A 144,179-nucleotide genomic window follows, 5' to 3' on the forward strand; every position below is an offset into this window, starting at 1 on the left:
CAATAACAGGAGAAACAATTTAATAATATTAAGCAACCTAACCAATAATGGGCAAAAAATATTCAACAGTATTTACAAACAAATAACAAAGAATAGTAAATTTCAACGGGTGGTGCGAGGAATAGGGGGAAAATTACGTTAGTGATGGTGCAAGATGGATGAGGGATGAAAAATAGGATCAAAATTTGGAATACATTTGGCATAGGAGTTAATGGAAGAAGGAAGTCTGAATAGAAAAGAACGTTTAGAGAGAGAAAGGCGGGGGTTGAAACAATGAAATAGGTCACTCGTCCTCGTCGCACGCGAAGGAATACGAAGCGAAAAAAAGAAAGAAGGTCAGATATTCTGTATTTGCCATTAATGATATTTAAGAAGAGTCTCCGGTCATTGAGGATACGGCGATCAGCTAAAGTAGCAATGCCAAGAGAGGATCTAACCTTGTTGAGGGAGAAGTTACGAAAAGGCAAGTGGCGGTAGCGGACAATAGAAAGGAAAAAATTCAACGGCGATTCTAGGAGCTTAGTGAAGAAAGTGGGTCCGTAGACCAGATTTGGATACAGTATTCTAGGACCGGAGAGACACAGGAAAGGAAGAAGGTGCGTAGAGCAATTAAATCCAACACCTCACTGTGGCGATACATCATACCCACCAAAGACATAGCTCGGTAGCATAGCCAATGGATCAATAAATACAACACAATTCAGCTTTCAATAAATCCAAAAATTTATTTATTCGACAAATCGAAACAAACCTTCGGAGTTTACACTTAGAGCACTAAAAAGATTTTTGTAGTTTCATTCCGGCAAATTCGTATTGAACATTGGACTGAGCGCTCGGGTGCCCCCTTTTCCTTGGCCCCCTACGCGGCCGCGTGCTTTGCCGGCCCTGGAGGTTGGTGCGATGGAGGTAGGTGAGGTGGGTTGCTATTTCTTGTGCTATCACTGCCAACCATTCAGACATTATGTCATATATGCCACTCTTTATTTCTGTAATGGTCTCCTGTACTGTTTGGAAATGTAACCGTGTAATTTTTTTAACTGAGAGAATGCATTCATGAAACAACTGTAATACATGTCCGTCCGTAATAGAGTCCGAAGGACTAGATTCTTGAAATAAATACTATTCCATGGCTCTCTCAATACACTCTGGAGCACATAGTGGTCGTTGTTTTGGAGGCGGGCGGCAGTTCATTACTTTCCGACACGCCTTGGTACCATATAATGCCTCTCAGAGATAATGCGTCTGCCTCATGTCTAAAATAATGTCTCTAAGTGATATGATATGCGCTCACAAGTGACTTTTGGATAACCGCGTTAAAGATTACAATATTATCAATTTCTTCCACAAATTACGGGGGTTCTTATTATCCTATCCGCTAGACTTTTCATAGTGACCTATTTCTTCTCTCTTATTTAGTTTATAACATGTCTTATGTAACTCATTCGGGGCTGTCCCTTGCCCGTCTTCCTTTCCACCTGTCCTTCTACGATTGTTTCTATCAGACCATCATGCCCCATAATGTGGCCAACTAAGTTATCCCGTGTTCTCCTTAAGGTTTTTGGAAGACTTCTCTTTTCTCCCACTCTTTTTAGCACTTCCTCATTACTTACTCGTTCGATCCATTTTATCTGCGTAATTTTTCTGTATCACCACGTTTAGAATGCTTTCACTCCGTATTTCTCTGCATCTGTCAGTATCCAATCCTAGATCCCATGGAGAAATATGGTTCATATGAAGTATGTCATGGGGAAAATGTGAGCTTCAGGGAATGAATATGGCCAATTATCGTGAGTAAAATTTCTCATTCACATTAATACAACTTAACTCCCCGCTACTTTCAGCTATTAAGGATCAGTTACATACCATCCACGAGGCCTTAAAAGTGATTTTTTTACAATGGCATTAAACTGATGTGCTACTGCGCTTATTTCATTTTATATGCTCTTCCTCGCATCATTTTAATCCTTACTTCAGAATGTAGTTTTCCTTCTACGAAATTAATTATTTATTGGTTTCTCAATATTTTTTCGGAGCAGTTTCTCTATTTATTTCAAAATAATTTTTATTCCCATTACCAGCGAATTTAAGTCACCAGTCAAATCTAATATTCACCTATTCATTATGTGTTTTTGGACCATGCATGTATGTGCATAGATATTTTCGAACAAATGGTAAAACAAATGTAAAGCAGGTACAATTCATGCCACGGGTAATATTGCGAGCCATGATTCTCGCATACGTTTCACAAAAGGGGTTTTTACACTACGCGAAAGCACACGTATCTATTTTTCTCGAATATTCACGTACACGGGTAGGTACAGGCACACCAAAAACAGTTATTCACAGTTTTTCTCTGAAATTAGGCCTCGAATTCAATAAAAAATGCCTTGCGCTTAATATTTTATGGACTGATGAAGACTTGACTGGCAAATAAAGCACTCATATCTGCTGACATTGCATATGCAAAGGAAATTCAGAACGAAAGGATAATAGTGCTGAATTTATGCGCATTATTAATGGATTCAGTCAATTCAGCAAACGATAGAAACATAATTATTAAATCACCTCAAACTAAAAACCGGTATATTCTTCTGCGAAAATCACAATTCTGTGTATGTGCATATTATTTTCAGTTGCCAAGAAAACGGCCTTTCTTGGTACTCCAGCCATTCCGAAAAAAATAATTAACAATATTGATTTTTAAGAAGATTAAATAATTAAGATTGGACGAAAATGTGCGATGATAATTTTCTGAAACAATTAATCTCAAAATGGGTGAGATTGCGAAATCATAGGGTTAATTCTCGCTCAAAGCTGTCTTTTAATTGAGTTCAGAGGTAAGACAATTATCATCGCATATTTTCGTCAAACCTGAATTATTTAGTGTCGTAAAATATCCGGAGTATTAAATAAAAGGTTGAAAAAGCTTGATACCCAAGAAAACCGTTTACATGGTTACTGCGAAGTGCAATAAAAAAGATATTTGTGGTGAGATAGCTCAGTAACTAGGGAGTTTCGACACCCTGATTATGAACAAATAATGCTAAAAATGATCTCCCCCTACCACCTTCTGAAGAATTGCAGATTCCTCTTGAAACACCCTGTGACACAATGAATTCAATTACTTATGTTTATCGGTTTATTAGTCACAGCTTTTGTAAATATTCGTTCCGTAAAGAATGGTTAATACGTTTCAATAAATCGAGTTGTATTTTGTTGCTATAATTGCGAATCGTGAGTTACCGTACACGTAGAACAACTCAAAAGTTTCTATTCGTAAGTCGTTTATTGGGCATTACATTAATGACCTGGTGAAATTCTCCATCAATATTTCATTTGTGTCTTTTTGAGTGTTTGCATTATATTCTTAGCATTATAAGCACTGGAATAAATAATTGATTTTCTCAACTTGTACGAGAAGAAAGAAGGTTGGAAATACAGTTTCCCATTTCCTTACGTTTTTGACAGGTAGCTATAGGTCCATGCTTTCTTTCAACCATTCCCATGCATATAAGTGATTAGTCTTGAAATTAGTTGCGTAAGCCGAAAGGCAGTAAAACCGGCGTAAAATGCTAATAATATTTATTATTACTCAGAAACGGAACTGGATGTGTATTAATCTCTCCAGCATGAGAAACTTCAGTGAGCCAAGAAAGAGGACCTGTATTTGGACCACCATCATCTATTGTCGTTATGCGTGCCCTTACAAAATTGAAAAAGGGAAAAATGCATAAAATTATCGGTAACTAAATAGAGTTAACAGGAGTATCTCATAGATTTATGACATAAAAAAGAATTCTTTTGGACTGCATTTTTTAGGGGTACTTTTGGGGTTTCAAATACGAATATGCAGCTATTGAGTTAAATAGAACATGCTTTAATGGTTACTCTTGGTATGCCGAATTTTTTTATAGGAACTCAATTTTTCCAGGAATATTTGCCAAAATCAAAATCAAGGCTAATTTTATCTCAACTTTCTTTAAACTGCTTTGTATCTCCATTGACAATGTTCAGAAGACCTTACGCTAAAACCTCTCATATCGAAACTAATGGAATTACTTAATTAGCGTGAAAACTTTGTTTGGGTAGTCGGACCATCGCCTTTTTTTCTCGCTTATATATTTACATTTCCTTATGCAAGGATATCCTTCATTATGCATAATTCCCTCTTCGCCTGGGCTGATTCTACTGACGATTTCTGTATTAATTATTTCGCTGATTACTAGGTCTCCCCGAAAACAAATATTTCAGCTCTTCAAATCTTCGTCTCGATTGTTAAATTTTATATTGGGCTCCTTCTACTCTAATACCAGCTAATATTTGAGTTTGGTTCGTATTGATTTTCAGCTGAAATTTGTCCATTCTCTTTTCCATATTGACCAGAATCTTGTTCAAACGCCTCTCTGTCACCGCTATTCAGGGCTATGAAATTGGATTCGCATTTACTTGTCATGTTGTTTATGGTAGTTAATTTTCTTCTTGGAGGAAATGCAGAATTAAGCACTACTCTCCAGGGGCGCAGCTGGGAATTAAGTGTAGGGAGGTTTTAGGCGCAACTGATACTGTGGGGTCTGAGAGTGTGGAATACCCACCAGGGTAAACTGGAGGTGCGGGGGCCCTCCCCCAGAAAATTTTTCAGATAAATGGTTCAAAATGGTGAGTTTTAAGGCTTTCTGAGGGATATTTTATTAATCCTTACGCTATTCTATTTGTAATATTAATCCAATTAAGTGAAATAGATTAAACTTAAAAATTTCTCTGAGCTCTGGGGGGGGTGTTTTAACCCCAAACCTCCCCCTCGCTGCGCCATTGCTGCTTTCAATCCAGAAATAACACCTTCGTTGGCTGAATTGAATACTACTGGGAAGATATAACTTATTGCAGTATTCATATAATTTACATCGACTAATTTCCTTATTCTCTTTAATTTGCTCAGTTTTTCGTGCGCCTTCAAATTGCTCAGTGCACACATAATAATGACAACGACAACATACCAGTAAAGATGGTAAATTTTGTAGTACAATTAACCCACGACGTAATGTCCGTGGAGAGAGAGATTAACCTAATAAAAGGATTTTACGACTGAAATTTTAAAAATATGCGTAAATTAATTTATGCCAGATTCCACCCCGTAGAAATATCGGAAGAGGGATTAATAACACATAAATTTATAATGATTTTTGAAGCTGAAATTTTAAAAATATATACCCAATCTTGGGCATAAGGCAGTGTTGCTCCAAACTTACCAGTGTGGAAATATTCAATAGCCAATAAAACTTAGACAATTTTGGATATGTGATTATTTTTCAGTTGGCGTCAACCAGCTGTTTGCACATATAAGAAATAAATGTTACTGAGGCAGGCATGATATGACATCCTGATTAATAAAAAAGAGAGATGGAAATTTTCCACAAATTTATTTCACGACTCACGAAGCGTTTCGATCTTTCAGGAGTCAGGACCGTCATTGTACTTGAGAATGACCTGACGGTCTAAACACGTCGGGCGTTTGTGAAATGAATTTGTGGAATATTGCCATCTCTTTTTTTCATAAATCACATAAGAAATATATTGCTTCTTTAACTAAGGATGCATGGACATATGTGCTTTTTGAAAAATACATATGTTGCAACTTGATATTGACAAAGACATGAAAACATGTCAATAATATTTTAGAATTTAACAATACTTTTCGTCATGAAGAACGTTTTACGTATGGGATCCACGCCCGATAGATTAATACAGAGAAATTCAAAATGGCCATTTATAGCACTTCAAAACAATATTTAGATATTTAACAAATATCTAAATCCGTAAAATTAAATTCTCGTGATATTCTGTCCGCGTAAAACATTGTAAATTGTGATTAACCGATACTGTGTGGTATAAAAAATAAACTCATGTTAGAAGCTGCTCGAGTATCAATTATCGATAACAGGTATAAATATTTAATTAAGATATTTAACAGAGTGTACTAGAATACTGGTAGTCCATTTTCCTCCTGATTATTAGCTAAGATTTATCAAATGTAACGCATCAAAATTCTTTATATTTTCAAAAATGAACCAGTCCTAAATATTTTTCTTGCACGATTTCAGTAGCTTAATAATAGTAGAGGAAATAAAATGAAATTAATATAAGTTATTTTCTAGTTAATAAGAAATCGTAAGCTTGAAATATCGATGCTGTGTCAAGTATGTTCACAGCAACATTTTGAAACTCGCGCGTTGGGGAACAAACGAAGACCTAAATTGCAATTCCGCACGTGACAATGATTTTGTTTCCATTTCCGGTTAGCTCCTCTTACGTCGGATTGGGGTTGTAGTCAGCTGTGAACTGTCATCATCCAAAATGGTTAGTATTCACTTTGCTACTATTGTGGTCGTGATTTAGGGCTGCGGGAGTAGCATAGCAGTTAAACGGGACCTTGAACATCGTACATTAGCCGGGTATAGCCTAACATAAGCGTATTTTTCAGTCGTTCATGGAGAAAATAGGCGCCATGATGCAGAGGCCAGGGGAAGATGCTCAGCCAAAAGATGATGTCCCTTGGTGGATGAAATATGCTGGCAGGGGATTGGGAACTGTTGGTGGAATAAGTATGAAATTTGAATATTTGTTTGTCATATAATTTGTTCCTTAGTTCCGGTGTAATACCCATATGTTCGTAAATTTCATTCTCCCAGTTGCCATCGGACTTGGTTTGTGGAACTGTTTCGGTATAATATTAGCCAATGTGTGGTGTCTTCTTGGTGGAATTTGGCAAATGTAAGTTATATATAATTAACCTTTCGTTAGGTTTTTGCAAAATTTGTGTTCGCATATGGATTGCATATATATATATAATGAATGTTTACTTTAACAGGCTGGCAGGATTTCTAGTCGTTGTGGTTGAAGCTCCCTGCTGTTGCATGTTTATTGATTTCGTGCAAAACATCAGTGAATGGGTCGATAGAAAGCCATATTTTTATCGTGCCGTTGGTTATGCCGGGTGAGTAACAAGAAAAGTAACTTTTATTTTTTGTGGTAGTTGAATCAAACAAGAATTATGCGAAATAAATTTCTTGAATCCTTTCCAGTATCGCACTGCCAGGGATTTTCATGTGCCCCGGACTTGGGAGTATATTTGGCAGTGGTCTCATATTCGGAACTGGAGTGATTTATGGATTGATGTCCCTCGGCAAAAAGTAAGGAAATTTTCTATTGTATTGTTAATTCTTCGTTAAAAATGCACTGCGAAGTTATAAGGACTCGGGTATCTTTCATTCTAAGTAACTTCAAGGGTAACATTTTATGTGCCTCTACATACTGATTGTTGTCAGGTTTTGCATGTTCATTGTGGTTTTTATTGACGAACTAATGACTAACCCGTTAAATATGTTATCAGCATAGAGCTAATCTTTCAAAGCTGATTTATTTATGTAATGCCTTGTCTTCCATTTTCTGTACTCTTTATTGATTTTTTTCCATGTTAAAATTTAGCTAGAAGGTCCAAGGTGAAGGTGCTAATGCTTTAGGATGCTCAATTTTGCTCATGTTTAGCTTAAAATGGCAGCATATTTTTATTAAATTTAAAATACATTTGCCCTTATCATTTTTTCCCGGATATTTGTGTATCCAAAAGGGTTGGAGCATCAGGTTGTATAAAATTTTCTTATGTTGATGTTTAAATATTGAAGTAAAATTTTTATATTTATAGTTATTTGCCAATTTACTTATCTTTTTGTTAGTCAAAATACATCCAGTACTTTAAGGAATGTGTATATCTTGCAGATAACCAAAATCATGTGAGGCCTATCATGTTATATGGCTTGCATCGTTAAGTCATGTGATGTGTCAGTTATTTTACAAAAATTGTGCTGGTATTTGAGGCAGCATAGTGAAGGCTACATTTGTAATGTGTAACCTCAGCGTTTTTTGAGTTTTTTGTGGACTCTTATGAATCAATGAAATTCAGTATTAAAATTTTTTCCCTCTTTATACATTTAATGTATCTTTGATACTCCTTTTACAGTCTCATATACAGTAATGAAGTGATTGAAGTTCAAGGGAATATTATTTGGGCTATTATTAGAATATCTTAAAATAATAAAATATTCGTGCATGATGCTGGTATTTTGTATAAAATGTTCATGAATGTGTGTCAATTTTGTCATTAATAGTGAGTGGTAGGTCGTGTTTTGCATCTCGCTGTGTAAAGGAGTAAAGTTTAGATAGAATTAAATTTTTTGGTGAAAACAATTTGAACTTGGAGGTGTGAAGTTAGATGCCACTAATTGTATTTCAAGGAAGTATAATTTCATTTTGTATTGAAACTACAATTTTTCGAGTTTTTTCTACTTTGAATCGTAAATGCAATTTTTGATGATAAGTTTTTTTATGAACGAAAGTTCAGAAATAAAGAATTTGTCTCAGAATTGTTAAAGAAAGTAATTTTAGCTAGGGCTTTTTACTACTTACGGTTTCTTGACGTTGAATTCTGGTTGAGTGATACCTGTTCAAGTAGCTTGTTTGATTTTTCACTGTATTTGGCGTTTTCTGAGGAAGGCTACATGGGTTGTCCACAATATCATTTGGTGCATTTTAATAGACGAGTCGTCCTTTGTCCTTGGGAGTTACTGCTTTTATTGTGACTTTTAAATGTGGATGGGAAATGCCACAGTTTTGAATCATCGTATAGCAAGTACATACATGAGTGTGTTTGATTTCTTTCAAGCCCTCTTTTTCCTAGTACCTCCCTATACATAGTTATGAGATTTTTTAAATGTTTAAGTTTTAAAAATAACACAAAGATGGCAGTATTCCACAGGTTAATTTTCCGTACAACGCGCTTCGACCGTTAGGTCATTATCAACTACAATAATTAATATTGTAATTGATAATGACCTAACGGTCGAAACGCGTTGTACGGAAAATAAACCTGTGGAATATTGCCATCTTTGTGTTATTTTTAAAACATAGAATGTCATTCCACTATATAACGCCTGCTTCTGTTACTTTTATAGTTATGAGAATCCGTACATTGGAATACATAATTTTCTCTTGTAAATTTTTACTTCAGAGAATTTTAATAATTCCATTGATGCCTACAAATTAAATTAAAGAAAACCCTCTTTTCATTATTCAGAGACTTACTGTAGAGAAGCTCCTTCCAATTATTTACCTGCCTCCTAAAATTAAAGGAGGAAATAAACTTTTGCTTAACTTTAAATGGCTTTCACTAAATAGGAGATAATACAACTTCAAAGTCACTGTTGCTTACATTGAGGTTATCGGGGTTTCCTGGCTTTGGGATATCAGATCATTAACACATTGCGTACGGATGGTAAGAATTCTCGTCATTTTTTTCCCGAACGTTCCGGACAGATGACGAAGATTCTCGTCATTTAGGCGTGTCAGCCTTAACAATTTTAAAGCATACCATATGTATTCCTTAGTACGTTTTCAGTTGTTGTTCGTTATTCATAATGAATTGATGCATCATAACATTTGATTGGTTCGGTTGGATTGCCATCCGTACGCAACGTATTAATGGACTTCTTATTGGTGCTTTCTGAAATTGTTTCTCTTGTGGTCTATGTTAGACTGCAAATAGTGCTTCTGTGGGCAAATGTGGGAACTATGAGTGACATAGCTCAGCTACCGGCTAATATCTCATGAAACATTTCGTGCTTGAGGTGAATATGTACATGCTGTTAGTGGATTTCAAGAATTTTATGAATATGAATTCGAGATTTGATTCAAATCCCTGATATGTTCGAATTTGGATTCGAATTCAAGACAATTGTGGGTACTGTGCACCCCTTATTTTTATTGAAAATATTGCCAAATTATGGTTGCTGCTTGACTCCGAACGCTCAACTGTTACATGGTTCCCACTCAACCGCGAAAACCTTAAAACCGTGAATAAGCCGTGAATTTCGTCTAAGGTGAAAAAACCTGGAAATAGCCGTGAAATTCGTTGTAAAACCTTAAAAAAAACCTCTCAAACTTGATTTTAGATCTACGATTGACGGATCAAAATAAAAATTGGTCAGTCACTCGCAGATACTGCCCACGCATCGATCTGCACACGTATATTCGAAGCTTAAATATTGGTCCGTGTCTCATGACGACGCACAGACCTTACGGCTGTGATTGGACGACCTTTAACCAAAGCGATCATTAACCCTGGCGAGAAATCAGACACCTCTTCACTTCCCTTTCACCCTCCATTTTCTCACTCACAACCTCACTCACAGCCGGCCCTAAATTTTGCTAACGATAGGCGACGTCATAAGAGCACTTTCATTGCTGTGTTTTGCATTCTCAATATTTATCGCATTTGCTATATTTTTAGTTAACGTGCGGCCAGTGATTTTTATGAGATCAATATTTCTTCCTAAAATGGCTTATCAAACAGACCGTGAATTTGACGCAATTTAGAATGTGAAAACCTGGAAAAACCGTGAATTTTATAATTTTGTTAGAGTGGGATCCCTGTGTTAGTGCTGCAAGCACGCACTGGTAATGTGTTGTTCATCATCCCCGCTCTCCTTTGCACGCACGCTTACTCTCAAAAGGGGATCTCGGGAGGAGATGGCAAGTGCGGCCGTTGGAGGTCAAGGGGTAATGTCTCCCACGAGCCAGATGCCACCTGGTGGCGGCCCCCCCGCATATCAGCAGGGGGGCATGCAAGGAGACATGCAGCATTCCACCCTCATGGAGGACCCGGACGTGTGGAGGCCAACATAGAGGAGTTGCAGCGCAAACGCAAAGGGAGAGAGGTGTGAGGACGTGGGGAGAGAGACCTCCTCCCGTTGTCTTGTATCTGCTAGCATTGCGTCTTGTTGCATTGTGATGTGAATGGAATGTAGTTACGCACCCTCAATAGTGTATTACTTATTTCATCGCTCTTCCTCCTTCTCATTGTTTCTTGTTTTTGATTCTTTAATTTCATATATGTACTGTATTTACCCAGAAGATCATTATAATATAATATATGTCAAGTATAAACCTATCTTTGCACAGCTATCTTACATACAAATGATTGTTTGGTCTGCAATGGAATGTAAGTCATAATATGGATTCTGTATGACATTAGCCATAAGAAATTGCTTGTTTCCAATGGGGGACATAAACTGTGGGAAGAAATATACTAAAATCATGATGCAGACATAAAAGGTTGGGTTCTATATTTTCAATTTTTTTACCTGATCAAGCAACTTGAGGCAAGCACTTTTGATTTTACCTGCTGGATGTGTTGATATTTTTCTGAAATTTAGGTGCTAGTTAACCCTCTTGAGACAATGGAGTTCTCTCATTAGCATGACTGGTGACTGAGCGCCAAGATACTCTTCGGTCCCCTCTGTACAGTGAATTTTTATAGGGCATTAGTTAAGAAGGGTCTTGTGGGTAGTCACACACTCTCAGCACCAACCTTTTCAATCCTTCTTAGCAGGGACTCCACATTATCTCGGACTCGGAGGGTAGTTGGGTGCCCTCTTTTCCGTGTTTATAACCCAACCAGCGGCATTGGTTCGTGGTCAACCTATGATTTGATTATGTGAATTAGCTGAATGGATAATAGGGTGGTTTTACTATTATTTTTTTACTGCCAAAATCGAAAGATTATTACTCCTGGAGTACATATTTCACGCTTTAGATTTTTATATGATGATATCTATTTTCCCCGATTGAATGAAAAGTGAAAATTTTCAAGCGAGCGAAAACACGATGGCTAAGTATGAATGCTGGGAAAAGCCTGTGTGATGTCTGGCCGCTGCTGTGTGAGGCCACCTGGGTGCGAGGCTATGAACGCCGCTACAATGCAGGCTGCTTTCTGCTAAGCATGGCGGTAGCGTAGAGCAGGGGCGCCGACTTATTAAAAATATTGGGGGGGCCCATATCGGAGGTCTTGCCCCGGGAAGAAGTTAAATTCAAAGTGTGTCGCAGCACCGAAACACTACCATGATTCACATGTGCACCACTTGATTCAGTTAACCTGCTTAACCATATAATTATTTGTTTCAACACATATTGTTGAATTTATTTTAAAAGGTAATTATCGTCAAACATGGGAAATAAAAATAACAAATATATTTATGTGATTTCACATAGCATAATATAACTTAATTATTTTCTTGAATTATTGAGGGGGCTCCGCCCCCCCAAACGAATCTTTGAGGGGGCTCGGGCCCCCTCAGGCCCCATGGAGTCGGCGCCACTGGCGTAGAGTACCAAGCTAGTAAGTAGCGCTTGGCTTAAATAAGGATTATTATTACCCTATCAATCGAAGGAAACTTTCTGACCTTAGGCAGTTTTAATAGGTGATTATTAAGAGAGCTCTTTGCCTCTTGCTTGCATTGGTAATCTCACACGATGTAAAACTCCTATCTACTCGTTTAGCATCTAGGTCCCTGCGACATCACGTGGAGTGGCATCGCATGGGCACCAATCTGTCCTTTTTCAAATGAGGTTAAAATAGGTCATTAACATTCGTCTAAACTGAGATTACTAAAACCAAATAATTTGTATATTATGAAAACCCTAATGATGGGCAACGAATCGCAATCATTGCCTTTCGTTTTCTTTGATGATGGAAACTACCCTATTGATGCTTGCACGTAAATTGCGGACTTCGAATTGAATTCTTCCTTTTTTGTGAGCATTGTCAAAATTTGAACAAAGGTCTACTGTTAATATTAATGGATTTAATGCATCAACAACTTGTTGTCCATGATATATTATTTTCAGTATAAACACCAACAGTCCATGTTGGTGTTTATTCTGAAATTGGCCAGGATTTTGTCTTATGCATGTTATGTTTGTCATTTATTAAATTTCCCTGTCATTAATTACCTTTCCCTTGTAATCTTGTCTTAAAGTTGTTGAGAGTTGTGAATCAATGAAAATGTGCATGTGAATAACTGGAATATCTATTCTATTTCATCTTCATTATGGAGTGCATATGAGAATGTCTAAGTAATGGAATGCTGATATTTCATCTATTAAATTTCACCCTGAGATCTGGGAATTTTTTAGGGAAATTCAAGCATTTGTTGTTATAGTTTTCCATTTCTCAAGTCCATGCATGTTCGTGTATTATTTTGAAATTATAATTTTGCTTTTTCTGATGTTTAGGTGTTTTTACACAATCTATCCGACAATATTGTCCACAGATCATCATATTGTTCATCAGCCAGTGCATTCCTAATAATTCATGCATTTGCAGCTAACATATCGTTGTGAGGAAGCATCAGATTGCATTTACAGTCAATTATCAAATTTTGACTGCAATCTTTGGTTACAATGGTTATTTAATTCATCATGTCTTATATTAAATAACTGGCATGTTGAATAATTGTTCTAATACTTCCTTTGTTCAATCTATAGTTTTATAGAGCATGAAATGTTTTTTTTAACTCCATCATGTATCCGAAGTATGATAGTTATCTAAATTTTAGGAATAAACTGTGGTCTCATTATGTTGTAAGGTTTTTTTGCAGACTTATTTCTGTAGTGCATGTTGCATTTGTATGTTTGTAAGCCATGCATAGTAACACTTTTTATATCTCTGCTTGGGCTTTTATTTATGCTAATTTTCAAGTAAATATTCCAATTTCTGGATGAAGTTGTTGTAATATGTGGATTTATTCCATGCTCTCTGAAGTCCCAGGTTTGTATAAGTGTTTTGTTTCAATTTATGCTTAATTCTTGAGAATACTCGGTACTATTTTAGCCAGCCTTGCTAACATTTAATGAATTTTTCTCTTGTCTTTATGGCAGTGGTATAATTTCTAAGGTACCTACTTTTTGCCTGACTATATTATCAAGGGTGTTATTATTTTCCAGGCTAGTCTCCTGCATGTTGACAGTGAATGTTTTTCATCTCAATGGATGATGTCTTACTGAATTTTTATCTCCTATTCATGTTGCTCTGTTATGGTCAAATGCATTTAAATTAAACTCAGTGCTGGTTTGTCTACACAATAAGAGTATAAATGTGCTAATGAACCCTCTTGACCTATTTAATTCAATAACTCTGGAGACAATATTACCCCTTAGAACCCAGCATTTTAAAATTATTTTGTGATGATTTTAATGTAAATTGAGTATCAGAAATAAATTAAGATATTACTAACTTTAAATTTAAAAATACTTAAATGGGTAGTTAAAACTGATTTTGGTGAGTTGATCACAATTACTCAAGATCAATGGTTGTAAAATCATTTTTCCACTCTTTGTTTAGCTTGCTATTTTTCATTTCAAGAAAGTGGTTTTTAAATTGAGTTGGATTATTCCATTCATTATTACCATGTGTATCGCCATTTTGCACTATTGCCTCTGTGATACACAATTTTTGTAAGGGGTAACATATTGTGCAAAATGATGCCTCTAGTTGTGGTGTTAACCTTTAAAATGCGGGAATGTTTTTATACATTTTGCAAGCTTACTGCTGCATTTACCCAGAAAATTTATTGCTTCCTGGAAAATTTGCACTTGGGCACTTTCTCTCTCTATAGGGATTGCTAAGGGGCTTAAACTCTACCAGACCAGTCCTTGTGGCAGGGGGTGCCTCCTGCATATCTTCTGCTTAGGCTGGCAGCTAAAATCATCAATTCCCGCAGCCCAAGGGATATATTAAAGGGATTAAAATGATATTTGCTCATTTGATGCAATTTTAATCTGTCCATATATGTTAACTTTTCCTCAGCAATGGACATTAATTTTGCCTAAGGCTAAATCACATATATGTATTTGAAAAGGATCTTGCAATAACCATATTTAGGTTCTCTTTGCTCACACGTCATCATAACCTGATTCAATAGACTTTCATTTGTTCAAAAGAGAATTTATTTGTTGAAAAGACTTCAAAGATGTGTATTCAGTGGTGTCATCTATGTCTGAGTGAGAAATACTTTCATGAATTTGACTTCTTTGGAATGATGATAAGGATACGACATCTCCACCTCATTCATGAAAAGCTTGAGTCTTTCCTGTCTCATGGCTTCTGCGAATTCATCTTGGGTTTTTTACAAGGTCAGATGGTCCATATTGGCCAATTTTTCCGTAAAGTTAGTAAGCTACTAAGAAAAAAAACTCGCGAAGCATTTGTCAGCATCGAAGAGCTGACTTGACTTATAATCTGAGAAGAAATCACCCCTTCCATTTTCATAATCATATCTACCTATCTCCATCTAGTTCGGTAATCTTTCCTTCCTCTCTTTGTTTTTATGCTAGCATTGCATTTTGTGAGGAGGGTGTTCTCTTTCTCGTAATTTCATCCCTCTGTACTAATTAATGTTGTTGCATTTCCGTGCACAGAGCGGATGCCATGGAGATGAGGAGTAATGCAGCCAGCCAGCTGGGCACAGACGCATCCATGCCGTCTTCATCACAGGAGTCATACAACCCGCCACCTTCATTCCAGTCTGGGGGAACCAAACTGACCCTCGTGGACCACGCCCAAGCGGTTGACATGACTGTCCCCCCTTCCCGCAGCTTCCCCTATGACGCCGGCGTTTGACCCAAGTCATGTCAGCTCGGTGGCTCACTCCACCCATTCCAAATTCTCCAGTGGCATGGCTCGCTCTACCCTAACCTGTCTGTCGTCGATTGCACCGCATTGTCTGTTTTGGCACTCCCCACCCTCCTGATATCCCCCTCCTCCCGGCAACGTCTCCCCTCTCCTTCCCCACAACAATTACAATGGCAGCTCACCTTTTATACATGTCTGACCCATTTGGAATTGAGCGTTGATATGATTTTACTTATACTGCTTAATTTGCTGGGCTGTGTTATTTGTCCAAAGCCTAAGTCACCATTTTCATTTTATACCAAGGTCTTTATTCCCTCTTCCTCTGAAGATATTTATCAGTTAACTGGAAATGCAATCATAGTTTCTGTGATGGAAAGGTAATTTTTCAATGTCTTTTTTTTTAATTGTTGCTGTTATACAGATAACTTCATATCAATATGATTGACAGAGCCTTGCTATAGTATATATTTCCACTGTTGTAAATATTGCTTTTGAGCCAATTTTGTGTTGGCATAAGTATGTTATACATGTAATTTTAACCAGAAGACTTAAACCAGTATGTGTGTGTGTGGTTTGAATTTGTGAATTAGAGGTGTATATTTGTTCTTGGGCGATGATTTCTGTATAGAGTTCACATGAGACTGTAAAGATAATGTTTATGTTATATATATATCAGCATGGGTTCTAGGCTGACTGACCAAGATAGAAGACATGTTTTATGATTTGCAAGATGCCAATATGATGTGCTTGTTATGTGTAGCAGGGCGTGTTTCATTACCAGTTATGTATGAGGCGTGCTTTAGAAACCCACTTGCAAACTAGTCCATGGACTGTGTTAATGATTTTCATTATGAATCCTAGTGGGAAGGTAATTTCTAACGTTTCTTTCTACTTTTGTTGGGGATAAGGTGAAATGGCTGAAGCCGACTCGGCAGAACTTCTTTCTAAGGTTGATGATGAGAGAGTAATGTTACATATTGTGTTGATAAAAGTCGATCCTCCTTTGCATGAAGGATTACAATTGTACTTTACATAGGTTGACTGATGACTTTGAACTGCTTCTCATTAGTTATATTTTCATTTTCTTATTCTTTTTTTTCTTGCTTCAAATAATTATTCGTATCTTTAAAGATCCCCCTGGGCTGTGAAGATGACCGTCTAACCCTCCAGGGCATGCATGAATAAATTGCATTTTGGAGCAATGTTAAAACATTCAATTTGGCTATCTCCAGTCATTTTCAGTGAGCATAGATGCACACATTTATGTACTTAATCAATTGATATTTGTAAGTTTGCTTCCTGGGTGGTGAGAAATGCGAAGAAAAGAGAATACAGTCATCCGTGGCAAAATTCCTTGTGTTAAGTTTGCTTCAATTTGCCCTGAGAGTGTGCAAACCTTGTTTTCATCTGCTATGTGCATAATCATATCCCTCGTTTCTGTACATTAGTTTTTACAGCAATCCATATCTCATCCTTTCTTATCATTTTCCAAACCATAAATTTTGCCTATTATTGCTGCTGCCACATGTCTGCCCTACATTTTTGTTGGCTCAGACTAAAGGACTTAAATGTCAGGAACGTCTACCATCCTTTCAAGACTATATTGCATATCCTTTAAAGTACCACTGCTGTCCAGTCAATGCCTGTAATAGGTGAATATTTTAGCTGCAAGGTACTGATTTTTGTGTTCTTGCTAAAACTTAGTCATGCAAATCTAATTCTTTTGTACCTTTTAAATGCCATTTGTCTCATTTTTTTGTGCTACTGTTCCGATGCTGTGGATATTGTCCTCAAACCTAGAAATTTTTGAGGCCATCAAAATATTTGATTTTATTTTGTACCCTAAATTTTCCTCATATCCAAGTTCTCCCGCTCAAGTTGTTCACTTATTTCATGTTTTTTTTGCAATTCCATTGAGGTATTGCATGTTATTTGGTTGTATTTTCCCTGAATTTCTAAATACATATATAAGAGGCTGTCAGAGAAATGGTGAAGTATAATGTGAGAAAATCATCCTGCACTAAAGAATTGTTTTAGCGAAGTTTCAAACTTTTCTCACTATGAATGGAATTAACTTTGTGCATGCAAGATAGGGGACGAAGGGGGGCTGAAGATTGCCCTACTCAGCTATTTCATTGTATCCCTTTTGTAATTGCTTCTTTCTTGTATATCAGTTTAATTTCTGAGCTTGTATGAATTAATGTTTGCAATGAGGAAAACTCATTATGGCATGCGTCATGATATATTTATGATTTTATTCCAGTTGTGCAGGGCTAATTTTATGTATTTATATATTATTTTTGCATTCATTTGCATTGTCTGTGAGAGAATGTGTTGGAAAAACTGAACTCCTTGAAAGTCATCTTGTTTAACTGAAAATTTTGTGGCAAGTAAATTCAATCTTATACCACTCATTTTCCAGTATACGTAATTGGAAGTTCTCCATTTTCAACCATTCCTCCCTCATTCCAAATGGCCTTCAAAACACTCCAACATTCCTGATCTCATTCTACATGCATGTGTCCACCATGGCCAATTTGCTTTGCGCATTTTGCGCGAATTGGGCTCGTGGTTCTTGTTTCAACTATTTTGTGGTGCACAGGTGCCTGTTGTTGAATCTGTCTGTAGTACTTCCCTAACTGAGTTTATATAAGAGTGTAAACAAGCCTATGTAAGAAAATACACACACAATGTACAATTGAACTCACAGTTATAAATTAATATATTTTATATTGTACGTATGTATATATACATATATCATATGGTTTACCAATTTCGACTTGTGTGTGAGAAGAGGTGAAAATCATGGGGAACCCCACGGTTCAGATTTAAATTTGTGGTAGTGCTGGGTGTAAGATGTTAATTGCATTTTCTCCACCTGTCTGTCAATTTGAGTACGCCCTCTGACGCAGTATAGTTGGTTGGGCATTTAGTTGACTCACGTGTGGGCCAATTTAACTTGTAGTGAAAGAAATGTGTCGTGTCACGGGACAAGTTAGGTGTTCCGCATTTGCTGTGTTCAGAAAGAGGTATTTGTAGTAGCTATGTACCGAGAACAGCACTCTTTTAACTGTTGTACCTCAGGATGTCTTAGGCATTGTACATTCTATAATCTTCCCTTTGCATCCCTTTGGGGAAATAGAATTGACTTCCTGGTAGTCATGGGTCGATGTCAATTATTGTAACGGATTCCAATTTCCTTCGTTTCGATTCTGACCCAATTAGCTCCAAAAAAAATATACGCTATGGAGTGCCGATTATCTGATTTTTTTCTATTTGTTTGATCATCCTCTCATGCTAATCTACCTATTGCCCATAACCCTTTCTCTTCTTGTCTACTATTTCTACTCCCCTGCGTCATGGCTCACCTAGACATTGGCCCAGTTTTAACCCCATAATTACCACATTGTGTCTGATATTAAGTTTTTGACTTCACATGGCTCTTAGGAAAGATTTAGCTTCATTTTTCCCCTCTCAAAAGATTTTTCTGCAAATGTATTTCCTTGAAATGTGTGCAAAAAATATGAGATTCAGATTGGTCAAAACTGCCGCGAACTTAATGGTGATTATCAGGCTTGTTTTATCAGTGCGGGTGTTTCCCTTCAAAGGGCCTAGTAATTAATAATGGGTGCTCTAATATATCAGTTGTCTGTCCTGATGCATCCGTTCTCTTCAGTCCCCAACTGTGAATATGCTGTAAAGGAATTGGCTTGTTCATCAATTTTATTTTTATGCTGATTGGGATGAAGTTTGAGGCCCGTATTTTTTTATCTCTACTCTCCCATTTTTCATTCATCAACTACTATTCATGCTATTTGCTTAAAAAAATCACTGGCATGACTCTGTTGCAGAAAAATTAATAATGTCACTTGCTTATTGGTTCATTGGTGCGCTCTAGGAGGGATTCTCCCTCAATGAGTGGATAAACCAGAACTGTGATGTCATCAACTTGTTATAAGTAGGTGGTGACTTTCCCTTTTTTTCATTTTTTAGGTAATATAGAATGGGTTAGTGATATTTTTTGTTGCAACCTATCTTTCCCTTCCATCCTCTGCATTCTTTTAATTGATTGAAATTTAGGGTCTTATTCGATGAACTCATTGGTTGGATAAATGAAATAATATGAAAAATATTTCGTAGGAATAGGTGAGATGGTCATTAAATTTTTTTGATAAAGGACAAAATTCCTAGGTAATTAATCATGAGTATGTTATCAGTTTTCTTTCGATCCTAAATTACTTAAGATATTGGGCACTCTACTGATTTTTGGAAAGAGATCATGTATCCGAGTCATTATTTGTAATGATTATGCGACGCCAGAGTGAGAATTATCACTGAGCTTTTCTATCCATGAAGGAATTGGAATCTTTTTTTTTTCCTTGTGTTGGCCTTGATTTCGATCCCAGGTATATCAAGTTGAGGAATCGAGTCGACCCGTTGAATATCCCTTGAGACGCTGATATTTACCGTGTTAATCGTGTTGCATGAAGAATCCCCTAATCGGTGTCCTGGTTGTCTTCTTTGAAGGTGGAACAATTGATGTTAGCACTCTCATTATGGGGCCATCAGTCGAGACTGCCCGTCGAGTTTTACATTTGATTGTGTGTGTGTGAGTGAGTGTAAATATAGTTTCACTGGATTGCATTCTTCATTTGTCAATATCCCTATTTATTTATTCCTTTGGAATTGATTGGACAGATAGCAGATGTTTTCCCACAAGTATTTTGTGATACTCCAGTTTGTTAATTTCTAGGGCAAATCATGAAAAGTGTATTTAAAATTATGTACATGGAGGGTTAGTTTGTGTAGGTTTATGTCAGTCACAATGTTTCAATGAAATTAGTTTTGTGTACTTCTTGAAACCTGAAGAAATGTCATGTTGGTTATGTAAATATTTTACTGTGGAATGAGTTTGAAGCCAACTATAATATGATATGAGTAAAAATATTAAATTTAATGAAGGCTATTTTTTTTCTTATTCTGCGAGTGACGCTTAGTCAATATTTTTAGATCAAGGGTAGAACTCCTATTAAGGCATATTGCTGTGATTAGTGGTGTCTGTGATGAACTGAAAATTGGTATATACGTATTCAATGTACGGTCACTTTCAAAAGTTTTAGGACAAAGTTTGTGGGACCGCTTCTGCTCTCAAAAAAATTTAGTTTTCTTACTCCTTTTGCAGTCCTTGATTACTTTCTGCAAATTTTTTCGTTTGTGCATGAATGTGTATGAGCTTAAAAGCAGAATTAACTTCATTATAACTAATTTAACATTCTTTTTTGATTTCTGTTGGAATTAATGATTATTCCATATGCATTTACTATGTACATGCCCAGGTTTTCACTGTTGGCTTGTATTTTACGTATTATATGGCCATCACTGTAATGAACTGTGGTGGCCTAGTGGGCAATAGGTGCTGCTGAGAACATGATTGTAGAGATAGGATCCCTATTGCCTGATAGTTTGATTCAATAATTTTCTTTTCAGCTTGTTCAACCATTTTTATTCCCAGACGGCACAGAATCCTCCGTATCTAATTCATATGCAGATAGTATCCATTGACGAAAAGCGACGGAGCGGTAGTCAATGGATACTATCTGCATACGAATTAGATACGGAGGATTCTGTGCCGTCTGGGTTTAAATGAAGTTAATCATTAAATCCTACAGAAATAAAAAAGTGATAAAATTGTAATAATGAAGTAACTTCTCCCTTCGAGCTCATACATATATCGTATGAGATACAAGCTCCATCAAAATATTTGTGGTGAGTAACCAAGTGCTGCAAAAGGAGTAAGAGAAATAAAATTTTCTTGAGAGGCAGAAGTGATGTCACATTTTAAAATACTTCAATTTTAAATTAATACATTATCCTATAACATTCTGAAGTGATTATGCATAATAAACCTATTCCTCTTTGTGTCTGTAGTGTGGTTTAATGCCTTAAGATTTTCTTTTATATTAGGCCTTCGTATCCATGTTAATCTGAAGTTTGAAGCGTTCAGTTTTATGTCAAATGTTTGCAGAACTAGAATCCTTTATTTAAGACTGATTTCGTTTAAAATAATAGCTAACTCAGTCACTCGACCCTAAGGTTTGGTTGGGTTTAGCCTAGTAGGTGTGGAAAATCTACTCAATTTTCTTCTCTCAATAACTTGTTTACTCTCCGTCGTAACTTCTTACATATTCAGTATTGATCACTAATGCTTCACAACCACAAGCATGTGATAAACTCTTAACAAACCTAATTTTTGTACGAGCTCCATTCTCACCAATCAAAAAATTGTGACACAGGGAATATGTGATGGATAAAGTGTCCAATATATTTTTCCTTATATTTATAATATCCAAAGTTGTTGCAGGTTAGAGAAAAGTAAGGGGAGTACGTAAATCAGGGAATATGATCTGCACTCAGTGAAAATTAGTCAAGACATGCCAATTGAAAAAACCACCTGTTGCTGGCTCTGGGCTTGCATAAGATAACAAGAAAGGTGGAGCTTTGTGGACTTAAAATTTGCCTTGTAAAATTTGGGTACAGAAAGTTTCTTCTTTTACTTAATTAGCATAGTTAATTAAATTACTGTTTTCTTTTTGTTAATTGTACACAAATATGTTTTAAAAAGATTTTAAAAAACATTTCAAGTATTTTATATTCTATTTACTTTATAGAGCTGGAAGCAAAGGATAATTTTTATCCCCCCTTTCAAGTGATAGCTCCACTGACAGCTCCATTAATGGTGGGAAAATGACTTTCACACAGTCATTTTCTGCGATGGCTTCAGGAATGGGAATCCCATCCCTTTTTTCAACACTAGGCACATTCCTTTTTCGGTTGCTGACACCATATTTTAGCCAATCGGATTGCATGGGAGCTGGTCAGTAATAATCGCCTCTTAAGGCCTGTTTACACAATACATTAACACGTACGAGTTAATGTCTATTTGCATGAATGATTTTTGTGGACTGGAACAGAACATGTATGAATGCATGAACCAAATTAGAACAGGTTCTATTTTCTCTGCATGCATTTGCACAAGTTGGGTGGTTACACGGTGCATTTTGGCGTTCATTCTCACATTCATACATTTAGACATTAACCCGTACACGTTAATATACCGTGTAAACAGGCCTATAGAAAACCTATGTGGGAGTGTCCACGAACATGACGAATGTCATGTCTGTGGCACTGAATTTGGCAAAAAAAAATTTCTTTATTAATTTATCATTAAAAGCAGTAAAATGGTACATAAAATAATAATACAGTTTAGTTTTGTAGTGATATTATTGGTTTTTTATAGCAGTCCGTGGACATAACTTTGTGCATTTTTGGGAGAATGACCCTTAAAGTGATTGTAACACCACATTTGGCTTTTGATGGAATGATAGTTGTAAACAATGAGCTCCATGGAGAAAGTGGCGTAAGAGCGACCGTGTGATTTAGTTACCATTGGTCGAGTGATCACTGTTTTTTACCCTGAAAAGCTATTGCTATATCTCTCAGAGGGACAGAAGAAAAAAATTATGAGTCATACGTAATTTGATTCAGGCTATAGACATCAAAAATATCATCTAATAATTGAAAGGAGATAAATATGTTAGTGAATTGTTTTAGTCAGTTTACTGTCATATTTGGTGTTATGTACTAAATATCAGTACTTGTGATATTACTTAACTTGCGAATCTACTTACCATCTAGGTCCAGCTATTAATTAATTACCTGTGGAACAGAAAAATTTAGTGTAACTTTCTTTAGTGCTGGTACTACGAAATCTTATATTAGTTTTCTTGAGCTCCTTATACTTTTGTTTATCATTCAGCACTGCTTCTGTATATTCTGCTGTGCTTAAAATCATATCCTTAAGACTGCTTTGTATTAATGGGATATTCATTTACTTTTTGGAATTCCATCTGGATTAAGTGAAACAAAACTTATGTTTTTTTTAAATCCAATAATGCACTATTCTCTGTTGCCCTATATCATTTTGTCGACTTCGTTATGCATGAGTGAAAATAAGGTAGTGATGAGAAGGTAGAAGTAAGTAGAAAATAGAAAAAAGCAGAAAAGTGTTGCAAAAGTATTTATGCATAAGTTGTAGTGATGTAGTTGTACAACAGTATAATTTTTATTCTTAATTACATTTATTGGCCTATAAATACATTGATAAAATATCAGATTCCTTAGTAATAATGTGGTCTCTTTGTCTCCCCACCCCTACTGTCATTCCTCCAGTGGCGGATACAGAAAAAACTCAAGGGGGGGGGGGGGGGGGCAACATATCTTGAGTTGTCTTTACTTTTACCGTAATAAGAGATGATCAAGTCACAGGCAAAGTATAAGAAAATTTTATTTAAAGTGATTATAAACATGTAAAAGACAATGCCATCTTATGATATAAAAAAGTTACAATTATGGTTTTGCAATGTTCGGCAATACAGCCGGACCTGCAAGGGGGGGGCGCGCACCCCCCATCTGTATCCGCCACTGCATTCCTCATAACTATTCTTTGGATTTAATGAGAAGTAACTTACTGAAAGCATTATAGGTATTTATTTTATTCTCTATTCAAAAATGAAATGCATCTATCCCAGCAGTAACGTCAAAACAAAGGACTTAACGATTAATAGAGCTAAAAACCCGGCGAGAGCGTCTGGAGAATGACTAAGGATTGTTGCTAAGGCTCTGTTTGCTTCTTGTTTCATGCAATAGAGCCAATAGAGGGAGAGAGCATAAGCTGTTAAGCACCCTCAATGGCTATGTGCCTGAGTTTAGGGAAGGAACTACTACTTCCCTCAATGACGTGTGAAATTTACATGCCTGGGGATTATTCTGGGGTGAGCTCTACCAAGATTACCCTCAGGTTGAAGGCCTGAGATAATACACTGAAAATATGTTCGTATTTTTTTCTTCTTAATGTCTCATTATCTCGGAGATACTGCAAGTTGTAAGTCCTTTTCAGAATCTCTCTGTCCATCTTTTTTCATAGGGCATCATCTCTTAACATTTTCAGCCTTTATGTGCTTATTGTTAGTGTGAATGCTAAATAGTGGATCTCAACTGAATATGGTGGGTTTATTGTGAATAGTCATTCGCACCTTGAATCTCCTTAATGGATGTACCTACTTTCATAGGCGCCGACTCCATGGGGTTTGAGGGGGCCCGAGCCCCCTCAAAAATTTGTTATGGGTGTGAGAAAAAAATCTGTCAGGCTTGTCGATTTTCCCCGGAGTGTCCAGATATCGAGATTAAAGTTATCAGGGTTCTAATGTTGATCATATAACTCTTCTAAAATGCTTAAAAAACTTAAAACTCAATGCTTTTAAAATTTCCCGGGGCAAGATCTCTGGTTTCGGGCCCCCCCAATATTTTTTCTAAGTCGGCGCCCCTGCCTACTTTGTTTATACTTCATAGTTCTGCCAAAAAAATGAAAAGAAAATCGAATGGGCCCCTTATACAGATAAACCCATATTTTTTTAATGATAGGGTGATTAAAGGGAGGTACTGCACACTTTGAAGTTTAACTACAGGCGAGCCATCATTATTCCTCTCCCTCATCGTTCATTTCATTATTGCTCTATTACATGTCTCTCCTCGCAGCCATCCAAACACTACCCTACTCTTTTTTTTGCCCCCCCAGGGGACAGAGCCAAAGGTATCCTCCGAAGTGGGCGTCAGTTCTGAGATGTGAGTTGACTCGAAATGAGAGAAAGGCTGCATTAAGAACATTCATTTTTTCGTAACGTATCATTCCGTAGTACCAGGGCCAGATTTAACCAAAGTTACACTGTCGGCACCTCTCCATTGAGCGCCCCCCCTCATTTGAGCCCCACCCCCTCCCCGAGTTTTATGATAAAGCATAGCCACTCGCATAAGGTAACAGAAGCGCGCCCCTTGGACTGCACGGCACGTGCCTATTTTGCCTTACGGTAAATCCGGCCCTGCCTAGTATCAAATTTTTTTTATGATTGGGCTCGTTTTTCATTATTATTATTATTATTATTATTTTGCTATCGCGATAGAGTTGGGAAACATGGAGGCCCGTATTTTCCCGCCCCATCGCCTACATCTCGATATATTCCTGATGAGAAAATGGACGGCCGTAACCCTTTCGCAGATAAGTTTATGAGTCACGAACTCACGCTGATCATTTCTCCGCTACCCCTTGGCCTTGTGCATGGCTGGCGTGTGGTTCTTCGCTGATTTCGCTCTCTTGAGAGACTAAGGTGTTCTCTGGACAATTAAACGGCCTGAGCAACAAGTGATAAAATGGGACAACCTCCGCGTTTGCTGATTTTACACGTACGAGAAAATTGGTGTGTGGAAGTGTTTTTGTGACTTTTTGAATTCCTTTGTTGAATTAAGAATTTTGGGTTGATTGATCGACACGACTTCCTATTAGTGATCTTCTGAAGAGCACTATCGAAGATCTTTCATCGCAATTTAAAGAGTCGTGACGCCGTGGTTATAGTTCTGCTTAATTCCGCTAGGTAGCGCCCACTGTCTCCCGCCTTCTCTTCCGATAAAACCTGTCTGCCTCGGCGGGAGTGAGTCACGATGTGTGCATCACGGCGGAGAGGGAAATCCTCACGGGGGATGGGGAGGCGAGGGGAAGTGATCACTGGAAGCAGCCGTGAATGAAAGCGACGGGAAACACGGGCAGTTAATGACTCGATCCACGCCGAGTCGGTTAGTCGTGAAATCCGGCCGTCTTGCGTTCTCTCCGTTGTCACAACAAACGCGGGCGGATGAGCGGTTTATACTATCGGATGACGACAGAACCATAATCTGACCATTCCGGTAAATTGGCGCGCTTTTTTGCTGGAAATCCGGTAGTGTCTGCGTCCAGTGGAAAAAACCTCCCCCATTCTACACAGTCACTCTTTGATCTCACTCCCGCGCTAAAGTAGGAGTGTGCCTTACGCCTCGCTTTTGTTCGACGATTCGAGGGAATTTTTCAGTGTGTTTCGTTGTTTGAATCGCGGTAGCCATGGAGCAGATGAGCCTGGCCAACGAAGACTTCAGTCGTGGTGGTCACACCGGCAAGTTGTACGTGTTCCCTGTGGTGAACGGATCCTCGCTATCAATGTTCCCGTGGAAGTATGTGGACGACGCGGAGGACAACCAGACGAGCCTACAGACGCTCGAGAAGGGATATGAGCAGTTCGTGGCCGACGTTTGGGTTGGGATCGTACTCACCTTGATGGTCCTGAGTTGCCTGTGCTGCATATGCTCATGTCTGCTTTACCATAGACTGCTGGAGTGGAAGAGAAAAGGTAATGCCAAACAATATTTTATTATGCTAGGTATTCTTAATTGAAGCAATACCCTACGAGATGCCTCTTCGATAGACCGGTAACGATTAAACTCCTCAACAAAATTTACATCAATTTAAAAACTAGTGTTTTTTTAACTAAGAAAACACTTTTTAAAAGTCTCCTATTACAGATCCAATCTTTTGAACAAGTGACGAAGTTAAGTGTTTGCAGCGAAATCATTAACGTTTCGTGATATCCTACTTAGTGCAATGAGTTATCAGCTCAAAATCGGGGGGATATATTCTGAAACCGGGGTTTCTTAGTTCCATTCCATCGCGAACGATGAAAAGGTCGATCTCTATAAACCGTATTTAAACCGGGTCACTTATGTGTATGCATAATCTTCAATAACGTTACGGGGAGATTTGTTTAAAAAATTGATATTGTGAGGCCCTAGGTAATGCAATGCACTGGCCGATGAACAAAGGGAAAATTGATTTGAAAATTTAGAGGTTCAAAAATTCATTTCTCCCTTGAACAGTGAAAGACCACAGCATAAATCACCGCGGCTGAAAACCCGGTCTTTTTAAGGTAATACGGTTATTTCGCTCTTTTCTAGCGATATTGTGAAATCTTCCTCGCAGTATTAGGTCGGTCGAAACATTGCAGAACCACAAATGTAACTTCTTTATCTTATAAGATAGCATTGTCTGGTGTATATGTTTAGTCAGTTTAAATAGAACTTTATTTAACTTTTTATGTGACTTGATTATTTTTTTATTACGATAAAAGTAAAGGTAGATCAATATATCTTTTGCGACCCCCGAGTGTCTTTCATTATCCACCACTGGCTGATCCTGACGTACGTACTCCAGCTCGTAGATTTAACCTGCATAGTGAGGGTCCCACATCGCTGCCATCATTCGCCAAGCGGGAGGAAATTAGCCTGTTTAATCTCTTTTCGCTATGGAAATTCAATTGATTAATTTCACTCATCCTACTTTGTGATTTGCCCAACCACTTATCTCTTGGATGGGGAAAACAGGGAATTCTCCCTCCGCTCGTGTTCCGGGAGTGGGTTTTTCGAATTATTTCCCCGTAAATTCGATAGATTTTTGCTGTAGAGCTGTTCATTTTTTTCCAATGCCTCTTACGCACATTTAATAAATACAATTTATTTGACTATGATTAAAAGCCTCAAAAGCAGTACGCATCCGGCTTCCCAACAATTATCAACTGCATGATCACAAACACTTGCCGTGGATAGGGGTAACATACTTAGGCGGGTGTTGAACGCTGGTCCTTTGGTGTAGCAGGCATGGACTTAAACCCCCTACCACCGAGCCAGTAAAAGCGTAAAAATAACGATTGGTGAAAAAACACTTTTTTGTTTTGACGATAAAATATCTTTAAAAAATGTACTTCCGAGATTAAAAAAAAACTGTATTGTACTCAATTGTGTGTGTGCCATGGTAAGAGTATACTATTTTCGGAAATTGTTTAAAGGCTCAAGGTATTGATTTTAACCTGCTCTTCCCTTCCTCGTTGTCGAATTGGGCGCTGTGCAGACGCCCGCAAGCGATTGTTTACGCGACTACGCTCTTCCGCTTTTAGGGGTAGCATACCTAGGCGGGTCTCGAACGTGGGTCCTTCGGTGTAGTAGGCAGGGACTTCAACCCCCTGCCACCGAGCCAGTATAAGCGTAAAAATATCGATTGGTGAAAAAAAAACTTTTTTAGTTTTTTTTCCGATATAACATCGTAATAAAATACACTTCCGAGACGTAAAAAAACGGTATCGTACTCAATTTTGTGTGTGCCATCGGTAGTGAATACTATTTTTGGAAATTATTTCTAGGCCCAATATATCGATTTTAACCTGCTCTAACCTCCCATTCCTCGTTGTCGAATCGGGCGCCGTGCGGACGCCCACAAGCGATTGTTTACGCGACTACGCTCTTCCGCTTATAGTACGACGCGTGAACACACGTGTTACACGAATCCACGAAATTAGAACTTCGCGAGTTCCTTGAACGTTGGTGCATTCGTATGTAGCTTTCGGAAACACTGGAGGTGTACTTAACGACGAAACCAGTTTCTCCTTTCACCTATTGAAAATACATTGTCGATGCCTGTATGATGTGTATTTTGACTCTGATAACAAAACCAGTTTATTTCGAGAAATGAAGGTATTATTATTTTGTGAAAATCTCAAAATCATGATCACAAGACAAAAAGCACTATACTGTAAAACCCATTTCCGACCACTGACTGACTGATTCATACAAATGTTTGGGGTGAACGAGACGAGGTACGACACAAATTTATAGAATCAACCACCTCTAAAATCGTCTGAAACCAGAAAAAAATTGTCGACGCCCTAAATTTTCTATTTTTTACAGTGTTGCCAAATTTATCTATTCCTCCATTTTTCATGTAGTTATTTGGTGGTCAAGAAATCAATGGTTATGAGGAATCGAAACATCGCGGAGAAGCTTGTTAATGGCTCCAAAGTCATTTTGGTAGCCATAAGTCAACACCTTGTAACAGTCAGAAAGGCTGGAAGCCAAGAACTGCTTGGTATTCCTAGGATTCAATTTAAGTAGGTTAGATATCATCATGGGCGGATTTGGGGGTTGAGGGAGAACTTCCTCTACCCCAGAAGCTTAAAGAATAGACAAAAATTTTAATACAGTTTTCATGACTTCCGTTTTCTTTTGTGTGTTAATAAGCCTAACTCATTTAATTTCATAATAATTACTTTCATATTAAAATACAGAAAGTATTTCGTAAAGTAGTTGTTAAATATATTTTTTTAATCTGAAGAATGAGAATGTTTTTTGCCTACCTGACCCTTGTACTCCCCCCCAGAAAAAATTCTGGATCCGCCCGTATATATTTAATTTTTTTCATCTCCCAGTAAAAAGCAAATTTTCGGCCTTTACGCCGGGGAATCAACAAAGAAGGACATTCACAAACGCCCATGCCCTGAAGAAGTGCAAATTACCCAGGCGGGACTCGAACTCGCGACCTTATAGTTTTGTTTACAGGTTTGGCAGACGAGGACTTTACCCCGCCGCCACCGAGGTCGGAAATAAATTTCCTTCGGGCTGGATTAACCTGTAAAAAAAAGTTACTGAAGGATCCTTGCAGCTCTACACTCAGTTATTAGCTAATCTTTTCACTTTTAAGTATTTCATCTCTTTCTCGACCGTGATTACCTGTTCCCCAATGGCGTAACATGGAATATGTGTTGGGTCAAGGGTCAAGGCAATCGTTTTTTCTTCGCTTATACCTCCTCATGGTGCCGAAGGATTGAAGAGCGGAAAGAATACGTCTCTTTATTTCCAAAATCCCATCACAAACGAAAGTAAACGGAAATTGGTGTACCAGACCGCTGTTCCAGATTTTTGGATTGCCAGCGTGATGCTATTATAATCATCGTTTATGCAAGTTTTCTCATGGCAAGGAATGCATACGAGTCTCTGTCTAATTATTTTTAACTTATGTGCAGAAATACCTCAAGATCAGCGAAATATCACACGTGTTGAATGTGTTCACCCCAATTCACTTTAGTGTGAAAAACTATGGCAGTAAAGATGTTAATAATTAATTTGCTTAATGCTAGCTGTGCCACCAAGGTTTCTTAAGGCTTTTGATAATGTACTCTACGTGCATGATTTACATTTCAGACATCCTAGTTTGCTTTGGGGAATTTATAACGTTTAACGTGAAAGGTTCCACAGTGCATGCCTGTTTGGCAGCGAAAGATTTTTAATGTTTCTTGTACACTCATGAATCATTTACAGGGTTGGAATTCGAATGGACAGTTGGAATCTCACCTTGCTATTAATTTCCTTTCGGAATGATATTATTTATTTCTTCAAAGATGCAAAGGTCTTTTATTAAGAGTGGGCGTCATTTTCTCTCGACAGGCCAAACTTTGTCTACTTGAATCATTCTTCGCAGTTAAAATTCAATAGTAAGATGTAAAGGATATGGACTTTTCAATCCTAAGGGTTTTTTTTAATTCAATACTAGTTTCAGCTATGTAAGGCGTTTGTAGCGCAATTTATACGTAACGAATCTGATTTGGCTTGAGTCGCAGCGTTTATTGACTAATTTCAAATTTTGTTACGGTAACATGTCTACGTTTTAGTTTATTCGTGTCCTTTTTGGTGTTAATAACTTTTTATCAGCTTTTTGTAAATCATAACTTACGCTATAATCTTGAAATTTTCAGAATTTATACGGCTGACCTTTGTTCACATTTTTTTGGTTGTAAAATAACAATATTGCATCTGAGAAAATACTGGCACAAAATTTTCAAAGTCAAGATATATATATATTGACTGAGGTCTACGTGTAATACGTCAAAATGCTTCCCCTTCCTTTAAATAGCAGGCAAACCTCCAACGCCACTGACAAAACTGCTTCGCTCCAAATTCAGCAATCAAGATGACGGCAAGTAAAGACGAACTCGCGTCACACAACTGAATTCGGTTTTTCCGTATTATCGCTAGGATTCGGTCGGAGGCAGAATCTTAAAATATCAATACCCAGTACACTTCCTTAGAAAGCTATAGATAATGCCTGTATACCTCCCTCCCGACCGGTCGTATTTTAATATTTTTCTGTGTCTTATCACTCATTTAATGCTCACGCTATCACTTCGAAATTGTCGGAGTAGTAATAAGAAGCCTTTTCTAACATTTGAATGCATTTCCAACGCATACAATTATATTTAAAACTGATGAATTCATCGAAATTTTCAGTGTGTACATAGTTAACTATGTTCAACGTTAAGCTTAAGAAGTTATTTGGACCTCCATTCTGTAATCGGCCCTTAAAACTGCTGTTTTATCGTTTTATGCAGCCTTCGGAATGAAAATTTTGGTAACTCCTGGGTGGTTAATCTATATATCCGAATTTGGGCTCAAACTCAGATGAAATCAGAGATTTAGCCAAATGCGAGAATGGTTTGGCAGTTCAATAAGTAACTGCCTTCGGCGCGGAAGTAACGGTTCACTTCCACGAAAATGGTTCATTTCCATCATTATGTCGTTTTTGTCGCCTCGAAGAAATGAACGACTCATTGAACGATTCACATAAGTTCTATCCGAATGTGGTCACTTCAATTCGGAAACACTGAATAATCTCATTTGGTGCTTTCCTGGCGAAGAAATTGCGTGAAGATTTTTCAGGATCGCCACCGGGTCAGTAACTGCATTACTGCCGACGTTTCGATGTCCAACTCGGCCACAGCCCTCAGGGCTATTGAGTAACGAGTGAGACTTTCCTCTCAATTGACAATCAATAGCCCTGAGGACGATGGCCGAGTCGGACATCGAAACATCGGCAGTAATGCTGTTCCTGACTCGGTGGCGATCCCGAGAACTCTTCACGTACAGAATATTCTCTGATCCCTATTGTAATATTCGTGCACGTGCAGTGGCGGATCCAGACAGATCAAAGGGGGTAGGAGGAACTATAGTCCCCCCATACGGTATCCAATTTACGCAAGATAAAATGTAAATTTTGTTCAGTTATCGAGTAACTAGTTATAATGATAAAAATTAACATATTATCCTAGGATAATATCCTCTGGAACATATAAAGTATATATTTACACAATTGGACCCGGTATTATGGCAATAAATTGTAAAGTAAGTATATAAAATGAGAAAAAATACCTTATTGAAAAAATTACAACTACAAAAGAGTAGGTAGGTACAGTATAAAACCATAGTAATCAAGGCGAAACAAAACTTGTCAATTCAGAATTACCTTAAGGATATGTGAACTAGATTTTTAGTCTAGTACATACAACAGTAATGTTAGTCCATTGAAGAATGCACATAAGATAAATATCATCAATTAATGTATCCAGGTACATTTAAAGAAATTATGCCATTCATACACCGACAACAAGTTATATATTTCCCACTTTTATGCGGGCCGAAAAATAAAAAATAATAAAATATTTACCAGTAATTTAATTTCCTCAAAAATTAGGGTATAAATGTGGAAAATAAAAAAATCTTGTTGGGAAAATATCAGTGTAAACTAAATAGAATCTTTCCTTTAGTTTTAAGCAACCAAATTAGTGCGACGACTGATAAATTACGTTGTTTTGTTGAAGAATTGGAGATTCCGTTGAAAAATAGTGCTATGAAGCTAAAAGATGGAGAAAAACATTACCTATGTACTTGAATCTGAATAAAACAACGTAATCTCCTGTTTCAGAAACAAAATGAGTTCCATTACTTATTGAACTCTCATCTTAATATACAGATAAGGGAGAGCCCCCTCGTCAATATCCAGGATCCGCTGCTGTGCGCGTGTCAATCGCTCTCGGCTCGAATTCTCCGGAGTCGCGTCGCTCACCTCGCTCGTGTGCCGCTGAGTCGAGACAGAATTCGCGGTGCATCGCTATCTGGGTTTGTCTGCGTACGTGCTTTCTCTCAACTGGTAGAGGCCAACCCCCTCTCTCCCAGAGAACGAAGGTCGGTCCCGCGCGAAGGAGGACGGGTTCACCCGAGATTGAACGGCCGACCAGGGATTCCCGTCTTCTCTCGCAAAGGCTAACAACCGCCTCTCCTCCGCGGCTATTTCCGCTCCCCGGAAATATTCTCTGGTCGAATACCACCGACCACCATGGAATTCGCGAGCAAAGGGTGTAATTTTGAACCACTTCTACAATCCAGGAACCAATGGCCAAGGCTGTGATACCGACGTGGTGATTGTATATTTTTCCTCAAACCAAATACATTCCCGATTCGTCAAAAACTGCTGAGGGCGTACAGCAAATGCTACACTGATGTAGGAGCCGTTAGAGACTCGGTGGCCGCACGGGCTTAGATTGCTTCAGCAATTGAGAATAGATATTTTAAGAACGACTCGGAGAACATCATATAAGAGCCCCACTACATTTCCAGGTCAGAGAGAAACGATTAATTAAGACAGATATTTTGACGAACGGACTGGAATGGGAATTCGTTTTCCTCGGAAGAAATTGGCGACACTGGCTGCAATTGTGGTATTATCTTCTTATGGCCAAATAATGTATGCTGTAGCTAACATCAGCTGGCTATAGGGTGGTAATTGATAGAACCATGGTAGCAAGAGTCGCTTATTTCTTCACTGAATCGCATTAGCATTCGTTAATAATACATAATCATAGTTAACGCCGACTTATTAACAGCAAAAAAAATTTTCGGACAAGAGCGACCTTTTAAAAAAATTATATTCATTAAATTAGATTATGTGTTCAGAACTGAAAAAAAAACAATCGATTAATCGTGAACCATCGCCTTTATGCTTTATATCGAAGGTTGCTCTTCGGCGTTTTTGGCTTTACTCCGTCGCTTTTTTATGATATTGGGTGTTAATTTCATTTTTGCGTTTTCTTTTTAGATAAAATAAATAGGAAAAATGAAATAAAATTGTTCGAGAAGTTTTGAATGAAGAATTACAGTTTGGCACTACTGTGCCGATGGAAATAGCAAAGAACTACTGCAGGACTGATTTAATTTGCCACGAAACGTTGGTGAGGGCTACAAAAAAGCAATGTGGATGCTGGGTGCGCACTGATTTCAAATTGATTCTTTCGCTACACGTGGGTTCATTTTTTCTCAAAAACATCCGTTCCTTTCCCTATGTACATTCATTTTCAAATTGGCTCTTTTGCCAATTTAATTTTTTTGTCATTTATGCTATAGTTTGAATAATGAAGAGACTCAACTTCTTTTGTTTTTCAATACGCCGCGCCGCCTACTTCACGAGCTGTTGGCGACGATAAATCGACGGTCTTATCCCTTTCATAGATAAGTTGATGACGTCACGTTCTCATGTCGAGCGAGTTACTACTTCACCTCTACTCCCCGGTCATTTGCTTGTGCCTAACGTGGTTAGTTCTTGTTTTAAACCTTGCGAGATATTCCTTCCGCCAAATGCAAGGGCTCCCACAACGTTTATATGAACAAGAACTCATGACGTCACAAACTCAAGAAAAGTGGTCGGAAACTTCAGCGTTTGCTCATTTTTAACTTTTTAGGGAATGGCTAAATGGTAAAGAATTTGTCTTCATTTTGAATATATTTTCCTTCCATGTACCGAATCCTGTAACTGAATTGCCATTTCGGGTCAGAGTGAACGACCCTATTCTATTCTTGGTTGCCTCGCAGCGTGTTAACTGAAAATGAAAACAGTATATAAATATGATGGCAACACAATGCATAAGATCACCGCACAGTAACTGGCTTTCCATGAATGTGGCTATAGAGCTTTAGTCTATTTCCGCATCCAGGAAGTGTATTCGGGCAGTGCCAATGGGATTCAATCAATTTTCGGGATGCGGGTATTTTCCCAAGCGATAGCCGAAGGTTTGACTAGATATTGCCACCAGGAACCACGGGTGAAGGCCATTATCTGGCATTTTGGCGTGTTATTTTTTTCTTCTTTCGCTGAAACGAGTTTTCGGCCGCTGAAAAAATAATTGCTGTATCGCAAACATTTTCCGAAATTCTGCCAAATATACCTAACCTTTGTGAGAAATGTTTCGTTGTCACAATCCGTCTTGACGCCTTGAGTGAAGAGAAATTAATTTTAGCATCCCTAAAGTAATTTGGCTTCCGTTAAGAGTGAGTTCAAGATTATCGTGGGGGTTGTATAATAATATTTGAATCTTTTTGTCGCCATCTCGTGGCATTGTGGTCACTCGTGAATTTTGAAGGCGACCATTTGAATGCATTATTTCGACCAATTTCATGGTGAATTTCAATTGATCTAAAAACGATCAATCCTTGAGATTAGTTTATATGAGAGCTTTCAGCAAGTATCAGCAATACGATTGCGCAATGTCACCTATTTTGAGACTAATTGTTTCAGACAACCCTAATCGCACATTTTCGTCCAACTTTAATAATTTAATTTCCTTAAAAATTCAGAGTATTTAAAAAATATCGAATAGGTTGGATACCCAGGAAAAATCGTTATCATGGTAACTTCAAAGTGCACCCAAAAAAATGTTTGCGTTGCCATAGTTCAGTAACTAAGGAGATGCGACCCTATGCATATAGGATAGAAAATGCTTAAAACTGTCTCCCCTGCCACCTCCTGAAGTATTGCAGATTCCTCGTGAAACACCCTGTATTTTTTTTCTATGGGGACTACCGCGATCTAATTATTCTCAGTATTTGCAAATGACAATTGACAAAAAATCGCTTCGCTCTGCCATCAGCGACACGGGTGGTAACTTTTGTAACCTCATTTTAATGTTCGGCGGGTGGCAGCTCCTCTAGTGGCCGACAGGAGAATCCTCATTTAGCTGAAGACGTATTCGTTTTAAACTTCTTGTGATATTTTCCCGTCTTTACTGTGCCGAGAAGCCCCTCAGTTCTTCGGAAGTTCTGCATCATCATTTCGCTCCATATATCCCTTCAATTGTTTCCGATTGGGCCGATGGTGCGTTTCACGAACGGAAATCCCGTCTCGGCAAAAATGTCACTTCCTGGAAGCGATCGTCTTCTCTCGCTCGACCGGCAGCTGTTCTGCTGCGGCGTCGAAGTGTGGCTATAGTCTTGCGCTTCGAATTTTCCGCAACGAATTGTGCTTACCACGGCCTTTGCTATACTGTGGGGCAACCCGCTGTTTCCAGGAGGCACTTCGTCGAAATACCAAATTCACCCGATCCGGTTGTCCATTGTGTGGTGGATGTTTCTGCCGAATTTAAGTCATCGAAATTACTTAGCCTAGCAAGAATTTCGCTGGCCACCGTCCCGTTTACTATGAAATCCTATTACAAATGCGTACAGGGGCGGATCCAGGATTTTTTCTGGAGGGGGCACAATGGTCAAACGGGTCTTCTCTTATTTGAGATTAAAAACAAAATACAACTATTAATGTAGGAAATATCTCTTTATTTTGATGTGAAAGTTATTAATAATAAATTGAATGATAGAGGCTCCGTAATACTTAAAATAAAACGAACGTAATTACAACCGTGTTGAAAATCTTGTCTATTTTTTAAGCGTATAGGTGGGCATGCGCCCCCGTCGTGCCCCCCCCCCCTCCTCCCCTTATATCCAACTACGTATGCGTACATACAAGGTGGCGAGCAGCCTTAATGTGGGGGCAGGGGGTGTTAGGATATCAACCGTGAGTAAAAAAGAAAAGGTGTGCGTTGGCGATATTTCACTGCTGAGTCACACCAAGCTTTTATTAAACTTCTTCATTATTCCTGCTTCATCTCTATTCATCTTAGAGAAGAGTAGCTGCCTTTTTGGCACGAATGCCGTCTTAGCTGGGTGCCAGAAGGTTATGTCTGCTGTGTTTGCAAAAAAACTTCATCCCGAACTCATGCTAAGAGGAATTTTGCAGTTGTCGACATTAGGCTTCAGTTTTTTTGGAAAGAATATTTAATAATCATAACCTATGGACCAAGTCACAGTCTAGTAGGAGTTGTATCGGCACACTGATTAAAGAATTCCTTGAGATTACTGTAAATCATCGTTCTTAGGAAGTCAATATATGTTATAAAATATGTTGCTAGCAATTTGCCAGTTTCTCGTTCCTTTTATGTTCCCCATGCAAGCTCTCTTCGATGAAATGAAATCGAAATCCTCCTTACTTTCAAATGTTTAGAATTACGAATAGCATCAGAATGGCGTCACAAAAACTGGTTTGCCCCTATGAGTCGGGGAAGTAGGCCAAATACTTCCCTGCATGCGATGACCGTGGAGTGGTCAGATGGTGCGATCGAAAGTTGGGAAAAAAAAACTCGTCAGATAGGAAATGAGAATCAGGAAAGTGAAGGAATTGACAACTTTTTCATAATTATTCCCCCCCCCCTCCCACATATCATGAGAGCATCCATATCACTCCGGTTATGTTTCAAGGGCAACAAGGTTTTTAATTCTTAACACGTGAGAGACAGCTTTTCGAGGCGGTCACACTTTTCCTTTGTTGCATATTTTCGCTCGCTAAAAATTTCAATTCATTACTACACTAAGGCATTAATGTGTAATTAATTTAGTAATTTAGTCTCGAGGGTGATACAGGATATGAAAATGAAACGCTATGAATTTTACTCTTAAATGGAAGATTTGTGGTAATTTCTTTGTTGTTTAATAATAATAATAATAATAAATAGTAATAAAAACTATCTGGAAACAGGACGTGGTCACCATCATCCCCATAGTAATATCATCAACAGGAATAATACCTTCATCACTAAATTTTGGAATTGAACAATTAAAAATTAAAAGAAACACAATATATAACATTCAAAAATCTGTAATACTGGATACATGTAGAACAGTTAGATTGTTTTTAAATGAATTGTAACTTGAGGCAGCGTCTTGGCAAGGCCCGACGCTGGCAGACCTCCAAGTAAATCTTGTGGAATAAAGAATATAATAATAATAATAATAAATAGACTTTATTGGACTAGACTGGGACTAGAAATCTTCCATCCAATCCCAAAATATGCTCATGGTATATCTCCATTTGTTAACGATTTCAATTGGTTACTATACTAAGACATGAAACTGATTGCTGCGCTGTAAACTTTTCATAAACAATGTTCAAATCGGGTGTAATAATCTGATAATAACAAATTATATTATTCTTATTACGTTCGCTGCAACTGCCTGTCATATTAGTATGTTCAGCGTATGCGGTTCATCACGTGTATCTTTTAGTTTTAGTTAGGTATATCACGTATTGGACCGATGTATCCACATTTCAGAAATTATAATCTATCAAAATTCGGCCTGATGCATTCATTCCCGCCCTCTGTGAGCGAGGAAGAACGGCGAAAATCAATCATTGTAGTAGAGTGAACCTCTTATTAATATTCTGAGTGTCACCTCAAGTGCGTTTGGCAGGGAGAACCTTATCACCAGAATTCAGCGTGCAGTAAAGGTTACATAAGCGCACTACACGGTTATCAAAAGAAATATAAAACTACAAATAACACACACAGCATCTCATCGCAGGATTTTCATTAAAAATATATTACGATCTAATTCATTTGTTATTTTTATTAAAGCCTTTATATCAACTCACCAACCTGTCTGTTTGTTTGTCTGTTTGTCTGGTACAAATCTTGTAACTGAAATTTGACTCACTTCCTGTGAAGCAAAAACGCTGAAATTTTGCACACTTCTTCATTTCCGATGACAATCCATGAAAATATAACTTTTTCTCTCCAACCCCCCTTTAACCACCCCCCTTTAACCACCCCCCAGTCAACCTATAGCCCCCCAAAACATGTTTTTGATCTAAGAAGTTCCAAATGGTCGATTTCCGTGTTTCGTGGCATTTTTAACTAAGGGGTAGGCATTTAAAAGCATAGGGGTGGTATTTTGAAACATAGGGGGCTTACCATTCACTGAAAATTTAATAAATATAGTGACTTTTTTAATACGTCACTTTTGGTTTTTCGGGGTCACTGAGTTTTTTTGCTTTGTGTCATATATAAACGTTGCTCATCCCCTGTAATCTAAATATAAAGGCTGGTTTTTAAAAAAAAATTTTTTATAAGAGCTTATTTTCATTTCTCATAACGCACAATACTGAATTTAGATGTTTCATTGTTGGTCTCAGATTCAGGCTTCTGCGCAGTAACTAAGGACCGCTCTTGTTTATATTTATTTACTCTGCGGACTTAAACGACCACGTTCACGTGTCAGCCAGTGTGAGTGCTTAGAAAGCCTTATGTTTTTGTCTGTGCAACTCCCCTGAATCCCACCGCTTACTTTTTTTTAGTTGTGCGTCGTGGAAGTATGGTTAGTCTGGTTTTTGCCAGCGCGCGTGCTACGCGAACGTGTAACGAGCGCGTTGACAGAGCATACACGGCATCATCCAAAATAATATATTTAGAAAACGCGCTTGTTGAGAGTCACGTCCAGGAACGTAGATCATGAACACGGCCTTAATGGTAATAATTGGAGAAGGCTTTAGTATTTTAACGTGGAGTCAGCAGATGCCTGTTAAACGATGCGCATTTCCTAGTTCGCCATATTGTTCTACCGCTTTTTTGTTTTTCATGTGAGCGCGCCTGTTAAATATATCGTAAGTTTCGCTGCATGCTGAGGCGTGTGGCTGCCGAAATATTGAGAAGGCACATATGAGTTTTCGTTAATGTATTTAGCGTAGTGGCGTATATATTTCAGGTTTACCCATAATAGAACAATATGGCGGAAGGGCTGAAATCCCTTGCCCCCTGGCTTTTCCTGCCGAAGGCAGGAGATATAAATTTGGAATAGCCAAGTCCCTTTTCAGGATCCTCAAAGGTTTAGATCATTTTACATGTTAGCAGATACACTTCTTTGTTTACTTTACCATGGAAGTAGCTAGTCCTGGCATCAACTCCGGCACTGACATCACATTGTTAACATTTTCACCTTAGTAGCCATCCATGAAATGGCTTTTAGCACATTTTTCAGGGTTGCACATGCGCAGTCGGCGAAAATGGCTGACGGCTAGCAGACATCGGACGTGTGATGTTAGCGGTCGAGGATGCTCCATTTAATTTGGCTATTTCTTGATGATGTCTTAAAAAACGACGAGGTGGTTTTCCGGCGAATGATGTTCGGGAACTGCTCTTCGGCCAATGATTCCGAAGTGTCGGCTCCCATCGGCTCGGGCATCTTCTTCGGGGAAGTGAGCGCGATTCTGTTGTTTTCACTCAGAATGACGGGCATCATAATCAATTCCCTGAAGACGTGCCCGGGAACCGACATTTTCAGTAGACTCTCGTATGCTCTATAAATCCGTTTCGGAGGACCGATCGTAAAGCGAATTCCATCGAATTGTGAATCGACATCATTTCCGGAAAAAGATTCAATTTTAAAACCAGCGGCTCGTGAAAATTTTTTTACGTTGAAAAATGTTTTTCGTTTTCAAATGAGGCGTATAATTGCATACTTGGCGGCACATTGTGGGAGTGAAACCAAAATCGGCGATATTTGAAAATTTGAAAAAATATGGATATGCTTGGAAGGGTAAGGTATAGATTAGGATTGTTAGGATGATAGGGGGTCGTATTGTGAATTGAAGAGGGAACTCCAGCATGGGAGGGGAGACGGGCCGGGCTCATCGGAAAAATACTCCATCTAAACCTACCTTGATCGATAGAATAATAAGGAAATAGAATCGGTCGACCGGGAGAGATGCGTGCTCTAAACTAAAACAAGATCCGTTGGAATCTCCTTTCGTAGGAAAGGTACAAAAATGGAGGCCGTTGAGTACGACCGCAGTGAGCACGAATATTGCCATAGACGATTCCGCTAAATTTGCTGTCACACGCGCCTCATTTAAATGAGTTTGCAAAAGTTGCCACTCTCGTCGCTAAAGTTAAAGCGATCTGAATTTCACAGGGAAATTAGCTATGCTTTGAGCCGTTATATAATGTAACTTGCTTTCTCGTGTTGAGGGAGGATTTTGCCCCCCAGGCTTCCTCCAAACCTTTGGCCCTTGCTGGTCACTCTCCCATATCTTATAATTTTTAATGACGCAACACCGAATCTCCTTCCGTTGTTAAGATAATAATTCGATAAATAGTGACATTGCGCGAATTGGCCATCATTAAACGTGCTCCGATCGGTCTGAAAATTATCGTCTTGGCGTTTAATGTGGTTTAGTTTCCAAAAAATGGCATTTTTGAAAAATCGATTTCCTGATCCCTAAATATCCCCAAAAAGCATGTGCATTGAGGATGTTAGCAACACTGTAAAAAATAGAAAATATAGTATTTCGGCAATGTTTCCTTGGGGTTTCAGACGATTTTAGCTGGAATCGATTCTATGATTTTTTGTCGTATCTCGTCTCATTCACCCTAAACATATTTATGAATCAGTCAGTCAGTGGTCGGAAGTAGGTTTTATAGCATATAATTTACAGTATACAGATACAGGTTGGAAGAAATTATGCCTCGAAACTTAAATTCAGGATAGCTGATGCCAGTAGAGACGAAAAGTACAATGATGTTTCGGTCGTTAAGAAACAATTTTTAAACTACCGAAGCTTTGAGGCAAGTGCTCCGATTGACCACGAGTTTGCCGTTGCCGGATGCCTTGGATGCATGGCGATCTCCATCAGGCAAAGCGTACGAATTCATGAGTTGTCCACGGCATCCGGCAATAGGGAAAACTCATGGTCAATCAGAGCGCTTGTCTTGATATCATTAGTGATTTTCGTTTCCAGGGCAAACTCGCGGTAAATCGAAGCGCTTGGCACGAAGTTTCCGTTGTTTAAAAATGGTGCGTTTTCTACCCAAACGTCATGAGTAATTTTGGCTCCTACTGACATCAGCTATCCAGGGTTAAATTTCGTGACGCAATTTTTCTCCATCCTGTACATATTTATGGAATTCATAGCTTCTTATCACCATTCCTCGCGAGCGCAAGTACTCTACCACAAATATTGAAAATAAAGGTATCGCTCTGCGCTCATAGTCGGGCAACGGACATTTTAAATAACCGATTAAAATTCAACCGAAGTGGCAGCATAAATATGGCTTCTACAGGACGGAATAGGACCTCCTCCAGTCCCCTTCATGGTTTCTCGTCTGTGAAGTTTTCTTTTTTTTTATAATGTATCGTGTTATCGGCTCACGCTCCTTTGGGCCTATAACCTGGAATGCCCTCTATAGTCAGTCTCCGAACTTGGACGTCCTTGGCGGAAAACGACATTTTCGGATGACTGGGTGGCTTCCCATTTGAGGCGACTGGTTACGGCAATTCTAACTGCGCCCACGGCACAGTACAGTTGCACCCGGACACCTGCCGTCCAGAAAGGGAAGTTGAAAGAAAGTGGAATTTATTCGTGAAAGGAATGGAACTACGTGAATTATCCCATGCTTTTATGTTCCTCTCGGCGTTTCCGAGTAACTAGACCGGAATTGTCGCACCTTTCTGTGATATAATGAATGTGAAATTTCCCGCTACCGTGCGAGCCACATCTAGGGTGTGCGGCAGAGGTTGATAATTTTTTCCACCAACTTGCACTCTGCTGCGTGTAGGTGCTGCCGTAATTGAACTTGCAACTACGTGACTGCAGTTAGTTCTCACCGAGGAATGCATAAGAAATAAGGCGCTTGTGACACAATTTTAGGTGCCATCACAGATTATCAATCATAATGTTGGTGATTGATTTTTAGTTATGTCCATAAATGGGGAAGGACATCTACATCGTACTTTGTGAGGCACCTCAAGGGTGTTTGGCGGGCGGTGCTTTGTTATACGCCATATGCCCACATGTTTCATTGTTTGAGGTGCTACCACAATGATACGAGAATGTAAATGGTAGGGCTGCGAAAAAAAGCTATCCCTCCCAAAATAAGAACATGCAAAAAATAGGTTGACCAGCTAACACTTCTGAGCATCCAAATAGGTAATATATATTATGTGTAATCCCCTCTGTCTTTTAATGAATTTCCTTTATTGGCTGCGCCTTGTCTAATTTTCCGTAGTACGCACGTTCTCGTCTTCTCCGACGACTTCAAAATATATTCTGTCTTTGCCAACGTACATGAAAGCAAATTTTACCTCGAAACACGTTTCTTAAATCCAGTGCACGTATGAGACGAAGATCAATGCGATTGTTATTTTTGTGCCAATCTGAGTCTTCAATTTTGCATTCAGTATTCCTTTCTCAACCTTAATGGCCATATCATTAGACATGATGGCCTGATGAAGAAAATCGCCAAGGGAAGCTAATATGGTAAAAACGGAAAAGGAAGACCTCGAACAAAATATATGGAACAGCTGAAGAAGGATGCGAAATAGAATAGAAATGAAAATAAAATTTATTATTCCGGTACAAATGTGTCCCTAAGGGGCATACATGATTACAAATAGAAGAGTCAAAAATATTACAAACAATGTGTAGATTTACCTTAAATATCGATGTCACGCGACTTAATATATGACAAAATAGAATAAAAAATACGTATGCATATATATTTAGATTTATCAGCAAGACTAACGTATGAATACTCATAAAAGCATGTGGTTTTGTTAACTTTAGCACAATATTCAGCTAACTTACAATATTTAATTCACATGCAGCAATATTTCATAGTATACGAAGAGAAGAAATACGTAAGTGAGTAAATATTAGCTGATAGGAGAATTGAATTGAGAGCTGCGTCAAATCATTCTTAGGATTGTTGAACAGTGATGATGATTCTGTTCTCGGCGAGTAATGCGGTTTCGTATCGCAAGACGGTGCGACGTGGCCACTTTTCTTTTCTTCAGCTTACGGTGCAGTCTGGATCTCGAAGAGAATGCTTTGTAAGGAGGAAAGCAAACGGGAAGTTACGCGTCCAGTGAAGAATTTGCTGAGTGCGGTGAACGCCTCATTCAGCATCATTTTAAAAATATGTGTGTTCCTAAGTTTAATTTCCGTGACTCCGCAGCAGAGATTTTGGGTCACTTTACTGTTGGCACTCAAGAATATTGAAAGCGATTCCGTATGATCAACGGTATTTCAATGGTTCAGCGAAAATAATAATGGTGACGTTCAACTATCATAAATTGCGCACTTGGCAGGTCTGCGCCAAATATAAGTATATGATCGCCACAGCGCTCAGCCGTTAATAATCTTCGCGATATTTTAAAATTCATCGGTGGCGATATTTGGATGTGATGATGATAGATGTATCATCCTCTACCTATCAGGGGCGCAGCTAGGAATCAAGGCTAGGGGGGGTCTAGGGTAACTAATACTTATGGGTGAAGGGGTATTGCATATCCGCCAGGGTAAGCAGGAGTTGCGGGGGCTTTCCTTCAAAAAAAGTTTTAAGAATAATGGCTCAAAATGGCGAGTTTTACGGCTTTCTAATGGATATTTGATAAATCCTAACACTATTCTATAATTAATACTGATCCAAATAAGTAAAATGGATTAAACTTAAAGCTTTCTCTGAGCTCTGGGGGAGGGAGGGTTTATCCCCCAAAACCCCACCTTCGCTGCGCCACTGCTACCTATTATCTATTCATGTCGTGAATGATATTAAAAAAGCGTTCTTCTCTATAAATCATGTCTTACGAACCAACTTTATGGTGTTTTCCAGGAGATAAATGTCTTACTCAGCATGCACTTGTTAACTGTTATGTCCTCTATCTCGTATGAACTTGATATATGCTTCAAATTCGTTAATCGGCTTTCAAAAATGTCCGCAGTACGGCAATAAGTGCGGAGCGCGATCCATATGTTCCAAATGTATGTAGAATTTTCACTTGCGACAAATGGTATGGAAGGGTAAGATTTCGATAGATCTTATTATCTGGAATAAAATTTTCGGCAAATATACAGTGGTATAAAAATGAAGTGGTACTGAAGCATGATTAAATACACCATAGGATGGAGTTCGCCATGAAAAAATATTTGACTTATCCGGGGTTTGAACTCGGATCTCCCGATTGCCGGTCAGGTATGTTACTAACATGTAAAATTTTACTAACATACCTGACCGGCAATTGGGAGATCCGGGTTCAAATCCCGGCTAAGTCAAATATTTTTTCATGGCGAACTTCATCCTTTGGTTTATTTAACTTTGCACGCGTGCGCTTTACTGCGTACAAAGTCACTCATTTCTGGACAGTCTCAAAAACCGTTTACACTTTTCCTTGGGTGGTTCCAGAAACGTATCTGTTGCGCTCCTTCATCTATAAACTGAAGGGGGTGGTGTATAGCTCGACCCGTACTAAAGCGTGAATAACACTCGAGGTAGTCCTATATTATCTTATGCCTACCTATCATTTAAATAATATGGAACAAGGCGAAGGTTCTCTTTAAAAAAAATCAGTTCTTTATCCGGAACTGGCCTTCAGGAAACCTCAGAATGAAAGGAATTGCTATTAGAACAATCATGTGGCTTTGAGATCGTCATGTCCTTTGGAGAATAAATAATTGACTGAAAGGTTTCACCATTGTCCTTTGCGTCAAAATATATTTCAACATTATATTTTAGAGTGAGTTTCGATCGTGATATCATCGAGTGTTGCCCTCGATATTATTGTCATATCTTTTACACATTTCTTAAGTTCAATAACTAGCATATGTACTGATTTATTTTGACAGAGGGAGAATCGAGCAACGAAATGGGAGGTCTTTGCCTTGACAAGTAGCCTTTGGGTTCTCGCACGGCCATCGTAGAAATATTAAGTGACTTCAATGAATATTGGTGTTTTTTTACATTCACTGATTGCTAACGTAAAGGAAATTGTATTGAATCTGCCTCTTACGGTACCCACTCCGGTACGACGAAACTTCAATAGTTTATATCTTTGTCAATATTTGATTGAAATAAATATAATTTAGCCACCTTTGAAAAAATCTTACGCTTTATATAGTCTTACATTTAAATGGTCATGACGTGACATTACATTACCAAATACTTTCAGTTGGAAAAATTCAAATTCCGGAATTCTGAGTCTCCGGAATTTAGGTTGGATTAAAGAAACTTGAACAGAAATAGGAATACTCCTTTTTCTTCCAGCTCACATGACTCACGCGAAACCGCTCGTCAAACTTCCTCTTAGTGAAAAAGAACCGAGGAAAAAAGTGACACACATATGGCGCCTCTGAAAATATTGCAGTTTACTGATTTGTAATCCACTACGCTTTCTTCCGTAGTTTGACCCGTTTTTAAATTCTATTATGTGCTTCTCGAATCGAGGCAAGGTTAAAAATAATAATTTAAAATTTCTTCCTGGTAATCTTGATGTCCATGGAAGCATTAACTTTTCACAAATTATTCTGCATAAATGTATCGTGCGCATTGATTGATTGATGAGCTTTGCATAACTTGTCTCTCACTGTATTATATATTTCTAAGAACCCCTAATATGAAGTTTAGGTTAATAATCCCGCCTAATTATATAGGAAGTATTTTTCATTGAAAAGATATAGAAGGGATATGTCTCTCAAAGATAAACGGTGAAAATTCTTTTTATTCACGAATTACAATATTCGCATTAACGTAGCCTTTTCTTTTATTGTTTATTTTATTCATTTTAATCACTAAATTGGTTATTCCCAGCTGTTAACCTTTCATTTTCCGCGGACTGTTATTTCCTGGTGACCTTGGAGGTCGTCGGGTCAAGTACACTCGGCCGTTGCGCAAACCCAATTGACTCATCCCTCGCCATCAACTGACAGCTCTCTCGTCGTGTACGGTATTTCCTGGGGAGGAAAACTTAACCATCTCTTTCAAATTTCAGATCGGTCCGTCCTGATTTAAAGGGAATAGCGATTCTCAAAATTTCACATATTTTGAGATGCTTTAAAATTTTAGGAAAACCATTGCCTAACCCAAAATCCAATCCTGTAATCTTCTGTTTATTTATTTATTTACACGGATAACACCATTTACACATGCTCCAGATGACACCTGCTTAAATGAAGAAGATGGAAAACACTAACATTTACCCTTAAGGTGAGCTATCATTTCAAATTTTGACTGTCAAAAATTGTGGCTCATATTACCTCTGAAGATGTAGGAATAGTATTCAAACGCAGTGGCGCTGCGAGGGCGGTTTTGGTGGATGAACCCCCTCCCCCAGAGCTTAGAAATTATTTTAAGTTTAATCCATTTTACAAAATTCAACTGATTAAGAAGGTAACAAACACTAGAACAAAAAAAAAACAAAAATTAAATGTATGACAAGTAATTATTTTAAAAAATGTAAACAATAATCAAATGACTCCAAGAAAATGTGGAACAAACTCTGAAAACATCCCAAGTTTTCGTCTCATTGAATCTGGAGATTCATTAAAGAAATCCAAGTACGTGGCAGCAGCTCACTTCCTGCTCTAAGAAGTCGGGAGAGCCCACTGTGATAGGCGTAGCACGTAGAAGAGAACCGTCGGCGAAAGATGGTCATTGAACGAAGACCCCTTGGCACTGGCAAGTCAATACCACCCGGGAGTGTCCCACTGTCGACGAGGCCATTCACCATTTCACACGGTAGAATTCCGTCCGCATGTTAGCGCCGCAGTTGATGGGAGAGGAGATAAAAACGACTCTCTAAAATAAACGAGTAAGACAAAAAACAATAAACGAGTGAAAATAAACGAGTGAAAATAAACGAGTTGTTCGCTTGGCAGACGCGTTCATCGTTGCTCCAGATGACACCTGCTGAAATGAAGAAGATGGAAAACACTAAGTCGTACCCTTAAGCTGAGCTATCATTTCAAATGTTGACTGTCAAAAATTGTGGCTCATGTTGCCCCTGAAGATATAGGAATAGTATTAGAACGCAGTGGCGGTTTTGGGGGATAAACCCGCCCCCTGAGCTCAGAAATTATTTTAAGTTTAATCTATTTTAATCAAATTGGATTAAAAAGTCTTATAGAATAGTGTAAGTATTCATAAAATATCCCTCAATTAGCCGTAAAACTCACCATTTTGAACAATTTGCCTTAAAAAATTTTCTGGGGGAGGGTCCCGCCAGACTCCTTTGTATTATTTAGGATGTAAGAACACATTGTCATCGTACTCTGAGCTTTACTGCAAATTTCAAGCCGATCCGACAACGGGAAATGGGTAGAAAATAAATTACAAATGCCATCGATGAAGTTGGCAAACAGACGAAGCAAGTTAATTCAAAGCGTGTAAAAATAAGCCTCACCCTCATGGGCCCTCTCGCCCTCTGTGTCCAGTTTGTTTTTCCGAGTGGCTGGAGATCGTTCTTCGATAGAGGACCGCCAAGTTTGGACTTGCCGCACGTCGTCTCGTCTTTTCAAGGATGACGTATTTAAACTCAACCGTCGGTGACCACTGCGGTGTGGAAGGTGGAAACATTTCCAAGACAAGAAATTGGCGGTGGCCTTCAGCCGTGCGGTGCCGAGGAAAGTATTGAAGGTCATTGATTCTCTCTTAATTTCACCGTCACTGAATTCCACGTCAAAAAAGGTGACTTTTCATTGCGTCCGATATAGTTGGGTTCCAACGGAATCAGTGGTGTCAACAAAAGACAAAATACTCAAATAAAACTTCTGTCAATTTTGGTGCCTAAAAATTTCTTATATCTTCGTATTCGTAACTTCGTGTTCGTAACCGAAACAAAAAATCTAATAAAATGTGAATAATAACATGCAATAAAAAAACGCACATCCCTCTGAAAAAGGTTAAGGAAAGTGTCAGTGTCGGATACATATGGGGGACACCCCCCCCCTCTTGCGGGGCCGCCCGAATTGCCGTTCATTGTAGAATCACAATTTCAACTTTTTATCATAAGATGGCATTGTTTTGTATGCGTGAAAAATCAGTTTAAATGAAATTTTCTTAATATTTGCATGTAACTTCATTATTTTTCATGACGATAAAATTAGAGGTAGCCCAAGATATCTTCTGCGCCCCCCCCTTGAGTTTTTTCCGTATCCGCTACTGGAAAGTGTGTTCCGTTACTAATAATTTTGCCATGACGTCACTGAACAGAATACGATTTGAGTAAGACAAGCGAACTCAAAGGGTGAAATTAGCCAAATATAGTGATGGGTATATTTTTATCAATCATCATCACTGGTCAACAATCCTAGGATTGGTTTGACGCAGCTCTCCACTCAGTTCTCCTATCAGCTAATCTTTTCACTCCTACGTACAATAACTCTGCTATATGCCAGATGTAAACATCAGCTATGAAGCTAAATGCATAGCATTTTAGTTGTAGGCAATTAAGATGTTAAAATAGAGTTGATGTAAGAAATCTTGAATAAGTACTTTACTCACTTTTCGTTTATTTTTTTCTGCATCGCTCTGCGTCTAGGCTATTATTTAGTTTTATAAGCGATATTTTTTAATTTAATTATATCCCTGTTTTTTCATATAATTTGAATTTTCATTTAACCCGAATTTGCTCAGCTAATGTGAAGGTCTTCAATGCAAGCAAAAAATACGATCCAACCATTTCCTTTTTTATGCTTAATACTGGAATTACGTTTCCAATTGCTCATTGAAGTGCATCATCTTATTCCGTCAAACGTGATGCAATGTAATAGGTTTGATGAGTCGTCCATAAATTTACGGAGGAAATTTATTTCTCATGTAACATTATGCAATGAGTACCATTGCTGTTAATTGTACGTTTTTCCATATAATTTTTTTCTTGAGTCATCTCACATCGTCGTCGTATTTATTCACTAAAATAGCACTTTATTTTATTGACACCTGGAGCATGCACGCGAATTTTTGAAAAATTAAAAACACTATATAGAAATTCCATTTGTGACAGAATTACTTTTAGAGAAAACTATGCGATAGGATATTTCGTTAAAATTTAAAAATATGAAAAAATTGCAAAACTTCTAGCTTTGCATTATCAAGAAACATGTAGGAAGGTGATGTTTGTATACAGAAACAAAATAAATCATCGAATTACCTTCTAAATATGCCCAAAATTAACATGTGACGGAATGACTGTCAGGTGAACCTCCTACGTGTAATGATTTCAAGAATCTTCAAAATTCTTTGAATCTAAGTATAATTTGAAAACTTTTAATAAGACTCGGATTAATTTTTCAAACACTGATTTCATAAAATTCAATCATTTACCTGTTGATTTATCAAGATAAAATATTTCCACGTTAAAACTTTCGCTAGTACACGTCATTACGAATAAAAACTTTTGGGCTATATCGCCGCGTCAATTCTTTGGTGGCCCATACGTTTCCCGACCGATTCTGGTCGCTTTCTCAAGGGATTCTGAAGAGTTTCCAACTCTGAAGGGATTCTTAAGAGTTGGAAACTCTTCAAAATCCCTTCAGAAAGTTGGAAACTCTTCAGAATCCCTCGAGAAAGCGACCAGCATCGGTCAGGAAACGTTGGGGCCACCCAAGATTTAACGCGGCGACATAGCCCAAAAGTTTTTATTCATAAAATATTTCCAGCCTAAATTTTAATTTGAGGGAAAAACTTCAAATTTTAATGAAAATGCCTAATAATAACCATATAGGTGTCTGGAGAGGTCCTTAGTGTATAAAACTGAAACTAGCAGACGCCTATTTACCGATGCAACCACGATAGGTGATCTACCCCTTTTACTGTTTCCCGTGAGCGTTTTCTGTGTGAAGAACTTAATGTTATTCGCTAAAGACACGCGTACGGGAATAGTTTAGAATATTGGTCACAAAAACTTATTTCCGTAAGTGGAAGAATTTTACTTCGGCTCTCCTACTCCTGAAAATACTAGCTTAGCGTTATTCGATACGGCCATCAATGTTCAACCGTGGGTATTGACGAGATATTGCGTACCTTGGAATAGATAAATGGTTTGACATTAAAAATGATGCCATGCTGTATTTCAAATATGTCTTCCTCTGTGAAAATTGCCACTACCCTATTTTTTAGGGATGGATTTTTTTAATGCAATTGTTATATAATTTATGATAGTAAATAAGTCGATTATATACAGTAGAGGTAATTGTTTTGACTGTTGTGATGACAACCTTTATTGCATCATCCCCGCATGCTGCGATATAAAGAATATGTGTGCTGCACGTATATACCTCCCTTGGCACTTGAGGGGAAAGAGAAAAAAGTCACTCGCGCAATCGGCGAAAGTTTGCATCACTGTTATTTTTTATGCTCGTAGCAATTTCTTTGAGATGCCGTATATACAACGTCATACGTTTGTTCTTTTACAAATCATTTTCATTTTCTTAAAGATACAGTTTCTTTTTACTTCACTACTTCAAGCAACTGTCCCTTTTTTCCCGTGGTCACCATATTCCATCCCCTCCCATCAACAACTCCCTAACAACATCAACATCACTTATTTAATATCAAGCGTTATACGTCTCTCCTTCTCAACCGGTCGCATTTCATATTTTTGTTCTTGTTACTCATTTTTACTCACACTATCTTCTTGAAAATTTCATGGTAATTACAGAAGACCTTCCTCAAGTCTTGCCTTTGTTAACGACAAAATTTGCATCTGGTAAAAATTCTGTGGTAGTATATGCATAGGCGGTGTTAGGGAGAGGACACGTGCCCCCACCCCCCCAGGCGCTAAAAAAATAGACAAGATTTTTAACATGGTTATCATCACGTTCATTTTATTTTGTGTATTACGGAGCCTCAATTATCAAATTTAATATTAATAACTTTCACATCAAAATGAAGAGAATTTTGTCTACAGTTATTTTTGCAGTTCGTTTTTAATCGCAAATATGAAATGACATGTCAGACCCTTGTACCCCTCCCAGAAAAAAATCCTGGATCCGCCCCTGAGTATATGCAAATAGCCTTTGTAAACTACATTCCAGAATCATTGTCTGGCAGAAAAACTGGTTATTATCTTTGCTCTCCCTATGTTTCAAAACTTTTCCGTGGATAAATATTATACTAGCTTAATAGACTTAACCATAGCATGTTATAGCTGTTATCTTAACGCGAAAATGGTTCAAATTTTCAATGAAAGATATAAGTGATAACGTAAAGATATAATATCGGTCGCAAAAATTTATTTCCTTAATTCGAATAATTCGTCAACTTTGGGTTTTATACTCCAGAAATGAGGCCAAATATTACTCGGAGTCTACATAATGTGCCCTGAAAATTTTAATAATATAGCATGGTTGTTAAGCGAGTGATCCATCTCCGAAAAAAGACCGATCCAGCGTGAGCTATGCATTCTCTTAAGGGGCCAATTTCCATCACTTTTATAGATGGACGATTCTTCGAGATCCTTTGAGAATCGATTAAATGTTGGGCTGAAGAAGCAACTCTCACATGGGACTCGATTCCTAGGAACTGATTTCAAATGCGCAAATTTGCGTAAGTAGGTATCGATTATTTTTATCTGGTGACGAGTGACACGATCAATTACTTAAGTTTTTGTTCCGAAAATATTTATAGAAAATATGCAAAATATGAGCAACTGGAGCAATAAAAGTTGCTTTTGTAAATGTGGAAAACTCAAACGACTGAGATCTTGCTAATACAAACACATTGTTAATTTTAATGTATTTAATGCCGTTTCGTGAAAGCAACCTTTTTTGTATCAGAATTTTTATTAATTCAATTAAATTATTTTAAATTTATTGCGATTTCCATAAATATGGATGAACATGGACATATTGTAATGAGCGCAAGGGGGTACCCAGGATCATAACTAGGGGGGCAAGCCATGGTCTAGGGGGTGGGGGCAAGCCATGCTCTAGGGAGGGGGGGCCAACCAAGTTGTGACATTAGTTAATGAGATTATTTCCTTGAAAAAATAGTTTTATTTTATTTACACATCTTATACTAATACATATCATTTTTCGTGGGTTTAAAGAAAATTTGTTGAATGCTTTCGTTTCAATTCAGTACTGATTTTGCTTGAAGACTTTTGCGATTTTTGCTTCCAGGAGGGGCAGTGCCCACCCCCCTGCCCCTCGCTGGGTACGCCCATGAATGAGCGGCCTATTTTGTCAACTCTCGATGACTTACGAATTGAAGAACATATTTCAGAACTAGCTCGCAAATGCCATTCCCGCAGGCAAATCCTTTATCCATTAGCCGGTGGATAAAGAACTGTTTACAAAACAATTGAAAACATCTTTCCGCAATGATGTGACCGTGTGGACGGGACTTGCTGCCTACTATTGAGCATAATTTTGCGAAAGGTTGGTGATGTAACTCCTTAAGCAGAACTTAGAAATTCTTGCGTACCTAATGCGACGCATTCCTAAGATACATTTCGTAAACATATACTTCTACCCTAAGAGTGTAATGGTTGAATAGCTTTCGTATTTTTGCGTTCTCTGTGCGGCTTGCTTAGTATATCTTCGTTTTCAAAGAATCTTGTGGGGTACGCTTCTTCTAAAGGTTCGTTTACATTTAAACTGTCAACGACACGTGTCAGAAGTATGTAATTGTGTGACCTTGTTCTCAACTGATGTATGAACAAAAACCCTTGTATATTTATGTAAAAGCGCTCAAGTTGACCGCGCAGTTAACAAAAGCTGTGGCCTATATTGAGGATATAATATATTATTACAATATATACAATATTCAATATATTATTTTTGTAAGATTGAAGAGTGTGGTTAATGAAGACACATATAAAAACTTTTTCATATAAATCCAGGTACCTCTTTTGCTTCGTGAAACTTGAATGACTTAAAGTTGTAAATTGAAAAAAACAAGGCGTAAACAAACGCTATTGTCAACGTCAACCAATCGAACATTCTTACCGTAACACGAAAAGGACGATGGGAAAGTGATGGTAGATCACGTGATATAAGCTTTATCGAGCGTGGTAGCCTAGTGGTTTGAGCTCTAGGATACCGATAGTGTTCCCGCGTTCAAATTCCGGGTGACGTATTCGGACATTCCCAAACAAGCTCCTCAAAGTACGCGGTGGTGCACGGGAAGGCATTGCTCCTCCCTACTCTGTGAAATTTAAAAACTCGTGCCTTAGGCCCGAATGAGCAGTACCCTTACATATACTAACCTATCTTCGGGTAATTACTGGATCAAAGAGTCTTTTAATAATAATTCTTGTAAGGATCACAGGTTCCCCCAATTACGATCGTTTTAATATATATGGTGAACACATTTAAAAACACCTATGCCTAGTCGGGACTCGAACCCACGACCATTGGTTTGGCAGGCGACGACTCAACCCCGCCTACGGGGTAAATGGAGTGTCTTGTTCGCATTGTCTTAAGTCGAAAATTGCTCCGGTATATTTTATTTAGTAGCGGTGGGTGGCAAAGGGTTATCCTTGTGTCCTCCCTAAGGTGTCCTTCTGACCACGTGACCTCATCCCAGCGCTTCCTCATACCTCCTCCCACCGACTCTCTTGATCACGGTACGAGAAGTTGTACTATGTAGTGGGATGGCGGTCAAATGCCGCCCACGCCTCCGCCTGAGTGGTGGTCCCTCTCGTATCACGGCCGACCAGTGTCTGTATGTCCGGTCGACTCATCATCCTTGAATATGGGAACGTTCCGAGAAGACAAAGGGAATGAGCACGAACGCTCGCGATGTATTAAGGCCGTTTTACGCGGGGCACGGATTTGTGCAGGTTAGAGCTGCATTAATTTTTAAAATGGCGCGGAATTGCGCGAATGCATGAACGAAATTAGAACGGGCTATTTTGCCGTCTCGCATCAACGCATGTGTTCTAGCAATTTACCGCTTTACACGACGCAATTTTGATTGCGCCTTCGCACGTACGTCATATTGCGCAATGCCGTGTACCGTGTAAAACGGCCTTTAGAAAGTGCTTCGAATGTGATCCCTCAACGAACGCATTTACATCATCGTTTGATCCAGTGTCGACCCTGCGCCACTGTGAGGAGGAAAATGGAACCATCTCTGCTATTCATTGGCATATATTATTTTTACCAAATGTGTACTTGTTAATTATTCCGAACATAAGGCTTAGAGGTTGCTTCACTCGGTAATGTACTGTTCGGAGAGGGAATTCAATGGAATAATGTTAAATAATGAAACACCCACCAAACATGAACCACTCATTTCGATACCGGCGGTAATATTATACCCAAACTAGCTACAACATCAAATAAATTGGAAATCAACGGAGTATCTATATTTCTTTGCGTTTGCTTTTAAATTTCTAAGACCAGGCCTCCTTACGTTAATCGCGAAGTATTCTGTTGTGGGCTTGTATTTTTATGTGGCAAAATGAGTTTATCTTCTACTTTCTCGACTCTATGTCTAAAATTTCATTGTCATTATCGTCCAACATACCGTTATAAGTTACATCTCATGGTGTCTTTTACGTCAAGTTAAAATCCTTCACACTGGAATCAATTGTATCAATTCATTTTTTAATTCTCATATTTAAAGGGCAGTCGAACTGTGGTGGTCACTCTAATTGATGCGGTAGGTTCGTGACGGTGACTTAATTACCATATTGACCTTCTAACAAACCTTGCTGATCTCCGCTGTGCGCGCATTTGCTCTTTCACTGAACTTATCTCGTGAGGATCTCATATGCTAGCCCCACACTCAAAATGAGGTCTCAACAGATAAAATTAACCAGTTCCTCTGGCTTAGTCATTGCACTTAACTAGAATTCTTCCGAATGCAAGTGGAGTTAAGGGTCGTGACGCTGCATACTGTGTAAGATTCGTTCATTGCTAAAAAGCTCTATTGAAAAAACAGCGAGTGAAACGTGAGAATGAGTGTTGTGGAGCTCTACGTCGTTCGAAGCCCTTTCTAATCGCTGTCCAGTCGAGCGTTACGGGAAGTCTCACGGTGAGTCACCCCTCTACAGTATGTGCTGTCCGGCCGCGATTTGACTCTGTAAAAGACCACTGGGTATAGTTGTGCCGCAAAAGATCAAGGTTGTGGTTGAGCTGCTTATATGGGTTGTTTCTGAGCGTTTTTACCCCTAGTGTATTGCTAAAACTTGCTTTGTATTCCTCGCCAATAGTCATTATTCCTTCGGGATATATTCCCGATTATGAACTGGTTGTGACATGGATACGATATGACAACTATTTTGAAGGCGCCAAAATGAATGCGGATTAATAAAAATATTTTTTCGAATTGAAATTCCCGTTTTATCTCTGTACACACCTTGTAGATAATAGTTGCGAAATGCCGTTATTGAGTTGTTGTCATAGCAATCTACTTCGACGAGTAAAACTAGCTGAGAGATTAAAAAAAGTAGCAGTATACTAAGAGGTGAATTTAGATCATTTCTTTACGTCGTATCACCTTACTACTCGGGTGATTCCATCGACCGAATTTCATGATTATTTAAGCTTCTAAGCACGTTTGATGTTTCCCGACTCCGTTTCTTTCAATCTCTACTGAAAAACACGCGCCCTAATTTCGAAGTTGTTTTTATAGTCATCGAATGTGTGTTAAAAAGATTCGAAAATGTGAACTTTTTATGAGAAATTTTTACATTTCGGGAAAGCTCTTTTGGTTATAACGGCTTTCAAATTTTTAAAACGCCTACAAATTTGTCGTACTTTAAAACAGGAAGCAGAGTATTCAAACTACCAATACCATGATTGTTTTTTGTGAAATGTGGTGAAATCATACGATCGTGAATGAAAGAACTTTTGCAACTTCCACCTAAAAAGTTTATTTAAGCTTTTCGAAGTCGCTGACCAGTTTTCATGAGCTAGTGATGTAACGGCATCATTAACCCACGAAGGAATGACGGCTTGATGAAAACAATCGTCGAAAGACAAGTGGGTGGGAAGAAGGGCAAGGGAAGGCCCCGAGCGAGTTGCGTAGGACACTTTATTTAGGATGTAAAAGAGAAGATATGCATCAAAATGAAAAGGCTAGCGGATAGGAGAGGGGAAAGGAGATCTGCGTTAAACCAATCTTAGGTTTGTTGACTTATGGTGATGATGTCCTATTGATTTTCGAAGAATACTGCTCGTAGTTTTCGAATGTATTTTAATCGAGTAGGATGATGATCTAAAATCGAACAGAGAATGTGGTACGATGGATTAATTTTCCTTCGTGGTCCTCAGTTTTTATTTGGGTTATTGACAAGATAATAAGAATCTAAAAGAGCAGAAATACGCCACTATAAAAAGGCGAACAGATGGGAGAGCGGAATGGTGGACTGCGTGGAGCCAATTTTTGAACTGTTGACCTGTGATGATGATTAAAAACATAAATGAAAGTACGATGGCCGTTCTTTTTCAACCTCCGATAGCTCTGCAAAAACACCATACAAGCGACAGGCGGGAACTGCGCACGTAAGGCAATTGTGCGTCCTCCGCACCACACGCTCAAGTCATTTCTGATCGTAAGTTGTTATTTTAAGGTTAGTGGCAATCTCATTAACAACATTACCTCAATTGATTCTCCCGCCAAGTCTGCTCTGAGGAGTGATACCAAGAAAGCTCTCCGAATGGCTTCAGCATTGATATGTCTTGACCCTCGTTTAAGCATTGACTTGACATGTCAATAAAAGAGAGTTTTTAAATACATTACGGCCATAGATTATAAGGATGGAATGCGGCACTCGTGAATCAAAGCAAAAATCTCTACGATGGATGCACCAAAAATCACCAGGCAAACGAAGAAAATTCAGGTGATCCTTTCAACTGTCGAACAGGTTATGATTCCGTGTTGTGGTTCAAAAAGGTGTGTTTTTCGTGGATTTCATGCAATCGGCGACAACTTTAATCCAGCTGCCTACTGTTAAACATTACATCCATTCCCATTCAAAACAAAACAAGAGACATACTGTCTTTTGGAAGTGTTCTGATCCATGAAATCGCCCGTCATCTCAACGCTGGTTCAGATCAACTGCTCCTTGAGCAATTTCAAAGGACATTTTCGATCTCCCGCGTACAATGCCGGCCTACATAGTGCCTTGTGATTTCCATCTTTATGCTTAAATAGAGATGTGGCTGGGAGAGAGGCGTTTTCAAACGGGCGTTGAGCTTCAGGACAAAGGCATCATTCATTGGAAGTGGTTGGCAATAACATCTTATGAAGAAGCTATAGTAAACCTTGTATAGTGAAGCTATAGCACAGGCACCACCAATTCCACAATCGCCGAGGCGATTAAATCGAAAGGAATCCACAAGTGTGCTCAATATTTAGCTATGAAATAATATTTAATCAGCCATTTCGTCTCCTGGCCCATCGGAGCTTGAAAAAAAAATCGGCCCTTGTAATCGGTGGTTGAGCCCAGGGGCGCAGGCTTTCACTAAAAATCCACCTAGGAATCTATCCATCCATCTTCCTTCTAGGAATTAAGGCTGGGTGGGGTTTAGGTGCTACTAATACCGGGGTGCGTGGGGATGTGGAATACCCACCAGGATAAGCTGTATGTACGAGATTAATAAATTGCGGAATTTTAAGATAGATGGTCGAAAATGGTGAGTTTTACGGCTTTCTGAGGGATATTTTATTTTATTTATTATTTTATTATATTAATCCTTACACTTTTCTATTAGTAATATCAATCCGATTAAGTAAAATGGATTAAACTTAAAAATTTCTCTGAGCACTGGGGGAGGTTTTATCCCCCAAACCCCTCCCCCCTTCACTGCGCCACTGGTCGAGCCCATTCCTCTGTCATGTCCTATATTTTGATGTATATTGTCCACCGATCACGACACGAGATCTTTTCAACCTGAGAGCGTCGGTTTTAGACTGCATTATCCGGTGCGGTGAAGATCACAGCAGGTTTAGGCTGAGGTCGGGAAGCTTTTGAGGAAAGATGTAAGGAGCGTATGAAGTGGAAGATGAGCGAATCACGACGAGAAGCAATTAGGTAACTCCTCATCATCTAATCGCTTTTTTTTTCTCCTGCCTTGAATGTGTGATGTTGCGTGTGGACGTTTTGGGGAACGCTAAATTAAAGGCACGCGTTCCGCGCGTGAGCAATTTTGGGCGAAGAAATTAACGGAGCGATGATTGATTCGGACGCTAAATCCTCCTCTAGTGGACGGCTCACTGAGTAAGGGTGGGAAAGAATCGGTCTCTGCGAATGAGATCACCGATCGAAGAAGTTAAATCCCAAATCACGAGATCACTGCCACTCGTTCCATCGAACGATTCGATCGATGGATTTTTCTTCCTCATAAGAAAATCCACTAGGATTGGTAGAAAATTAATTGCATATGTATGCTTGGTTTCGCTAATAGTAGGGCCTCCTTCGCTTCTATAGCGTTGGGGTGTTTTTCCCTCGTCCCCTCCCTTCCGCTCCTATCCCTTCCCAGAGGCGTCGGCGGGCTCCCATCGCGGCGGTGCCTCTATCCTTTTTCCTACCTCTCCAGCCCCTCCCCGGGTGATCGGGCGTATAAGCCACGGGCTTGGTTCCCGGCCCCGATCTGTTGTATCCTTAATAGGGTTCACCTAGAACCTGTAAATAGTCTCTGCCATTCGTTCCATCCAACGATTTGATCGATGGGTTTTACTTTTTAATGGAAAAATCCTCCAAAATGGTTGGCACATTAATGGCTGATGCCGGTTTTCGCTAGTTAGTGGGGCATTTCTGGTTATATAGCGGTGAGGTGTTTGCCCCGTCCTCTCTTCCAACCCTTTCCCTATCCCAGAGGCGTCGACGGGCTCCTATCGCGGCGGCGCCTCTTTCCTTGTTCCTTCCCAACCAAACCCCTCCCCGGATGCACGGGCGTTTAAGTCTTGTTGTTTCCCGGCCCCGGTGTGTTGTAACCCTCAGAGAACCCACCTTATGTCCTGATTCTCTGCCACTCCATCCATCCAACGAAGTGATCGATGGACTTTTCTCCTCTAGAAGAATCTGCATATTTCGTTGTAAAATCAAGTAATGGTTTCGGAAGTAGTGGGCCCCGTTGTTCCCATGGCAACGCGGGTTCGTCCTTATCCCCTACCTTCCACTCCTATCCTCTCCCCAGAGGCGTCTACGGGCCCCTACCGCGGCGGCGCCTCCATCCTTTTTCCTTCCCATTCCACTCCCCTCCCCGGGTGACTGAGCGTGTCAATTGAATTACTAGGTCACGGCTCCGGTGTGCTGTATCCTTCAAAGGGTCCTCCTTGGGCCCTCAAACGATGCAACTCGTTCCGTTTATGGGAAAATAGTTGATTGGCTGCTACCGACATCTGTTGACTACAATTGAATCGCTAACTACAGAAAGGCATCATGTCCAAGTTGGACGATTTTTGGGCAGTTGAACGAAAATCTCTAGCCAACTCCCTTAAAATATTTTACATACTATATTAGTTTATATACAAGCTCCAAATTTCAAGTCATATAAAACAAAAATGTTTAAAAAATTATATATGTGGTGCATATGGGTTCACTAGGTTTCTTCTTTCTCTCTTGTTAAGTTAGCCAAATTGGAGATGATGCCTTTCTACAGTGAGCGGTTAAATTGATAACCCTAGAAGTGCATTTTTTATAATTTTGGAGATAAGCGCGTGTAATGGTAGCTGGGACACAAAAAATTGCGGTGGCAAAAGGATACTACTGAATCACTGAATTTATACTTGCGTATCTCTAAGTATCCCTTTGCTACAGCAATATTGTGCACCTCACTTGTATCCCTTTGTTTTACAGGGTCCGAAATTGAAAAAAATGCATACTGGTATATTGGAAATGTTTGTTATAGATAATGTAATCTATCGAATTCGTGTAGCTTCAATGATATCACTTGCGTGTAAAAATATTGGATTGTAACATTGAGATTACATTGATCGCACTGCACTCGTCACAGCGTTAGGGGCATTTTTGAGAATGCATTTAAAACCGCCTAAAGTGGTAGCGTAAATAAAGCTTCTACGGGACGAACTGGCATTTTGTGTATGGTATTCTATGTAATAGGGTCGTTTCCTTCATCAAAGAAAACGAAAGGCATTGATTGCGTTTCGTTACCCACCACTAGTGTATTCATAATATACAAATTATTTCGTTTTAGAAATACCGGTTAAGACGAATGGCAATGGTCCATTTTTATCCTCATTTGAATAGGGCCAGATTGGCGCCCATGCGATGCCACTCCACGTGACGTCACAGGGACCTAGTTTCTATACGAGAAGATAGGAGTTATACATCGTCTGAGATTACCAATGCGTGCATAAGGCGCAGAGCTCAGGGAAACATGTCTTAATAATCACTTATTAAAACTGGCTAAGGTCGGAAAGTTTTCTTCGTTTGATAAGGTATTAATAATCCTTTTTTAAGCCAAGCGCTACCAGCCAGCAGGGTACTCAGCTACCCGCTAGCAGCCTGCGTCGTATCAGCGCTAAGCCTCGGCTCAAGGTCACCTCACAGGGCGGCAGCGGGAACCAGAAATACGTCACACGGAGAAATTTCCCGGCATTCATACTTAGGCGTCGCGTTTTCGCGCGCTTGAAAATTTTCACTTTTCATTTAATCGCGAAAAATAGATATCGTCATTCAAAAATCTAAAAGCGTGAAAGACGTACTCCAGGAGTAATAATCTTTCGATTTAGGCAATAAAAAAATAATAGGAAACCACCCTATTCCCTTTGGTGTCATTTCTGAGATTCAACTTCCACGGATTTGAGGCGGAATGTATCCAGTGCGTACATGTTTTGAAGTTTTTCTGAGAGTTAGTTGGATGAAACGTTCTCGGGATTTCAATCGGGTTAGATTTGGCTCCATGTCGACGTTTCGACAGCTGACCCAGCAGTCATCCTCGGGGACTGATATCACGAATTTGGTAGGGAGCAGCTAGAGACTCAGAGGCTACGCAAAAGACTAAATTGCGTGATGATTTCAGAACAAATATCTGTCAGAGCTTCGCGGGGAACATTCTCTCGGAATAAATACCATTAATTCAGGCAAGGTATGGGGTAAGTTCGACATATTGAAATAATAGATAGTTGCACTTTTCATAATTGTGAAAAAGTGGAAATAACTTTTATTGCAATCCTCTTGGAAGCTAACTTAGTGTCTAGGTCCGAAAGAAACGATAAAATCAGATATATTTCAGCGAGTGGATAGGAATAGGAATTGATTTTCCGCCAAACACTAAAGGACTTACAATTAGTCAAATAGTAAGTAGTTGGTTTTTAGTAGTCATACACCTCCAACGTGCACCTTCTCTTTTTTTAACGGCTGCCTAGCAAAGTCTCTTCATCGTTTTTTTCCAGCTCTACTATTCGTATGAATCTCATTGTAATTGGCATTATTTTGAAGCTTTTGTGGTGGCTGAGAACTTATTTGCACATAAAGGTAGTTTTCACATTGATTAGATAGTGTCTTGCCAAGAAATAAGTAGATTTCCAAAGGCGATTAATTGCCTGGGAGGATAGTACTTCATTTGAACGTCCATCTACTTGCTTTTTGACGCGGCTTCTAAAGTCGTATGTAGATGAATGTTTGTGGCTGGGCCCTTTCCTCCTCCAATTCTCTCGTGTCTTTTATTTTCCTCGTTCGTCTGCAAATCACGAGTCTTTGGCACGACTGCGGACGAGACGGACGTTCTTGCTTCTTAATAGACGCGGAAGGTGGCCGGCGCGGCGGGTCGAATGCGGAATTGGTAATGGGAAGGGTAAACCTGACAAGAGGCGTCTTTGATGGCTGGGAGAGGGAAACTGCTTCTTGGCTCGACCCTCGATGAGAAAGCGCGAACAAGGAGTGAAATTATCGCTTATAGCTCGAAACCTTATGCACGACGCTTAAGCCTAATTATAAGATCATATTTTAGTCCCTCTGAGTGATAGCTCCATCGATAGCTTTTCAGGGATCAAAGAAATGTTCGCTCGACACATAATTTTCAGAATATCACGATCATTCCCACCGTCCCTTTTTCCATCGCTCATCCCGTCACTTTCCGTATTTACCACTGTCGTACAATCTATCTACCGATTTGATCGATAGATTTTTCTTCCTCATAGGAAAATCTACTAAAATTGGTAGAATATTAATTGTGTACGCATGGTTTCGCTAGGTAGGGCCTCCTTTGCTTCCATAGCACTGGAGTGTTTTATCCCTATTTCCCCCCCTTCCATTCCTTTCCTTTCCCTGGAGGCGTCGGCGGGCTCCGATCGCGACGGCGCCTCTATCCTTTTTCCCTCCTCTCCAGCCCCTCCCCGGGTGTCCTGGCGTATAAGCCTCGGGCTTGGTTCCGGGCCCCGGTGTGTTGTACCCTTAGCAGGGTTCGCCTTGAACCCTCACAATTCCTGTCGTACAATCTACCGATTCGATCGATAGATTTTTCTTCCTCATAGGAAAATCCACTAGGATTGGTAGAATATTAATTGCGTAAGCTTGGTTTCGCTGTTAGTAGGGCCCGCCCGCCTTGTGGCGGTGCGGGAATCCTCGTCCCCTCCCTTCCTTTCCTATCCTTCCCCTGGAGGTGTCGTCGGGCTCTCATCGCGGCGATGCTTCCATTCCTTTTTCCTTCCTCTGACCTCCCACTCTCGAGAGGCACGGGCGTATAAGTCTCAGACTTGGTTCCCGGTCCTCGAGAGTGTAACCTTTGCGGGGCCCGCCCTGGGACCCCCGAATCCATTGTCGTACAAGTATAAGCAAAGCGTGGCGCTACAATCGTTGTTAGCGTTTTAATTGGCTGAAGGACAGTTCCAGCGATGGTTTCAGCGACGGAATAAGGGACGTGCAGAGTGATGGAAAAGGGTTGGGATTTCCATCCCTCGAGCAATCGCGGAAAATAATGCTTGAAACGGTCATTTTTCCGCCGTCAGTGGAGCCATTGCTGAATCTGTCCCACTAAATGGATGGAAAGAATGATCGTGTGATTCAGACTTAATCGAATAATGTTAAGAGTAATTAGAGGAGCTGATGAATCGGTACCTTGATCTAAGGCCAGTTTACACGATACATTATCACGTACGAGTTTATGTAAGTTTGCGTGAATGATTTTTTGTAGACCGTAACGAAACATGTGCGAATGTATGAACCAAATTAGAACAGGGTCTATTTTCCGTTCATCCATTCGCATAAGTTGGGTAGATATACGGTACATTTTCGCGTTCATTCTCGCGTTCATACATTTGGACGTGAACTCGTACATGTTAATTTACCGTGCAAACAGGCCTTTGCAGTAAATATCTATCATTAGTTTTTTCATTCCCTACATTTCTTATTAATTTCATTGTAATTGGTATTATTTTGGAGCTTTTGCGGTAGCTGGGAACTCATTTGTACATAAAGGTAGTTGTCTCGTTGATTACATAGTATCTGGTCATAAGAAAAGTAGATTCCTTTCGGTGATGAGTTGGAGCCTACTTACTTGTATGTCTATTCTGCTTACAATTTGGATTGCGACATTGACGCAATGGAAATTTGTTCCGAAAAGAAGAACAATTAGGTTTGTATGCGGGGTTAGAATGCGTCAGAGGAATGGTGATGAAACTAGGACAGTGTGGAGACAATAATTGAAGCTTAGTTTTTGATGTTACTAAATTTACCGCTTTTGCCTTGGTCAAAAGGGAACGTGCTTATGGTGCTCTTATGCTTAAACTTATGCTGCAACGTGAGAATGCTTTTTATACAATTTCCTAATACAATAAGAATATGGCAAAGCGCTGACTATAGATGTCCAAATATATTTAATCGCTGTAAAGGAACCTGTATTAGCCTTTTGAGAAGTATCAAGGTACTTAAATATTAAGTATCGATTTCAAATTACTCACGAGTACTACTAGTATCCTGCCCTTAAGTGGAACTAACTAGAAATATCGAGTACGAATTAATCGCTATTAAGTATTTCTTACAAAAATTTACCTGTTTCAGTTGTAATTGATACGTTAAAATGGAAAAGTAATCATAGAGTCTACATTTAGCACTGCTTACACAATTTCCTACTTTCGTCCACTCAAACTGTTTCCTCGTTTTGGAAAGTCCAAGATTTTTAAACAAAATACGCTCTGCTCTGGTTATTAGTTCACTGCTTACCTTGTCAACATAACGTAGACTGGGTGATTTTTTACAATGCAACCTTTTATATTTTTATTTTTGCAGAGCTTCCAAGGAGGTGGTATTATTATCCATTGTTATGTGTCCTTGGTTGAAGAAGAATAAATATTTATAGGTTTGTCGCATCAGTCATCGCATCATCATTTATAAGTTTGTCGGCTAAGTATGAATGCTGCGAAAAGCCCGTGTGACGTCTGGCTGCTGCTGTGTGAGGCCACCTGGGTGCGAGGCTATGAACGCCGCTACGATGCAGGCTGCTTGCTGCCGGGCATGGCGGTAGCGTAGAGTACCTACACTGCTAGCAGGTAGCGCTTGGCTTAAATAAGGATTATTGATAACCCTATCAAACGAAGGAAACTTTCCGATCAAGGACAATTTTAATAGGTGATTATTATGAGATGTTTCCCTGAGTTCTGTACAACTCCTGACTACTCGTACAACATCTGGGTTCCTGTGACGTCACGTTGAGTGGCATCGCATGGGCGCCAATCTGGTCTTTTTCAAATGAGGTTAAAATCGACAATTAACATTCGTCTTAACTGGGATTTCTAAAACCAAATAATTTGTATATTATGAATACACTAATGGTGGGTAACGAATCGCAATAAATGCCTTTCGTTTTCTTTGATGAAGGAAACTACCCTATTGTCGAAGGACAATTGGACAGGAAGTAAGGCCAGAATGAGTTACACATGAAAACTAATTACCGACGTAAATGAGAATAAATATGTAAATATGGAAAGATTAGCAGATGAGAGATAGTAATGGAGATCTGCGTGATTCCAATCTTTGGATTCTTGACTTGCGATGATGATGATGATGAAATGAAACGTAATTATTTCGCGGTAATTCTCGGACAAATGTGACGCTCTACTGTTTCCGATTGCATGGAGGAAGTCCCGACCTCGTCGATCAGGAATAGAAAAAGTCTCGAACCTTCATCAGTTGAAATGAACGCCGAAGGAAGCTCGGGGTTAAGTAACGCTTTAATTGAGAATCACGCTTTTCCCCTTGTCCCTAGTTATCTTAGTTATTTCTTGCCATCACGCTCGCGGCCGCTTGTCACGAGTGCTGAGAAATCATCACGCTCTGAAACTCGAATGTTTTTTTTCATGGCCTCTTCAACCAAAGTAGATTAAAAAAAGGTTAAAGGTAAATTTGCAAGTCCTCCTTCAGGCCTACATTAATTTTGATCGAGTGACGATCTTTGACGGTTTTTCTTACGTAAAAGTATGTTATTTGCTCGTGTTTTAAAGAAAATATTAAAGTTCCTCTTCCGGCAATGGAGGAAGTATGTGTGTAAAATCTCTGTGAAATTTAGTGATTTTTTTAAATCTTGGTTCAAAATGGTGTTCTTATTTGTATCGTAGCATGTCGGTCGGTGTTTGCTTTTTGCATTGCCTTCAGATATTGTTTCGCGTGATCCCGTGATATTCAAGGTTTTCTAAGGTAAAATAATAACAGTGGTTAAACTATCTGTTGAAGCAAAGGCATTCTTACTCTCAATGAATAAAACGAGCATGCTTTCGAAGAAACTGATTAGGAATTATCGAACTGTTATTAAAAATGTTTACTATTTTTTGTTAACTGTGACTCGAAAAGATATCGAAAAATGCTAATTTATAACTTTAATTATTGAAATAACCTACAACAGTGGCTGATACATATGGGGGTGCACCCACCCCCTTGCGGGGCGGCCTTCATTGCTGAACATTGAAGATTCACAATTGTAACTTTTTAATATCATAAGGTCGTATTGTCTTGTATAGGTGTATAATCAGTTTGAATAAAACTTTGAATGTAACTTGATTATTTTTAATTACGATATAAGTAAAGATAGCTCAAAATATCTTTTGCGCCCCCTACCTCCTTTGAGTTTTTTCTGTATCCGCTACTGATCTACAACATGTGTGATTATGACTCTCGTACTAAACTATGTGTTATTTGATTAAATGACAAATCTCCCAGACCCAAAAGAGCTTACAGAAATAAAATCGATTAATTTGAGGTTTAATTAAAGGGAAATAGATTTTATTCGATATTGTTCGCCTAATTTATCTTCTTTTAAGCATGAGATAATATATCAAATAAACAATTTGCAAACTTCACGAAACCAGTGATATGATTTTTTTTTAAACTGTCAGTTTGAAACAACTTTACCTAGGTACTTCTAAATGTATATCGTTCCCATTGTTATAGTGGCTTCTCTTTAAATACAAACTTGAGTCCGTCCATGCCACTTAGAGAGGCGTGCTATATTTTTTGTTCACGTGCTGAAAGGACGAACGAGCTTCGTATTTACTTAGAGACCATGATTTACGTAAGCTATTCTTTTGTTTGCCCGATTGAGGAGTTGACATTTGTCGTCGGCAGCTTAAAGGAGTCTAGAGATAGATAGCGAACCTGGCGCAACGCGATTGTCCGTGACCATCGGCTCTTGGGCTGCAACAACGTCCTCACACCCCGGCCTTGCGCCTCGCCGCCTTCATTTGTTATCTTTGTTATTCTTGAACCATGTGCTACGGGAAAAAAAAGAATCCTGTCAAAGAAAGAGCCACCATTATCGGCAATCGGGAAAATCGGTTTTGTTTCTTATGAAGTGTTATTCTTTAGCCTAAATCAAACGGAATTTTTAAAAAATTCCTAGCGAGGGACAATTTCAGCGGTCGATCCTGTGATGGCGGAAAAAAATGACCGTGTTTTTGCGATTATCTTTCTCTATTTATCGAGGAATGGATATACGATCCCTTTTTCTATCTCTCGGCTCATGCCTTTGTCCGTTGCTGAAACCATCGCGAGTATCGTGCTTCAGCCAATCAGGATGCACGACCGCTGACAACGATTGTAGCGCTCACGCTTGGCTTTTAATTGAACTTTGCTATTTTTCTCTTTATATCAAGGAATGAAAATACGATACTTTTTCCATCTCTCGGCTTATGCCTTTGTCCGTTGCTGAAACCATCGCTGGTATCGTGCTCAGCCAATCAGGATGCGCAGCCGCTGACAGCGATTGGAACGCTAACGCTTGGATTTTAATTGAACGGCAGTCACGGAAAAGACGGAATAAGCGATGGAAAAAAAGGATGGTGGAAATGACCGGGTGATTCTGAAAATGATGGGTCGAGCGATCATTTCATTGGTCCCCGAAAAGCTATCGCTAGAGCTATCATTCTGGCGGGACAGAAAAAAATTATTATTTGGTTTTAGGCTTTAGGCCTAATTCGGAAGAGGGCGATACAAGCATATCATTGTCTTCATCGCAGTTTTTCAGTGCACAATTCATAGTGTTAAACCGGCAGCTTTCCGGCCTCGAGTATGTTTTTACTGGTTTCTAAGTTGGTGGTGCATTAGATAGGTAATCATTACTAAGTGCCTTTGAATAATTCAAGTTAGCTATATTACCCCACATATCACGTCTACCGTGTCTTATTTCTTCATTCCTAGCACCTTCTCTTGCACTAGACCAAGGTTAAACGTATCATTCGTAGTGTCGGACTTTAACGATGAAAAGAGGAAGAAGGGTTTAAGTTTCCCTCGTCGAAATAGGGTGGTTTCCTATTATTTTTTATTGCCTAAATCTAAAGATTATTACTCCTGGAGTACATATTTCACGCCTTTAGATTTTGAAATAACGATATCTATTTTTGCGATAAAAGGAAAAGTGAACATTTTCAAGCGAGCGAAAATGCGACGGCTAAGTATGAATGCTAGGAAAAGTCCGTGTGACGTCATTCTGGTTCCGGCTGCCACTATGTGAGGCCACCTTGATGAGAGGGTATGAGTGCCGCTACGATTCAGGCTGCTAACAGGTAGCAGAGGACCCTGATAGTAAGTAGCGCTTGGCTTAAATGAGGATTATTAATACCCTATCAAACGAAGGAAACTTTCCGACCATAGACAATTTTAATAGGTGATTATTATGAGATGTTTCCTTGAGCTCTGTGCCTCATGCATGCATTGGTAATCTCAGACGATGTAAAACTCCTGACTTCTCGTGTAGCATCTGGGCCCCTGTGACGTCACGTGGAGTGCCAATGGATGGGCGTCAATCTGGCCTTTTTTAAATGAGGTTAAAATTGACCATTAACATTCGTCTAAACTGGGATTTCAAAACCAAATAATTTGAATATTACTAATGGTGGGCAACGATTCACAATCAATGTCTTTCGTTTTCTTTGTTGAAGAAAACTACCATATTAGACGTGTGCCCGAATTAGACATGCCAACAGTAAAGAAACCGAATTTCTCATATTGCAACAGTGGCGGTGCAAACATTGTTGGGATGCCTTTTTCTCTCGCACGAAGATAAAATAGATCGCTCGAGTAAGTTATGAGGAAGTCCTGAGAAGAGTGGGACAAAAGAGATGTGTTATGTAAGCCTTAACTAGAAGACAGGGCAATTTAGTCGTCCATTTCATGAGACATGATGAAGACAATTGCCTAAGGTCATGCGATTGGGAAGAAGGCCAAGGGACGAATGTGTTTCATATTTCAGGATAATTTATTAAGAACTTAAAAGAGAAAAAATGCGTGAATACGAAAAGGCTATCAGGCGGGTGAGGTGCTTCAAACCTATCTCACGATTGTTGGCTTACGATGACGATGAGTACTTGATACAATTTATAATCTAAAGCGTTATCAGACCACCGGGTTGATTACGGCTCTCATTCAACAGTGGTCAAGTTGGTGTACGATGAGGCGACTTGTAGAATTCCAGCCGCGATTATTTGAATTGGAATCACACCAAGTATTGAAGTGTATCCGCAATTGCAAAAAAATACATTCCATTGAATATACTCATTTTTAGAGAATATCTACGGAATTGCATGTAGAAAATTAAATGCAAGGGGAAATGAGCGATTACTTATTTGGCGTTTACTTCCGTACGAATGAAGTTTATTCCTTAGCGGACGAAATAAATATATATTTTAAACGTGGAAATCTATTCATTGAACCTAATTGCGTTCGATTTTCGGGTCTCTTTTGCATTCTCGGGGCAGTTCTGCTAAGATGACGACAAATGACAAGCACGAGTACACTGGGGGTCACCGGATCTCTTTGTCCATGGAGGAATTAATCGGAAGGGAAGGAATGTATTTACATCCGGGTACATATTACAACCTCGGCGCGTTGAAAGGAGAACCGAACAGATAGAGCAAGGCCGTATGGTGATTTGGGGCGTGGCGGTGGACACGCCCCCTAACGTCGTCGTAGATGTGAGAATGTCGAAGGCGGAGGTTGCGGATAGTTCGTGTACTCAGGGGAGTAAGGATGCTGAGCTTACGTATGAATCACGCGATCATTTTCCCCATCCCTTTAGAGGGATAGCTCCAGCGATCGCTTCAATGATGGCGGAAATTTTTCTCGTTTCAAGCCATCCTTTTCCGCGGTGGCTCGAGGGACGAAAATCCCATCCCTTTTTCCATCACTCGGCTCGTCCCTTTTTCCGTCGCTGAAACCATCGCTAATACCGTCCTTCAGCCAATAGGAAATCATAAGAAATTGGCGTAATTTCTCGAATGATAGCAAACAATATATCGCATATAACTTGATAATTTATGTTCGCTCCCGGGCCCCACCGTCAAGGCTTCAGAGCCCTCCAAAGCGTGAAACGGACCGCGACCCGGATAGTTCGGCTACTAACAGCGACAGTTGCATATACTTAAAATGATGGAATAAGCGGCGGAAAAAGGGATGGTGAGAATGACCGTGTGATTCAGAAAATGATAGGTCGAACTATCATTTCATTGGTCCCTGAAAAGCTATCGCTGGGGCTAGCAAAGAGAGATACGGAAAAAAATAATCGTATTATTCAGGCTTTAAAGAGAGGAATATGTTAAAATATGGATTGGTGAGCGCGACTAGAGAAATTGGATGTTTCGTCTTCCATTTAAACGTGCTTATATCGCCTTTAATGCTATATAATCGCATAATTAATTGTGAGAACGTTTCTCGGTGTTCCACCGGGTAAGTAACTCTATATTCGTCAACGCTTCGACAACAGACTCATTTACCATCCTCAGGATTTCCGTATGAGGTGCAGGAAAAAAGGAAGTCCTGAGGACGATTACCGAGTCATTTACTGAAACGTTGACGAATATGGAATTCCTCACCCGGTGGAACACCCGATAAAAGTTCACGCAGCTAATTTGCTGGGAAACACTAGATATTTCTTTGCTCAGTAAATATTTACAATTTTCAAACTTCTAATCAAGATACATCATAGGGGAGGTCCCAGACCGTCGCATAGAAGCTTAGTTTACTCTGTCTCTTCTCTCTTTTTTTTTTTGATCGGTGTTCTCAAATGACCGCAGCGCGGGAATTTGCGCTAAGCGATCCATGTATTTCCATTTTTTTCGATTATTTCCACTCTCGAGAAACAGTATGGCAAACTTAAGAATTCAATGGACTATATTCACTTACATCAGTGGCGAAACTAGGAATTTGCTTTGGGGGTACTTTGGGGGGTATAAAGGTGCTTTGGGGGGAATGGGATGGCATTGGGTCATGGGCGTACCAAGCAGGGGCAGTGGGGGCAGTTGCGCCCCCCTAGAGGCAAAACGTCGCAAAAGTCATTGAGCAAAATCAGTACTGCATTGAAACGAAAGTATTCAACAAATTTTCTTTAAACCCACGAAAAATGAAATGTATCAGTATAAGATATGTAATTAAAATAAAACTATTTTTCAAGGAAATAATCTCATAAACTAATAACGCGCTCTTATAATTTTCTTAAAATGTTGGTTTCATTCACCTTTTCCATGCTAAAATGTCACAACTTGGCTTGCCTCCCCCCCCTAGACCATGGCTTGCCCCTCCCTAGTTATGATCTTGGGTACGCCCTTGCCTGTGGTGACAACCCCCTCTCCCTCACCTAGGTTCGGAATAATTTTTGAAAAATGAAATGCCTGGAAATACATTTTACGTCATTTTGGCACTAAAAATTTAACTTTAAGGAGATGCAGTTATTATGTGTCAAAATTAGACAGTAGTATTAATTTTTTTTATTTCTCCGAGACTTAGGGGGGGATCTATCCCCTCATCTCCCCATAGTTACGCCAATGACTCATTTGTACATTTCGGCTAACAGCCGTCATTTTATTTTATTTCTCCGTGAATTTCGGATCGCTCCACCGTCAGCGTCGCGAGTGGCGACTTAAGTAAATTAATTGCCTGCTGTGTGCCAGCAAATTAAGTGACTGACTGGATAAACCTCTTTTATAGTATTCTAGTATTTAATGACATGAAATTTGGAAGTGCATTTTCAATAGGCAATTAAAATGCGATTTAAAGTCTCCGAGACCGATTTTTCATTTAATGACCTAATTCAAACCAACGCTGCTGCTTAGAATGTTTATCCACGTTTGATGGAATCTGATAAAAACTTGCATTACCTCATTGGAGAGTTGAATGGATTGTATTATTTTCTGGTGTTATAAAAGGATTATCACTTTGCGCACCAATAACATCTAAAAAGGAGTGGGATAAAAAAAAACTTTAGATTTAGTATCAAATTTCTGTGGTAATCATATAGCAACTAAATCGTGGGAGAATTTTCTCTTCAGGAACGGTGTGACTAGCCTTTTACCCTGCGTAAAATAAGTGTGCCCTTACCAAAACCAAATTTGACTTTGTTTAAAAGATGTTTTTTGTACGTAGGACCAAAGGTTTTTAATTTGTTACCCCAGTCATGTTTTATTTCAAAGTCTTTAAAAAAGTTTTTGCAAAATGTACATTCTTGGCTTCTCACTAAAGAAAGTGTAGAACAAATATTGTTATAAAATATTGTTGTAAATGAATTATAAATAGTACTTCAGTTGTTTTCTTAGTTGCTTTTTTTCATGTACGCACTCAAGCTTTGGTTGTATAGATTATCAAGGTAACACAAAATGAGCTACACTATATGTAAAGCATAAATATTATTATTTTGGATGGTAGCCTCAAACAGGTTATCCTTCGCGGCTACCTAAAATTACTCAAATTTGTTATTGTCATGCAATTTGTGTGTGGAGTAATAAAATTATTATTTATTTATATTTATAAGGTGGAGTGTACTTGAACCGAGTTATAGAGCATTTACTTCCGTTCTTTGCTCTAAAGATAATCACCGTGGCTTTCACGTTTAGCCCTTGGCGTTTGCGCCTTGGATTTCAAGGCGACAAAGCGTAGAGGTCCATTAAAGACTTCTTATGCTCTAAATCTGTCTTTAATGCCTCTAATCTAGCTAAGATCGGAACCATTCAAAGGCTGTCATGATTGGAGATAGATAAATCTAATTCAACCATAATTCCATCACCAATAGACATGTGTTCAAATCGCCTTCAGCAGGAGAATTCAATGGTACTCAAGTAGTGAATGTGAATTGCTATCGGATAACGCATCGAATTTCAAGGAGTGTTTATTCTTTATTTAATACTGTTGATACCAATTTCTTTCCATAAAAGTGATTTCTCATTTCCGATGAGGTTGCCAAAAACCTTCCATCGAGTACTGCCGTGCCCATTAAAGGTTCAATTATCTATTTTATTTGCGCGGCATAGATTGCAACTAGTGATGAAATTTGTTCTTAACCCTTAGGCGCTAGCAGGTGACAATATACGCACCCTGTGTATGTGAAAATATTTTTATTTAAAAAGTGTATGACTATGTTAAAATTCAAAAGCATTTTTATTTAAACAAAAATATGTCTTAAACACCAAGTTAAAGTTTCAGCGTCATATTTCAAGAATAAATTTTACAATAAATATTTTTAAGGAAGATAACATTTTTTAAATCGAGCGTGAGCATTCTGGGAGTGAAAACGGAAATTGCCGAGAGAGTGATAGTGTTTATGTATATTAATATGCTCTAAATCTAAACGTTAATCGCATCGGACAAATAGCTTAATACAGAAACTGGAATCCTGCCTTTGCACTGGTCGCATATATTTTATTTATTTATTTCATTTTCTTCCCAAACCACCGAATACAGCTCTTATAGGCCATTTCATATCGGGATATTCAACAAATTTAACAATTAAATGTACACGAATAACTATGCCCTGGAGAGGGGAAATTTACCCAGGCGGGTAAATTTTACCCCGCCGCCACCGAGGCCGGCAAATCTATAGGTATGATATACTTCGAATGGTATGATACTTGAAGGAGGCGACCGATAGCTGAGGTTGTATAGATATATAGCGTCATGAGGGAAGGGTATAGAGGGAAGGGTGGAGAGAACCCTGGCGTCTGTATTAGCCTGCTCTGAGGAGACCACTGCTTAACGTCCCATCCGACGGACGGAGTGATGTACATGAAATGCCTACCACACAGCACTCAAGAAGGCATCGGACAGTCCCTGAAAAATTTCTTCCACCGCCGGGATTTGAACCCGAGCCCACGAGGTGGGTAGCCAACACTAGCCACCACGTCAACCCGTACCCAAGGTATATTTAATTTGCCCTAAAGAAAACACTCAATATCTGCTATACATGTCGCTTTCGCTTGTACTCCGCGTAATGTTTTGTTTATTTCCCTACGTTTCGTGACCGTTGGTAGTCACTTTATCTGAGGAAATAAGCTAACATTCCAGTGGATTAAAAAGTGAATGCTATTAAAAATACGTTGAGGAGCGTATGAGATTAAAAAAGAGAGGATTATCTGCTGATTTAATTTTATTAGTCTTCAAGGCAAGATCCAATGTGTTGCTGTTTCTGTGACCATAGTTCTCTTTGCATTTTCTTATCTCAACCACGATAAAAAAAACAAATACAGCTGTAATGGCTCGCGATCGCTTTAACCCAGACATTCCATCTCTATTATCGATTTTATAACGCTCCCTTATCTCTGAATGTCTAGCATTAGCCTCTCTAATTTTTACTTTGGTATTCATAATACAACTTTGTTTTATCTAGATTTGGAACTCTTAAACATATCTTATCGGTGGCTTGATGTTTTATAGCCAAACTGCGAACATGCTTTTTGAAGGTGCTTGCCTTCAACTCTGGAAGTTATAATGAATAGTAAAAAGCTGCCGCTACGTATTTTATTCCTCTATTTTCATCTCTGCGATGGAGATTGTCGTTTTAATAAAATCACATGTTATTCAAATGAATTCTTCATTTCCTACCCAATTAGGTCTGGTAATGTCGGGGCAAGATATTCTGCCAACGAAATGTCAGCATCCATAATGCTGGCCCTATCCCAGCGGAATATCCGAGAAAAATTCTTCCGAGTCATTCATCGGAAAACCCTTAGATCGTTCGACTTCATGTTATTTAATGAATGATAAGAATATGCATACAAGATCGATGTTGCCGAGTTAATTCGCCTCAACTGTGGCAATTCAAGCGGCGATATTACTTTGGAATGAAAATTCATTCGTGAACGAAAATCGTCTTTTTACCGTGACGTCAATTCTCTCATCGTTGCTATGGTTCTCGACAGTGCGTCACTAAAAAGGAATGGGGTGCTCTCATAAAATTAAAAAGGTAATTTTTTTACATGTCTAGATAAGTAAGTTAAATTTATTAACGTATGCGAAATATGACTTCATAATTCTCAATATTCTTGTTGCTAGAGAGCTTCAAAGTTCGCAAAAATTACTAAATTCTTTTGCGCTACAAGAACACCCTGTGACGTCAGAATGCTAGTAAGCAGACTCGCTCCATGGTAATAACAAAACAGTAACGACGATAACAAACCTCTACGATGATACTGATTTATAACTTGAAGGGTGTGTGAAAACAGTTGTGAATAGTTTAATAGTATTACGGTGCGTGTATTGCGCATTGGTTGACTCCCACTTCGAAAAGACGCATTCTGGGAACATTCTGAAGGTAGATTAATTTGGTAATTTTCTTATACTGTGGAAATCACCATAGATAAGGATGATTAAAAAGTAATAAGCGCTATTTGTCAAGACTGTGCTGCATCTTCCAGCATGCATACATTCTTTAAACCTGCCAATTATTCAGGATAAATATTTCACATGACTGATGATGAAATTAACATATAAAAAATAATTGTACAGAGAGATACATAGGTTTTTCTAAAACTGAGACAAATAGTCTACTCTCTACGAGCACCATGTAAACGTATTGTTTACTGGACTCTGACGTCACGATCAGCCAACATGGCGATGGGTCGTTTGGAGCGCAAGATACAAAGACAATTTTCAAATTGGAATGTTATGAATAATACGCAGGTTAGAGAAGAACTGCTTTCACTGTAATTTTCAGCACGAAGGATGTTTTTTTATCGCATAATCATCCATTTTCAGTGGAATTCCCCGATGTCACAGCAATCAAGTATCTACGAACACCGATATCACAATGTATCACCAATCACCAAACTTTGAATGAAATGAAATGAAACAATGAATTAGTAACTTCGTCAGATTTTGGAATTCAAATAATGTGTTTTCCAAATCAGTTTTTTAAGGCCCCTGTAAATGAAATAATTTCCAAACCATTAATAAATACCCATAAATTGGATAACTTGCATCTTTGTATCACTCTTCAGTTAGTAGCATAGAAATTATTAAGGCCGTGGAGTCCATTTATGTTTTTAGCCATACCGATGAAATTATTTGATTAATCTGGAATAAAAATAAGTGCATTGCTTGATCATATCGATGGTGTGAACAGCTCTGCTCCAAGAGGTTCTCTGAATTTAGTGAAATAAATTACTTTATGCAATTTTATCCTTATGTTACTTTTACTTTATGTAATTATTTCCTTCCTTCAATTACTTCTTATCGTTAGCTAAATGTATTTAATACCACGGAAGCGGCGTCAATAGACTTGTGGCGGGGTGTGTTATGTCATCAGCTATTTACCTGTAAGAGATTACGGAAAGAAAATAAATCAGCTAGCGTTGGATGTGATTTAGACTACTTGAATAGACTACTTGAGTTCATATTGATCTTGCATTTACGAAACTTTCATTTTTCGGGGGAAAATAGTATAATTACTTAGGATCTTTGATTTTCTAAATTCCGCATTAAATATCGCGAATAAGCGATGGATGTTCCAGCGTGCGTCTCGGGATAGAAATAGAAGGTTACTTCAGTGAAATTGCTCTTGATCTCATAATTATCACGCGATTGCATCTCAAGGAGATGAATGTCCTTTTCATTACTAGTAAGCCATTAAATTCTCTATGGCCTCGTTTGCCATTTTATTTTTTATTGCGAAAGAGTTTGAAAAATAAAGATTATTTTATTAAGTACCTAAACTCCAATTCAATAATCAACGTCAGAGAAAATGGCTGAACGAGGATGGTTTGTTTTTACTCTTATTTATTTCTTATTCTATTCCGGTTTGTTTTTCCTCGGACGATTTCAAATGGGAAAAGACTCGTACGAGGAAGAAAAACTCCTTCAGAGACAAATAAAATTTTTAAATATAATATTTTTATTAGATTATTTTACGTATTTTTTTACATTTTCATATCCGTCGCCTACTTCTCGAGTTATTCTTTTATTAAAGTGGACACTGGACAGTCTTAACACTTTCGAAGATAAGTTGATGACGTCACGAGCTCATTTTAATCGGTTCACCGCTTCTCAGGTACTTCTCGGACTCGTGCATCGGACTCCCCTGGTTCGTTATTGTTTGCGCTCTTGTTATCGATTCCTTCCTTCGATGGAAACTCCCAGAATGAGTAAATAAACCGTAATTTCGATGGCGTCACCAACTCATAAAAGGTGGGCGACAACTTTCACGTTTATCTATTCTTAACATAATAGAAAACTTGAGTTTCGTTTCTTTCTCTATCCTCATTTTCTTGCATGATTAAGTCTTAGAGTATAGGTATTTAAGAATTAAATGCAAACTTTTTGGCCGACGTTTCCGTAAATATCTATACCCTTTCATCAGGACTTTTTTCCGATGAATATGATTAATTGATTTTAACTCAGCTAATACACCTTATTACCTACTTATGTAATAGCTTAGCGATCAATAAAAAATAATATTCATAGCAAAAAAGTCCTAATGAATGTATAAGAATATATTGAAATTTGGTCACAAAATTTATACTTGATCCTTACACTCCAATTCAATAATCAACATTAGAGAAAATGGCTGAACGAGGATGGTTCGTTTTTCCTCTTATCTTCCTCTTCCATCTACTGAATTCTTTAAATGAATTGCGTTTTAGGGTTTGAGTGAACGACCATATTGAAATTTTTATTTACTCTCTCGAGTTGGTCAAAACAGAATCCACACCTTAATTTCCCTTCGTGTGCTTAAGAGTAAATGCGGGCATGTTGCAATTATCTCCCAAAATTACCTCATACTCACGCCACTCCTAGCTTACTAATTCCTGTATTCGCCTTGGCGCAATAGTTCATTACGCGAAGTTTTTCAAACCTCGTCATGCATTGAAATTCTTCGCACGTTTCAAACTGTTCTCGACAGCAAATCGGAAATGAGTATTTAACATCCTCTATTTGATCATCGATCTAGGTCTTTCCGCTGACTGCCACCAACCAGTGTTTCGCAATAATTGAGGTCAGCCTGGGAAGTTGCTACCCTGACGACACATGTACGTTGTATCAATATATGTAGTTGTTCTTTCTGCCTGAACTATCCTCTTATAACACATATCTTCCTTTAAAGATAATCAGTTATAATTTTCTTTCGAGAACCCAGGTTTCCTTTTGTGCCATATTTTTTTAATTAATGAATGAGTGAAGGTTATTGCCCCGTAACAAAGTGTACCTATATGAAATGAAAAACAAATAGCGTGGACATTTTGGAAAATAAACTGTATTAGAATAAAAAATTACTTCATATTCCATGGCTCTCCACCCGCTAAATGAATATAATTATGGATAGTGCTCCGGTTTGTTATTCTGAAAACATTTTTTTTGTGATAATCATGCGGGCCAAACTGAGAAATTCTTGGAGAAATTTAATATTCAAATCGAATTTAATTATTCCAACGGAAGGAACATAATTTTATGCAGTATATCATACTCTTCTTCCAACTTTAGTCACTTCATTTGTGCCTTATTTTCCAATTGAATCGAATTATTCCATCGAAAGGAATATAATCTTCAATTTATCGGATTTTATCATAATTCTCTTCCGAGTTAGTCACTTTGTTTGCGCCTTATTGACCGTAATTGCCATTCGTACTTCCTTCATGCTTCGCAGAAATGGAGTAATCTTTGCGAGGACGATTTCAAATGGGAAAGGACTCGTACGAGGAAGAAACTCCTTCAGAGACAAATCAATTTTATCTTTATGCGGTAGTCTCTTGTTTTCCTCTCTGCACCTGGCCTTCATCTCCTTACGGAATTCCCCATTCACCGTTGCAAATCGCACGCACAGGCCTAGTTCGGTGTTGGTTACATTCTGGCAAAAGTATTACGATTCCAAGAAAACTGGAGGGGCAGACGGATAAAATGCTTATAGCGTCGTATTTCACTGTTGGAGTGGTCCGACGCGACGTCTTGATGTAGTTATGATCCGACGGGTGTACTAAACATCTGGAATTCAAGTTGATCATCTGCAAGATGCGTTTCTCTGTAAATGGAAGGCGTAAAGTATCAATCAAGGCGTAATATTTCGAGACTGCCGCGTGAACGGCCGCAAAAATTACATAAAATACTATGAGAAAAAAAATTTTATTTCCTCAAGGCAATTTTCTCTTCAACTCTAGGTTCAATGGACTCCTGCCGGGTATGTATCTATTTCTTTTCATTACCCAGAAAATAGCACTATTAAGCCTTTACATGGGGGGAGTGCTACAATTAATAGCAATGGACTATAACGAACATTTATCCCCTGGATAGGGGTAAGCTACCCAGGCGGGGTACCCGAACCCGCGATCTTCGGTTTGTTAGGCAGGGATTCTAACCCGCCGCCAACAAGGCCGGCAAAAAAATTGAAAAAGAAAAACCGACTTCCTCTCTTTGGCCATAGAACCGCGCTTTTCTAGCAGATCTCCACCTCCCCAAAATTCCGGTGCCATATTGGTATCTATTTAGGTTAGGAACCAGTGAAATGTTTGCCCTCAGGAGACTTGGGTGCGTGTGAGTGTGGAATAGGCAACTTGGGTTCCGTTGGGAAGGTCACGGCAGCAGATTGAGATCGTACGTTGTGGTCCATTGTGCGTGCGTGTGGAAACTGGGGCGGCGTTGGGATAGAACAACCAAGGTGAGCCACTAATCGGGAGACGAAGGGACGGTTGACATTGGTCGCCTGAGGACATGCTATCGAAGATGAGAAAGTGATCTCCTAGCGGCTACGCAAGGCCGGAATAACAACTTGTATTTTGGAGCGGGCGGAAGCAAAAAACTTGAATGGACTCCACTTGAATATTATTCAAACTTTGTTTGGTGACGTCACATAAGGCGTAGATACCGGGTGTTTCAAAATGGATAGCAGGGTTTTAACTTTTAACGGTTTCTGATAGTCATTACACTAAACCTACAGCTCTAAATCATACTTAAAATGAAAGAGCAACTCAAACAATTTTACGTAAAATCCTACAATTGTTCGATGTGAGCACCATTCGTCACACGGAACACGTCAATATAGATATTACTCAAATTTTGTGTGGTGACGTCAGATAAGGCGCAGATACCGGGTGTTTCAAAAACATACCGGGTGTTTCTAACATTTAATACGCTAAACCTACAGCCATAAATCATAATTGAAATGAAGGAGCAACTCGGACATTTTTACATAAATGCCTACAAGTGTTCAACGTGAGCAAAATTCGTCATGTGGCACACGTCAAGACGATATTCGAGTTCTTCCCAAACGTTGATAAGTATCTCGCGAGTAATTGTTACAAAAACTGCTTCAATCCTGTTTCTTAATTCAGAATGGTCAGCAGGTTTGCGGGGGCACGGATTTTAGTATCACATGGAGGATCACAACCGAATAGAATACGGAACGCACATTGTAGAGTAACTACAGATTCCGTCTATGCAAAGCGTAAAACACAAAAAGCTTTCTGTTGACTAGTCGCCATTTATACTGGAACCGATATTGATATTAAAAATTACTGTGGTTTAATGTTATGAAATATAAAATTTCCAACATCTCCCATGCCTAGTCAGGGGTGGCCCACAGTCTTTCCACCCTGTATTGCAGACTACCAGCCCGTGCGTATACATTTTGTGGGTTTCAGTACTATTCAGGATGTAAAAGTCGACAAAAAAGGACCCTAGCCCTACCGCGGCAGCCAATCAAAAAACTCGAGTTTTTTGATTGGCTATCGCGTTATCTTATCTGTTGCTTCAATTCATCACGACACTATCCATATATCACACACGCAATAGAATTGCGTCAGTCGCAGCAATCAAACAAATAGTGGAAATAACAACAAAGGAAACAAATAGAAGAAATAATAATGTAATTGCACGCGATTGATACACAATGAGGTTGTTTGCTTTGAGACCCAAAATCAGATTTCGTGAAAAGAATTCGTTAGTATGAAGGAAATAGTGAGAAAAGGCTAAAATAATATTCACCAATCAGTCATTCTCTCAAATTGTTTTAATACGAAAACGCGAGTTTCCGCCCTCATTTCATGAGTTGGTGACGTTATTAGGATATTGGTCCATTTACTCATTCCGAAAGAATCTTCCATCGAGTGAAATAATGGTTCACAATATTGTGAAGGTAATTAAACCAGGTGAGACTGATGTGAGAGATTGAGAAGTAACGGGGAGGGGTGACCTTATCGGAATAAGTTCGTGGCGTCATCAACTTATCAGCGAAAGGGCTAAGGCGGATTATTTTTCATCGCGAATGACTGGAGAAGTTAGGATAAGCGGCGGATCGGAAAACGGGAAAATGCTGTCGTCTTTATTATCAACACTGTCAAAATCGAATTTTTAGAGAAAAATTTTCTGAAGAAGCGCATTTCCAAAACTTTCCTAATGCCGTGTGCGTCTCCACGGCTAACGGCAATATAAAATGTATAAACCCGCACATGGCCTAGACCTAATCAACAACTCTTCTCAAAGGGCCTCTATATCTTAATAGAACTTGGTCATAGCCACGCTGTTCTTATTTCTAGAAAAACATTAACGACCCATCAATTGCCATCATTTTTACGACCCACGCCATGAAGTCAGTGAATACGTTAGTGAGAAATCAACTATTGATTTTCAAGGTATGCTTTCTCTTTAAATTTACACTTGCAAATTAAAATTTAATCAGAAATCATTTACCTTTTTCAGAAATACAAAAAAATTATTTTTCAAAATATTCTGCTTGCTGTGAAGCATGCCAATTATTTTCTTTTAATAAGTCCGTGTGACTAGAAGTAAAATCAAGTTCTACAATCCTGATAGTGTTACTTAAGATAGACTTTCAGCCTTCGATTAATTTATCTCCGAAGCCAGTTCCTTTACCTTTTTGATGCTCTTCTTTTTTTAGCCCACCTTCTTTGACACAATTACTTGTCTCTTCGTCTTTTTGTTGGGTTTTTACCCTCAATTATACTTCTATTATGTACTTCACGTAATTGCTGTGTCTTCTTTCATGGCCTATCTAGGTTGGGTTCGGTAAGCACTCTGGTATACAATCCCCTGAAGTTTTACCTCGAAGTCTAATGGCTGGAATAATCGTCCGTATTCCTCTTTGTTCTTACCATCTCCGTGGACATTATACTAATTAAATACTGCCAAGTAGTGTCCTGTTTATGGCGACGGACAGCCTTTTTTAGGCCTAGTGTTTCATTAGATAAGTATTCATATGAAATGTTGCCCTCTCACGTTCTCCTGGGAGAACGCTCATCGTAATATCACGCATTAATAACTAAGCCAAATGGCGCGAAATTAAAGTGACGTCAGAATATTTAATAGCAGCATCACGGCGGAAGAGGAGGGGGGGGATATATAAATGAGAATAAAGAAAAATAGTAATGTAATGGAGTGCTTTGTGGAAACGCCTTTGGGAAAGCAGTCCTCTCGGCAATGACTCTATAAAACGTGCTCATCTACGTTTTCAGGCCTTCGAAGTCACGAACCGTTGTGTGCTAGCCTTGAATCCCGCGCTATTTGCGTGAATATTTCGTCATCAAGAGTCAACAATTCGAAGATTGGTTTAACTTAGCTTTCCACTCCGATCTCCTACCTGCTGACCTCTTCATGTTAGCGTATTTCTTCTATTTTATATCCTTAATGATTTTTTATGTAACTCAATCGGGGCCGTAATTTGCAATTCTTTGCTTCATGCTGAATCATACTATTATGTTTTCCGTCCCTTGGAATGATATTTCCAGGGATAGGTTTTCAGCGACCAAAAGCGTGATCGCTTGACCCATCATTTTCTGAATATGATGATGCGTGAGTCTGAGGTGACGTAATTTTGACTTCACAACCACAACGAACTTCGTCGTGACGTTCTGATGAAATGAGATTGGTGGAACCACGGATCACTCACTCCGGTGACGTTCGTGTTTCGAATGCTGTCTCACTCAAATAACTGGATTTCTACAGGATCTCAACTGTTCTAAAAAATAGTTGCTGGATGATGTAAGCAGAATATAGGCTGAAATGAGCAAATTCAGTGTAGAACTCTCACATTCTGTAAAAGTATATTCTACTCTTACCGTCATTACGCCGTAATTTTTGAGAATTCATTGCCTAATATATATTAATAAAACTGGCTGGTAATTTCATACGAAAAGCTTGAATACATTCAATGATTTAATGCAATACCCACATCACCCTATAATGTATCATTATTGGGTCATCATCACCATTACCCAATAATGTAATATTATTGGGTGATGGTGATACGCAATACATTGAAATCAGTTGTGCCAAAATTAAAATAAAAATACATTTAGGCGTTTGCTTTTTCGAAGTTCTATAAATCAACCATAATGGATTGATTGTGATGTATGTTATAACAGCGATAGGACAGTATGTTAATGGCGGAGAGCGTAAATTACGAATGTTCACCAGTATGTAAGTAATTCACAAGGCATCAGGGGCGCAGCTAGGAACTAAGGGGGGGGGAGTTTAGGTGCAACTAATACCGATATGTGTGGGGGTATGGAATACCCACCAGGATAAACGGTATGTGCGAGATTAGTAAATTGCGGAATTTCAAGGTAAATTGTTCAAAATGGCGAGTTTTACGGCTTTCTGAGGGATAATTTATTAATCTTTACACTATTCTATTAGTAATATCAATCCAATTAAGTAAAATGGATTAAACTTAAAAATTTTCTGAGCTCTGGGGGGGGGGGGGTTATCCCCCAAACCGCTATATCGCTGCGCTGCGCCACTGCAAGGAGGATAAGGAGGATATCGCTGCGCCACTGCAAGGAATAATTTCAGGTCGTTAAAATAATCTCTATCAATCCGTTTTAAGTTCCCATTAAACAAAAAATATTAACATTTATTCTGCGTAGTGTTTTATTTTTTTATTTACTGACTTTTATAAGCCTATCGGAATTGGGATTTTGACTACCTACATGTAATTATGCTGAATATCAAGTATTAAATATCGGGTAATGAAAGCAGGTTTTCAATTTTCTCTTGTCGTGTATATTGAATTATAACTTTGGATAACGTTGATTGTTATCTATTTTTATTTTTCGAAAGCCTACATAAGTTTCTTGTGGATTTATTTTTTCTTTACGTAAATGGAATCTCTGCATTATAACCTCCCTTTCTCGGCTGACAGATATACCGTGATAATATGAATTTTTTTAAATGTGAAATTCATCATTTTTTGATTAATTAACAACATAAAAGATCAAATTATTATATCCTGTGTTTTTTATGTTGGTAGGTAAAATCGCTTGGCTTCATCAAAGAAGAAAATAGATTCTTGTTACACGAGACATTTCTAACCTATTTTTCCAAGAGAATTTTTCCCAAAACCACTGGATTCTCGCTCGATGTGTGAGGGATGAATTTGAAGCGTGAATTTATGACGGACGCAAACTCCTCTTTTATGAAGCTATATCCACGAGTTGTTTGTTTGAAGACGTTTGAGAATCCGCTGTGTTAAAGGCTGCCAAGGTCATAACTCCAGATTCCGAACGTATCCGATACGTTGAATTCTCTTTTTAGCTTAATGGAGGCCGAGGGGAATCTCTTCCGTCTTTCCTGTTGATGTGAGACATCTGGCTAAAATTATCTAGTTTCATCAAGTGTGGATAAATTAATTATATACTAATTTAATACTTATTATTTATCACATATTAAATTTAACAATTTTCAATATACTTGTACTTAATATTTATTGAGTAAGTAAAAGTAAATGATAAATAATTATCAAGCGTAAATGATCAATTTTTTATTAAATCATTTTTAAGAAAAATTATTATTAAAAATTGGTATACATTAGGCAAACAAACTAATATAAATTGTGATAAAAGGCCATCAATTTTGTTATAAATCCTTATGCGATTAAAATTCTATGAAAGAAAACATCCACACATGAAGATGGTTTATGTGCTATGCAGCAATATATTAACATATAAATGAATGATGAAAACAATAACGAACTTGCCATATTAGGCCATACATCGTGGAACAAATACTTTCCTAAGAAAAATCTAAAATAATGAAAAGCACAAATATACAACCATAATGCTCAAGGTACTCATTCTAATAAATCCGGTAGGTGTTTCTCATGTTCCTTGTTCGCTGTGGAGGAACTTCGTGCTAACCATGTGAGCTATAGTATGAACCAATACCCTTCGCGCTTAGATCTTTTAACCGTTTATTTAAGGGTATCAAACTCGTCAAACTAAAGAGCCAGTATTTCGTAGAGGCGGCAAATGTTATTCCTCCATACCCCGCCTTATATGCCAGTATTTACTTACTCAGCCAAAAGAACTACGTACTTCTACATAACAGCCAGATTAGTACCGAAGTGTAAAATCTCCAGTTAGCGGGTACCCAAAGACAATAGCTGGAAATGAGAGCTCCAAAGTACGTCCTTAAAGCTATGGACTTAGAATATTTCTTACATTATCTGAGAAAAGCCCAACTTCGAATTTGCTCAGTTGATTCAGTCCATATTCTGCTTACATCAGACAACTCCGATTCCTTAGAGTGGTTGAGATCCGGCCGAAAGCCGATAAGGTGAGATGGCATTTAAGGCACGAACGTTCAAGAACTGCGTGATCCTTGGCTCCACTAATCTCATTTTTAGAAAGTCACGCCGAAGATCTCCACGGTTGTGACGTCATCATTACCTCACCTAATACGCACTGGCTGAATTTTGCGAGAGACGGTGAAAAGAGACCGGAATGGATTAGATTGAAGACCAACAATGAAAAAAGCACGTATAAATCATGTGTTTACTAATGAATTTCTTCTTACATAACCGTGAATACGGAATGTACGCACTGGATAAATTTTTTTTATGATTTAAGTGACCTATCGTTGATATTCTGGTTATTTCTGTGGTAACATAAGGTCAAAAAGGAGATCACAGTAATGTTATTTACACCAAAAAGTCAATCACACAGGTCGCCATAACGTACAAAAACATAAATGCAAGGAGAAGTAATGATTTAATGCTTGCAGATGAAAGAGAAGTACTTTGCGCGAGATGAAACACAAAATGTAAGACAGTCGTTAGATAAGAGAAAAAACACAAGCACAAAACGTTGGACACAGTGGTGGTGCGAGGATGAAATGATGGGCGAAAACACATGGAAAAAATCTGGGAATAATTGGTTACATAAATCCCCCGCAGGAAACATTATTAATCAATCTCGGCAGCTTGGTCGTCTGAGCATCTTCCTGGAGGGCAGAAGGTCCATGGTTCAATTCTCGGTCGACGTGAAATTTGTTCCATCTATATTAGGCCATCATATCATCTCTGCACCACTGATCTGTCCAAACGCTTGTATTCATGTTCTCTCTCTTATGATTTGCATTGATCAGTTTCACGCTCCGAATAATTTTCCATGATAATCACTAAATGTTGTCATTTTGCAAGGGAGATTGAATTGTGGATTTATTGCTTCTAAGAGATTCGGTAGCCGAAGATATCAAATTTTATTGTATCGAAAAATGGAGTGTTACAGGCGTGATGCTTTTTATGTTGTGTCGCCAAGGTTATGTTTAAATGGGAGGAGGGGATTGTTGAAAAGGGATGGAAGGCTACTACTCTTAAGGAAATTAATTCCGCTGAACTAAATGGAAGGAATGAATTTTGTTGAAAGACTATCACCCGTGATCGAAGTTAAACTTTATTTCTCCTTGTATTTGTATTTTTGTTTCTAATTACAGTAAGCAGATGTGGATGAGGTCAATTTTAGTGTGGCTTAGGGTATTTTCCGCTTCTCTGTAATAATTATATACCTCTCATTCTTCTTGGTTTTCTCCCTTCAGGAAGAATGTCGATATGGTTGGATGGTATGGTATTCGCGAGTGGGCAATTGTCTTCTGTACTAGTGTATGTGCGGATCCGATATGGATGTCCTTGTTGGAGGAGGGAGGTTGCCCCTCGGGAGGGCCTTGACCGCCAATCGCCATCTCATGAAGGGAATATATAAGAGGCGGAGTCGGCCTTGGACTTCGTCGTCTGCGTCGCCGAGCGATCTTTCTGTTGAACTTGCGCAAGGTCAAGTTGCGTGTCGTGCACGCAGTCCAGAAGGGGGGATGTAGGGAAATTATAGCCCCCCGTATCCCCATCCCCCCAGAAAGTTTTCCCTTGAGGCGACTTCCCACAATGCATTGAGGTGACCACCAGCACAGGGGTACCTATCCTCTGACACTCCATTTTTTCAATATAATAACATTTCATATCGATACCTCCACTGCATAAACGCTCGACAATCGCCCACCGAATCAAATCCGCTCTATCTAGATCTAGATAGCCCTTATAGTACTAGACTAGTGCTAGGAAAACGCCGCCGGTGTCCCAAGGGAACTACTAAGCGAAGAGGCGAGGAACTGTCATCGCGCTGCATGAGCCATTACTCCACATAAAATTTTAAGTCTCCGCGGAACCATCAAGACTAAAAAAACTTAGCCGAGGGCTTCTTAGCAGTAGTAGCGCCAGGTTTTTCAGAGCTATCGGCGGAAAACTTAATTCCTATTCTAATTACATACTCTCCCATTTAAGTAGTCCATGACAATATGGTAAAAAAACTAAACCTAAATACGAAATAGAATGAAAAGAGAGGAAAATCACTGAAAATGGTACAACCAGCAGCTGATAAATGACCATTGATGAGCGGATTTGATTCGGTGGGCGATTGTTGAGCGTTTATGCAGTGGAGGTACCGATATCGTGTGCTACCGAATCAGCGGAGCAATAAATCCACAATTTTAATCTTCTTTGCAAGAGGAGAACATTTAATGAGTAACACACGGAGAGATTCAGAGCGTTAAACTGAGGAATGAAATTCACAGGGAGTACTTTTCGTCAATCGCTCTACGCTGAAGGCACCTCTTTTAGAGTTTCTTCCATTTTCCATTCCTTTAATTAATCTATCAATTTTCTTGGCAAGTTGAATGAAATAAGAAATGAAATACAGATAATTTATGGTACAGTGACGTACAAATACGATACTTACCCACTCGATGGGTATACAAAAAATAACGGATGATAGAGCAAAATGGCAATTGAGAGCTCGCCGCCATCAATTAAGGGAACACACTTCATCACCAATGTGTCGGCCATTTTGTAAAATTACGTCACCGCTAGTGGTGATTTTAGCCGCCAAATATCATCCTTGTCTTGTTGGCGAAGACAGACCAAGGTGCACGATTTGCCAAACTGCCGGACCTCCGGGCCAGGAGAATGTGTGCACAGTCCTATCGGTGAAAATTAATGATGACTATAGATTCCGACATCATGCGAACGAAATCAAATCATTTTACAATATATGGTTTTTTGATGCATGCCGATTGAAAATAATTTACCGGCGTAGGGAATCCGCATCCCCCCTCGTCCCCCTAAGTAAATTTCTGGTAACGTGCCTGACGTAGGCGCGAGGATTCCGGCTAGGACAAGGAAGGCATAGATAACTTAGGTACTTTACAGATGGGGATCTTCCATGTTGACAATTGGGGCTGAACCAAGTAGGTTGTAAATATCTGAAGGCGCTGTTTCAGAGTTTTTAGCGTGGTCAAAGTTCCGCCATCTTGGTTTGACAATTTTTGGACTTAGTCCCCGACTGATATTTTAAGGTGGCTAAGTTCTGTTCTGAAAATGCATTAAATTGAGTGAAAAGTGCTACCATAATCTTCAGTATTTCGCCGGCAATTGTCATCCGATATCATTTACGATACTTCTATTAATGTATAAACTCTGTGTCTGTTAGCCACTTTACTGGTGGGAATATCCTTGAAAATATACCATTGTTCTGTAATTGCTAGATTTCCGTTGGCAATAATAAAATTAAATACCCGTATAAGTACAGTTAAATGACTAGTTTACCTTTTATGTTCACCTTAGCTGGTTGCAGAACGTAACCGTGGTGATTAATAATAATTTTTCCTTGGGAAAATATGTTTGAGTCATAACTTCGCGAAGCCTAGCGATGAAGTAAGAAAATAAGGCTTACATTGTCCGTTCCATAAGTTATTTTAATGTATTAACGAGTTATGACCAAAACTTTTTACGGAATAGCATGGACCTTTATGGGATTGTCAATGCTTTGGTCAAAGTGGGCGTGGCTTGTCCTACCCAAGCACCCCCATTCCGGCCACACTTAGCTCCACGTTCGAAACCAGTGGTGCCCCCTCCAGAAATTTACATCCTCCTTGGACTAAACAGTGCCAGCTAGCGTTCGTACGGGTTGCTAAATTACTAATTGTAAGTAACACGCGGGTCCGGGAGTTCAATGAGGTGTTTCTTTTTCTTTAAGGTTCTTCGTTCCTTTCCTACTTCATCTCCATTTCATCTCAGTACAAACCTTCTACCAAACTGATATTGCTGCAAATCGTGCATTTCACTGAGATTTTGCATACTCTCACCACAGAGGCGAAACACTGCTTGCAATTTGATAACAGATCAAATACTAGTTATTGAACACAAGTTTCCTTTGTCTAATCAGACTGCTAGCCGGCATACGTTGATATTTTTCTGATTAATAGGCATTGGTTACATTCAACCGACACCTAAATTTTCCGCTGAACTTTCTTTGATTGCTCACCGGCCAGTCAACATGTTACGATTTTTTATATCATGGGCTAAGGACCAGTAAATTTAGAGGGTGACTGATCAGTGTGATCGGTCACTCAACGCTAACACGGTCTAAACTGGAGAGAGACATCAAGTATGAGGTGAACACGATTATTGTATCAGAATCGTGACTGCGTGAGGAGAATCGATGTATCGTCTTCCTCGGTGACTTATCGTAAGCAGCAGTGCCCGTATTAATTACCGTCTATTTGGTAATTCATGAATACTTTTCAGTGATTTATTTTTGCCAGTGGAGAGATTTAGAAACGTTAATACCTTCCCTATACCTTGAGTACGTAACAGCCTATTACACAAAATAATTCGAGAAAGCGCAATAAAATATTTGCATACATACGTTTATAGATATTACGATACTCACACGTGCAGTAGACGCTATACATCCGAATCGTAAGAAGTTTCTCTCGCGGCCATCCTCTTTTAGAGCTGGTGAGTAAAATTTCGCATTAAGCTCATAGACAGACGAGCCCTGCAGATTTTGACGTGTTTCAAGAGGAAGAGTCTGGCAACTCGAATCAGCCCGATTTGCCGCGGCCGACCTTATCCGCGCACTGCGTTCATTGAAATACGGCCGTAATTACGTCATGGTCGTCATGGAGTTCTCTCTGCCTCTGCGTATTCCACTAGTTCCTGTTTTTTTTCTTGCTAGCACGATTTTTTTACCAATCCAAGTGGATTTATAGCCCTACTAATGGCTGGGAGATGAATTTAGCACCTCATTCGTAATTATCCTTGTGCTTGAGAAACACTTTGAGTCGATAATTTCCACCGCCTCCGAAGATGAGTGGGAACAAGCCTTCTGAGCCTTAGTAGCTACATACGATATGAGTAGACAGGCAAAAGACACAAAAGCACCTGCTTGAGCGCGTTCCGAAATTTACTGCCGATGTCTACTGATTAGAGCTGTGTCGTTCATGAATGAATCGTTTAAAATTGAATTGATCGCTTTAACTGAATGAATTGAATCTACGTTTTCCACACAGAATAGGGACCTACGGAAATTCGGTAATTCCGTATGTCCCTATTCTATTTTCCACTTGAATCGTACAAAATTAACGATTTAATGGAAGATTCAAATCCGCCGTATCCACATTGTTCAAAAGGAACGATTTATGTGGAAGATTCATATCTCCGAAATCCAAATCGTTCAAAATGAACACTGAAAAGGAAAACAAGAACCGAAAAATCCAAACCAGAAAAGGGAAAAAGAGAATACATGCATTTTGGGCGACCTGGGGAGTCCATCGATTAATTACATTGATGGTACATCTTTTACTATCCCTGATAGTCTTAGGAAAGAACGGCATCTTAAATCTCTCTGTTCTACGGTCTATTTCTTTGATATTCCCCTCGTGATCTCTTCAACCGTCGGTGGAGCGTTGATGGTAATAGCTCTTAGTCTGATTTTAATTAAACCGTGAACACCGCAGAGTTTCCGCTTCACACAAATTGAGCGAAATTCTTGGACGCTTTGTGAGTGTTCTGTGCACATGCACTGGACCGCGTCGAGTTGAGACGTCTCCGATAGTGCCTTGGTGACCGTGACTGTGGGTGGGAAGTTGGGATGGGGAGAGAGGAAGGGGGGAGGGCCTTGTAAGATTATGTAGGAGGGGGGGGAAGTAGGGGAAATGACGAAGGAGAGAAATTCGTAAAAATCTATCTTCAACGACGTTTCGCAACAGCACAAATGCCACCTTTCCGATCGTATTATTTTATGAAAAATTACTCCCTACGAGTCCCTACTTGTCTCCTTTCAGATGAAGACCGAAACGGTCGAAGAATCGAAACCTTACGTGAGAATGTTCTTTTATTTGTGTTTAAGTTATTTGTTGGATCTCTTGGCATTTACTTTTATATTTATATCACACTTTGCGTAAGTAAATAATGTATATTTCAAAAAACACAGATAGCTGCGATAAATGAATTGACACTATGTATTTTAGTATTTTTTATAATTTGATACACCAAATTAAATGCAACAACGTGAATAAGCAACCAAAAAACAAATAACTCCATGAAAATAAGGTCAATTTCCTCGAAACGACATTCGATTTCATCAAAAATGTCGTGTTTGCAGTTTGAATCTTGTGAAACCAATTGAACGTAGATACGCTATCGAGGCAAAATATTGGACTTAGGACCAATATTTTTATGAAGTATTTCATCGGTAGATGGGCACCCATTAGACGCCTGCATGTTAAAAGTCATTGAATAAGTTCGATTTCGTGTTTGTGAATGCTTAAATGCGATAATATCCTCTCCGAATTTACGCAAGATTTTCAGCAAAGCATAGTTATGCACTACACTAATGTATCTCACATTTAGTGAATAAAGATATCAATATAGTTATTATTTAGTAATTATGGTTTATTTTTATTTCTTACCTTTTTGTAAATTCTGGGATATGCTATCATTGTAAAAATTGTTTTGAAAAAGGAAAGACATAATTTGATAATATATACCTTAATTTTAATAATATTATTATAATTCTTGAAATAGGGTGGACAGAATTTGATATCATATGCGCGAATGTTTTATATTATTATATATTTTTAAACTTCTTGGTAGCACTTTTTAACATTGATTGTTATTTTGTTCTAAATAATAGCCACAAGGATTACAAAGTAACTGTCTGAACGATGACGAGGAATTAATATACTTTTTCATTTATCATCTCTCAAGAAGAATAAAAATTTGCTTATATTACGAGGATGTCAATCAATTTATTGCGGGGAGTGACTAATTCGCAAATCTTTCTTCTTTCTGCTTCAGTATTCGGTCCGCCACCCACGGAGGCCTCGACTCGCAGGGAGTCCAACGGCAGCCACACCAGCGGACGTTCCGAAGTCGAATCCCTTCCCAGCTACACGGTCGTCTCCGGACTCCCAAGCTACGAGGAGGCTCTGGAGCAGCTCAAGATGGCGACGGGCGAAAAGGCGCAACTGGCGGCCGAGGAGCTCCCCCCACCCCCACTCGTAGCTTTTGCCGATCAACCCCCACCCCAATTCTCAACACTGTACAAAGTGGAGGACGACATGATAGCCAACAGGTAGCCGGCTGCCTTATCCCATCAGCATTTCCTAGAGGAAGAAGCCTTTCCTCTTATCAAGTCTGGTCCGTGGGCAAAGCGGGAGTGAGGAGGTTCCAGGCATCGCCATCGAAACGTCTTCGCCGAAACGTCGTCATCGAAGCGCCGGTACCGGAACGTCTTTGCAGAAGCGTTTTGGCCGAACCGCCATCGACCTCTGGAGCCGATATCTCCTTCTAGTCTGCATTACACGGACTTCTGCAACGATCTCAGGCACAGAGAAGCTATTTTGAAAAACTTTTATTAACATGCGCTCCCTCTGTCTTCTGAGAGAATAGGGAAAAAATGAACTGACTGGCAGGGAAAACTAGACTAATGGCGTTTTTAATTTATTTACCGCTACAATTGCGTGACGTGTGCGTTTCCCAGGCGACGATATTGTTTTGTTTGCGTCATTTGTTTGTGTTGACTCTCTCTTCTCCATGCTCTCTTCCTCTTGAGTGATTCCCTTGGTCTGCAGGTGTAAAGTGGAACAGGAGGAACTAGCGAAGGACGAGCCGACTCACGTAATGACATTCGGCCGCTTTTTCCAATCGCTTGCTTCCGTCTTCCCTTCCTCGCTTGAGTGTGAGAAGAGGAGAGGAGAAGGAAGGTGATATTTATTATACATCGCCGAGCGTGTGTGACCATGATATTTTCGGAAATGATCCATGAGAGAGGAGAAAGAGAAAGAACTGTGAAAGGAATTGGTTGTGATTGGCCAGGGTGATTTTTTTGTAACCTTAAATATTGTGAAATCACAACTTTGTCCTCCTGAAAACTAGATATTATACCCTTTTTGTTGATCGTGCCACGGCATAATATTCTCAGTGACATGGCTAGCTTTTTGAAGGCCAAAAGTTAGATTAAAAAAATTAAATATATGAATTTTAAACCTCCTCCTCGAGTCAAAAATGTCTACTGACTTACCTCGTTGAAATTATACTACTTATCCCAATCGTGCGACGATATTGTATTCTCACTGACGTTTGCCTGCTTTTTAGGCCGTTGGATAGATAAATGAAGTTCCATACATGAATTTCTTTCGATTCTAAAATTTCTACTGACGTGCCACGTAAAACAACCTGTATCTAGCGAACGAACATTCGGTTCAGTTTCAACATTTGATCCGTGAAAAGTCACGTTATCGATGTTCTAATCCTCGAAATTAATAATTTGTTTCTCCCCAACTCCTAACCCCCAAGACTGGACCAGAATTAGAAGCGGTGACTCCACCGAGTCCACTTTTAAAACAATTCTCTGCAGTGAGCCACTTTACTGCTTCCATCGCTTCATTATATAACTATTTTTTACTGAAGAAGCGAATTTCTTCCTCCAAAAAGCAACTTCACATGCATAATCAATCCTCATCCTCGGCAACAAAATTTCAGTTCAATTTCTAGAAAGAACGCTCCTATGAGTTTGATAGCGAAATTGATTATTTTTTATGTTTTTTGCTTTTTCATCAGTATTAAATTTACGCCGTTTTGCCCTTCCATCGTTCACTGTTTTTTTATACCTCTGGTCTTTACTGCGAATTGAACAATATGTAAGAAAATATTTACTATCTCAAGAATCGAATAAAATTTAAAGATTGTCCGATAGCCGCAAACACTAGAATTTCAAGACTCATTACCTACCAGGAATGCCCAAACTTGTCCTTTTGATACCTCCGTTTTTAGTTTTTCTGGTAAACGCATTGGCAAACATTTGCTAACCCGTTCTCTTTTGTTTTGAGGTTGAATTTGGCATTTTATTGGGAAGTTCTGTTAAAATTATTCAGTGTTAGTATATTAGAGCCATGAACTTGTTTATGCTTTCCGAGATTCTTTACGGGAATAAGAATTTTTATTTTTTTTAAACTTGTTATTGCACAGAAACGCAATTTTATTAACTGAATGGTGTTAAATGACTTTAATTTTTGCTTAATTACTGAAAGAAGCAGGTATGCTTCGAAGGAATGTGTTCATTTTCGACATTTAATGGGGATTTGCATTAGACTTTGCATCCCCCCAAATAAATATCTGGCTACGCGCCTTCTCACGGGGAAGCTATTTTCAAGGGGAAGGTGAAAGTTAAGGGCTGTGAATCGAATCGGTCGCTAAGATTGAAAAACATTGGTGAGAGGAATATCGCGTATCCATTTCCTGAAAGGCGTGAATTACAGCGAGAGAGAAGTGAACTTGTCGTTCGAGAGCAATATCGCCGCCGATGTGTTTAGTGGGTCAAGGCGTCTTCGAGGCGGGCTGGTTCACGTCTGTCTCCTCCGCCGAGGAGCAGGTATGTTGGAGAGCAGACTCGGGTATCTCTCGTGCCCCGGAGCAGCGCGTGTCGGAGGAGGCAAGGTGCGCCGACCGTGCGAGAAAAAGAGAGGGGTACCGCAAGGTCGCCGTCTCCGCCCACCTTAGTGTGAGAGTGTGATCTCTTGGGAGACTGAGATGGGATATGTTAGTGATTTTTTGTGTGAGTGTGTGTGCATGTGTGCAAACATTGTTTATATTACCTTTTTTACGATAAATTTGTAAAAGATGACGTCGCGTTAATGCTGAAATAAAATATTTTTCCCATATAGCTGTCCACGTGTTTTCTTGGAGACTTTCCGTACTCATTCCTGTAGACTTCTCCGGAAGTCAATGAAGCACAATCGCTTTAAGTTTATTCATGTTACTGGTGGTAATGCCCACGCTGGACAATCCTGTGGGATGGCTGTTGGAGTGTTGCTGGTAGAATTTCATCCACACCTGTGTAACTGGTGGTATGCCTGACGGGAAATCGGGAGTTCCGTATGCGAACACCTTTCGGATATCCACTGCGTGAGATCTTTTGGTTGACAGCCAAAGCCTCCCTGTTGATATTCGCCAAAAAATCCCACGCGCTAGATGGAGAATCAAGCACTTGGAAACCTGAGAAGCAATATTCTTCCATTGGTGTTCATTTCACTTGTGGAGAATCATCTGAATAACATAACGTAAAGGGCTACTTTTAGCATACTTAGTTAAATTCTGAAATAAAACGAACATGTTCTGCCTTCCTTGAGGATACCTTCGATGGTGTTTTAGGTACGGAGAAAACGGTAGCACACCATATTACATTCAAGACCATGTGATCATTTTCCCACTCCCATTTCTTATCGTTAATGTTTCAATAATTGCAGCTCTCAACCCTGGGCGGACGAATTATCTAAAGGCCCTAGGGGCTCCAACGAGCAAATCACCCCCCGGAATATTAAAAAAAACTATTTTCATCGTAAAAGACGACAAAATATTGAAAAATTATTAATTTACAAAATATTTCTTTGAAAATTGAAGTTTTTTCGATCATGAAAAGTGTTAAAATTAGTTTAAAATCCATAACTCAGTGCCCTGTATTTAAAAAAATTCCCCCCTGGTTTTGGACGACCCCAAACGAAATTCCTGGCTACGCCACTGTCCTCCCCTAAAAAATTGAGAGTAGGTACACTTTTTCTGGTAAAAAAACAAAGAAAATAAAACATTTCAAAGTAACAATCTTTTCAGTTCTTCTGACGACTGAGAAAACATGTCAATAATTTTATTTCTGTCTACCTTGAAAGGTAACAGTCTTTCAACGCTCATAAAAACCGAAGGCTCTAAATTTTTTTAAGACGAAGAGCTGCACAACCATGACTTCATTATCTTGGCTCTAGAGATTCGCTCACAACACACCTTGAGTACTCAGGAATGTCAACATAATGTACAACACTGATATAACAAATACACGACAAAGGTATAGCATATGAATGATACATTGATATAGGTATAATTAATGTATGACATAGGTAATATAAATGTGCAACATAGGTATAACAAATGTATGACACAGGTATAAAAAATGTACAAATCCCGGCAGAGATTCCCGCCCGCTCTGGCCATTCTGCCTCTGCAGTCTCATCCAACTGACAGCGTTTTACATAACTTATTTGCGGTCTTCGATTGGCTGAATGACATTCTGGGAACGGTGAAATGATACATACGTGCTCAATGGCGGAGTAAGTAATAAGGATCTCTATCACTGATGACAAAAATGTTACAATGGAGGATTCTCCAATCGGCCGTTAGATGTATTGTCAGCCACAGCGAAGTTGTGAAATTTCAGAAACTTATTTAAATAAACTCATTTTCATCAGGGAAGTGTTTGAGTGGCTTTGAATCCTCGGATTTTATGATGGCATCAAACCGTTCGAAGGATTCGCCTTCGATATCGAGGCTACGAAATTTCGAGTCCTTCCTGAATTGGCCCCCTGGACTGCGGAAGAAATGTGGAGCATCGCGTTTGCAAGGACAACCATATAATTTTCGTGCCGACTTCTGTTTAAAAAAACGCTAGTGAGTCAAGGCAGTCCTGTTCCTTTTTGAGCTTTCAATCGCGAGACAAATCAGAATTTCGGAGAATTCGGTATGTGGCAAAGGGTCTCTGTAAAATAAAATGTAGAGAATAGTAATATATTAAATATACATGGTGTTTCAGGAGAAATCATCAATACTTCAGGGGGTGATAGGGGGGGAATAGTTTTTGCATTTTTTGTCCAAAAACATGGTGTCGCAACTCCTCAGTCACCTAGCTATGGAAATTCATACATTTTTTGTGTACTTTGCAGTTACCATGAAAATGGTTTTTCTTGGGTATCCAGCCTTTTCGACGTTTTATGAATTACTCCGTATTTTTGAAGAAATTAAGTAAGTAAGATTGGACGAAAATGTGCGGCTACAATTTCCTAAAGCAATATTTTGCGTGTATAAACAATGCAATGCGCTATCTCACTAATTTTGTGATTTATTGTTTCAGACAATTATAATCGTACTATTTCGTCCAACCTTAAATATTTAATGCCATTCAAAATCCAAAGTATAAAATAAAATGTCGAATAGGCCGGTTACTGAAAAAAAGCCGTTTTCATGGAAACCAAAGTGTATCCAAAAATGTTTGCGTTGGCATAGCTCAGTAACTAAGGAATTGCGACATGTATATGATTAAAAAAATGCTTAAAATTGTCTTCCTTAACACCTCCTGAAGTATCGTGTCAATTGGCTCGTTGGTTTATGGGTATGATTTTCGCTTAGGGTGCGAGAGGTGTCGGGTTCAAATCCCGGACGAACCCAAAATTTTATTGTCGGCCTCGGTGGCGGCGGGGATAATTCCTCGCCTACCATACTTGAAGGTCGCGGGTTCGAGTCCCGTCTGGATAGGTTGCCTCTTCCAGGACAAGCGTGTTTGTGATCGCCTGTTGTTGATTGTTTAAACTCCCGATATAAAGGCCTCATCGTGCTGTTTTCCGGGGTAATTGAGATAAATAAATATATAAAATTGCAGATTCCTCCTGAAACGATCTTTATAAATGGCGTCCGCGGGAGTGAATGACACCCCATGGCAAGACTACTTAGATGAGGCTCCAGTTTGCACCGTTACCTTGGGAGACATTCATTGCCAGCAGTTCAAGTACACGGTTTGAATGAGCGAAGGATCAGAACAGCTCCATCTTTATCCATTAATTTGTAAAAAATTCTCAAACCCTTAGGATGCAGAAATAAAATTTGCTAGGCGTCTGCAAGAAAATTGGTTTATCTTTAAAAATGCTGTCCTATCTTCAGTAATAGCAAGTTTTAATAACTATGGAGTCGAAATAGTTCCCTCGAGACGCGGGGGAGTGAGAATATCACCTAGCTTTCCAGTTGTTAAATGAGGATTCTGTTCAGCTGGAAACTGGAAGGCGTTCATGACCAGAAAAGAACTGATATGAGGATAGCCACGTAAGAGTTGAAATAAGTGGCTATTGAAGAGGGTACCCCTATTTACGGTGCGGAAACGTGGATACTGAGGAAAGAGTTGGAGGTCTTCGAGATATGGGTGCGGAGAAAAAAGGAGAAGGTAGAGCTGATGGAGAGGAGAAGAAACGACGAAGTGCTTGGTATGGTGGATTATGAGAAGAAAATTTACGCAACTTAAAATAATTTGGCGAAGAAATATAAGCGACTTTCGCTTCCATTGTTGCATTTTCTTCTCATGGACAGCTAGCTCTAGCGTTAGCTTTGACAAGCCATTATTGACAAATGAACAGGAATAAACGCCCATAAGAAAAAAACACGATCTTCGGAAACTTTGTGGTATTCCATTACAAACTTTATCACGGGAGGAAACTTTTACTAAACCACAAAAATTATAGCTAGAACACAACCCTGGTTTGAACTTTTTAGCGTCGTCATCAGGTGGTCGAATGATAATATGATCATCGGTGGTTTAGTAAAAGTTTCCTCACGTAATATAAACACCCATGTCTTATCTTACCTCCCTTCTCCACCTCTCTTTTTCCAGCTCCAGCGATATCTATCTGGCGATATGTCCTCCCCCAGTACCAGTTTACACCCTCATGGATGGCCAAAGTCCTTGGTGCGACCACCACCAGCCAAGGTCGAGGGCAACACCGCGGAAACTGCGATCACCGTCTCAGATGCCGAAAAAAATACGACTCGAGGTCGCGAAATATCTGAAAGGAGGAATTCGCGAACAAGCTTGAATGGAAACGGTGGACAAATAAGGCAAAAACTCTTGTTTTTTCGCAACTTTGCTATCCCCGATTCTTTGGTATGAGCAGTGGCGTCGACTCCATGGGGATTAAGAGGGTCCGAGCACCCTCAAAAATTCGTTATGAGTGGGAAGGAAAAGATATGTCAGGCTTTTAGATTTCCCCTGGAGTGTCGAGTTCTAGAGAGTCGAGTTTTCCGGGTTCTAATGTTGATCATATGACTTTTCTAAAATGTTTTTTTTTTTAACTTTAAAACGCACTATTTATAAAATTTCTCGGGGCAAGACCCCCAGAAAGGACCCCCCAATATTTTTTACAAGTCGGTACCCCTTGTTATAAGTAGTGTGACTGCATATTCAATAAAGACGATTTTCTGTTAGATTTTTAACTCACCTGTATACCAACATAATTTTAAATAATTAGCAATCGAACTCTCCGAACTTACGAGAAATTTAAAAAATTGGTTCCCGTAATTTTAAGAACTCACCTGGTATAAGATACGTTATATAGTTTCTGTTTTATCTTCTGGATTACTTTAAACTTTGAAAATATACACATAATTATTCAAGACTTTACTACTGTTTTAAACTCCTTTTATTCACAATGGAACTCAAGACACCATTACACAGGTTAACACACAACCGCTCTGACCACCTTCCGGTCAGGGGTACCAACCTTACATTAATGTCAGTTATCAATCTATAAGTTTCCCTTATGGCGAGGAACGAGATAGATCTCTAAACGACTGATCTTTTATGTCGTTCTCCAGAACATTTCACCCCGTTGAAAACCCTAGAAACTTATGGGAACGAGGAACAAGCCGCGGCTGTTAGAGGTGATTAATAAAATTTTCCTCGTAAGCTTACAATGAGCAAAATACAAGCGATATGGTTGCAATTTGACATTGAATATAGTGAATGTAACCATCCCTCCAAAGTCACGCTCATCGTTTTTTTTACAATAATTTTTTTACGAATGAGGAGATCAAGACACCTATTTAATTACTTTTAAATGAAAATTGTTATTAATAAACATATCTGAAATTTCTTTATTTGATCTTTTCCAGGGACTAAAATCCGTTATATTAGGTAAGTATAACTTATGAAGGAGGTAATTTTTCGGAATGAAGAACAAAAGTCGTCCTAAGAATTAACATATTGAGAATTGAATTTGGGTTTCATTCCATGCGCCATTATATAACATTCGTATAATATCATTTCTAATGGCTCTATTACTACATTTTTGCTGAATTTTAACTATCAATGTTGCATATTAATATAAAATTTTTATCGCCCTTTTCCACTTTTACTTTAATAATCATTAAGCACTAAAATAACTGTGGGAATCGTTCGTATTAAAATAATTTTGGAAAAGTGCAATTGAATTTCATTTTAATGTATCGAACTTCCACTATATCACGCCTGAATCGGTTGAATTTATCAGCGCTGCATTTATGGTTGCGCCTTAAGCCGTTTGCATCCTATAATGTTTAAATTCGCCGCGGGAACCACGGCCTAACGTTCCATCCGACGGACGGAGTGCTGAATTTTTATTACCCTCCACAAAGCACTCGCGTAGTCCCTGAAAAACCTCCGCTGCAGAACGGGATTTGAGCCCAGGCTCACGGGGTGGACCATTGGGCGTGATATATTTTTTTATTAGTTAGCTGATGGTTTTGTAAATAACAAGCCTGGGTGGGAAGTTAGTGAAAGTGGGGCTCATGAACTTTTGTATGTGCTTAAATAGGCTTCAGTATCGCTGGTGGCGAAACACAAAAAGTTTTTTACGCTTGCAAAAGACTCTTTTTAGCTCTTCGATGGAAATCCTTAACCTCCTCAACTGATGAAGAGGAACGTTGCTTGAGCGTAAAAACTCAACAATTTCAGCAAAGTAGGCGAAGTTAAGATTTTATGCTCTCACGAGACTCGCATTCCCCTCTATGCAAATATTCAGTTTGGTAAATATAGGTGGCTACTTGCTTAGTAAATAACAAAGCCATCCTACTGCTTGCGCCTTAAATAACTTGCGCGAATACTGGGTACTTAGTGAGTGCGTCTGCTTTCTTGTACCGTAATGATTTTTCTTTGGTTAATGAGGTTTTAGATAAGTAGCCATTGACTTAAAATTGTTTTTTCTTCTTTTCTATTTATTCCAAGGCCAATTTTAACTTAATCGGTATCAGATTTTGGTAAATTTCCCAAGTGTGAACTAAAGCATAGATTAGGCAAGTACCAATAAATTAAACGGTGCCGGGTGTATATGGTGGAACAGCGTTTTATGTGATCATAATAATAATAATAACAAATCTATCGTACTGTCCACAATTTTACACATATTTCGACGCAATTAAACACCGCAGTGCCATCATGAGGATAGCTGCTGCCCTCCCCACGTAATTTCTGGAAAAATTGAAAATATGGTAATTTTTCAGTAGTGCAAAGGGGCATCTGTAAATCTAGCTCACCCCATAATCACTGTAACATGGGATTAAAAATCATTCAGCGATTATCAGTGGCGCGTTGCAGGGCATGGCGTTAATATTTAAGGTAGCTCTCGAATGTAAGTTTTTATTCCACAAGAACAAAAAACAATTTTCCAATGTAAATTGATGACCATCTACAATCTACTTGTTTTTCATATATCAGACAAACGCATTATCGCTGCATTTTATTGCAAACACCCAAGGCGCTGAGGTAAGAAATGAACTCTACCCCCAAAAAACCTAAATCCGCCACAGCAGCTCAGCAACGTTTGTCAGATATAAGTTGCCCTGATTTTGAAGTTGAGGAGTTGAAGGGAATTAAAATAAAATTGTAGACCGTGCGATTGATTTGTTATTGTTATCATATAAAATTTTATTTTACCAGATGGCTTATTATACCAAATAGCCTTTCCACCATATATCACTTGGCACCGTAAAATTTAGAGGTATCTACTCTATGCTTAATACTGAAGCTTATAATTGAGTTATTATATAAAAACTGATATTTATTAAGTTAAAGTTGACCTTTGAATAAATACTAGTGAAGAAATAACTATTAAAAGTCAATTTTTACTTCCCTCAAGAAGTATTTTAACAGTAAAAACAGAAGTTAATCTTGAATTTAACGTTGAAAACAGAAAAAATTTTCGAAATATCGTTGTCACGGTAGATAAATATTTGTCAGCCTTACCTAACTTTTGAGACGCAATGACTGTTGAACCGAGACGAGGCGGATACGATTAGTACGTGAGTTGGCCGTGACTTCCGCGGCGATGACTCCGGAAACTTTTGGCGATACGAAACTCTGCGGACCGGATAAAATCAACGGTCAGGCTAAAGGATATATCCTCTCTCCAACTCCAACTCTCTTCCCCCTACTATAGTAGGGGGAAAAGAGTTATGCCCCTACCACAAAAAACTCCTTGGATGATGAATTACACTGCTGTAGAAATATTGAGTCCTCCATTGATTAAAAATCAGTATACATCGGTGATATCATGGTACTGGAACGCGCCGGAGCGCCGTTCCGGAACTGGTAAACAAAAGACATAATAGTCAAATAAAATTTTTATCAATTTTGCTGCCACTAAATTTCTAATTTATACATTCATAGCCAAAACAAAAAAATGTGATAAAATGTACATAATAACTTGTAATAAAAAACACACAGAGTAATATTTCACTTCTAAAAAAGTGAAGAAAAGTGCGTTCCGGCACTGCTAAGTTTGCTATGACGTCACTGGTATATATTCTGAATTAAATTTGTTTGTCATTTATACAATTGTATTTATACTACACTATTCATGCGATTGCCATGAAAGCTGATAAATGTGTGTAGTTGTTCAAGAAGAAGGTTTGTAAACCATTCAATTCGTTGCAACTGGCCCTCTTTTGGTGGATTATAAGGTAAGCATTAGTTTCAGCGACGAGGTTTTATTTTTTACTTATGTCTGAATAAATGGAATTTCGTATGCCTTCCCCTTCAAATGAATAATGAGTTTCTCATGTTGTTGGAATTTTTTTCTATAACACTACCGTCTTGAGACTGTTATAATATTGCCATGTGCTCGTTACGTAATATTGTGCGCACCGTTGGAAGCGGTCACGCACTGCATGAATGAAAACATTTCTAGATTTTTCGCAGTGATGAATTTCAAGTCTCGGAATGTTTTGCATGCATGGAGTATTAGTCATATTACTGAATATTCCAGGACGTTTATTCTGATTATTTTTAATGATTGCTACTGAATGTATTGAAGAAATTAGCGAATATTGCACACTATTATTGTTTTATGTAGTTGTTCTTGGCTAACCTTAACAATTAAGTTAGCCCTTTTTAGTTAAGACGAAATAATCGGAATAAATAGCCTGGGGCGCTCATTTCCTTTGCTCGACGGCTTATCACCCAAAAAACGCTTTACATATTATTCCCACACCGCCTGTAAAACCTATTCTATGTTTCTCTGGCTATTGAAGTTGTGGCAGGCGCCACTCTACGACCATTTTTACGTGTTATACTCTTCATTTTTGTACCCTCTTCACTGAGTAGGGATATATACCTACCCTGTGCCCTCTTCACAAATATAGTTATTCGAATCACCGCATCAAACAGATTTCAATAGCGCCCTGTGAGCCATCACCCTCCCCCTTCCCCTGAAACCCCCTGGTTATAACACGGTATTGGCGTATTGAAGTGTTTTGAACAGTATTGTTTTATTGGAGTATTGAAGTGTCAGTGATATTTCTACTACCAGTGGGTGGCGCGAGGGGTGAGCCAGGGTGGGCCCGGGGCCAACCAAATTTTTTTCGGCCCACCCTTTGGCCCACCCAAATAAGACGGACAAATTTCAGAATCGAATTCCTAAGTTAAACTATAGAAGAACCTTCTTCCATAGTTCACTTTATTTGGACATAAAACGAGTTAAAGCCTGAGGCATAATTTGTTTTTGTTGCGTGGTATGTCAGGAAAGGGTTTGCCATTTGCCAAGGTAAATGCTATTCGAGTAAGGCCAATAAATAAATGTTTTGAACTATATTTTATCGTTCGTATATATTCACGTTAACTTGAGGTTAGGCCCACATATTTTATAATCTGGCCCACCCTCAGTGGCGTAGCCGGGGTGGGGTCCGGGGGTCCCCCCCCCCTCCGAAATATGAAAACACAATTATTTTCCTTCATTGAAGAATATAAAATAATGAGAAATCATGAATTTACCAAATGTTTATTCAACGAATATTTTTTTTTCGATTATGAAAAGGGCAAAAATTAGATTAAAACTTTCTACCTGTTTTTCAAAAATTTTTCCGCCTGGTTTTCCCCCGAACGAAATTGCTGGCTACGCCACTGCCCAACCTTCGCCCGCCCATGTGACACATAAGCTATATAGCAACTGCTGTCCACTTCTCACTGATTTGACATAATTTTCACCCGTTTTTCCACATTATTTTCAGAATGCCATCATTTTCAAACACGTATATCTCCATTATTTTACATAATTTTCCTAACATGTTCTCTTTGTATTGAAAATACCACCTTTCTTTTTCTCGTGTTGTCAAAACGGTTTGTATGAAAGTAATAGTTTTCGAAAAAACGTTTTAACCGCAGTACCCTTCGCTCACAATTAGCTCCAACATGAAATATTAACTGAAAGAACAAAAAAATCGGTGATTAGGTATGTATGATTAATCTCTTTTAATAAAACAATAAAATCGAGATTTTATCTGTTCATATTCCCGCACTTACGCGCGTCTTTATCCTGCGATGTAGATTTCTGTGTCAACATATTTGTTCCGACTTCACGATTTGGGCTCGCGACGACGTACTTAACGTGCGCATTGGTGTGGGGTGATTTGTTTACAAATAAATGAAAGTGAATTCGTGCCGGTGGGCAGCCTAATACTGTTTATCAACTAATTAAGTACATGTATATGACAGTTTCTGAGAAAATCAACTTGTTTTAAAGTCTATTGCTGCTCATTTCACCGAAGTTTGATTGAAGAACTACCTACTTGTAGTCACACTTTACATTTCAGCCCTGTTACGGCTCTCAGTTGGCCTTGGTGTTTATATTTACCTTAGTAAGAGTAATATCTGGAAGACAGTGGTGGAAGCAAAATCATCTCTTTGTCGCCGCTATTAAAATCGCACAAGACCTGTCGCAACAGGTAAAACATTTCCCCTTTGTTGTACTCACTAAGTAATGTAATATTCCTGTTTAAACTGCTGGCAGTGTGGTACTAGATGAGAGAATTTTTTACGCTTGTATGTTATATCTTTACTCAATGTATACAATGACTAAAATGCCTTTTATGGCTGACAAAGGTAGTGAATGGGATGGTGGGCTTTGGTGGTCGTAGTTCCCATGTACTCTCATGTATTTCTTGTGTTAAGTTGCTCAGTGTGTCACTGGCAAACACAAATTTTTAATAGTCGATTAGATGTTGTTTCATTTTTTAGTAAATAAAGTTTCAGTATACAGCTTGTGGTTGTTACCTTGGTAAATGAGTTAGCAATACAGCGTGGAATGCAAAACTAATGTACGCGCCCTTTCAATGAGTTGTGTTGCCCGTTGAATCAGCTCTCGGCGAAACAGCATCAGCAGTTCCTTCTGTCCCTCACTTAAAAATTGTCTTTAGACTCTTTGCTTAGGTTCAGGAGCAGTCGGAGTTGTCATTTTTTTTAATGGCTATAATGGAAAACATTTCATTGGAGGCCCTGTTGTGTCCAAAGACATCCAGCTGGAGCCAGGATCCAGCGATATCTGCTAGGTTTTATGTATATATCCTGTTAAATTGTGCTAGGTCCAACCTGGTGCTGCTAGGTCTAGATAGAAAATTGATAATATTTGAGCTCCTTATGTGTTTTAGCACACCTCGCTGGGTTCAGGAAGTCCTGATATATCCATAAAGTCTTAATATATCCAGCTAGTCCGGTTGGATCTTGGTAGATCCTGATGTATAAACAGGGTGCTACTAGGTGTAGCTGGAGATTAACTAGGGTTTCATTTTTTTGCTTATTGATGCGTCTTGTTCTCTTGTGGTGAAAAATACAAGGGATTCGCAATTTACTCTCATTCTTTATTATTTCAGAAATATGCTTTTTAAGTTGTATACATTTCATTCTTATCTTTCCCTTAGAGGTGAAAAATGTATGCACACATATATGGTGGTTTCTTGCTTCGTCGTCGTTTTAATAGCATCTATTTTGACATATATTTGTCCTAAATTTACTATGCATTTTGCGAGTATATGGGACATTATGCCTGACATGCCTATTGCTCATCAGCCTTGAAAGATGTTTAAAACTTCATCATTAAACTTATGGTTGTTATATATCTTTACAGGTGGTCATCATGGGTAGTAACCAACAGTGCAGTCTTGCATGGGGAGAATTTGGAACGTCTCTTGTCTCAACGGTTCAGCTGCTTCGATGTCATGGTGATTTAGTGGACGTCACCCTGGCAGCCGGTGGTAGGAGTTTCCCAGCTCACAAAATTGTCCTAAGTGCTGCTAGTCCATTCTTGCTTGATTTGATCAAGGTTAGATTGCACTTTATCAGTTCATGTTTATTTTCATGCATTTCCTGCTAAATATGATTTGGTAATTTGAGTACATGTTGTTGGAGGAGTATTGCCACTTCAACACAGCATTTACAGTAAGAGTATCAAGGTTAAGCAATGCTGTGCTCATACTAATCACATGATCATTCTTTTCTATCTTTTAAAAGTTGCACCTGTGGAGGTAACTAAACTAAGCTTTCAAAAATGGTTATTTAATGCAAACCATTTTGTTCATATGGAGATCTAAGTGTCATGTATATCTAGACTTAATGTCACTAAATTTTTCCATCACTAAGCACATCCTTCTTACTGTCCCTAAAAATATCGGTCAAGTATTATGTAAGGATCACTAGTGTATACACTAGTGATCCTTACATTAGTGATCATTACTATAGTGTGGGGCTTTTGAGTTGGGTTAATTTTGCTGACTACTGAGAGGGGGATCATGGTATTGACTATGTAAGGTGGCAAGATCTTACAGAGTATATTGTGTATTTTCAGAATGCTTCTTGTTGCTCTAAAGAATTTAAAATTATACCTACTGCATTGAATGCACCAGAGGTCGTGTGTCGCCAAGGAAATTATAAAGTCAGTAGAAGAAGAAGACAGTGTATATAGAATTAATCATTGAATACATCAGTACTAATAGGAGTAAAGTGGTGTAAGATTTATCTTAAAGAGCAAATAAGTAACTCTCCCATGCCTTTTGATGCATTAAAATAACTTTGACTCCCTTGGTCGGGGAAAATAAGTGCAAGTCAATGCACTGAAAGAGGTGTTGTATGGCAGGATGTAAACTTCAGGAGGCAGAAGGTTACATCCATGAAACTGTCTGTTGAGTGTCCATTTCCAACTTCCCGGTTGTTTGTGAAAATAAGTAATATCATTATTGTAATAAGATGTCTAACTATGCGCGGTGTGTGGAAGACTTAGTGCAATTCATGTTTACTTTATTTGATATTGGTTTTATTGCAATTTATTGCTCATTAGTGGTCATTGATTATACTTGCACTAGCTTTCTTCTTCAAATCTATGTGTATCATGTCTGCAGCTGTAAATGTTGAAATACGATGATTTATCTAAAAAAATAATTATTATGGTGACCCATGACAAAAGTGAAGCTTTGCATGCTCAAATTAAGAATTGGAGCACTTCTCTCTCAATAAAATGTGGTTTTGGTTGTGTTTGCTTCCACTGTTCAATTGGTGTTGCACACAATGTAAGATTTCTACACATATGTACAGAAGGTTAAGATAATACATATATTGTTTTGCATGTACTAGAAATAATTTATTGATTAAAACTTTAATAAAATTAATTTACTAATAAGTAATGCTAAAGTAATTAAATACATATTACCCTTTTTTATTGTATGTACCTAAGTTTAAATACAGGGACCAAGGAATGAATGTGAAAATTCGATAAATAGCCACTCAACTTCTTTGAATTCACGAACAGATATTAGGATCCTATCTCATTTCGCTCACAATTTTGCTTAAGTGAGGAGTGTCGTAACCCAGTGGATGGAGTTTTTGGCTACCCAAGAATTTAAGGATCGTAGGTTCAAATCCTGGGTGGAGCCCCAAAATAAAAATCCTCCAAGTGCAAGGTGGTCCGGGGAAAAGAAATAGGCCCTACTATCCTAAATTTGTAGAATTTTGCCTGCCTGTGGCTTAGTCTGGGGTGAGCTCTACTTATCCAAATGAGCATTCCGATTGTATCATTGAGTAGGTGAACCTTCAATGCAATAGCCATATTTGGGGCATTACATGTTCATACATAATTGAGTGCATTTATTTTTTAAATATCTAGCATAGCCACTTGAGTCCAAAGAAATTTTATTTTTATGGGCCTGGGAAACGTATTCTACACTACGTATCTTCTTTCGTTCACCTTCCCCAAATTTTATCAGTTGGTTTAATTGCATAAATTAGCCAACCTCCTCTGATAAGTTGATTGTTTTCTCGCCTGAAAAAAATTTCAGTATTTTTGGTGGTGGGCGAGGCATGTGATGGGCAACCTGTGAAAGTGGCATTGGTGTTGTTTACTGCAGAGCACGCCCTGCAAGCATCCTGTGTTGTTGTTGGCGGGAGTGGCTGCTCATGACCTGGAGGCCCTCCTCGAGTTTGTGTACCGAGGGGAGGTGTCAGTGGACCCCAACCAGCTGCCCTCTCTCCTCCAAGCAGCGCACTTCCTCAACATCCAGGGCCTCGCTTCGGCTGCTGTTGGCTCAGAGGTAGGGCCCTGTCTCAAAAGTGGAATCTTCATGGCTATTCACACCGAGGCTGAAATTCGCCATGAAAAAATAATTTGGCTTTGCTGGGATTTCAACCCAGATCTTCCTTTGGGAAAATTCACCAATTTTCTTTTCACAAATGAAAAACTTCAACTTCCACAAAGTTGAGCCTGACACCATTGAACGCAATTTTCTTTTGTTGATTATTTTTATTTTAACCCTTTCGAGAAGGAGATCTCTCCTTAGCATTACTGCTGGACTGAGCCCCAAGAAACTCTTCGGTCCCCTCTGTATGGAGCATTTTTGCGACTCTGTATTAGCTTGGACTCTGATGGTAGTTAGGCTCCCTCCTTTCCAGGTTTATAACCCTACCAGTGGCATTGGTTTTGCGGTTGGCTTGTGGTTAGATTATATGAATTAGCTACATGGATGATTGTTGCTTGCACATAAATAGGGTGGTTTCCTATTATTTTTTTATTGCCTAAATCGAAAGATTATTACTCCTGGAGTACGTATTTCACGCTTTTAGATTTTCAAATGACGATATCTATTTTTCGCGATCAAATGAAAAGTGAAAATTTTCAAGCGCGCGAAAATGCGGCGGGTAAGTATGAATGCCGGGAAAAAGTCTGTGCGACGCATTTCTGGTTCCCCCTCCCACCTTGTGAGGTGACCTTGATCGAGGCTTGAGCGCTGATAGGATGCAGGATGCTAGCGGGTAGCTGAGTACCTTGTTGGCTGGTAGCGCTTGGCTTAAAAAAGGTTTATTAATACCTTATCTAACGAAGAAAACTTTCCGACCTAAGCCAGTTTTAATAGGTGATTATTAAGACATGTTTCCCTGAGCTCTGTGCCTCATGCATGCATTGGTAACCTCAGACGATGTATAACTCCTATCCTCTCGTGTAGAAACTAGGTCCCTGTGACGTCACGTGGAGTGGAATCGCATGGGTGCCAATCTGGCCTTTTTCAAATGAGGATAAAATTTGACCCTTGCCATTCGTCAAAACCGGTATTTCAAAAACCAAATAATTTGTGTAATATGAATACACTAATGGTGGGTAACGAATCGACATCAATGCCTTTTGTTTTCTTTGATGAAGGAAACTACCCTATTGCAGTCTTCAAATTGAATTCCTCTTTTTTTCTGTGCATTGTCAAATTTTAAATGAAGCTCTAACATCAAAATTAACGGATTTAATGCACCAACAATTTCCATGTTGATGTTTATACTGAAATCAGGATATAAGGTAATATCTATGGTAGAATCTCATTTACTAATTGTTAATGCTGCTCAGATGACAAAGAATTCATTACTTATTTTATACTTTTTGAGAAAGGAACAAATATTGATTTTGCAAACTGAGTGAATGAACAATTGTATGACCACTGTCCATCACCAAAAATGTGTGAAATTCCACAGAGAAAAAATCATTCACCTTGTCTGGGATTTGAACCTATATCCATTGATTTCTGGACGTGTGCTTTAGCCAGTTAAGCTACTGAGGCATCATTCCCCTCTTAGGAAATTTGTGGACTATACTAGAGAAGATGGTCTGGGCTGCTGAGCATATTATGTGAATAGCAGTCCAAGTTGTACGACACTGCACCACTGCCGGAGAGCAAAGCCCAAATTTTGAGTACTAGGAGGTGTTCGCTCTTGACTGATTCTAGCATATTGGGATTAGCCATGCTGATAGCCTCGCGGAGTCACCCTCAACGCACAAATGTGCAACATAGCATTGTGAGGGATTTGGGCTCGAATCCTCATCAAGGCAAATGATTTTTTCCTATGTGGAATTATGCTCTTTTTTACGTTCCTCGAAACCTTATAAATAATGGCCTCTCTCACCTTGTTGGAAACTTATTGAGCCATATATTTGTGGCAAAAAATTGACTCCCTTAACCCTTTCGAAAATAAGTTGATAACAACATGAACTCATGCCAAGCGCATCACCACGTCTCTCCTTCTTCTTGGTCTCACCTATCAGTCTCCAGGAGTTCTTTGTAGTTCATGCTATTTTGAGTGATTTCTTCTCTTAGTGAAAGGTTCTCCTGGAATGAGTAAATGAACCAAATCTCATATGACATCACCAACTCATGAAAAGTGGGTGGCAGCTGTCGCATTAACTTATTTTTACACCTATAGGGTTAAAGATGTAATTTATACACTTGCAATATTTAACTATGTACAGTGGTGAGAGACATAATATATTATCTCACGCTGTTTCAAATTGAAATATTTTCTTGCTCAGTTAAAATAAATACTTTCATTTTAATAAAATGTCTCCTATCCTGAAATAAGAAGAATTAAAATTAGGCTAAAATACCTAAAAATCAAGCCAATGACATTAGGAGCTGTATGTAACTGACAAATTTTCAAAGTTGTTATTGAAAAATAGCTCACCAAGAGGGAAGGCACCCCATGCTACCCAAGAAACTACGTACGTTTTTTGGCTGGTTCTTTGCAGTTATTTTTCCTCTGCTGCCTTCTTATGCAAGCATGAATTCCATTATGGCCAGAATATTTCTTATACTGGTGGCAATATAAAAGGGATATATCAACTTTTGAAGAGATTCCAGCAGCTTTTGGGTAGGTATATGCTTGTATGAAATGGATGGTGGAGGGGAAATGACTGCTGCAAACAACCTGATAGACTATCATTATATTATCAACAGTCAGAAACTAGTGCACAATTCGTTTTTACATCTGTTCCTTCCTGTATCTTACATCTCTTCCTTCGTGTATTATTTGGTATCAAGTTGACATTTTGTAATGTTTGCCTTCTTTAAACTTATTGATCTGATTTGTAATGAAGGGTTTACATATCAGATTTCAAAATATAGAATTCTTAAAAAGTGCTGTTTGTAAAAGTTGTTTTTCTTCATGTATTAAAACTTAAGTTCTCATCTTGGAGTTTTCTGGGCATATAGTGTATAATAAAGTCAACATTTGTCTGTGTTTCAGTTTTTTTATTTACATATTTGGCTATTAAATATGTTCATTGTTGATTCTTAATGCTTTAAATTTATATAGAAACTGGAGGAGCTAAGTATGGGATCCAGTGCCCAGCAGAATCTAACTAAGGATGTCATCAACTCATTCTTGCCAGGAGGAAGGCGACGGAAACGTAATAGACACAAATGTAAGTTGACTGCATAAAGTGAAGTGCAAGTACCTCGGATGTTAAATATGAAATACAATGAATGAGCCTTAGGTGAATTAAGTTTCACAACTAAATTGTGTGGTGCTTTAATGGGCTTGCTCATCATTTTTTTCTTATTGTCAATTGCGATAGATTTTTGAAATATCAAGAGAACTGTATTTTTCCATTTTGCAATCCATCACCTGCTTTTCGAGCTATTTGTATATATACATATTGATAGGCTTACCACTTTAATAATAAGTTCATGATGTCACTGGCTCAGTGCCTCACTGCTTCGTCACTTCTTCTCAGCATCACTCCTCTGTCTCACGTGGTCTGATGTCGTTAACTCTCAAATGAGTTATTTTTTCCTTCAAGGATCGGGTTTCTCTGAATGACTTCATGACCCAGAACTTAAATGGCATCACTAGCTAATGAAAAATGGGCATAAACTTTTGCATTTTTTTTTCAATTCTAAGTTGGGGGAAAATGGCTGCATGAGTAAGACTTTTTTCATTAAATGTATTCTCCCCTTCCATCTACCAAATTAATGTATCGAATTGCAATTTTGAGTCTTAGTGAATGACCCCTTGCTTTAGCTGAAAATCTGGTTTCCTCTCTGATGGCATATTGTTCTGAAGAATTCTTCTTTCTATTTCAGTGTTATTTCAGTGTTCTTTCTATCTAGAATTGGAGAAGCCCAAAAGGTTTCATAGATACTTTTCAGATGATAACCCTTTTCTTTTCAGTCATGTGCATAATCACCTTTCGGGAGTTGGGAGCCACTATGGGTTGATGTTGGAACCAACTTAGCTCACTTTATATTTGTAGTGTTGTATCTTTGAAATTGAGGGATGGCAGACTAAAACTGTTAAAATTAGCTCATATTTCATTTTAAAAATTAAATATTTTAAGGAAGCTTTCAAAATTAAGATCAGATCAGTATAGCATCCACAGTGTCGTAAAGTAAATACTAGTGGAGGTTTGCTGAAGTTACATTTCAAACATAGCCTTTGCTTTTAGTTTTCCCGCGGACATTTTTCAGAAAGAGGGCCTTATACATATTGGGAGATGTACAGAAAATGCTTTTTAATATTTCAAAGTATTAATGGTAATGGATGCTAGCCACTGATTTGGTATTAAAAGATAGGAACTGAATAATATGAGTTAATTTAACATGTTTGTAGGTGGAGCATTGTATGACAAACTGGTTGATGTGATAGACAGCTACAATTTCATTTCGTAGCCGACAGAGCTTGAGCCCTGATGACTTACTTTGACCTTCAAAAGCCCCTTGAATTTTATGGGTGCTAATTATGAAAGAGACAAATCTGTACCTCTTGCTCTACTTTTGTATTATTACTTCCTGGGTGTCCCTCAAATTTATTGATTATTGAGGAGTGACTTTTGTTTTGTGCTGACAGCTGGCGGTGGTAGCAGTCAGGAAGGTGGAGGCAGTGATAGCAAGTGGGCACGTGGTGATGACAGCATTGTGGGAGGAGGGTCGGATGGCGGAGGGGATGACCCAGAAGACACCAAGGTGGTCACTGGTCCTCAGAGAGCAGCCTCGGATGGCGAAGCGCCATCAGGAACCAACGGAGAGGACTACTCTGGTAACCACTGGTGGAGTAGCTAGGCATGCCATATTTGTAGCCACATACATCACTCAGAAATTTATTTCTTTGTTCTAACACCTCAATATATCACATGATATACCTGACTATGAGGTCTGAGGATGCTAGTGAGTGGACTCTTTTTAAATCAAACCTACTATGCATGGGCATACCCAGGGGGGCCAACTGCCCCCCTCTAGAAGCGATTATAAATTTAGTTCAAAACAAAAGTAATGAACAAATTTTACTTTTGAAGAAAAATGATATTAGTATGAGACAATTAACTAAAATAAAAATCATTACTTTTTCAAGCAAATAAACTAATTTATAAAAACTAATAAATTGCTGTCATAATTTCCTTAAAATTTTTGTTTCATTGACCTTTTCTGTGCAAAGAAGTTTCAACTTGAACGACCACGTCTAGTTCTGCCCCCTCCCCAGTTTTGATTCTGGGTACGCCCATGCTACTATGTACTTATACTTGAAACCGTCCTTGCCTGATTCAAGCAGTACATACTTGGAATTTCACAATACTTGTTTGTGTTTGGTATTATGTTACCATGGGAGTTTTTTCTTCTTTGCAAATTGGAATGAGCACATTGATACAAGTGATTGACGAACACTGTGCAAACTTGAATGCTCGATAGCTACTAGGTCCTACTGGGAGCAAAAATGACCCATGGACCATACAAGTGATGAAAATTAGCATACCAGTTAGGGTGTTAGCTCTGGATCACTTGACTTTACACAATTCCACAGACACTCGTGTGTATTCTTAGACAAGTTTCACAGATAAGTTGATTATACATGGTGAGTGAAATAACTTTTTACTTTTCACCTAGCTATACAAAATAAGAGCCAACTTCCCCCCTCTTGAAGATGATGCTTAGTCGTTGAAATTGATCAGGGTACTTGTAAAGCTGGGTGGAAAATACAAAGTTGTTTCACTAACCATGTTTAATATTTGTAATTTCTATGAAGTACCACCTTCATCCAATTGTTTAACCCTTTCACTGCTGTGAACGTACCTGGTACATTAGTACGGCAGACTGCGGTGGACGTACTTTTTCTTCCTCCCTGCCATGCGCTCAGCACTTTCGCGGAAGCACTTCGAAGGGTCGCTAATCCGGAACCCTTTCCTCGATGAACTCACCCTCACTGGCCCCTTTCTTTGACGCTCTGGGCCTCCGTCCCCAAAAGTGACCGCTCTGACTGCATTTTGAAAATCTATCAATCAATCCAATCATCAAAAAATGATTGTTTGCATCGCACTCCTGCCAATCAAGCAATCAAATACGTCTTTGAACCATGTTTCTGCAATGAAAAATAACAATTTTTTTATCTTAACTAAAAAGGTGGCTGCGAACCACCGGAAAATGGCCATTTTAGCAAAGATAACAAAATCGTTATTTTTCATTGCAGAAACACGGTTCTAAGACGTACTTGATTGCTTGTTTGACAGGTGTGCAATGCAAACAATCATTTTTTGATGATCGGATTGATTAATAGATTTTCATAATGCATTTAGAGTGGTCACTTTTGGGGAGGGAGGCCCCCCGCTCGGAGGGTCGAAGAGAGGGGCCAGCGAGGGTGAGCTCGTCGAGGAAAGGGTCCCGGATTAGCGACCCTTCGGAGGGTGTACCACGTCCATCCTGTAAGTACCTGCTCCATGGCCCAACGAAATGCATTTTAATCTTTTCACTGCATGTGAGTAGAAGGTTTTCGGAGATTTAACAGCAGTGAATGCATTTTAACCTTTTTGCTGCATGTGAGTAGGTTTTCCGCGATTGAACAGCAGTGAAAGGGGTAATTAATTAAAGTTGATGATGTCTCTGACTCCAGCCAAGCTGGTTACTTCTCAGGTACTCCTTGGCCTTGCCCTTTGGCCTAGCTTAATTCATAGTTGTGTAGTCTCGTGAGCGATTACATCCCTCAATGAACAGCTCTTCCGGAGTCAATGCACTGGAACTCCAAATGTTCTCACCAACTCACCAAATTTGGGTGGCAATTTACGGGTAAATTAATGTAAAAATTATGCGGAAGTAAATTCCTGAATGAGGAAGACTATTTTTATAATACACAATGCTTCACTTCCATATACTTACTTCTTTTAACAGATTACAGTTTTGGTTCTGTGTGATCAACCCAGTTATTAGACTGGCTTTACATAATTTGATTGCTTACAGCCAAGAGGAGCGGTGTGAGCGACCAGCCTGCCATCTGCCCACTGTGTGGTGCAACTATCAGGCAGTCGAGGAACCTCCGTCGCCACCTCGAGCTTCTCCACTTTGGCGCCTCGACCATGCGTGGCGGGTCACTTCGGTTCAAGTCAAAGTATTTTGCCCACCAGCCCCTGAGAACGGGGGAGGCTCCAAGGGAGGGCAGCCCCTCCCCTCACCCCATCTCGATGGTTGTGCCTGCTAACCCCCTGATGGTGGTCGGCAGTGATCGGCTGAACCTCACAACAGACCCTTCGGGCCTTTTGGGGCCTCACCATCCACTGACAATACCCACGCCCACGGACCTCATCCTAAGGAGACACCACGATGACCCAAATAACTCACCTCTTTACGCAGATTCGAGGACAAGTCGAAATGGAAGCAGTCCCACGGCCAGTACATCTCACTCAGCCCTTGGTGGAGATGTCGTCTGAGCAGCCTGCCGCAAGAGGGGGACACAGATGTGCTGAGTACTCACTGTAAGTTCCAAAATCTAGAGAAAATCTTATTATTCTTCTCGTAGGATAATTTACCATTTATCGTAATTTCTGTTTTGTTAGTGGTCGCCTACATCATCTTAATGACAACGTTGAAATTCTCCATTCTTTCTCTTCCTCTCTCATCCTGACTTCCATTGTAATTCTGGCCTTCAAATTCTTTGTGCTCGCACTTATATATATTTCAACTTGTTTTTACTTTATGCTTCTGTATTCTGGAATTTGCTACAGTAGATAACAAATCATCACAATCCCTTTAATCCTTTAAAGAAAGATTATACTGTTATTTGAATACCAGGATTTAAGTTTGATTATCAATTTCCTTTTTTGTTGTTATGAAAACTATATATTCATGGAAGTGTCTGTTGCGGTTAATGAAAACTTATATAGTTTTAATTAGGCCATAAAAATCCTGTAGATCATCACAAGATATTAAAATTAAATAGCATTAAAACATCCTGAAACAAGCCATTACTGTGTCATATGATTGAAAATTCATTATGCATAGGTATCTAGGTAATTGTGAACAAGAAATTTAACTTTTCTAAATTTTTGAATTCAGTTTAACCCAATTCCCTTTATGAATTTGTATTCAACCAATTAACTGTCATTTATTCTTTTTAAATTCAGGAACGGAGTGTAACAAGGTCAGCATTGAACAGAAATGAAGCTGTTGCATAAAGTGAATGAGTGCATGACAGTAAGGAATCAAGGAATACACAAACTCATTGGTTTGGGGCTAATTTGTTGAAATCTGTTCTAATGAGTTAAAAAGATGTGGTACTTTTTTCATGGATTTTTTTTTTGTTCTACATGGACTGGTTTTGTCACATAGGCGACATCATCAGGTGCATGAGCCCAGATGGTTGTTGAACAAACACAATTTATGAGGGTGGGGCTGTATTTTCTGTACCCCTTCTCTTCCCCTTCCTCCTCCGGCATCCCTTCAAAATAATTCGCTTTTATTCTGCAACCATCTGAACTTCTCTCCCTCATCTTGCCGCCTAGGAAATGAAATTGGTTGATGTTGTATAATAGAAATTTGTGGAAAAAGTCCCAAATCTTTTTAAGTGATTGCAAAGAATGGATGTTTGGTTTTCTCTAGTCTTTGTGTTGGCTGCCGTGTTTTCTCTTTGTGAGGCTGACTTTGCCAATTTGGATCAATTGGTAATGAGCGTTTCCAGCATTTAGCAAGATGAGCACATATTTTTAATTTTGCTCAAACAAAATGAAAGATCCATCTTTCTTCAACAGAGTGCTAGGTATGTATATATGTACTATTAGTATTTTTATGGATCTTTCAAACTTGTCCTGGTGCTCTGATTGAGTCTTTTATGCCTATGGATTCTATTCAACCACCATCTATATGTTTTGTTGAATCAAGGTGCAATTTTAGTCTTAATGTAAGACTATTTGATGCTTAGGATTTTAGCAGGAAAACATTTTGAGTTATCTCCAAACAAATATCAATTTTGTGTGCTGCTATGGTGCTTTGTAGTAATTTAAAGAAGATATATCGGTAATATGAATATTGGTGATCAAAATGTGTTTGTGTAAGATACAAAGTGTTCATCTGTATTGCTAGCAGTATGGCCATGTGTTCAAATATTATATAATACAATAAATCACATGTATCATTTATAGCTAGCGAACATTTCTCTCTATTTATTAATAAATTTATTGTTTGCTAAAATTTTGAGTTTTTATCTTCAATTTTTGTGATAAGATACAATTCTTTGAATGTTATAGAGCAAAGAGATTAGGTGGAGTATTAAAAAAATACATTTTTCCGTACAGGATGATGTTAATATGTATTCAACTCAGCTATCTACTCAGGAAGTACTGTATGTTAAATGATGCCAAAATTTGTCATTGTTAGCTGCTGTTTCATTTGGAAAAAAGGAGAACTGCCATTTACCATGCATGTTGATTTCACTGGAAATTGTTATTGAAAGGCCTTCTTATTTGTGAGTGGACTTTAGGTATATGAAGCAACTTTTATGAGATACAAACCAAACTCTAAGGGAATTTATCTCCAAATAAACAAAATTACCAACCAAAGCATCTAGTTATGTTTGTTTTCTTCATAGTAGTCTACTTGGAAATTGATTTAGCTTAGAGTCCTTCATCTATTGGCTTCGATTTCATGCACCTCTACGTGTCTGCAGGCAGTGTCAGCTTGTCTGGCGAAGTGCCTCTTCGCCTATACATATTTTGATGCATTACTTGAGAATATCTTTTTCGTGTAGTTTCGAATATCCAGTAATTTTTTAATGTTTAGGTTTAACTTGCAATGGTCATATACTTCCGCAAAAACTTGTCATGAAATTTTCCTGTGGAGTGCTGAAACATTTGTCAGTCAGCAACTTATGTGTTGCTTCGATAGGTGAAGGGCTCCACTTGCCCTCTTCAATTGCGAGTTAGGCAAGAGAGGCTACTTCCTTTCAGAAAACGAGCTTTTCATTGGATTTCTCTTGCACTGTGAATTTCTACTCTATTTTGCACTCCCACTCATATTGCCTGCTCTTCGGCAGCCCATCTGGGATTTTCCATCTGCCACATGTAAATTTGTGAGAGAATTCAGCTCCAACACCTGTCACCTGATATTATACTTTTTCAGTTTATGTATTAAAACTCCTATCACTAAATGGAATTCCTAAGATAAGAAGGACCTCGCCCAAAGAGAGGTGAATTTGCCTGAGAGAATGTGTGTCTTTGAAAGCCTGTTATGAAGTATTGCTCTGGGATGTTTTATTGTATTGTATTCATTTTAAATATGCTATGAAAACATAGTACATACTTATATTGTTATGAAGAAAAATCAGAGTTTGTATAGCACTTCAACCCCTTCAAAGGCCACTGTCTACAAGTACATGGCAATGTTTATGAAAAGCTTCTATAGATGAGCGGAGGATACATCATCAAGTTACTTCACTCCATCATATGAAATGCCCATTAAGTGTAGATAATGAATCTTCTTGAGTGTAATACTATTATTTTCCATAGTGGAAAGGTTTCACAAAGTAAAGCTAGAAGTCATTAGATATGTTAAAAAAATTTTAAGAATAGGTTGTATTATTTATACTGAAAATATTTTATGGAGAAGGCTATTTTGTGAAATTGAAATAATTATTTTGATGCGTAAATAACAGTGAGTGCTTTCCATTCATCGACACACGTCGACCCAAGTCAACTTGCGTCGCTGTTTTCATGTTCCATTCTGTGTGTGTCGCCGACTGTTGTGACACAAGTCAACAAACAATTACGCGCAGGAATTGGAGAGTTATAAACAGTTACCATGAGTCGCATGAATGGAAAGCAACCAATGGAGTTTTGTATTAGTAGCAGTATATCTGTGGATACTGTAGTTGGATGTACTTGATATTCTGTGATATGTATAAATTCAATGTTTACATTAGGTCGGGATCATCATGCATGTGACCAATTTTTGCCTTCCTTGCTGAGTCTGAATATTTGCTATCTATGAATAACAAAGCCCTTTGAATCCAGTGTGTGTTTCATTAATGTTGGCGCGGTGTAAAAATATATATTGTAAATTGTTGAGGTGCAGTACATCAGGAGAACTTATATTTAAGGGTATACATTGATGGATCTCTCAGTTTATTTTTTTATAACTATTGGCAACTCATTCATTTCTTAACATAGAATCTAATGTGGAAAACCTGTATGGATGGTCTAGAAAGTAGTCATTGTCCCTGTACCGTATAGCAAGTAGGTAGTAATGGCAGGAGTTGCAGTCGTTTTTCAGTCAGGTTTGTTCTGTTTGCCTGAAGTCATCTTTTGGTTTAGGTTGTGGGTTTCATTAAATGTCTCTCCCAAACGTGGGTAATTGTGTTGTTGTTGACACTATTGAAGTTTCTTGGCATGTAGGCAAGTTCTATAGCCTCTCAACTAATTCCATAGCCTTCTATGAGTCGACTGGTTGACTCTTCAAAGTCAGCCGTGGTGGAGTACGAAGCCACCGGACATTTTCAAAAAATCAAGGGTCATTGGGAGGGTAAAACATTTTAAAGCCAGGCTCATCCGCGAAGCCATAGAAATAAAGAAGAACAAGAATAATTACAATAGAGATACCGGATTGAGAATCAGCAATACATGGAACCCAGTCATCCACAACATTTCGTCATCTCCCCCCTCCAGTCCTCACACCCTCCGCCAACCCCTCCCATCTGAAATAAAAAGGCAGCAAAAACCAAATCCCAGCATCATTCCCTTGAAGAAGTGACCAGCAGTCGGTCACGGAACGTCGGGGTAATCTCCACTACGTCATGCAGCATACACCCGTATGTATCTCTTTTTTAATTACCATTAGCCGTGAGAGCTCCAATCAAGAAATTATGTTCCATCTTCCCTTTGACCTTCCTTAGAAACATGATGATAAATCCAAAAAAAATATTAACAGTTATTTACGTCGCTTACTAGTGAATTTATCAGCTCAATGTTCAGTTCTTTGAGAAATTCATAAGTGGCTGATGAAAAACTACTATTAATTTAGAGTTCTTCGAAAAAATTTCGCATGTGCTCGATATGGTTGTTAAAAACTTTTTTGGATATGTCGCCGCATCAATTTTTTTGGGTCTAGGAGCCACCCAAAAAAATTAACCGCCGCTATTTAATTAATTAATTAAATTATTAACCGCAGCTAAATTTAATTAATTATGCCGAAAATTAATTAAATTAATTAGCGGCATAACCAAAAATGTTTTTAACTACTAATAATTGAGAGCTTTGTACGGCGATTGACCATATACCGATGTTTTTGAAAAAATTTTCATGAAAAACATTGCAAATACTATCCTCCAGCTTCCCCTCTTATTTTTTCGATTTGAAATGCTATTATAACTGAATTATTATGAAGCGAGCTACATCATTTTCAGGAATACTAGCCTATTTGAAGTGCTATAAGAAATGATAGATCTCAAGAAGGAATAAAATTCTAGCGTTGGGAGCGCTAAATACCTCCGCGAAAATAACCTTCACAGAGATCAAATTTGACCTAAAATCGAAGTTTCCCGGCAGTGGGCCTCCATTCCTAACATTCTTTTCATTACCGCTATTGCCCTCTGTATGGAAATATGTGAAACTCCTGACCCGCCGTGACGTTCGTGAGTTTGTGGATCTTGGTGTTGTGTACTGGTTGTTGCGGAAAACTTACAGCTTTGGGGAAAAATAACCTGTCATTGTAAGTTACCTTCATTCGTACGTGTTTCTGCCGTTCTTAAATCTCTTCTTACTGAGTTGTGTTTGATATTCAGTTCACCGTGATTTGCGAAACTCAATCTTTTGGTTGGAATTATCACTTGGTAGACTTGGTGCGATAGCCTTTCCGAGGAGTTTTTTCCTTGTTCTGATGTAGTTATGATTTGCCTTGTTAAAGCTAATGACATTCCATCTAGTACTGTTATTATATTTTCACAAGTGAGGTTTGATGTGAGAGAATGTCATTGTTTGCAGTTCGTGATCATTGACAGCGTAGCGGAAAGAGGTCAGCCTATCCTCCCTTAAATCTTGGGAATTTTTTTAAATGTCCCCCTTGCAGCATGTAAGATTCCACGTACTAGTGCCGGTATGGTTCAGGTGTCCATTAGGCATAGTATTCATGTTTTATTTAGGATTTACTGTCTGTGCCTTCATGTCTCTTTATTTTATCGCATGAGACTTGGCGGACTCAAGGCGTTTCTCACTTATCTTCAGTGAAGTTATATACGTCGCTGTTATGGAAGTTATCCTTAAAAGTTTTTGATGAGGCGAATATTAGGGATTTCCGCCGTTCACGTACATTTCTTTAATATATTGAAGCTACCGGCCCAATACATTCTTTAATGGAATCGAAGTTAATGCTGTATGAACTTGAAAGCCTTGTGCGCATGAATAACTCCTAATCGAAATCCAAGAGAATCCATTTTTATGCTGTGGCCTTGTCTTTTTAAATTCCTAATTTTTTTCCTCAGGTACATATATTCGTAATAATCACTGTTGCAGAAGTCTGATGGAACAGTTTGAAGCTGAGGCCTAGTCAAGGAGGTTGGGCCTAGTACTTTGACTACCTTGTTTCTGGCGGAGTGAATGTGAGTCATTATAAACATTTTTTCTTACTCATGGAAAAGGTCAAGGTTCTGGGTGCTTGTTAATATTCTGGATCAGTTGTTACTGTACAAGTATGATATCTTAAGAAAGAGTTAACTAATGTACTCATTCGTTAAAGATCAATTAATCTCTATAAGCATCTAAGTGAAACATCCCAGACTATGATTTACTTCAAGTGACTGGGGAGATTATGGTAAGAAACTTTTTGTGGATTACTACCAGGAGATGCATGCCTGACTCCATTCATGTCTTTTCACTTCTATATTTGTGCTAAAGAAATCGTTCTATATCTGCAATGCATGGTTTGCAGATTCATCACAGCATTCGTAATTTTCAGTCCATTTTTTGCTGTCTTGCAAATTTTATTTTGTTATTATTTCACTGAGGAGAATGACTTGGAAGTAGCTCACACACATAGATTTGTATGATTTATTATCACCTGCTTATCAAAATACATCTTGCGTTTAACATTTTGTTGATAAGCCTGAAACATTCAGAACTGTTAGGTTCAGCGTATATTCCCCTATTTCTCTTGGTTATTATCTTTTTTTTAATGTGTGACACTGGGTACTTGATAATGAATCATGAATGATATTTCTCAAAAGATAACTTCTCCATTAGTGTACTTTCTGTATCTAAATTTCTTGTGCTGAACAATTATTACTGCTACATCCTCTTTATTATATTTTATCAAAGTCGAACTGGGCTGTTATTATTTCATAGTAATTTTATTTAGAAAGGAAATCATCATACAAGTAATTGTACCAATTGTAGAGGTTGCCAAAGATGGAGTTACTCTCTGATTTGTCCTTAGTTTGCTAGAGTCCAATAAATGTTGGCCGTCAGGTGCTTGAGTTGTGTAATGGGTAGGTAATATGAAGAAATCTATCCCAAACAGTTGGACATCAAAGTTTCTCTACTAATAAAGTGTCACAACAATACCTTTAATTTTGACAAATTTGTCACCTTTTCTTGTGGCATATGAATTGTATGTCTCGTTGCATGGATGGAAATCCAATGGAAACATAATTATCCACATGAATGGTACTCAGTAGGCTCATATGATCTACTTCATTGCATGTCTACAGGGTAAATACCACACCAATTAATTAACTTGGTTGACGTGCATCAAAGTGTATGTAGGGGAAATTAAGGAGTGTATACGTATTAGGATTAAGGAATGCAGTGCCACGATTCAACTGGGCTTCTCTTAGAGGTTAATGGTGTGCAGCATGCTGTCTAAGGCCACAGGATTGATGTTGACCACCCATAAATATTCACTAGAGAAAAGCATTTGGAGTTGAACATCTTTATTGAGGTTTTAGAAACAATTAAACACCTGAGCAGCATCAATAAAGATCAAGAATCAGTGAGTTATGGTATCAAGGAATTTCGTGTAAGAAAGGAAAAGTCGAGGAATCTCTACACCCAACTCCTTCCTTTCATTCCCCTATCTTAGCACGTTTATAATGAATGCTGAATAAAGGCATCAAGTCTTGATATCCCCAGTAAAGGAGAGGAAACATAGCATTTCAATTCCATGATGTTGGGCTCCCAAAAAGAAAATCACCTATTTGGTTGCGTGTCATATTTCACCTCACTGATTGTGCTTCCATGTGTCAGTTCATTGCCATCCGCTGGTGAAGCCCTTGCAACTTGTTACGTATAAGGTGCTTGCGATTTTAATTCTTCTGCTTCATCACCCAGTGGTAATAAAGTATTGATGTACATTTTTGGATGAATATAGATCGTGGTTACTTCAGTTTTATTTGAATGTAGGAATGAGCGGGAAATGGTCATTGCAACAAGAGAAATCTTTTACTGCCTTGGATCCAAAACAACCTTTAATTATCCTTTGAAAACTTTCCCTATTTCTTGCAAGCTCATTTGCACTTTACTCTTAATGTGTAGGGATGTTATTTTGAATTAAGGGTAGGAAAAGCCTCAGTTTATTAATGGTAAGGATTTGCATTGAAGCTACTAGAAACTGGATACTATTGAAAGCAAAAAATTCATCATAGAGTAGTATGTACTTCACTTATTGCCTTTTAAATTATGACTTTTTTCTCAAACAGCTGTGTCGTATACTATTGTTAAATTTTTTTGTTCTTTCAATCGATGAAAATATCAATGCTTTCTTATACAATGCATCTATTCAAATGAAATCCATTTGTGCTGTGAATATGCACATTTAATGAGTATACTGTGCAAATCTTTCCTCAAAAATCCACCAAAATTCTTGATATTCAGTGCTGCTAAGATACTGGAGCTGTCAGACTGGAACTGCATATGACAGCCACTTTATTTACATTGTTACTTGCATGCTGAATAGCAAAAGGTTGATTGGAAATTGGAGCTCATTAAATACTTTTTTTGTTACTTAGATTTCATGGATTTTTGTTTGTTGGTATTGTACACTTATGAGAAAGGTGTAATATGCTGTGCAGTTGTTGGAACAAAATTAAAATTTTTGAGATTGCCACATTGGTGTACCTATGAGGAATAATACTGAGCTATAATTGACAATTGATCAGTTGGAATATGCAATTACTATTTTTTCCAAATTTAAGTAATATTTATTGCAAATTTTCACATTCTCGAGAAAAAAAATTTCAGCATGAAGTGTTCATTCTTTGGCTCTAGAAGTTCCTGTCTGTTACTTCTCGTAGACTTTTTATTAATACCTGTCATTGCATGAATTGTTGCCTGAACCAAAGTAATGCGTTTTCCCCCAAGTTACTCTTGTCTGTAAGTGCAGTCTTGTTTTCATGACTTCCCTCCGTCGATACACTTAAAAAAAACAGAATCGTTTCAGAGAAAGTAAGAGGCATTAATTGAGGTATACTTAAAGAAAAGACCACCAAAATAATTTTAGTATCGACAGGTTTCAGTACGGTTTTCATCATTCTTAGGTGTATCTGTGGGTAATTGTGAACCTCATTGAAACCAGTTGGCATAAAGTTGTTAGGTTAATAATTGCCAATATTTTCTTTCAATGTGTCTAAAGTCCACTTGCCCAAAACTGGCTTCGCTTTCACTTAGCCATAAAAAAATTTTAAATTTAAATTGGATATAAATCATTAACCATTTGTATAAATTCTTTTGGTGCATGCCAGAGGAGCATTAAGACACTAAATCTTTCATTGAAACATCACATGAGGCTCTGCCAGCTAGATCATGGGATACAACTAGACAGTTACAAGTAGGGGAGTCTGGGGCTTCAAATCCTTACCCCTTCCAAAATTTTTGGGAGACACTATGTTAAGTGTGCCACATCTGAATGAAAACCTTTCGAAATGTTTCTACCAATCTGAAAGAATTATAATCTTCTCCTCTGTGCTCTCAGAGCTCTTGCTGATGCTCCTTTGCTATGTTGACTGGGTGACGTCACAGCTCCAACTGCTGGCAATGTGATAAATTCTGGCCTGATAAAGCTGGGAACTGGTGAGATAACCTCAGAAAATATTTTCTGGCTCTGGACTTGCACTGTGACTACTGTTGAGTTACAGTGACTGTTGGAAAGTCTTTTATGATCATCTGATTTTTGTATACGGAGTGGTCCATTCTCTATATGCATTTGTAGAGGAAGTTCTCATAGTTATGTTAGTATTGAGAATGTGGAGTGGTCAAAATTAATTTAAACATACATATATTAACCCTTTCAAATTAAGATACTTATTGATGAAAGCAGGGGGTGGTCTGGGGTGCTCGGGGGCCCTTGGCTAGGGCTCATGATGTGACCCTCCTTACCGGGGATCCTACCCCGGAAATTTTTGAAAATCGCATGCCTGGTATTGGATTTTTATGATATTCTGGTTTTTAAAAACTAGAAACAAGCTAATAAAAAATCATCAATTTCATAAGAAAAAATACTATGTAAAGTGAGAATTTCTCAGCTTATAAAATTTAGTAATAATTTGTTACGGTTCTATTATGTATTTAGTTAATTTTTTCCTTGAAACTGCATTCAAATCTAAAGAAAGCTCTAAAATAACCTTTTCGAATAACCCTTTCAAGAAAGCATCAGGTTCTCTTTTATCTTGTGGCAAGAAGCTTCAAAAAAAGCAGCCAATAAATATGTAGAATTTTATAATTGCAAAAAAAAAAAACATTTGGTTCAACTAGTCTGAGTATTGTTTTTATTACACTCTTCATATGCGCGTCGCAATAGACGTGAGCATTGTGGAGGTCCCCCTAAGCTCAGGGCCGTTAGCGACTGCCAACCAGCCAACTAGGCAAGACCGCCCTTGGATGAAAGATTTCTTTCATCACATTAGGTTGTTTTCCTCACTTCCGTAAAGTCTCTAAAAACTGTATATAGCAAGTAGGTAATTAAAGAAAAGAGGAATTATATAATTCTCGAATGCGAGTGGGCAGGATTTAATATTCTACTATCAAACTCATTTTGTCTTCGATTTGTTTGCCTATGAGACAACACAAAAAAATTCAACAAATTTTTCGTTATAAATTTTTTCCGGGCCACTCTAGGTCCTCCTGTATTGTGGTAGAGGTAACCTTTCTGCATTTTCACCATCACATCCTCTTAGTTTGTCACTGTATTTCACGTGGTACCCACATTTCTGTTGTTTCTGTTGTTCACAATGCGAGTTGCTTGGCTTTACTCTCTGTGCAAGTCTCTGCCTCTATTTTTTTCCTTGTGAGAGGTCCTGAATGAACGTGGAGTGGACGTATTTTGATCCGTTCTTTTCTTTTGTGTCCTGCTTTTCCTGTGCATCCGTGTCATTTTTTTTTGTGTTTTTGTCTTCTTCGTCTCCCTTCTGCCATCGCAAGTGGTTGCATCTAGTGCACGTACTTGCTTTGAGCCGCTGTTGTGCCAGCTGTTCTCCCTCTTTCTGCTTTTTCACTGTGCCAGGGTTCATTTTCTTTGCTTGTCTGTAATCTTCTCAGCAACAGCCCAATTAACTAGTACTTTTTAGTATATACTCCATATTATAAGATCTGGTTATGATGTCAAAATTTTATGTAGAAAATATTTTTGATTACATTGTACAGCAGTCTTCTGTTGTTTTCCTCTCCCATTAAATTTGTATCTATCTTATGTGAATGACAATAAAGGATACAGTCAACACCTTCATGTCTTTTATTGTCTTGCTATGAATAGGTCATCAGAGGATGTCTGGATAGCTTGAATTCTCACAATAAAGTTCGAGATACAAAACTTTTTGTTAGACATTTCATTTTTTAAAATAATCCCCAAATGTTAACCTTCCTTCAGTTTGGAGCAAATATTCAGCAGAGCTTAACAAGTGAAGGAAATCAGGGAATCTCGGCTTCAGGGAATTTTATATCATGACAAGTGGATCTAATTAACCTCTAAACTGACAGCTGGCTGTGAGCTGGCTTGGTACTTTGAAACTGTAAGATGCTGTAAATTTGCCTTTAAAAATAGGTTTCTTCTATAGATAACTATTGTAATAGTGTTTTTAATGGAACATGTAGGTTTTGATCGCATATCATTGTTTATACTTTGTCAAATATTTATTTTGTTTTTTTTTTACATCCTAATGAAGGGTTCATGCAATGACAAATAATTGATACCCCAGTGTATGCATTAATCAATTAATTTCTGTCAAGCTCATGATGTTTTTATCTTCAGTTACTTCAAAAAGGAATTATTATCTATCATATTTCTTGTTTTCTCTGTGTATCTTTACTGGGGAAAGAACTTTGAGCAATCCCTGCTTTTCTTGCTATGTATGAAGTTGAAGCTTCTCCTTTTATGTGGAAGTCATGGCCAGTAATTTTCTTGCAGGAGCATTCAATATAAAGGGTAGAGAAATATTGTGTCACGAAACTTTAATCCTGGATAGCTTATGCCAGCAGGAACCAAAATTACTAATGATGTTAGGTCGAAAATGCACCTTTTTTAAACTGCGGAATCTTTGAGCCAAGTGCTCTGTTTAGTGGCGAATCTGCACCCTTGCGGGATGCCTCAGATACATTATGATCTCTGGCGGGCAAAGTATTTGAAGTCATGAGTTGTCCTGAGCATCTGACAACAGGGCAAGCTTGCAGCCAATATAAGCGCTTGGATAAAAGTGTCTATAGTTTAAAAATCGTGTGTTTTCAACCTAAACATTATTCATAATTTTGATTCATATTGGCATCAGCTATCAGAGTTTAAATTTCATATCATAATTTCTATCCACCCTAAATAATGGATGAATACAAAATTTATCTTGCGCTTCCTCTTGCTTTTGTTGGAATTTTCTGTGCTGATTGAGAGTTGCTGTTTTATAATGTGTAAAACAAAATGATCTTTCATGGTGTAGACATCACATCAAGTTGTGGAGCAGAGAATGCATCAACAGATAAGAGAGTATTTTCACACCTACTTATATGGAAATCTAACATATTTATAAATTAAAACTTAATGGCAATATCCCAGAAAAAGGCTTATGCTTTCACAGCAGTCAATTGTGTGATCTTTTCGTGGGTCTTCCTATTGTGTGAGTGACTCCGTCTTAGAATTAGTCGATGTTTCAATTACCGATTCTGTAATAAACCTCAGGACATCCCTAAGCCGCTAGCTGGCTTCTCTGTCTTATATGTATACTTTCCTTCTGGAATCAGGTGCCTCCTGAGTCTCTAACCAAAATTTAACCGGAATTTGTCTCTCAGTGGTTGACACGAGAAAAGTTCACGCAATTTCCTCAAAATGTTCTATCACACTACAATTTCAATACATTCAGCATCATATCCTGGTGTTATTTTTTATCACTTGGAGATATTAAAAAATGTACTGTCACCGGAAGTGTGATAAAATTTTTGATGGTTAATTGCTATTCACTTTTTTAATATTAAAGAATACTGTGAAAATGAGGAAAATTTGAGCTCTTCAGCCTCTTTATGCACAAAATGAAGTATAAACTTAAAAGGTCACAAAAGTTATTTCTCCCAGTGTACATCATTTTGTGAAAAAATGGTGGGACTCATTGTTGGATCTTCTAGTCATAACATAATATATATTTTTTGCTTGCCAGAAATACTTTGAAATCTAAGGACAACCCAAGAATAGCATCATACCTGGAATAAAAAGAAAAATTTGGGAACCTGTCTGTTGAAAAAATAATTGTAATGGCTTGATTCACATAATATATGTAGCCATTTTATTACTTAATGCAGAAGATGAAGTCATGCACTTTTACATGATTCCCTTTAAATTTTATTCAGGGTGTGTGGTAGGAGGTGAGTATATTTGCCCAATAATCTTCTCCCTTCTTGGTTCATATTTTGTTTGAGTTACTGTTGAGTACAGAACTCCATGACATGCCTCTGTTCAAGGCACAGTTTCATACTTCCATTTCTGCTAAGTCAAGTCAGGAGAAACTCAGTTAGAAATTGTTATAGTAAACTAAATTATGCATTTTTTACTCTTACTTTGAAGGAAAAATTTTTAATTTTTCTCAATTTTTTCTGTGAATTTTCGGTCATTGTAGGAAAATTTTACAGGCTTTACAATTTTAAACTATTTGACCTAATTATTGCTTCTCTAAGGCTTGTATTATTTTATCAATGGAAACAATACTCCTAGTTCACTCTTCCTTAAACTCCAAATACAACTTACTGCTGATGAAACAAATTACTGCTTTGCTATGCCTCTTTCTTCATTAATAGCAATCATATATGTATTAACTTTTGATGAGGTATGGATTTCAGGTGTAAAAAATAACGAAGAAGGAATGGGCAAGAAAAAACCACAATTGTAGGTTGACATTTAGATATTTTCATTAACATTAGAACATCTCTGTAGGTTAACACTAGAAAATTACGTTGATTTGTGTAAAATATTCGACAACAATATTCGTAAACAACAATGACCTGAAAATTCATCGATATTTATCCTAAAAATCTTCTTATGGAATATTTTTATCCTTACGAGGGGAACTAGTATATTTAATGCAAAATAATTTTCCATTCGAGAAAAAGCAGCATGCTATCAAACGCTAACCTCGAAATTAGCCTACCAAACCCATCAGAGGTCTCATGATTTGGAATTCCCCCCCCTGAATAATCATTTCCATCTATATACTTCCCCTCCAGTTGCCTCAGTATATGTGTGGCCACCACCCATTATGATGAAGTGCTTGGAGCTAATTTAAGAAGCATCAGATCACTGCTGAATACCACCTAAATTTTATGAAAGGCCTTTGTTGGCTGAAAAAAAGAATTCTCATACCTACCCAATCTGTATTATATCTCTCCTATTTTTTCGGCTCTGGAAATGTGGGAGTTCTAAGATAATGTTCTCTGGGTCGTTTTAAATGATTATTGTTGTTAAAGTATTCTACCAATTAAGGTAGATTTCCATGGAATACTTAAGAAGGAGAAGTATTCTAGCAGCCCACCTTTCCTTTATGTACTTCCCCATCTTCAATTCACAACAGGGCCTACTCCCTTTCATTCTATCAGTGCTTTATTAGTTTTTGAGATTATTTCCTTGAAATAATAGTTTTATTTTAGTTACATATCTTATACTAATATATGTCATTTTTTGTGGGTTTAAAGAAAATTTGTCTAGTACTTTCGTTTCAATTCAGTACTGATCAAGGGCGTACCCAGTATCAAAACTAGGGGGGTGGCGGCAAGCCATGGTTGTTCAAGTTGTAGGTAAGATTTAAGTATGGAAAAGGAGAATTAAATCAACGTTGTAATGAATCTGTAACAGCTCTATATTACTTTTTAAAATTATTTGCTTTAAAAAATATTAATTTCCTTAAAAACATTTGCGATTTTTGCTTCTAGGGGGGGCAGTTGCCCCCTCCTGCCCATGGTACGTCCATGTATTTAAATATTGTTTGGTCTTTCTTCTTGAAAGCCGAAGTCGTACTATCGCAACTGCAGCGTACAGTTCATCTCTGGCCATTTCGCAAGGAGCCGAGGCGGAAGGTGGGAAAGGGATGAATTGCGATCAGTGAGTCACCGCGTGTCTGCCTCGCTGAGAAAATCATCTTCCATGGACACATGTGCCGGAATGGACTCGAATGTTGGAATGGAAGGCATTATTTCCTCGTGAGTCAGGCGCCACAAATGTCGTGACTCATTGAAATAAGGCCAACTGAAGGCTTCTCTAATATCACCGTGAATCATGTTTGATTTCCGTGTCTGGTACATCTGTCGCATTGATATAATTTTTTTCGGATAACATTTCTCCGTCCAGCCTAGGTTATTGATATGGTTTCGTATTTGGGAGAGGCGAACGCGAGCGACAGCCAAGGTCAGTTGCGCCATGAGGGAAGGGTGGAGAGAAACTCGGCGTCGGCATTAGCCTGCTCTTAACGAAAGGCGCCAAGGAGATCACGGCTTAACGTCCCATCCGACGGACGGAGTGCGATGCATGAAGTATAATCCACTAAACACTGGAGCAGGGATCGGGCAGCCCCTGAAAAATTACCGCCGGGGTGTGAATGCGGATATACGGGTTACGAACCTAGCACTCTAGACACCACACCAACCCTATTCCTCCGTGGAACATCTTCGGGTTGAAAGATTCAGATCTTTGATCTGATGGAACCTTTCTAGATAGGCATTCCGAAAAAGGAATGAATTGGTTTATTCGTCAACTTTTTATCATCGCGGATTGTGAGAGAATTAAAAAAAATAATTAGACCCGTATTTTTTCGTTTCTCGATCCTTCGCCTTTTAAGTTCGAGTCGGCTCTTTCCTTAATTATTTTAATCATGGCAATTATCGTCATTTACGACGAAAAAATACATTGTTGTCAGTTTTTTTTATCTATCGGCTCTTGAGGGGTATTATTTAGTGTCATGTTATTATTTTCAGGGGGGTCGGGGTCGTTTTTGCCGTCTATTCCTTCATTTATTTCAAGTTTATAAAATCATGTTTTAATTTCATTTTATCTGTTTTTTTTTTTTTTTTTATCGCTTGCTACCCTCGTGTGGTGGCACCGAGTGCCGGGGGAAGTTCGTCAAAGGGGCTTGCTTCCTCAACCCCATCCCGTACCCATGTGACTCGGCACCCTCTCCCCGAAGTGCCGCGATCGAGTCTTCGGCTTGTTTTACACGCTATTTCTTAACTTGCTTCATTTGTCTGTTTCATCGATGGAATGTTTTAATTGATTTTTTACGGACTTCCCATTATCGAATTGGCGGCTTGAAGTTTTGCAAACTTGTATGCTTCTGATACAACATTCAATGATCAGACATAAGAAAATTTGTATTGCGGTATTGAGAGCTCCATCAAGCCAATCTTAAGACCATTGACTTGATGATGAGTCATCTTTTTTTTTCCTCTTAATTGAGCTCCAATTAGTGAACTAAATTTTGAAAATGTGGAAGAAATTACTTTTAAAGTTTCTCGATAGATGGCGTTAGCTATACTTTTTTTAGCCGAAATTTCTTTAGCTCTGGTTAAATCGATTGCATGATTCGCCTCAAACATTAAAAGTAGAAGATAATAAATTTAATCGAGATAAAAATACACGCTTTTTCAAAAAATCCTCTTGTACACTCATTTATAATAAATCTAATCAGTAACACCGCTTCATTTTCCGAGTGTCGAAAAGCTTTTTTTTTACGTTTTAGTTAATTTTCTACTGTTTTGGAAAAATCTTGTTGTTATCTTTTCTTACTATATATTTAATAAATTTTGGACGTCAATTGCCCTTCCGTCGTCACTTCAATTAGGGAATATTCAACAAGCCATATTTTCCTGAGTTTTTCCCTATTCCTATTCATTCATTTCTCTATGTCCTCATTCATTCGTAGTGCCGTTATTGTCTTTCAACACTTTTTTCTACCTTTTCCGTGTAAAAAGTCCACGTATTTGAAAATCAACAATCGGAAGGCTGAGATTTCAGTATGCAGCAAAAGAGAGGAGGCTAGGACCAACATTAACCTGTAAAAACAAAAAATTGAGAGGTGAAGGAGATTTGTCACCTAGGTTTTCTAATGACCACCGATGGACGAATTGAGTAAGAAAAAGTCAGTAGCAAAGCACAAGCAACGATGAATCTCCGCGAAAAGAAGAATCCACTCGCATCTGAGAGTATAAACATAGTGTTAAGGGAACGATTCATCGGTTGCTGCGTATGGAGTATGTTTCATAGATTCTGAACAGCTGCAAGGAAGTCGAAAATGGAAGCATTCACAATGTGTTGCTACTGAGGAATGATTGAGATTAAATGGATTGACCGAGTTAGTAATAAGGAAGTGCTAAGAAGAGTGGGAGAATAGAGAATTCTTCTAAAAATTCTAAGGAGAAGATTGGACCACTTAGCCACATTATGAGGCATGGTGGCCTGATGAAAACAATCGTAGGAGGACGGTTGGTCAGGAAGAAGGGCAAGGGACGGCCCCGAATGAAATGCGCGGGATATATTATTATGGATATTAAAGGAAATAACTACATCTCTATGTAAAGGCTAGCAGATTGAAGAGCGGTATTGAGAGCTGCACCAACCCAATCTTAAGACCATTGACTTGATGATGAGTACTCTTTTTTTCTCTTAATTTGTGCTCCATCAGCGTCTATCAAGTGTAAATGTAGCAAACCGCTTCGACGTAAAGGTAGTCCGAGATTCTTTTTTGGCTCGAGTCGTTCCATTGAGGCTTTTGTCAATTTCTAGTGTCGTCAACTTTATGGCCAGTTTTTCCATTATCCGCCTCGCCTACTTCAATAGTTTTATAGTACAGAGTGTAAAGAGGGTGTTTCTGGAGGAATCTGCAATGCTACAGGATGTGGTAAGGGGGGGCAATTTTAAGCATTCTCATAAAAGTGGGATCGAAAATGTGCTATTATAAATGTCTGCGACAATTGAGTGGGTTGGAAGTAAAGGGGTACAAGTGATTTCTTTTTTCTAAAACAGAGTTAGGTACCTACAGAAATAAGGTATAGAAAACAAACGAGATCAATTAGATATTTAGTAGTGCATTTGTTTTTCCACTCGATGTCAGCACAGAACAGAGACACTCACTCGTATCCCTTGGCAACCAAGTTTTGTGTATTCCTTCTAACAGTTAATTTTATCTATCTCGGTTGAGAAAAAAATTTCTTGTACCCTTTGGCTTCTCAACGTCTCAATTAATCTCAAAATAGGTGAAATTACGCAGTCGTATTGTTGATACCCGCTCAAAGCTCTCGTGTAATTAAGCTCAAAGATTAATTGTTTCAGACAATTCATTATAATCGCACATTTTCGTCCAACCTTAATTATTTAATTTCCTTAAAAATACAGATTATTAAATAAAATTTCGAAAAGGCTGGTTATCCAAGAAAAACCTTTTTCGTGGTAACTGCAAAGTGCATCCAAAAGAAAATTTTTATGGACAAAAAATGCTCAAACCTTTCTTACATAGAGCTGCTTCTTGGAGAAATTTAATTTCAAGGCTCCATCATAAAAAAAAACGTGCAAATTTTCTTCTAAATCATAATTATTGAGGCAGTTTCATATTTCGCCGTTAATATTTACCGCAAAAATAAACAAGTAGTTAAAATTTTTCCTGAGTAGAGCTGAAAATGTATGCATTTTTGATGTTACTTAGGAGCAACACTGGGTGATAATGGGTTAAAATTGTCTCCCCGGCCTCCTCCTGAAGTATTGCAGGTTTCTCCTGAAACGCCCTGTATAGAAAAGTTCGCGTGCGTGCATCTGAGAGAGTGGATAGACTCCGGGCGGGGAAACTGGCGTTGACCCCCTGTGTGTTTGTGTTGCGGCGACTGCGGGGTCATGCGTAAGGTGAGCCCTCCCGTGACCTCGGCGCCACCCTTTCTCCCTCCCCTTACCCCTGCTCACCCCTACGGCAGATGGGAGAAAGAGATGCCCCCGCGGACTTGGAATTATTTCCTCTGATGGGGTGGTAATAAAGGTTTTTTTTACAGGGATGGGAAACGAGGGAAAAGTCACGAGATTTGAAATGGGTGAGGGGAATCTTGGGAAAGACGGGGAATGTCGTATGATCATAAGGCCGTTTTATACGGGACAAGTACTTGCAGAATCTGACGTGTGTACGGAGGCACAGTCAAAATTGCGTCGAGTAAAGCGGTGAATTGCTAGAACACATGCGAGAATGCGTGGACGTGAGATGACAAAATAGCGAATCAAAATTACCACCACGGTGTCGTCTGTCTGAGGGCTCGTTGAGGGCGGAAATATTGCCTTTGGAAATATTTTAATTGGAACTTCCTGGAAATGGCGGTAAACCGACGGCACGTGCGTCGGTGCGTGTTTCATTTATATATGCAGATAATTATTTTAAAGGTGTTTTTCTTCCATTACAATGATTAATTCAATGGAAAACTATTAAAATTTTGTTAAGTGAAAAATATGGCTCTCTTTGCTCCAGCAACATCGCATTGTGTAGCATTTTTAAACTGTTTATTGCCAAATATTACTTTATATTGCCTTCAAGAAATTCTGTGGGGCCACATCGTTTGACCAGGCCTTATCAGTTAGTTGTGCCGTATCGGCAGGATTGGAAACGAATTTTAAGGTGACCGAGGATGACATGCGAGCTACCTTACGGTAAAGTCATCTCGATAAATGAATTATTAACTATCTCCGGTAATCACGATTGTGGTGTTATTTTTATTGCATACTAAATGACCCATTTAACTTCGTTGCGCCCTCATCTATCTATTTATATGTATAAACATCAATCGCTGTTTGGTCGTCTCACTAAAACTTAAACGGCTAAACCAATGTCGTTAATTTAGCTTATAAATATTTGCGGAAGTCCAGATATTTGATTCTCCTCCGGTCTTTCAACCTCGTACGGATTACGAAGTCATTTGAAAACACCTTCTACATTTTTTTTATGCTGGCCAAGAAGTGCTTAGGAAAATTTCCCATCTGAGAAACTAATGAGCGTAATAGATCTGGTGGTGACACCAGTTGTGGCAATTTTAATTTTCCACCACCACAACATAATCTAATCGATTTATCGCTGTATTTTAACGCCTTAAAATATTGAAAAATGATTTTCATTTCCCCTATAGTTACTGATTTGTTGGCTCATCTACTTCCGGATCGAAGTTGAATGCTACTCGTTCCAGGAGCACTGTACCTGCGGAATCGCTTAATTTCATTTTGTTGTGCTAGCTATTGTTGAGTTTGATGAGCGCGAACTCGTTGCATTCTAAGCCTATCCTATTGGAGCTCGTTCCATTTGTATGGCAGCTCATTCCATGCGCGGTATACGGAAATAGTTTTTAAAAATTGTTTTCTGTTAAAATTGTGTACCATAATACAGTGGCGTAACTGGGAATATGCCTTGGGGAGGGATGGGATGGTCTGTGTATGACCCCTCCCCCCAGGCAAACTGTGGTGAAATTTTTGAGAAGTGTCATGCATGGAAATACATTTTACATAATTTTGGCGCTAAAAATTGAAGTTTAAGTAGATGCAGTTATGATATGTCAAAACTACGCAAAAGTTTTAAATAAATTTTTCATTTCACTGGAGCTTTGGGGGCGGAGAGCCATAACCTCATCCTCGCATAGTTGCGCCGCTGCCATTATCATACCTGGTTTGTTCCTTTACCTAAGAATCCTCCCATGTGACCAAGTTCGACGTTTCCCCACTTCTATGATACTATCCTTGCCGAGCAACGCTGGAATGCTTCCTAGTTAATAGTACAGTGTGCAGCAAAAAAACTTCCTTTTTTAAAATGGGCGCCATTCGGTCGGTTGATGTCGTAGAGGAGAGTCAGTGGTCTCGTTCGAGAGGCGTGAATATAAAGTTATGTTTCTGCAAAATGCAATCGCCATCATGCGTCGTTCAGTCGGCTCACAACTCAAGAGCACAGATGGCTGTTTTGAAGGAACACTTTCCTGAGCACTTCATCTCAACTAGGGGCGCTTTGGAGTGGCCGGCCTTCTCTCCCGATTTGGACCCATGTGATTTTTTTTCATTGGAATTGTTTGATATCTCATGTTTATATGCTCAGTCCAAGGATCCTTCAAGCTTTGAATAACAACATTCAGGATGAATTTGCCAGCGTACCCCCTGATATGATGTTAACAGCCATGACAAACGCCAGAAAGTGGTTTATGTATTTATTTATTTTCCACTTCCCCGTAAACAGCTCAGTACGGCCTTTGCAACGGGTGTTTCAACATTAATAATTGGACATCACAAACATTCATGCCCTGGATAGGGATCACCTACCCAGACGGGATTCGAACCCGCGACCTACGGTTTGGCAGGCGAGGAATATACCCCACCGCCACCGAGGCCGGCTAACTCATTGTCTGGAGAATGGGGGACGCGGACGTCACCTACCTGGCTTGGTCATGAAAATTGTGTGAAATAGGACTTTAGATATGTGCCTACATTGTAAAAAAAACAAGTAAAAAGTTTCTGATCGATACAATGGGATTTAATAATGCACAAAGGTTAAGAAAAGACTTAGCTGTTTCACAAAATAAAATATATTTGCGACCGGTTTCGATACAGCGTATCATCATCTGGCTAGATGATGATAAGCTGTATCGAAACCGGTCGCAAATATATTTTATTTTGTGAAACAGCTAAGTCTTTTCTTAACCTTTGTGCATCATGAAGGAGTTTCACCATGTTACGCCAACCACCTTCGCATTTATCGGGATTTAATAAGTTTTGAAACAAGGAAATCACGTTGCCGCACCATGTATATGGATCGCTGTATACTCATCGCCACGCTGCGGAAATTTTTGAAAGCTGTTTAAAATGCGCCCAATGTGGCAAACATTAATCAATCTCCTTTTTAGGGAAGGGCCGGGGCGTCCTCTACGTAGTCACCTTGACTCTTCCATTCGGAATGACGCTTTCCATTCCAGAGGGTGGTTTTAGTCTTCCGTTTCGAGTAGCATCGCGGAAAAGCGAGGAGTCATCGTTGGAAAGGAAGTGGGAAGCGATTGCCGTGCGGTTAAGAGGGGTTGAGCAGGGTGCTACGTACGTAATAATGGTATGTGGGCGGAAATGGGGGTGAGTGAAGGGGCCTGGGCTTGGGGTGGGGTGGGGATGCGGCCAGGGGGTGACGGCGGAATCCCCTGACTTCGTGAATGCCCCTTACTTCCCCCCTCTCAGCCTACCCCCGTCTGGGGGCGGAAGGGACTGGTGAATTACTAGCGGGGGTGGGTTAGGACCACGTATGAGAAACAAGAGGGCTGGAATGTTACTCAGGAAATGTGTATTAAGCCTGATTCACACGACCATTTTTTTCCATCCCTTCGAAGGGACAGTACCAGCGATTGCTCGGCTGCATACTACCGCCAAATATGCGAGCTGCGCCACATCAATCTTTGGATGCCACTCAAACGACGGTGATATCTTGCTTGGAAGAAATTCATTGAAAAGTTTAAGTATAAAATATGATTAACATGAAAAACGGATATATTCCAATTTTGATCTTGCGGGGAATCGAGCGTAAGTTATGACTAATGGTCAAAATGGCCGAGACAGCGGAAATTTCAAAAAATAGCGGTGAGAATTGACAAAAAAACTAATGGTTAGAGAAAAATCGCGATGATAAACATAAAAAAATCACCCCATAATAACATAAAGAGGGTTCGCGATCACTTCGAATAGGAATAAATCTCTAACGATTCTAGTTCAATCCACAGTTCTTAAATTGAATTACACAGCAATTTATATAATGCACCATTAAACTATACTTTAAAAAATTAATGAGTACCTACAAAGATGAGGGTCCACTACGTAAAACGCCCGGCTGCATATGTAATGATCTTGGGTTCAAATCCTTGGTGAAGCCTTTGATCACCCCAAATCAAATTTTTGCAGAAAAGTGGAAAGGAACTGGCCCTTATGCACTGAATTTGTGAATTTACATGCCTTCGCCTTAGTCCAGGGTAGGCTCCATCCTCATCCATTAAAAAAAAAATTCCGAATTGAATTACTGATTGAATGATCTACTGAGAGAGAGGGTAACGCCTTGTTTATAGGTACTCTGCGTTGACTGCTATAGCAGCCGACTGTAAAGCCTGAATCACACGAGCTTTTTTTCCATCCCTTTCGAGGAACAGCTCCAGCGACCGTTCCAATGATGACAAAATATGGCCGTTTCTCTCGATCATTTTCCGCAATGGCTTCTGGTATGGAAATCCCATCCCTTTTTCCATTGCTCGGCACATCCCTTTTACATAACTGAAACCATTGCTGGCACCTTCCTTCAGACCGCGAATATTACAAAAGAGGATCTGCAAGTCAGCCTCTTAATGTGTTATCAACCACCGCGCATTTGAATGGGTTTACAAAAGTCGCCACTCGCGTCGCTGACGGACAAATTGATCCGAGTTTCACGATTTATGAAAATCATAACTCTTACATGCTACCCACCGCAATCATAGACATCATACAGCAAAATATAGGAAAAAAGTGGATCGCATTGCACTCTTCACCGCGTCGCGGACATTATTGAAAGTCGATTAAAATGCGACCGAAGTGAAAACAAAATCTACCTTCTATAGGATAGAATTGGGGCTCCTCTATACAGTCCTATTGCTTCAGGCGATCAGAAAGCGGTGCCGCTAAAAGTGATTGCAACGCCACGCTTGCCTTTTTATTGAATGAGAGTTGTTAATACGGAATGTGACGGCATATGCGATGGAGAAAGGGACGATGGGAATGACGGTGTGATACAGAAAATGATGGGTCTAGCGTACATTTATTTGGTCCCTGAAAACGTATCAGTTGAGCTATCATTCAGAGGGACGGAGAAAATGAACGAATTTTGTGGTTTAAACCTCCTACTCGATTTTTTTCCTTTTTTCCCATTTGAAGTGCAAAATTTCCCTTAACTAAGTGATCCTGCTCATGGGTGTTCATAAGAAGCGGAGCAAAGGGGCCAAGGACTCCCTAAAGTGAGGAAAATAAAGAACTAATTGCGAGTACTGTCGTGTATAGGGAATGAGAGGGTAGGGAGGTAACTCATAATTTGTATATTACTAGCGAGGAAGTAGCGTTTTTATGTAGTTTTTATCATATTTTAGTTTTTAGTTGTCATTATATAAATTATAAATGTGTGAATCTTTATATTGTAAACGAGGTTAATTTTGTGGAGATACAAAACTTCATGCTAACTTTTTTCCTTTCTTTTCCAATTTGAAGCGAGTACGAAATTTCTCTTAACTAGGTGATCCTGCCCATTGGTTTACATAAGGGGCGTTCTACTCTAATTGAATACTGAGAGAAAGTTAATTATCGTCTAAGAGCGTATTTGGCGCCACTCCATTTCCTAGGAAACGTGTTTGTCTTTTAGTACATGACGCGATAGTAGTCACAAGTGCTTGGTTACCAATATGTATGCTTAAGGGCTCGGGGGTGAGACTTCCCAAAATATTACCTGCTGCTGCTGTTGATAGTAGCAAGAATAGCGCCTTGTGACTAAAGATTTGTCCAAATATTTGCAATCTTTACAAATGAATCGCTACCTGCTTTTTCAGTGGTACATATCTTCTACACAATAAGTCCTCTCTTAGCGACGACCTGTTTAACGACAGCTCGAAGTTAAGACGAACTTCATTTATCGAAAAAAGTTAATGTACTTCTCTACATACTTAAGTATTAATTTCTAAAGAAAAGTCATACCAAATTAATGCAGTAAACTGTAATATGAATTGTACTGTGCATGCAAACACTATAGATAAGTACAAGAAAGTGAAAAAACCGTGTACAATGAAGGTTGCCTGCCATTAATTCCTTACCCAAATCTAGGGTCGCGATTAACGACGAAATCGCTTAACGATGGACTTGCTGGTCCCTAACCTCGTCGTTAACCGGGGCTTACTGATATATGAAAGAGGCTTTCTGTTTTTCTGTCCGCTCTACATCTCCATTAGGCTGCACGATTGCAACTAAAGTTAATTCGTAGGTCCATCCCATGCTTTCAAAGCCCGTAGTGCTACTTCTGGTTGTGTCCGACGCGTCGTTTTCTCGTTAGCGTTTGTCACGCCACGTCGTACATCTGTTGTTTGACATCCTGCCGGGTATGCACGCCTCTTGACTCGCTCAAAGGGAAAATACAACTCAAATGATTACTTTTCTTCACTATTAACCCTATCACTGCCACCGGGCCGATATATCGGCCATTGCTGGTTGAGCGAAAACTAACAGGGACCGATTTATCGGCCCGACTTATTTGACTTTTTTTCGTGATTGTGGCCTTTTCCACGGCTGTAATTTAAGTAAACCCTCATAATCTATGATTGGTTATAAGATAAAAATATATATTAAGTATTGGGAAAAAATCTAGATGTATAATACAAAAAAATAGCTGAAAATTTTAAAAATCTGAAATGCTACAAATTACGAAAAATAGCCTTGGCAGTCTATTCCGCACATCCCACCTGCAATGGGCTGGCAGTAAAAGGGTTAATATTTTCGGTGCAAACCTTTATGCTAGGGTTTCTGTTCACACGGCGTTTTTGGTCGACGCACTCACGCACACAGTAACGATCAATGTTGTATAGCGGGGTATTGGCTGACCCCAAGCGCACCTAGTTTCCCACTTCTCCGGGTATTATCCTTACCGAGCAAAGCCGGCTGACCTGCTAGTATACATTAAAACCAAAGCATCGAGTAGACATTATTAGGGAGTACAAGTAATCGTTAATGGAGGTGGATACAGGCACGAATCGTGGGTTTACCTCAGAGTAAGGATGGGGGAGAGTGCGCTTTGGCTACTGCGCATGTAGTCAAGATCCCGCATATACAGCATATGCATCCCACACTTCCCACAATTCTTCCCACAAGGGATTCCCGCACTACTTCCCACGATCACGTGGTAACCATGTTGACAACAAGAATCTGCTACTGCGCAGCCTGAAAGCGCCCTCTACCCCAATCCTTACTCTGAGGGGTTTACAGAATCGTCATCGAATGCGGAAACAACTAAGAATCGTCAGTTTAAGTGGATACCTCTATGAATCGCGAGTTGTAATAGTACCTACAAAGTTTTCGCTCCCCTGCCGGTCTCGGTAGCGCCAGAGAAATGTCCCCGTCTGCCAACCTAAAGGTCGCGGGTTCGAAACCCGTCTGGGTGAACGTATCATCATCTAGAGCAGGGGTCTCCAAACTACGGCCCGCGGGCCGGATCCGGCCCGAGGAGGGTTTTCATCCGTCCCGCACACCCGTTTCAAGTAGCGCGCGATTCTCGCTCGTATAACTCTGTGAGACGCCGCCAGGAGCATTGCAGCGCTGTACTACACGTCAAAGTCGCCTTCAACTGTTCGTAAATAAGAAATACGCCACTGGATACTTCAGTAGACGTTGGAATCGAATACTTCAGTCATCGGAAAATTTGCTATCCGGCCCGCGGGGCGATTCGGAACTTGGAATGTGGCCCTCGTGGCCTAGTAAATTGGAGACCCCTGATCTAGGGCATGGACGATTGTGATTGTGAAACAAGTAAATTGTTAGAAAGGACTATGTAGTTCTAAATTTACTTCTAATAACGAAGACCTTACTTGATACTGAAATGTTTCAGTATCAACTGTATTCGATACCGGTAAGTAATCGTTCATCCCACCTCTGTTCGTGATACTGTATGTACCACACGGAACCACCCCTTTCTTTCCCCTCCTTTCGTCTTCGCTAATAATCGCTTCACGCCTCCCCTCCCATCCTACCTCTAACCCTGAACCCCTCCCCCACGACCTCTCGCGGTGGAAACCCTGACGCATCGACGCGGGGGCGTTAGTGGCGAATTGTACCCCCGCCGGAAGTGGGAGGGGTGCTTGGAGAGGGCGACTGAGGGGGGGAGGGTGGCATAGTAACCCTCGAGGGATGGAGGCCTTCAACTCTTGGTGATCAGAGAGTTTTCATTGATTGAAATTCACTGATTTTTTGTAAAAATTTGCTACGCCTGTAATGTTTTGTGATATCGATGCATCAAAGTGAACTAAAATAGGGTGGTTTCCTATTATTTTTTTATTGCCTAAATCGAAAGATTATTACTCCTGGAGTACGTATTTCACG

At 38.8% G+C, this 144,179-nt stretch overlaps 3 protein-coding genes across 5 annotated transcripts; all 3 read left to right on the forward strand.

The window, feature by feature from the left end:
- Positions 1–6,262: 6,262 nt before the first annotated feature.
- LOC124164859 (calcium channel flower) lies at positions 6,263–20,477 on the forward strand. 2 transcript variants are annotated; one of them, XM_046542070.1, is made up of 7 exons: positions 6,263–6,354; positions 6,479–6,599; positions 6,687–6,768; positions 6,866–6,991; positions 7,080–7,187; positions 10,563–10,766; positions 15,307–15,393. In XM_046542070.1, the coding sequence occupies exons 1-6, from the start codon at positions 6,352–6,354 to the stop codon at positions 10,732–10,734; spliced, it is 612 nt and encodes a 203-aa protein (XP_046398026.1). In that variant the 5' UTR covers positions 6,263–6,351; the 3' UTR covers positions 10,735–10,766; positions 15,307–15,393. The 2 variants fall into 2 exon arrangements, with proteins under 2 accessions (XP_046398026.1, XP_046398025.1); XM_046542069.1 differs by lacking the exon at positions 10,563–10,766 and having other exon boundaries at positions 15,307–20,477.
- A 5,678-nt stretch (positions 20,478–26,155) lies between these two features.
- On the forward strand, positions 26,156–95,895 carry LOC124165631 (protein commissureless 2 homolog). Its single transcript, XM_046543102.1, has 2 exons — positions 26,156–26,790; positions 93,030–95,895. The coding sequence occupies exons 1-2, from the start codon at positions 26,505–26,507 to the stop codon at positions 93,308–93,310; spliced, it is 567 nt and encodes a 188-aa protein (XP_046399058.1). The 5' UTR covers positions 26,156–26,504; the 3' UTR covers positions 93,311–95,895.
- A 9,764-nt stretch (positions 95,896–105,659) lies between these two features.
- LOC124165723 (broad-complex core protein isoforms 1/2/3/4/5-like) lies at positions 105,660–118,767 on the forward strand. 2 transcript variants are annotated; one of them, XM_046543208.1, is made up of 7 exons: positions 105,660–106,010; positions 107,189–107,383; positions 109,458–109,640; positions 112,678–112,786; positions 114,211–114,399; positions 116,586–117,097; positions 117,746–118,767. In XM_046543208.1, exons 2-6 carry the CDS (start codon positions 107,198–107,200, stop codon positions 117,050–117,052), a joined length of 1,134 nt encoding a protein of 377 aa, XP_046399164.1. In that variant the 5' UTR covers positions 105,660–106,010; positions 107,189–107,197; the 3' UTR covers positions 117,053–117,097; positions 117,746–118,767. The 2 variants fall into 2 exon arrangements, with proteins under 2 accessions (XP_046399164.1, XP_046399165.1); XM_046543209.1 differs by lacking the exon at positions 109,458–109,640.
- Positions 118,768–144,179: the final 25,412 nt, after the last annotated feature.

Source organism: Ischnura elegans, chromosome 9 (genome assembly GCF_921293095.1).
Source record: "Ischnura elegans chromosome 9, ioIscEleg1.1, whole genome shotgun sequence".
Classification (NCBI taxonomy): Eukaryota; Metazoa; Arthropoda; class Insecta; order Odonata; family Coenagrionidae; genus Ischnura; species Ischnura elegans.

Excerpts from the sequence above, each read along its gene's own strand:
- LOC124165723 (XM_046543208.1), top strand. The coding sequence starts at position 107,198 with ATGGGTAGTAACCAACAGTGCAGTCTTGCATGGGGAGAATTTGGAACG. Across the intron at positions 107,384-109,457 it reads TCTTGCTTGATTTGATCAAG|AGCACGCCCTGCAAGCATCC; the intron begins GTTAGATTGCAC and ends TGTTTACTGCAG. Across the intron at positions 112,787-114,210 it reads GAAACGTAATAGACACAAAT|CTGGCGGTGGTAGCAGTCAG; the intron begins GTAAGTTGACTG and ends TTGTGCTGACAG.
- LOC124164859 (XM_046542069.1), top strand. Across the intron at positions 6,600-6,686 it reads GGGAACTGTTGGTGGAATAA|TTGCCATCGGACTTGGTTTG; the intron begins GTATGAAATTTG and ends TCATTCTCCCAG. Across the intron at positions 6,992-7,079 it reads CGTGCCGTTGGTTATGCCGG|TATCGCACTGCCAGGGATTT; the intron begins GTGAGTAACAAG and ends AATCCTTTCCAG.
- LOC124165631 (XM_046543102.1), top strand. The coding sequence starts at position 26,505 with ATGGAGCAGATGAGCCTGGCCAACGAAGACTTCAGTCGTGGTGGTCAC. Across the intron at positions 26,791-93,029 it reads GCTGGAGTGGAAGAGAAAAG|TATTCGGTCCGCCACCCACG; the intron begins GTAATGCCAAAC and ends TTTCTGCTTCAG.